This window comes from Canis lupus, chromosome 8 (genome assembly GCF_048164855.1).
Source record: "Canis lupus baileyi chromosome 8, mCanLup2.hap1, whole genome shotgun sequence".
NCBI classification, from domain to species: Eukaryota; Metazoa; Chordata; class Mammalia; order Carnivora; family Canidae; genus Canis; species Canis lupus.
In genome coordinates, this window is record NC_132845.1 from 24643617 (window position 1) to 24787795 (window position 144179).

The 144179-nt window shown below is 35.0% G+C and overlaps 1 protein-coding gene across 4 annotated transcripts; it reads left to right on the forward strand.

Moving 5' to 3' along the window:
• The first annotated feature begins 3322 nt into the window (after positions 1–3322).
• PTBP2 (polypyrimidine tract binding protein 2) lies at positions 3323–81410 on the forward strand. 4 transcript variants are annotated; one of them, XM_072834641.1, is made up of 14 exons: positions 3323–3476; positions 5280–5310; positions 30124–30199; positions 42152–42324; positions 43450–43593; positions 48638–48802; positions 48893–49003; positions 54721–54916; positions 71351–71505; positions 72974–73007; positions 73425–73517; positions 79261–79477; positions 79575–79652; positions 79818–81410. In XM_072834641.1, exons 1-14 carry the CDS (start codon positions 3469–3471, stop codon positions 79948–79950), a joined length of 1614 nt encoding a protein of 537 aa, XP_072690742.1. In that variant the 5' UTR covers positions 3323–3468; the 3' UTR covers positions 79951–81410. The 4 variants fall into 4 exon arrangements, with proteins under 4 accessions (XP_072690742.1, XP_072690739.1, XP_072690740.1 ...); XM_072834638.1 differs by having other exon boundaries at positions 3342–3476; positions 79821–81410; XM_072834639.1 differs by having other exon boundaries at positions 3342–3476; positions 71366–71505.
• The last annotated feature ends 62769 nt before the right edge of the window (positions 81411–144179 follow it).

Sequence of the window (144179 nt, forward strand, 5' to 3'; positions counted from 1 at the left end):
TTTATATATGCTTTTGTATCTTTTGAATTTACTTTTCCCATTTGAATTTATATTACCTATTCAAAAATACATACCCAAAAACCTGATCTAATTGATTCCTTCTTTTCATAAGATGAAACTGCTTTATGAAAAAGTTAAAAGAAGTCTTTGGTACTACAAGCAGATGAGAGGTGGAGATAGGAATAAAATCAGGACATTATGAACAAGATCCTATTTCCTACTTTTATTGCAGCCATATTAGACCTCATTTTGGCTTAGCATACACTGAATTTTAGATTTAATCATTGTTCACATAAGTGTAAATCTCTGTAAAAGGTCAAAACATTTACCACTCAGAAGGGAAAGAACAAATCATTATGCTGAAAAAAGATATGGGTATGAAAATAATACTGTACAGGCACTTCACTTTTTATTGCCTTATTTTGTTAGGAATCCATAAACACTAATATAATCTTGTCATATATTACAAAGGTTGGCCATCTGCTAATGTTGAGATTAATAATCTGCCCCATGGTTAACTCATAAAATCATACAAATTTAGGTTTGGATGAGGTTTCAGAAATTTATCTATGACATTTTCCCAGATTTATTCCACTAGATAGCAGCCAATCTAATTACTTCAGTGGCATGTTTAACCTTTGTGAAAATCTCTATATAGATTTATTTATACCAATATTGTTGGCCGTTAACAATCCAAGAGCTAAATTTGTTGCCAGATTTTTGTCAAGTGAATAATAGTTAATAACAAAAATAATAAGTATGATGATAGCACCCTTTATTGAATATTTACTTGTAACCCACCACTGAACTAGAGAGGTGCTTTACATCCATCAAGCCATTTAGACCTCACAACCATCTAGGATGAAGGCTCTATGTTTCTTAAAGATTTTATTTACTCATGCATGAGAGACATAGAGAGAGAGGCAGAGACACAGGCAGAGGGAGAAGCAGGCTCCATGCAGGGAGCCCAACATGGGACTTGATCCCTGGTCTCCAGGATCCCACCCCGGGCTGAAGGTGGCGCTAAACCGCTGAGCCACCCGGGCTGCCCAAAGGCCCTATTTTTAATCCCACTCTTTTCAGTAATGGAAACTTTTTTCCTGGAGAGGTTAATGAACATGCCTAATGTCACACAGCTGCTAAATGAAAGAGCTCAAATTTGAACCTAGTTTTTAATCAACATGCTTTTGTGATATACATTGTTGCATTGGCCTCATTCCTGACTCCATATTATATTTTTGTCTTTTGTCTTACTTATTCTCTCTTGTTTTTGCTATTTTATCTAGTATTTTACGTGTCTTGTAAAGAATCTTAAATCTTTTCTAGATGGTGGTGGGTTTACATAAGCAAGCGTATTGACTATTGTTTGTTCAGTCTTTTTTTTTTTTTTTCTTTAAAGATTTTATTTATTTATTCATGAGAGACAGAGAGATAGAGAGGCAGAGACACGGTCAGAGGGAGAAGCAGGCTCCAGCTGGGAGCCTGACGTGGGACTCAATTCCGGGACTCCAGGATCACGCCCTAGGCCAAAGGCAGGCACTAAACCGCTGAGCCACCCAGGGATCCCTCTTTTTTTTTTTAATTTAAAGATTTTATTTATCTATTCATGAGAGACACACACAGAGAGGCAGAGACATAGGCAGAGGAAGCCTGCTGTGAGGCTCCATCCCAGGACCCTGGGATCATGCCCTGAGCTAATGGCAGACGCTCAACCACTGAGCCAATTAGGCGCCCCTGTTCATAGTCTTATAGTTTGTTGGGAGAAAAAGTAGAAAAAACTGTGTTTTTGCGAATATTGTAATTTCTTTTGGCACCTAAGGACAAGCTTCCCCTCATAAGACGGTTTGCCTTTGCCAATCAATCAATATTGATTGAGTCAATGTGGAGAATACAGAAAATTATGCTATGGTTCCTGCCCTTTGGGAACTTACATATTAATTATGGAGGGACAATACATGTACAAGACCACAAACAAGTGAAAAGTGATTATTAATGGCACTGACAATGGGTCCTTTCTGTATTGTAAGTCAATGGTGAAGACACAGGGAAGGCGTCGTGGGAAATAGCTATTTTTAAGGACTGCCAACCCCTAAGGTAGGCCAAAAATGTCTAATATTTGTGTGCTTTGAAGCGTTCTATGGCAAAATATTTGGACAAGATGCTCTTTAAGATCTGCTCACCTTAAAAATAATGTTATGAATCATACATAAAGTTACCATTGAGTACAGCGAAATTCCATTTCGTAAAAGACGCGAGAGGATTGCAGGAAGGGTGTAGAGGAAGACCCGCACTAGACACCTGGGAGTAACTGGAGGGAAAATAGGGAATATTTTTCGTTTCCCAGGACTGCGAGCACATTTGTGTCTGTGTCGTGGTTGGGGGGGACAGATGGAGGAGAGGGTAAATTGGTGGCAAAAGCAAACTCCACAGAATGGACGCTTGTCCAAATTTCGTTGAACCTCTGAAAAACGTACTAAAGGCCCAATAGGGTATTCGAATTAAAACGGAGAGCCCTGAGATACATAGGGAAGGGAGTCGGTTTGTGCGGCCCATCGTAGCGGTCTCTAACCAGAACCAGCGGTAAGGACAGGACCGAGGTGTCACTGCACTCCCCCGTCTCCCCCTCCAGGCACCGAAGGGTGGACGATCCCCATCTGGTCTTCGCCACCGGGCTGGTCTTGCCTTCCTCTCCCTCCGGGCCCTGTGACCCTTTTTCCTACAGGGCCCCCAGTCATCAGCCGGGGGGGGGGGGGGGGGCGTCGCACCCTCCGCGGGCTGGGCCGCACGTGCCGGCGTCCGCTCCCGCACGGTCCCGCGTAGCGGGGCAAGGGGGTTCCGGTGGGGAGGGCGGAGAGGGGCTGCGAGGAAAAGATGGCGTAAGAGGAAAGCCATAAAATAGTTGTGGGTTGCGGGTGTGTGTGTGTGTGTGTTGTTTTTTCTCTCCTCCGCCCCCCCTTGGAGCAAATAGGTGCGGGGCGGCCGCAGGGGACGAGGTTCGCGGCCCAGAGCGGAGGCGGCCTGGGGGCAGCCCCGCGTCCAGGGCCTCCCCGGGGCTGCAGCGCGCCGGGCGCCGAGGCTGCGCGGAGGAGCCGCCCCGGGGGTTCCGCGGGCTCCGCGGGGCTCCGCGGGGGCGCGCGCAGGGGACGGCGGGCCGCGGCGCTCCACGGCCGCAGCGCGGGCCCCGAGGGCGGAGGGCCCCGGGGGCGGAGGCCCGGCGCGCGGCGGCGCGGAGGAAGCGACGGCGGCGGCGCCCACTCCCCCTCGGCCCCGCGCCCCGCCGCTCGCCTCCCGCCGCCGGGCGCCGGCGCGCTCGGCTCTTTCCGCCGCCGCCGCTGCCGCGCGCTGCCCCGTGCGCTCCGGCACCTTCGGCAATTTCCGTCGGGCCCCGGCCGCCATTTTCTCGCCGCTTGTGTGTCTCGCTGGCTGCGTGGCTCGGTTCCTGTGAGCGAAGCTTTGTCCGGTTCGGCAATGGACGGGTACGTAGTGCGGCCGGCGAGGAGGTGTGTGAGCGGGGCGCCGGGCCGTCCTGCCGCCCGGGCCGGGGTCGGCGGGGACCCCGCGGGCGGCCCCTCCCAGGGCCGGGCTGCCGTTACCCAACCCCCGCCCCATCGCACACACCCCTCCCTCCGCTTCCCCCGGCGGCTCCGCTCGGGAACCGGGGAAGAAAGCGGGCTCGGAGGCCGGGGCGGCGGCGGGGCTGCGGGGGGCGACGGCGCGAGCGGCGGCCCCGGCGGGGGTGGGGTGGGGGCCCCGCGGCGGCGGCCCGGCCCTGCCCCCTCCGGGAGCCATTTCCATCCGAGAGCCGGACCCGGGCCCCGGGCGGCCGCGCCGGCGGGAGCGAGGCCTGTGGGGGGGCGGCCGGGGGAGACGAGAGGAGAGGCAACGGCGTGACCCCCGGCCGCCCCCCCCCCCCCCGGTCCCTCCGGCCTCCCCGGGCCTCCGGCCTCCGCGGCCCCCCGGCCTCCCTCCCCCTCCCGGCCCCCCCGGCCCGCCCCGGTTCCCCGGCCTCCCGGCTCCCCCCGGCCCCCCCCCGGCCTCCGCGGCCTGCCTCCCCCCTCCGGCCGCCCCGGCCCGCCCTGGCTGGGGGAGATGCCGGTGGCGGGAGCGGGGGGTGGGGGGGCGGGGAGGCCGAGCGGCGGCGGGAGGAAGGGGGAAGGCAGATGTCATACTCCTTTGTTTTCACTGGAGTCTGGTGGTGGGGGCGGGAGACCGAAAGAAAAGAAAAAAAGCCTTTTTGTGGGGGCCTGAGGACGTTCCAGGCTTGGCAGAAGGGCCCAGAAACGAAATCGTCTGAAAACCCGAGTGTTTGCGGTCGACCTCAGTCACACGGGCAGAGGCCAGCAGCCATGGCAGGAACGAGAGCCCCCGGTCCACCCACCCAGGGCCGTTTTTTTTTAAGTCACTTTGACCAGTTTCTGGACAAACAAAAAACAACTGCAAAAGACAAAAACAAAAAAACAAAAAACCAAAAACCACCCGAGCCGGAACCGTGCGGCGACTCTGAAAGGCCGAGGAGGCGCAGTGCCGCTGAGCGAGGCGAGGCCGCGGCTCCGGGAGGCGGCCCGGCCCGGGGTCTCCGGGGTCTCCGGGGTCTCCGGCGCTCGGCGTCTGAGGGGCCCGCGGGGGCGGTGCTGGGCGACCGCGCCGCCGTCCGCAGCCCTGCCGGGGGCTTGAAGCGGGTGGTTCAGAAAGCCCCTGGAGTAGAATCCGTGGCAACATACGGAGAGCCAAGTAAAATACGAGTTTATTTTAAATGTTCGTGGAGTTTAGTGTTTTTTTAAGACACATCGAGGGAAGGACATACCAAAGTTAGAGTAACAGACTTCACCCCAGAGGTTGTTTAGACATTGTTTTCCAGTGAAACGTAGATCTAGAGAAGTTCACTATTCCTCCAGAGAAACCTGGAAACTGGTGACTAGACTTGGCAGTGGAGTTCATGTTCCCTGAGTCTATCAAGATAGCTGAAGAGTTGGTTTAAGTCTTCCATTACTAGTCTTAAGTGTAAAGCTTGGCAGAAATGGCACCACAGTGTTTGGAGTTTTTGTTCTTTTTGGTAGATAAGGGTCGTGGGAACAATACCAAAAGTTCAGCGACTTTCATCTCAGGTTTGAAAGCAATTTTCCACAAGACCGAAGTGTCGTTGACCATCTCTCTATTTGTTTTCCATATGCATGGTGACTGGAGGATTTATTAATGATGAACTACTCTGAAAAAGTTTTAGAGCCCAACAGTGATCCTTAGAACAACGAGGCTGAAACTTTTTTTTTCTTTCTTTACAGAATTGTCACTGAGGTTGCAGTTGGCGTGAAGGTACGAAAAAATTGTTTGAAACTAATGAAAACTGAATTACTCAATCTACTGTTATCATTAGTGGAAATTTTCAGCTAACTTTTGTAAGTTACAATTAACAAAAGTGAAGTGTTTAATTTCAAGAGTTGGATTATGTAGTTGATAATCTAAATGGACAAAAACTAAGTTTTTTTTAGAAAGGCAGTCTGTGAGAATAACATCTTAAAGTAGGTATGAGTGCTGTTCAGGGAATGAAAAATGCTTTCGGATATAGAACTTTGAGAATATATAAATAATAGCTCAGTTTTTTGAGGAGAGATTACGATTTTAAATAGATAAGTGATTTGACCAAAATCGTGTGATTTTATTAATCTAATATTTTTTTGTACTTTTAATTGTGAAGACTAAACTATGTATTTCAATAATGAGCCACATTAACAATCCGTTATCTTGATCCTTAAAAGAAATTTATTTAGGCAATTAGCTTCAAATTAGAGTCAGAAGTTAAGAGCTGGTTTGTCTTTTCCATTAAAGGAAAATAGGCCTTGTGGTACAGATCATTTGGAATCTTTCCTCACTTTTTGGCCAGGAAAACTACTTATTTAGATCTTCCTTCTAATGCTTTGGCCTTTTCCTTGAATCCTTGCACATTTTAACAGTGTACTATGTCAAAATTTTTGTTTGCAAACCTGTCTGCTGTGTTGGGGCATGGTTCTTTGGTTTTTTAAAAATTTTCAGACCTGGCACATCTTTTAGGCCTAATACACAAATAACTTGTTGATGCAATGACGTTTCCCCCTTTCAAGTATGAATAGTCTTGGGAGGCTATGTTCTTAGCATAGTGGTAGTGACTGTTGACAATATTTTTTGGAATTCTTAAAATTTCATCTACAACAATGTGATATTCCTTAGAATATCCTAAGGAGATATTTTGTATTTTCTTTTTTCTGCCTTACTAAATATTTGTTCATACTTGATATTTAGTCTTATTTGTTGAGTTCATATTACATAGATCAGGGGAGAGAGAGAGAGCTTTTTCTGGGGAAGGCAATCTTACTTGGCAGTGATATTTTCTAAGTTGAAGTAGTTGCAGGGTTTGAAATTGGGAATAGTTCATGAGTGCAGGATATAGAATGTAAAATTACCATTGAAATAGATATTCTCTGTAATTTTGTATAAATGAATGAATGATGTAAGTATGGAGAGAACGAACTGATAAGAGCCACCAGGAGTAGGCTGACAGAAATGAGACAGAGAATCAGATGTCCAGTTATGGTTTATTGGTTTAACAGTTTTCTATATATTAGTAGAGGAGAAAAAAATTGGAAAACAATGTAAAAATAATTGCCAGCCGTTTTTTTTAATCCATTTTTTAATATAAAAGTTTGAATAACTGAAGTTTTGTTTTGCGGACTTTTCTAAGATGGTGGTTAATAACTTTTGCTTTGGAGTCATGCCTGTGTATAAGTAATTAAGTTTTCATATGTATATATATTCTTTTAATGTGCCTGGTTAAAATTCATAGTGGTAAGTATTTCTCACTGAGTCCCAGTCCTGTTTCTCAGGTGAGGTAATTACGTTAAATTTTTTCTGGTGCATTTTTTTCCTGAAGTGTTTTTTAGGTTTGTATATTATCAAATATTAGCATCCTTGCTTATTTACACAAATGGGTTTTCCACAAATACCATGTGTACTGGCTCACTACTTGCCTTTTTTTAAAAAGATAGCTTTATTGAGAGAAAATTTGACATAAAATAAACTGCACTTATTATTGGACATATGAATACACCTATGAGATCATTACCATAATGAAGATCATGTCTATCACCCCCAGAAGTATCATTTTGCCCCTTGGTAATCCCTTCCTCCTGTCTGTCTTTCCCCAAACAACAATTGATCCTCTCTCTGTCACTGTAGGGTCAGTTTGCATTTTTTAGAATTTTAAGGGAGTCAGGATGTACCTCTTTGGTTTTATTTCACTTACTCTAATTATTTTGAGATTTACTCATGTTATCTATCAATAGTCTATTTTTTCTTGCTTAGTAGTATTACATTTTATGGATATACAGCAATTTGTTTATCCATTCAACTCTTGGGTTGTTTCCAGTTTTTGACTATTGTAAATAAAGCTACTGTGAACATCCTTGTAAAAGTCTTTGTGTGAACTTTTCATTTCTCTTGGGGAAATACCTTTGATTGGAATGACTGGATCGTTTGGTATGCATATGCTATTAACTTTTTTAAAGTTTTGAGAAACTCCAGACCATATTCCAAAATGGTTGTATTATTTTACATTGCTACCAAAAGGGTATGAGATGTCCAGTCCTTCCACATCCTCTCCAATCCTTGAGATTGCCTTTGGCTGTAGGCATTCTCGTAGGTGTGAAGTGGTAATCTCCTGTGGTTTTAATTTGCATTTCTTATGTCTGTGATGTTAATTATCTTTTCATGTTCTTTTTGCCAGCTGTATATCATCTTTGATGAAGTGTGTCTATATCTCTTGCCCACTTTTTAAATTGGATTACTGTTGAGTCTTAAGTCTTCATTCTGGTTATAAGTCTTTTATCAGTTATATGGTTAATATTTTCTACCATTTGTATTTTCATTGTCTCGATAGTGTCTTTTGAAGAACAGCAGTTTTTAATTCTGAAGAACTGAAGTTTACCAATTTTATGTTGTATGGCTCATTTCTAAGCCAAATTTGCCTAACAAAGATTTTTTTCTCTTTTGGTTTTTCTAATAGAAGTTTTACAGTTTTTGGGTTTGCATTTAAGTTTTTTTTTTAGTTCATTTTTTTTTTTTAATACAGTGCAAACTATAAGTCAACATTTTTTGTTTTCGTATATGGATTTAAACTTCCAGGACCATTTGTTGAAAAGGCTATCCTTTGTCATTGAATTGGCTTTGCACCTTTGTCAAAAATCAACTATGTATATATGATTCTATTTCTGTACTGTATCCTTTTCCACTGACCCATTTTTATCCATCTAGATGCCAAAAACAAACTGTGTTAATTATGATGACTTTAGTCTTGAAATCAAGCAGTCATGGTCCTCTTTGTTCTTTTTCAAAGTTGTTTTGAAAAACAACTTAGTACTGTGTTTTTTTTTGTTTTTTTTTTTTAATAAGAGTTTCTACAAAAAAGCTTGCTAGGATTTTATTGGAATTAACTTGAATATATAAAACAATTTGAGGCAAATTGACGTCCTAACAATCTTGAGTTTTTCCACTCACAAACAATTATATCTCTCCGTTTACCTAGATCTTAAAAGATTTCTTTTAGCAGTGTTTAATTTTCATTGTACAGTTTTTGTACATTTTTGTTAGATTTATCCCTTTTTTGTGTTTTTTGGTGCTATTGTAAATGATGTTGTTTTAAAAATCTCAAGTTTCCAGGGGGCACCAGGAACTCCACTGAGTTCAGGGTGACTCAGTGGTTGAATGTTTGCCCTTGGCTCAGGTCGTGATCCTGGGGTCCTGGGATCGAGTTCTGCAGCAGGCTCCCTATGGGGGGAGCCTGCTTCTCCCCCTGCCTGTGTCTCTGCCTCTCTTTGTGTCTCTCATGAATAAATAAATAAAACCTTTAAAAAAAAATGAAGTAAAAAAAAATGTTTCCGGTTATTAGTGTAAGGAACTACTACAGTTTTTTGCATGTTTTCTTGTGTTCTTCACTCTTGCCAAACTCACTTGTTAGATCTAGTAGCTTTTTGTAGATACCATCAGATTTTCTACATAGACTGCTTATTTTATTTCTTCATTTTTTATCTTAATACCATTTTTTTCCCCTGCCTGTGGCATCTAGTATAGTGCTGAGTAGAAGTGATGAGAGCAGGTATCTTTGTCCCTTATATGAGGGTGAACCCCTAAATGATATTCTTTATTTCTTAAATGTTTGGGGCAATTCACCAGTGAAGTTGTGTGGGCCTGATGTTTATTTTCTTTGTGAAGTTTTAAATGACACGTTTAATTTATTTAATAGATACAGGACTATTCAGGTTATTTTTTCTGTTTATTTTTTATTATTTTTTTAAATTTATTCATGAGAGACACACACACAGAGAGAGGCAGAGACATAGGCAGAGGGAGAGGAGAAGCAGGCTCTGTGCAGGCGGCCCGATGGGGGACTGGATCCAGGGATTCCAGGGTCTTGCCCTGAGCCAAAGGCAGATGCCCAACCACTGAACCACCTGGGCATCCCAGGTTATCTAGTTCTTAAGTGAACTTTGATAATTTGTACCTCCCATAGAGTTAGTCCATTTCTTCCATTTGCATAGAGTTGTTTGTGAGACTACCTTTTTATACTATTGATGTCTGTAGAATCTGTAGTGATGTCACTCCTCTCATTGCTGATACCTACGATTTGTCTTTTCTCTTTTTTCCTTGTCACTTTAGCTAGAGATTATTTTATTAATGTTCTCTAAATATCAGCTTTTGGTTTCTCTGAATGTTCTGTTTCTATCTGTTTTATTTTCTGCTTGCATTTAGTTCTTTTTTCAATTTATGTTGAAGCTTGAGGTCATTGACATACCTTTTCTAACATAGAGGCTTAATGCTAGGTGTTTCCCTTTTAAGTACAGCTTTCATAGCATTTCTTAAATTTTGACACGCACAAGTATGTTTTTTGTGTATAGCATCAAGTTGGAATTTGATTTTTACATCCAACTTACACCCCCTTCTTTTGACTAATAGCATTTTAAAACGATTTTGCTGTTTTTCTATTTATGCCTTGTGTTCTTCCCTTTTTCTGCTTTTTTTGCATAGGTACTTTTTTAATTCCATTATATGTCTTGTTAGTTGATTAGCTTGTGATTCTTTGTTATATTAATGGCTGTTTTTAGGAGTTGTAGCATAGATCTTTAACTTAACCGTAGTCTTCCCTCAAGGAGTATTTATGCCACTTCACATAAATTATGTGAGTATTAGAATACTTTATTTCTCCTCTCTTGGCATCTGTGCTATTGTTATACATCTTCCGTAGATGTTATAAATTCTATTGTTTGTTTATTGAAACAGCCAATTACCTTTTTTAAAAAAATATCTTATTTATTCATTCATGAGAGACACAGAGAGGCAGAGACATAGGCAGAGGGAGATGCGGGCTCCTCACTGGGAGCCTGATGCAGTATACGATTCCCGGACTAGGATCCATCTTCTGTATTACCCATAGTATAGTTATCTGTATACATTGAATATTCAGGGGGGATTCTTTTTTTTTTTTTTTTTTTTTAAAGATTTATTTATTTATTAATGAGAGACAGAGAGAGAGAGAAAGAGAGGCAGAGACACAGGCAGAGTGCAGGGAGCCCAACATGGGACTTGATCCCGGGACTCCAGGATCAGGCCCCAGGCCAAAGGCAGGCGCTAAACCACTGAGCCACCCAGGGATCCCTCGGCGGGGGGAGGATTCTTTACAGATTCCCAGAGTCGTCTCTGTGCAACTCTCTTTGGTATTTTGCTGTAGAAACTACTTATTTTGGTCTCGTTGGACTCCTGTCCTCTTACTTAGGGAGTTTTGAAGTTTGGCCGTTTTCTCCACCCAAGCTGTGCCATGGCCAGAGCTGTGCCATGGCCCGGTCTTTCTCTTAAGAGAGACTAAGCTGGAGGCAGTCATGGACTCATTCATTTGTTTTTTGAATTTCAGGGATCAATGTCCATCATTGTCTGATGTTCACTGGTTTTGAAAACCATTGTTATGTACATCAGGTGTGATTTTTTTTTTTTTTAAGTTCTTTTAATAGGGTAAACTGGTGTGTGTTACATCACCTTGCCTGGAGGTAGAAGTCCATCTATTTTTTTCCTTTTTTAGAAAATTACATAATGTGGTCTGCAGTTTTACATCTGCTTCATTCTTTGTCATATGGACACACTGCAATATAGTTCCTATTTTGGTGGCGTTATGGTTTGATTCCAGTTTACAGTTACAGACTGGGAATATTTACAATGGAAGTAAAAATGCGGTGTCAAGTGAAATCACAATTACAAAGTTTATGAAAACCACATTGGCAAAAGGATTCTTCACTAATTTGTTTTCCACAACTGGATATGGGAGTGCCTGTTTCTCTACATCTTTACCCATTTCTGGGTTTTATAAAAATTTAGAATGTTAGCTAATTATAGGCTAAAAAGGTGCTTTATAGTTTATATTTTGAAATGGTTGAGATTTTAAGAATTTGAGAGTTTTAAATTTCTTGCCCTATGAACTACCTCTCTATACCTGACCTATTTTAATGATCATCTCTGTTAGATTTCTGTGTAAAAAGTGGTAGATTCATTGTAGGTACATTTTCTTACATTCTTTGAATTTGAGGTTTTTCATGTAGTTTTAGGTATATAGATTTATTTATATTAAGTATAATTTATTTTTTTAGTTTGATCTGAAACATTTTTAGCTTCAGTTTTATCTTTTAAATGGGATTATAATAGTTTTGAAGATTAAACGTGATTATACAGAAAAAGTATAGTTTCACAACTAGGTCTTAAGTTAATGTTGATTTATACTACATACAGAATATCCAAATTTTAGAGCTTTAGGATATGTTGAAATTTCATTTTTTTGTTATCTTTATAAATTTGCTGTAGTTACTCCATTGATTTTAGACTCCTTTCTTTTTGGTTAGCTTAGTGAGAGCATAAAAGGAAATTCGTGAATTTTTAATAAGAGGTTTGTTGCATCTCTTTAAAATGTTTTTTTACATTCTTTGTGATTTGTAATTAATTTCAGGGTTTCTTTCTATACCCTTAACCATTTTCCACTGCGAAATCTTTGCAAAATAATTGGCCTTAGGAAAACAAATGCATGAAGTGATTGCATAGTAATTCTAGATGATAACTCAGTATGTTGAAATATTAACTCTTTGGATAGATGTTTTAAATAGTGAAAATTGTAGTAGTTTTCTTGTAAACTAACTAAATGAAGCCTTTAAAACTGGATAATTAATAAAGGACATAGTTGTTACAATAAGTTGTTAGCATTTTCCAACTTGGATTTCATTAGTGTTTTTGAAAGCACTGGTTGTAAATTGCTGAACTTTACTGTTTAAATTTTGCTATAGGTATTGAATTTACCAACATTGGCTTTTTAGATAGTTGTAATGAAATAATGCTCTTACTTTTTTTGTAACGATTGAACATAACTGGTTGTTTATAATAGGTGTGTTATTAAAAATGCTTTGCTCAGGTTTTTAGATTCTTCTATTTCTTAAAATGCTATATATATATATATATACACACACACACACATGTGTATAGCATGCACATGCATCCTTAGGTATTTGTATCAGAATTTCAAGTTGAAGGCATTTTTAGTGTGTCTGTTAAGTGACAACATTGTTAACTTGTAATTCAAAGACTGAGAATAAATGCTCCTTGAGTGTAGAGGTAGGGACCTTATTTGTTTTAGTGCTCCTCCACCATGGATTATACCTTACTCAGTAAATAATTTAATGACTCCTCAAGAGTCTCTGGCTTCAGTATGCTTATAATCTCAGCCATTTATCAGTAAAAAGATAAACACCAATTTTATTTCACAGCATTCTTCCTTTTTACTGGAGATACAAAAGAGCTGTATCTTTTAGAACTTCATATGAAGAGATAAGAACACAAGATTTAAGCATGTGCCATTTGGCCTCAATAGGAGAGATTAGTTTGGTAAGGATCAGAGTAGACTTCACAAAAGTAGTGACTTGTGACATATGTATGGTAAACAGTTTGGGAGGAGTGAGTAGTATATGTTGAGGGAATGATATGGCCAAAGTTGTGTTGATGGGTGGCACAAAATCACAACCAATGAATAGCTTTTGTGTTGGTAGGTTTATATATGGGTTTGTATATGGATATGAGAGAAAGAGAAGATGGCAGATAGGTTGTAGAAGGCCTTAAGTGCAGGTTATCAAATTTGTATTTCATCGTGTAGGCACTATTCTATATAACTGTAAGTCCCCATATATAAAAGTAGCCTACTGTTATGCTGTTTTTGGAATTTGGAGAATAAGTTCCAAAAGGATTGGCTGTGGTATTATATGGAGTGCTGTGAATTAGAATAATGAGTATCTGTAAATGTTATATCTTAATCTCTTATTTGTTCTGTGTTGCTGAAGTATCATAGCTTTCTTAATTTAGTTTTAGACATATTGCATTAAGGGCTAATGTGGGTAAGTAATATTTTTACTTTAGAAGTAATAAAGTGTCACAAAAGCTTACGAAATAAATGTTTTTGAGGAATGATTCCTTTTATAACTTGTGAATTTTGAACGTAGAAGAAGACAATAGTTACCATGAATAAATATAAATACCATGAATAGTTATCATTGGGCACTTAATCCTAACAATCATCAGTATACCATTGCTAAAATTTGTGATATCCACTCTACTTTTCTCCTGTATTGTTTTGGGAAAAGTTGCAAATACTGTTTTTTTTTTTTTTAATTTTTAAGTTTTATTATAATTAGAATTTATATATATATATATATATATATATATATTTTTTTTTTTTTTTTTTGAGAGTATACCATCAGGTAGGGAGAGGGAGAAGGAGAATCTTAAGCAGGCTCCACACTGAGTCGGGGAATCTCACAACCCTGAAGTCATAACCTGAGCTGAATCAAGAGCCATATGCTTAACTGACTGAGCCACCAGGCACCCCTGTATTATTATTTTATTTGTAAATGTTTTGGTGTGTCTCTAAAAGATAAGGGTTCTGTCTCTTTTTTTTTCCTAGAAAAATAAACACAATAATATTAGGATGTCCAAAAAAATGAACAATTCCTTAATGTTACCAAATACCAAATTTGTGTTAAAATTTTAATTGTCATAAAATCATAGAATTTTTGCAGGTTTTTTTTTTTTTTTTGTGGAAGGGGGAGATCAGGATCAAATAAGATGAACACATTCAATAGAATGATATGCCTGTTTTAGTTCTTTTAATATGTTAAGTTCTTTCACTCCTGTGGGTTTCATTTTGTTTTACATTGTATTTTGTTTTTGAAGAAAACTTGTTGGTCCTATAGAGTTGTGTCCCCCCCCCCCCGCCCCCCGTCTCTGTCTATTCATTGTGTTCTGATGTTGTCATTTAAAATGTTCATGTGTCATTGATGTTGGATCTAGAGACTATCATATTCTTTTTTTGTTTGTTTTTGGTAATATTTTATAAGTGGTAGTATGTTTTTCCACTAGAAGACATTGCTGTTTGATTTGTGTGTGTGTGTGTGTGTGTGTGTGTGTGTGTGTGTGATGTTATTCTCAATGTTTCTTGTAATAACTTCTTTCACCTTGTTTGTGCTCAGCATAGCCTGCTTGTAAACATCTGTTCTTCAGTGTTCTTAAAGGATATATAAAAGAAGTGTATCTTAAAGTTCACTTAAAATTTGCATAATGGAAACACAGTATTAAAATTTAATGTAACTTGAAATTTTTGATGGTGGACAAGAATGGTTTTCGATGAATGTCTTGTCAAATTAAGAACATGTGATTCAGAATTTGCTAGCAGGCTAGGGTTTGACCTCTATAACATTGAAGGTAATTTCTGAGCTTTAGTTTTAACTAATTTTTATATTTTTAAATATTTTATTTATTTATTTGACAGAACAAGCAGGGGAAGCAGCAGAGGAAGAGGGAGAAGCTGGCTCCCTGCCGAGCAGGGAGCCCCATGCAGGGGGCTGGATCCCAGGACCTTGGGATCATGCCCTGAGCTGAAGGCAGATGCTTAACCAACTAGCCACTCAGCACCCTTAATTGAACAAATTTTAAAATGGACTTAATAGGATCTACTTCAAAAGTCATTTTAAAGATTACGTAGAGTAACTAGTTATATTTTGTGTAGAATGATATATAAGTGCTCAAATGATGATCATGCATGGTGTTACTATAGCTCTTTATACACCTGATTTGGAAGGAACACCTCAGTGGATGCCAAATAATATAGTTTTTTATGTAGGTATTAGAGACCATTTTTTTATTGTTTAAAAGTTAAATTTTTTTTATTGAAGTGCATTTAACATACAGTATTACTAGTTTCAAGTGTACATAATTAAAAAAAAAGTTTTTGTTTTTTTTTAAGTGATCTCTGTGTTTAAGTGTGGGGCTTAAAGTCAGGACCCTGAAATCAAGAGTTGCATGTTTTTCTAGCTGAGCCAGCAGAGCCCCCTCAAGTGTATATTAGTTTTTAAGAGAGCCTGGAGTCCATGTTAAAAATAGCTAGTCAGATAACACTAAAGATAGAATTAGTGAACTGAAAGATAAAAATTACTCTGTTTAACAGAGCAACAAAGAGATGAAAATAGTAGAAGGGGTAAAAGATGGAGGAAAGGAAAAGAAATTATAAGAAGTACCTAATTAGGGTGTCAGAAAGAGAAACTAAATATTGCAGAGAAGTAGAATATGAAAGTTTAAGAGTCATATTTTTCCAAAATTGATGAACCTCATGAATTCTTAGATTTAGGATGCACAGGAAAACTTAGGTACATGTACATCACAGTGAAAGAGCAGACGACCAGACACAGAGAAGTTCTATAAAGCAGCCATAGAAAAATCGTATTTCCTAAGAAAGAATAAGAACTAGAGAGACAATATGCTTCTTCAGCATAGGAGTCCAGAAGATAGTGGAATAGTATCTTCAAAGTGTTGAATGAAAATAACTACCTATTATTATATAGTCAGCTAAATTGTCACTTAAAGAGAAAAATAAAATAGTGACATTTTCAGAAACCCTTCTTCCCTTTCCTCTCCCCAAAAAAAGACAGTTGGGGAAATTTATCAACAGACCCATCGAAGAATTTCTAGAGGTTGTACTTTAGAAAGAATACTGGTAACTCCAGGAAGGAGGTTTGAGGTAGGAAAAACAAGGTTAACCAAGAAATTGATAGGTTTATGGGTAAGGTTAATTATTGATGTTATTAACTAAGAAAGTAATGGCAATGATTGTTTGATTTGGGGTTTAAAAAATAGAAATAAAAATATTAAATCATAATAACATGTAAGAGAGTAGTGGAGTAATTGATGTTTAAGGTCTGATGATTCTAGTATTCTTAAGCTGTGTTGTCCCTTATAGTATTGAGCACTTGACCTGTGACTAGTCTAAACTAATCTCCAATTGTAAAGTGCACATAAGGGATCCCTGGGTGGCGCAGCGGTTGGGCGCCTGCCTTTGGCCCAGGGCGTGATCCTGGAGACCCGGGATCGAATCCCACATCGGGCTCCCGGTGCATGGAGCCTGCTTCTCCCTCTGCCTGTGTCTCTGCCTCTCTCTCTCTCTCTCTGTGACTATCATAAAAAAAAAAAAAAAAAAAAAAAAAAAAAAAAAAAAGAAGGGATCCCTGGGTGGCGCAGCGGTTTGGCGCCTGCCTTTGGCCCAGGGCACGATCCTGGAGACCCGGGATCGAATCCCACATCGGGCTCCCGGTGCATGGAGCCTGCTTCTCCCTCTGCCTGTGTCTCTGCCTCTTTCTCGTTCTCTCTCTGTGACTATCATAAATAAAAAATAAAATAAAATAAAGTGCACATAAATTTCCAAGACTTACTAGTATGATAAAAAAAGAATATAATTTTTATACCTATTACATGTTGATAATATTTTGGATTAAATAAAATATTTTTGTATCCTTTTCTTTTTAATTTCTAAAATATGGTTACTACAACATTTATAAGATTGTGTTGTACATCTTACATTTCTTTTGGACAGTACCAATCCGGAGGATAGAAATTTCAGGTCCAAAATGAATCAGATTAAGTTTACGTCTTAAATTGTAAGGTAAATTTTAAAATTGTACAGTAAAAATAGGGGTAGAGTGTATACCTTCTAAAATAATTGGAGGATGAGGGTGACTAAAATGAAAGGCACATAATCCAAAAGAAGTCCAGGAGAAAAGGTAAAAGAATAGGACACAAAGTGAATTCATTTTAATAGTGTTAGGAAAGGTTCTGTGGAGGATTCCTTTGAGTCTTTAAATGTAGAATTTTGGAGGGTTGGACTTGATTTAACCCTAATTATCTCCCGAAGTCTCCATTTCCAAATACCATGACATTGGGAGTTACAACTTCAGCATGTGAATTTTGTTGGTCATTAACATTCAGTTCATTGCATCCTCTGTATACTTTTCCTCCAGGCCCTCCCCAGGTAACCACTCTTGAATTTGGTGTTTGCCATTCCTGTGTATACTTTCACTGTGTTATTTATGTTTTTGTATGTTAAGCAATATATGGTTTTGTTTTACATGTTTAAACTATGTATATGTGCCATATGCTGTGTGTATTCTGTAACTTGTCTTTCCTGTTAAATATTATTTTTGTTATTTTAACTTTATATATGCCTCTAACTCATTCACTTTCATTGCCATACGGTATGTGACTATATAAGTGTACCATAACCCTATTGACAAATATTGAGGTGGTTTCCAGTTTTTTCCTGTTATAAATTGTGAGTATTATTTTGCATATATCAATAAAAGTCACTTTTCAAATGTCTCTGGAATTGGAATCACTGGATTTTAGTGTCTGTTTTCAAGTTGATTGGATATTGATGTTATATTTCTAAGTGGTTGTGCTAATTTATACTCTACTAGTAGTGTGTGAGAATTCCTGTTTCTGCACATCTTCTCTGATAATTGGCATAGTTGGACTTTTTGTCAGTTTAAGGAACACGTGAATGGTATCTTGTTTTAGTTTGAATTCCCGGAGTATGAATGATACATTTTCTTAGTTCACTCATGTTTCTTCTCTGTTAAGTACCTGTTCATATAGTCTGTTCATTTTCTTTTTAATGTAGCTTTTAATCTTACTATGTCCTAGAGGTTTTTATATATTGTGGATACTAAAGCCATTTTACTTATAAGTACTATAGTTAACTCCTGTCTGTGGCTGTTTTGTTTTTGCATTGATGAACAGAAGTTGGAAATTTAACATCATTTTTATGTTTTGGCTTAAGAAATTGGTCTTTAACTCAGGGTGTTAAATACAGTAGATTTTATTTTGAAAGTTTTGATACAGTAGATTTTATTTGGAAAGTTTTGAAAGTTTGTTTTTCACATTTAAGGCCTCCTGGAATTTAAGTTTTGTGTAGTATATGAAAAGGTTTAATGATATTTTTCTCTTACAGATAACAAACTTTGTACCAACTTAATTGAATAGTTCGTGTTTTATTTTCCCACTAATCTGCAGTGTCTGTTATCAGGTTGCCATATATGCATGGAACTATTTCTGGGTTATCTGTTTTATTGTTTGTCTTTTCCACAGTGTCTTAATTTACTGTAGCGTCTTGGAGTCTTGTGGAATGATTTTTACAACTATGTTCTTCAAAATTGTCTTGACATTTTCTTTATCATGTGTATTTTAAGATCAATTGGCTGAGTTCCATGAAGACACTTTGGGTTTTGATTAAATTGACTAAGTTTATAAGATAATTGGGGGGAGTATTTACATTATCAATAAAATAAGATGGCAGTACTTGAACTCAGAGGGAGAGAACTATAACGTTTTTTTTTTGAAAAATTTACCTCTGTTTTTCTGTGTAATATTTTCTCTAATTATAGAGGTTATGCTTAATGCTTTAGGCAAAAAGGAAAATAGATGACCGGAGACTTTACCCAAGTTAATCAGCACCATACGTACTTCGCATCATTTCTGCTACATATCATAAGAATTTTAAGCAGCACATATATGTAAAGGGTGAAAAAAGAGGGATACTTTGAATAGTTCAATTTCCTTCAAAGTTACTGGTTTATTTAGTGTTTTCCTGAAAATCATGTTTTTATTGGGCTTCAGATTTCTCAGAATTGTATAACATTTTTTAATTCTCCTCTTCATATTCTGTTTATTTCTCTTGTCAGAGAGCTTATTTTATTAGTCTGTACAAAGACCAGCTTTTCCATAATTCTTTAATCTCTGTTTTTATCATTTTTTTTCTCACACTAGATTAATTTTGTCTTTTAGTACACTTTAGATCCTGAACTCATTGACTTTCTTGTTTAAAAAATGTGTTCAAGATTAAGGAAGATTAGGTGATACTTTTGAGAATAAGTTTTTTTTTTTTTTTTTCTTTAATGATAGTCACAGAGAGAGAGAGAGAGGGGCAGAGACACAGGCAGAGGGAGAAGCAGGCTCTATGCACCGGAAGCCTGACGTGGGATTTGATCCCGGGTCTCCAGGATCATGCCCTGGGCCAAAGGCAGGCGCTAAACCGCTGCGCCACCCAGGAATCCCTGAGAATAAGTTTTTAAAGTTCTTCTTTTTCTGTTTTTTATGTTGAGCTATAATTTACCTATAACTCTTGTTTGACTTGTACACATAATGATTTGATATATGTGTATGTTATGAAACAATTACCAAGATAAGTTTATTTAATATCTATCACAATATAACATTAAAATTTTTTCGTTATGAGAATGTTAAAGATTTTTATTAGCACTTTGAAATGTACAATATAGTATTTTTATTTACAGTAACTGCTATACGTTGCATCCTCAGGATTCATTTATCTTATAACTGCAAGTTTGTATGTTTTGACCACCTTCACCCTTTTTGTCCATCCTCTACTTCTGGCAGCTTTCCATCTGTTTTTTGTATCTATAAATTTAGGTTTTGTTTAAAATTAGATTTTACATATAAGTGAGATCATATGTGTAGTATTTGTCTTTCTGTATCGGATTCAGTATAATAACCCTCAAGGCCCATCCATGTCATAAATGATAGGGTTTCCGTTTTTTGTTTTTTTTTTTCCCTAATGGCTGAATAATATTCCACACCACATTGTCTTTATCCATTCATTCATTGATGGACATTTAGGTTAGTTTCCATGTCTTGGTTGTAAATTCTGCATTGAACATGGGGATGCAGGTATCTTTGAGATAGTGATATCCTTCAGATAAATTCCCAGAAGTGGGATTGCTGGATTATATAATTATACTTTTAAAAATTTGGGGGAGAACCTTTACTGTTTTCCATAGGGGCTGCACCAGTTTACATTCCTACCAGTAGTGAATAAGGGATCTCTTTTCCCTACATTCTTATAAAATACTTTTTATTTATTGTTTTTTTTTTGTAATAACCATTATAACAGGTGTGAGGTGATAGATACCCCATTGTGATTTTAATTTGCATTACTCTGATGATTCGTGATGTTGACCACTTTTTTACATGATGACCACTTTCTTACATACCAAGTGGCCATCAGCCTTTTTTCTTTGGAAAGATGTCTATTCAGATCATCTGCCCATTTTTAATTAGATTTTTTCAACCCTGAGTCATATGAATTCATTGTATATTTTGGATATACCATAGTATCCTCTTAGTGTCCCCCATGGGTACATTCCAACATCTGTAGTGGATGCTTAAAACTGAATAATATCTAATTCTATGTATATGCTGTTTTTTACTTGTATGTATACCTGTGGTAAAGTTTAATTTACAAATTAGGCACAGTAAGAGATTAATAACAATAGAATAGTACTTTTTATATAGCTAGGTGAATGTGATCTCTTTCAGACTAATTGCACTGTACTCATCTTTCTTGTGATATGAGATAAAATGGCTATGCGATGACATAAAGTGAGGTGAATGATGTAGACATTGTGATGTAGGATTAGGATGCTTTCGACCTTCTGACAATACTTCAGAAGAAGGATCATATGGTTGACCATGGGTAACTAAAATTATAGCTAAGAGGAGACAATTGTATATGACTTGCAAATATTTTCTCCCATTCTGTAGGTCCTCAGGTTGCCTTTGCTTTTGGTGTCAAATCCAAAAAAATCATTGCCTAGACTAATGTTGAGGAGTTTATCCCTGTATTTTCTTCTAGGAGTTTTATGGTTTTAGATTTTATATTCAATTATTTAACTTATTTTGAGTTGATTTTTGTGTGTGGTGTGAAGTAGTAGTCTAGTTTCATTCTTTTACATGTGGCTATTTTCTTAGCATCATTTACTGAAGAGATTGTTTTGTTTTACTGAAGAGATTGTTGTGTCTCCATTGTATGTTTTTAGCTGCTTTGTCATAAATTAATTGACCCTGTATGTGTGGATATTTTTCTCTTCCATTGATCTGTGTATCAAGTTTTTATGCCCGTGCCATCCTGTTTTGAGTACTGGTTTGAAATCAGGAAGTGTGAGGCCTCTAGCTTTGTTCTTTTTCAAGATTTCTTTGGCTATTTGGGATCCTTCACAGTTCCATACAAATAGGATTGTGTTCTATTTTGTGAAAAATGCCGTTGGAATTTTGATAGGGATTGCATTGAATCTGTAGATTGCTTTGTGTAGTATAAACACTTTAACAGTATTGATTTTCCCAATCCCTGAGCACAAAATGTCTTTCTATATATTTGTGTCAATTTTTTCATTTTTATTTTTTAAACTTCATTATTAAACTTTCAAGATACACAAAAATAGTATGAATGGTACAGTGATACGCAAATCCTTTCTTTTGGGGAATATTAAAGTAAATCTCAGAGGTCATTTCATACCATCCCTAAATATCTTATTGTGTGTCTCATATAATCTCCTAAGGATTATATTGGTACCATTATTAAACCTAAATAAAATTTAAAATAATTTCTTAATATTATCTAATTCCCAGAGTAGTCAAAATTTCCCAGTTCCTTCAAAGATGTCTTTTTTCCCCTTTTCAAATCAGGAATTAAGGACAGTCAATATTTAACATCTAGTTAATGTTTAGTTAATTTAATGTTTAGTTAATGACTTTTAAGTCTCTTTATAAATCAATTTACCCTCTTCTTCCCCTTTATCATTTTTTCTTTTACTGCTTATTAGAGAAACTGTGTCATCTATTCTGTATGATTTTCCACTTTGTTGATTTTGATGATTATACCTCTATGTCATTTTACACATTCCTCATATCCTCTTTCCTTTGATGAGGCTTGACCAGATTCAGGTTTAAATTTTAGCAGGGATATTTTGTGGATATTCTCTATGTAATTCCTATTGTATCACAACAGGAGGAATATATTTATTTCTTTGTAGTGATAACATTTATCAGTGGATTTGGGTTTTGTCATTGTGATGTATCCAGTATAGAGTGCTCCAAAATCCTTTTACCTTCGTTTTTTTTTTTTTTTAAGATTTTATTTATTCAGAAAGAGAGAGAGAAACAGAGACATAGGCAGAGGGAGAAGCAGGCTCCATGCAGGAAGCCCGATATGGGGCTCAGTCCCAGGACTCTGGGATCATGCCCTGATGCTCAACTGCAGAGTCACCCAGGCATCCTCTACCTTCTGGTTTTTATAATGGTTTAAAACGATTTATTAATCATTTAAAATGATTAATAATGACTGCAGTTTCATTGAGCATTGCAAAAATGGTGATATTCTTTTTTACCCCTGCATATTTTAGTTAGATTTTTCTTTTTTTACATCAAATATTTGTCATACTGGAATACCCTTTTTTGTAAAAAACAGGGTAGATTTTGACTTTAAAAACGTTTCCTGATGAGTTGGTACTGTAGCAGCCTCCATTTTAGCCAGTGTGAAGTTTTTGTTGTTAAGAATCATTGTGATGGCAAGGACTTTTACATTAATTTTCCAGTCTTAGGATGATCATTCTTTAAAAAGTCTTTGTTTCATCTAGAGCCAGTGAGAGCTCATAACACAGGTAGCTTTGATACTTACTTGCTTGAAGTAGGATTTCTTGTTCCAGACCTTTTGTTGGCCACTTCTTTAAGAAAATTCTGGTTCCTTTGGGTGGGTAGTCCTTAGAGACCACAATGTGGGTGCCAACGTGCTAATTGTTGTAAGGTTGTTACTACTTCAAAGCTCTTTTAGTAGATTAAGCTAGCAGTGTTTTGAGGGCAGATACTTTGGGCTCATTTGTTATTTCCAGTTCGTATTTTACATTTTTATTCTTCTGATTTTATATTTGTATCTCTTGTACGTTGCATAATTTCGCTTTTAATATTAACAATATTACATATGTATACTAGTTTTTTGAAAAGGAGCATCAATATTATACTGATATTGTAATTACTGACGATAGGTAAAGGTTTCTTTGTGGTTATTTTTGTTCTTACAGTATAATTACAGAATTCCAAAGTTTATTGAGAGATTTCTCTTGTGGTTGTACTACCAAGTTGATAGGTTTAATGGTTTCATTTTGGTTTGGATTTTTAGGGATTCCACCCAAGTGAAAAGTAAAACTCCATTTATAATGATCGTTAAATTCTTATCCACTCTAATTTGCTTTTTCTATCCCATTATAGCTATTTTCATTAATATTTGGTTTATCCTTCTTTATCGAATATAAACATGTGAATTGCTTCCTGCATTCTTTCACCTGGGCAGTGAAAGAGAAAGAGGCAGTGTATTCAGAGTATTAATGCTAAGTGTATCCTGGAAATCACACCATAGCTATACATGGACATTTTTTTTTTTTTGTATTGCTGTATAGAAAGTATATGAGTACCTCTGTTCCCAATAACCTGTCCAATAGAATATATTGTTCAGTGATTGGAGTTTTGCTAGTCTGATATATGAGATGGCACCTTTATTGTATTAATTTGAATGTTTTTATTGTGAGCAAGATAAAAACAGTTTTCAGTTTAATCTTCTGCCTATATATTTTTTTTAATGGAGTAACTGGTCTTTCTAAATTTTCACAGTAGTCTGTATTTGAAGTTCATAAGTACTTTTTGATCAAAGTTATTTAGAAACTATTTGAAAATTTCATCTGATTAAACTAAAACAATTTAATTTTTTCTATTTTTTTCCCCTCATCAAAATGTCTTACTGTGTTTGAGCAAATATGGTTTGTACAATTCTTCTTTATGGAGTTTATTGAGTTACTCATTACAGAGATTATGATCTGCTTTTGTGACTTTCCTAGATATTTAAATACAAGGATGAGTTGCACATAACTGAAACATATCAGTTGAAGAATTTAAAAAATCATAGTATACCAATATATTAGAATGCTATGTGAAGCTGTTGGTAAAATGAAGTACATTAGTAGTGTTGAGTTTTTTTCAGAATCTCTTAGCTGTTTTATTAAATGAAAGGAAAGCAGTGTGAAGCAGCATGTATGGTATGATTATGTTTTGTATGAATATTAGAAACATAATTTTTGGAAAAGAATTGTAAATTTAATGATAAATTTTGGACTGAGGAGAATTTTACATTTTCTCTTTTTGGACTTGAATTTTCTAAATATTTGGAATTAATAATGTTATCAATTCTGTTGAATATGCTTATGTATTCTTTTTAATCTCCCTTCTACTCTGCCATGAGTAGTGACTGCCAAGAATTATTTTATCCTTTTCATATGTGATTTTGTCACATGTATATGGCAAAAATGTATTGTTTTGTGTTTTCTTGAGTCTTACAAAATGGTATGCCCATTTTATGTTTTCCATGACTTGTGTTTTAACAATGGTTTTAATTATTAGCCATGTTTTTGTGTATAGTTATATAATACTCATTGTAGTATAATATTAATCTATCTGTTAAAATACCCTGATGTGTCTCTTTTCCTGTTGGAATTCACCTTGGTCATTTACTATTTTTGACTTAAGAACAATGCTGCTCTGAACTTTTTTTTTTTACTACTTGGTACATGTGTGCAAAAGTTATTGCGAGTATATAAGAATAAAAATTGCTAGGATGTAGAGTATGTTGAACTTTGCAGGGTAGTATAGATTTTTTTCAATGTATAACAGTAGTATATAAGAATTCTTCGTGTTTTAGATTCTCATCAAGAATTGGTCAAGTTTTAAATTCCTTAATATTTGCTATTTTGGTATGTAATATTTTCTTTGGTCTTTTTTTATATTTTCTTAATTACTAATTTATTTTCCCCTAACATGTTTATGACCATTAGTGTTTCTTTTGTGAAATTTTATGAAATACCTATTTGTTTCTTTGCCTAATAAAAATTTGAATTTAACCAGTTACATAGTTTTTTATGTATCATTGTTGCTGATTCTCTATTGGTTATTGCTAATATTCTCTCATAGTTTGTAGCTTTACTTGGCACTTCTTAATGGTGTGTTTTGATGAACAGAACCTGCTAATTTTAATGTATAGAGTTTAATATGGCCACAAATTCCCTGTGCCATCATAATTAAAATTATTTGTGTTCTTTTTCTACCTGTTTGGATCTTTCCCTTGTTCTTATGGCAGTCTTAGCTGTTGATTGTTGGAAATCTTTTTTTTTTTAATTTTTTTATTTATTTATGATAGTCACACAGAGAGAGAGAGGCAGAGACACAGGCAGAGGGAGAAGCAGGCTCCATGCACTGGGAGCCCGACGTGGGATTCGATCCCGGGTCTCCAGGATCGCGCCCTAGGCCAAAGGCAGGCGCTAAACTGCTGCACCACCCAGGGATCCCGATTGTTGGAAATCTTTAAAGCAATCTCTAATAATGGTTTTTAAGTTTTCATCTATTGTTGGGATAGTTTTTTTAATAGAGATTTTGTGTCCACTCTGTAGGAGAATTTATCAGTATTTTTCATGATTCATTTTCTTGTGTTCTAAACTTAAGAAGTCCTTGCATACTCAAATCATGAAGATTATTTCATACATTACAAAAATTTTTAAAGTTATGCATTTTATATTTGTCTCTAATCCATCAGAAAATTATTTTTTGTTTATTGAAGTAGATAGGGATCCAATTTCCTTTTTTTTTTTTCTCCCTGTGTAGAGATAGCTAGTTAAAATTGCAGTGCATTTCTTCACATTATAGGTAAATATGTGTTAGGGTGAAGGCTAAGTTACTGTATTAAATGCAGAACATTGTGGTATAAATAGACAAGTTTATTTTTCATAAGGCAAAGTCCTCTTGGTTTAAGAAAATGGTATCAGTCTGCTCCATCAGGTTATTCACTGGGCCAACTTTCTTTCATCTTGTTGCTTCATTATTTTTTAAGCTTTTGTTTTGTTGTCTGTGTGGTCTGATAATAGATAATTGTACTATCTTGTTTTTTTTTTCCTTTGATTATTCTCAACCTGAGGTTTGTCTGTTCTGTTGTTTTGTTTAAAACTCAGCTTTTGGGGATCCCTGGGTGGCGCAGCGGTTTAGCGCCTGCCTTTGGCCCAGGGCGCGATCCTGGAGACCCGGGATCGAATCCCACGTCAGGCTCCCGGTGCATGGAGCCTGCTTCTCCCTCTGCCTGTGTCTCTACCTCTCTCTCTCTCTCTCTCTGTGTGACTATCATAAATAAATAAAAATTTACAAAAAAAAAAAAAACTCAGCTTTTGTTTTTTATTAATTCTCTTTAGTGTATCATTGCAACCCATATTCTGTATTTTTATTGGTTGTATGAGTTAGTGCTTCTATCTAGAATTGCAAATAACTTGATATTCTGCTGACTTAGTTATGAAGGCTGTTAAATGTACTCTTCTGGCAGCATGTGTGAAATTATTTGAGGATGATAAGGCCACAAATAAAGCATTTTTTAAAACAATAGACAAGACTTGGCCATTCATGAACATAAATTGTAGGAAGGAGAGTGTCCTGCACACTTCATGTCAGAGTAACAGGCTTCTTTTATACTTCAGTAGATCTAAGATATCTCACTCCTCATCTCCAGAATTACATGAATCCACTGGAGAAGGATTTTTGACTCACACAAACATCTAAAATTAAACTGATAAGATGTATTTCAAAAGAAGTCAAGTATACTTTTGAAAAGTGTGGGAGTCTGTTTTTTGAGAACGATGACAATTGTTAATAAAACATTCATTCACTTATTTTGTCAACAATTGTTTGTGAACCCTGTGTTTCGTTGACACTTGGGGATATCGTAGTGAACACTGCTGATGTGAGCCCGGCATGCTGTCTGATAATCACTGTTGGTTTATTATAACACTTAATCCCAAGGATTTTGATGTAAATGTTCTCTCCATATATGAATGAGGAATATTCTAAAGCTTAGAATAGTTAAGAAATTTACTAGGTACTTGGCTGGCAGGTGGAAGCTAAACTATCGGAGCCCCTTTTCTTTTTTTTTTTTTTTTTTTTTTGGAGCCCCTTTTCTTAATGCCATATTGCATACTTGTCATACAACACAATGAAAATTAGGTTGTTAATCTAATTGTAGTCACATCAACAGACTAAAAAAAGAAGTCACATGATAATAATAGCAGTAGGTGAAGAAAAAGCATTTGGCAGAATCCAACATCAGTTTGTGATAAAAACTAGAAATAGTTTCCAGTTTTAGGAGAACCTCCTCAACCTGGTGAAGAACGTCTACAAAGAAACTAAAACATACTTAATGGTGACAAAATCAGCACTTTCTAAGATTAGGTACAAGGCAAGGATGTTGCCTCTTATCAGTTCCTTTCAACATTCTATTGCAAGTTTTTGCTAATGTGGTAGGGCAAAAAAAAAGGAAATAAAGGGATACAGATCAAAGAGAGAACAAAATTATTGTTCACAGATAACTTGATAGCCTCTGTAGAGAATCTGAAAGAAGTGACAAAAAAATCTGGAATTGATAAGCCAGTATTGCACAGTTGCTTTTCTGTATACCAGGAGTGAAGAAATGCAGTTTGAAATTAAAATCGCAATATTGTTGACAAAAACCCAGAAAATGAAATACCTAGGTATAAATCTAACAAACAAATAGAGAAGATCTGGAGGAGGAAAACTACAAAATTCTGATGAATGAAACCAAAACAACCAACCCAAAACAAATGGAGAGATATTCCATGTTTGTGGATAGGAAGACTCAATATTGTCAAGATGTCAGTTCTAACTTGATCTATAGATTTAATGCAATCCCAGTCAAAATTAGAGCAAGTTGTTTTATGGTTATCAACAAACAGATTCGAAAGTTTCTGAGGAGGGGCAGAAGACCCAGAGTAGCCAAGACAGTATTATTATTTTTTTTTAATAGCCAAGACAGTATTAAAGAAAAAGCTACAGGGGATCCCTGGGTGGCGCAGCGGTTTGGCGCCTGCCTTTGGCCTAGGGCGTGATCCTGGAGACCTGGGATCGAATCCCACATCAGGCTCCCGGTGCATGGAGCCTGCTTCTCCCTCTGCCTGTGTCTCTGCCTCTCTCTCTCTCTCTGTGACTATCATAAATAAATATAAAAAAAAAATTAATTAAAAAAAAAAAGCTACAGTAATCAAGATAGTGTAGTTTTGGTGAAGAACAAATAGGTCAGTGGAACAGAATAGAGGGCCTAGTATAGAGCCCCCTGTAAATATCAACTTACCTTTGACAAAGGAGCAAATACAATACTGCGGATCAGGTACATTCTCATTAACAAATGCTGCTGGAACAGTTGGACATCACTTACTTGCAAAAGGATGAATCAAGACACTGCTAACATCTTACAAAAAATTAACTCAAGATGTATTAGAAACCTAAATATAAGATGCGAAACTGTAGACCTCTTAGAAGATAATGTAGGAGAAAACCTAGATGACCTTTTTAGTTATAGGTATATTATACCTTTTTAGTTATAACCAAAGACTCAATCCATGAAAAAACAATTGATGTGCTGGACTTAATTAAAATTAAAAGACTCTTGCTCTTATAAAGACATTATCAAGAGAAATAGAAGATGAGCCACAGACTGGAGAAAATATTTGCAGAAGATGTGTCTGATAAAGGACAAAACAGATCAACTCTTAGAACTCAACAGTGAGAAAACCCAATTAAAAAATGGGTCTAAGACTTTAGTAGACACTTCACCCAAGAAGATGTACAGGTGACAAATAAGCACATGGAAAGATGTACCACATCATATGTCATCAAGGAAACGCAAATTAAAACAAGATACTACCACACATGTATCAGAATAGCCAAAATGTAGAACGCTGAAAACCATAAATGCTGACAAGGATGTGAAGCAACAGGAATAGTCATATGTTGTTGATGGGAATGCAGAATGGTATAGTCCCTTTGGAAAATAGTTTGGCAGTTTTATAGAACTAGCTATACTTTTACCAATAATTGTGCACCTTGGTATTTACCTAAAGAAGTTGAAAATTTACACACAAAATCCTGGGCATAATTACGGCAGCCATATTCATAGTTGTCAAAACTTGGGGAGCAAGCAAAACTCTCTCAGTAGATTGAATGAATAACTAAACTGTGGTAAGTCTAGACAGTGGGATATTTTTCAAAAGTTTTTACTTTTGAAATGGGCTTTCAAACCATGAAAAGATTGAGGCACCTTAAGTCTATGTTACTAAGGGAAAGGAGCCATTCTGAGAAGGCTACATACTGTATGTATGGAACTATATGCCATCCTGGAAAAGGCAAAACTATAGAGACAGTACAAAGATCAGGTTGGGAGAAGGATGAATAAAGCAGAGAATAGAGTTTTTCAGGACAGTGAAAATATTGTATACAACATTCTAATGCTAGAAATATGTCATTATACATTTGTTCAAACCCATTGAATGTACAACATCAAGAGTGAACCCTCAGGTAAACTGGATTTTCAGTGACTATGATGTGTCAACGCAAGTTGATCCTTGGTAATAACTGTACGACTGTGCCAGGAGGTTTTGATAATGAGGGATACAATGTATGAGTGAGGGCGGGGAGTACATAGAAATCTCTGTTGCCACCTTCTCATTTTTATTATAAACCTAAAACTGCTCTTAAAATATTTAAAAAAATATTTTATTGTTGCTGGTGAACCAATGGTTAGGCTCACCTAACCTATTTCAAGGAAAGAAGGAAAAACTGTTGGCTTTGTGGAAAAGGGGAGAGATTGACATAATGGAGTTAATTTTCTTTTTTAGGGTTAAAAATTTTAAACTATTCCTAATAGTGTAACACCTGACATTTGTTTTTCAGTGAATATTTGAAAAACAGATAAGTGACCTATTTATATTTTTAAAATTAAAAATGTCTGATGGTAATATGTTTTGTTTTTTACAGAGAGGATCTGACGAACTACTCTCAGGCAGTGTTCTCAGTAGTCCAAACTCTAATATGAGCAGCATGGTGGTTACAGGTAAGTGTTTCTCTGTTAACAATGCTTAATTATTTGCCATTAAAATGTCAAAACTAAAATTTAGTCTTTTATAGAAATTTAGCCTTTTATAATTTATGTTAAGTGTTTTAAGTGTTTCTGTTTAAACACTACAGAAATTTTACTAGAGTATATATGGGTCAAGTAAAAAACCTGAACTTGGTGACTTCTTTGGGCAACTACCTGAGTCTGATTGCCATTTTTTTATCACAAAAATATAACTCTTTCTTTTATATTCTAAGTCCCCTCATTCTTGTTCCTTTTGTACTTTTGTTTTTAGTTTTTGTGTTTATGTCTTAGTATATATTTTAACATAGTACTGCCTCCGAGTCTTGGAACATATCCAAGACTCGGAGTGGATGCCTGAAACTGCAGGTGGTACAAAAACCTAAATCTACTACACTTTTTCCTATATATACATACCTGTGATAAAGCTTGGTTTGTATATTAGGCACATGAAGAGATTAACCAACGACTAAAAATGAACGGTAATAACAATATACTGTAATTAAAGCGTACTCATCCTTTGTCATCTTGTGATGTGGGATGATAAAATGTCTGTGATAAGATGAAATGAGGTGAATGATGTAGACATTGTGATACAGTGTTAAGCTACAGTATTTTCGAAGGAGGATCATCTGCTTCTGGACTATGGTTGACAACTGGTAACTGAAACTATGGAAAGCAAAATTGCATATAAAGGGAATTACTATGTTTTTGTATTCTATATCCCACAAACCCTAAAGTCCAATTAAATAAAAATCAAAAGATTCAGCTGCACAGTTGTCTTTTTGTGTACTTTCAACCTTTTTTCTTTGCTGTGACAATATTTTAATTATTTGAATTGAGTTCCATAATGTTATCTCCATATTATCTTCATACTTAGGGTATTTTTCTTAAATTGTGTATGTCTGAAATAAGACAATAAATTGTCGGTTGTTTGTAATGTCCATCTAAACAAATACAAAACAAATTTTTAGGCCCTAGTTTTATGGGCACAATTTTGAATCTGATGATGATGAGGAGGAGGAGAAGACAACTGAATTAGTTTGGCTTATAATCTTGCATTTTACATTTTTTACCTAAAACCTTTTTGCTTTTTTCTAAACCCTTTCCTGACTGACTTGCTTGAGGTAGTAAAAGGATTGTAAAAGACTAGAACCACTTTGATTTGCTTCAGATAGCTATTGCTTATGTATATATACACCTTGGTGCACACGTACACATGCCTAGCAGTTCAGTTAAATAAAAACTATAATGAAGTATTTACCAAATATAGTCATAGTGATGTGAAATTGAATTTGCCTGCAGATAATTATTATTGATTTTTCATGATTACAAAGCAAAATCACTAGATCATGATTTTGATAGCCAAAGTATGGTGTACAAATAATTAAAGTGGTCAGATGTCTGTAACGCTGCTTTGCTAGTTTCATTTTTAAAAACAATATATATAGTATGAATAGTTGAAACATTTAAAAAATTAATACATATTGCTATGACAGAATAACTGATAGCAGCCTTTCCTTCCCCTGATATGTCCTCCAATATAAAAAAAATATGAAGCTGTATCAAATATATTGGATAGCTGTTGCCTGGGATTGATGAATAGGCAGTACTAATAATGATCCCTGAGAAAAGGGAAATACACGAAGTGAATCCCATTTTCATTTTGGCTCTCTGCCTTGGAGTGCCCTATTAAAACATGGGGAGTTAAAAAAAGTAGAATCTTTTAAAAAAATATTTTATTTATTCATGAGAGACAGAGAGAGAGAGAGGCAGAGACAGGCAGAGGGAGAAGCAGGCTCCCAATGCGGGACTCGATCCCGGGACTCCAGGAACATGCCCTGGGCCAAAGGGCTCAGACGCTCAACTGCTGAGCCACCCAGGAGTCCCGAAAAGTAGATATTAAACTAACATCAAAACACTAAACTAGTATGTAAATGTAAATTGGTAAAGAAAAATCCTTTGTACTAATCACTAGCTATGTGAGGTCATGAGCATTTGAAATGTGCTGTTCCTAACTGAGGTGTATGTATGTGTGGAACATGTGTGTTTCAAAGACAGTATCAAAAGTAGAAAGAATGCAAGATACTTCATTTTTTAAAATACTGATTGTTGATGCAGTAATATTTTAGATACAGCAAACTGAAATATATTATTAAAATTTTAATTCTTTTTACTTTTTGATGTAGTTAATAGAATATTAAAATTATGTGACTTGCAGAACATTTCTTTTGGATATTACTAATCTAAGAATTAAGAGGCAAAGGTTGTCAGACTGGATTAAAAAGCAAGGCCTAACTGCACTACCTCTTGCTAGAGTCCATCTGAGGGAGAAGGATATAGACTGAAAACAAAAAGGACAGAAAGTAATAATCTATGCAGACGACAAGCACAAAAAAGTTAATCTGATTATTGTAGCTTCAGACAGAATTCAAGACAAGGATTGTTACTAATATTAAAACATTTCATAGTGTTAAAGGGTTAATCTATTGGAAAACATTTATATAACAGTAATAACAGAGCCTCAGAGTTCATTAAATATGTAAAACTAAAGAGAGAAACAAATCTATAATCATTATTGGATATTTTAACAGTAATTGATTTAACAGTAATTGATAGGACAGTTAGATCTTTAAATACACAGAGGATTTGAACAATGGTATTCTTCAGCTGGGCTTTAACTCATATTCAGGAAACTATACCTTGCCTGCAGAATAACTTTTCAAGTGTACATAGCATCACGGTAGACTGACTTTATATCAGGACATAAAATAACTCCCTGGATTTCAAATGGCTGAAAGCCCATATATCTAATTATAGTGGAATTTAAGTAGAAATCAAAAACAGTAAGAAATCTAGGAAATGACCAAATATTTAGAAATTGAACTGCATAATTCTGAACAATGTGTAAATTAAGGAAGATATAAGGGAATATTTTTCTGATTGAATAAAAGTGAAAATATATCAAAATTTGATGGCTGTAATGCAAGAAAATACATTAGGGGAAAATGTGTCTTCCTATATCCGTGTATTAGAAGATGCTTATATTAGAAAAAAAGTTTACTCCTATCAAGAAAAGAAAACTACAATGCCAGTATCAGGAATGAAAGTAGAGGAACCACTACAGATCGGAAAACTGTAATGCCAGTATCAGGAAGCAGAGGTACCACTATAGATCCTACAGAATGTTAATGGGGAAAATGAGACAATGTTACAAACAGCAAGCAGTAATGCCAATAGTTTCACCAACTTAGGTGAAATAGACAAAATCCTTCATAAACCTAATTAACCAAAACTGACCTAAACTATTACTCCATAAAATACAGATTATGTCTGTGTCCATTATAAAAATCAGATTTATAATTTTTTCCACAAAGATTACTCTAGGTATAGGTGATTTCACTCACAGGTGATTTTACTCAGGTATATGAAGCTTCAGAGTATGAAATAATAGCCATATTCAATATACTTTTTTAGAAATTAGAGAAGCAAGGAATACTCCAAATTCACGTTATGATCCTGCTATAATTGATACCAAAACCTAACAAAGATGTAAGAAATCAAGATTTCAAACTAATATTTTTCATTAACATAAATGCAGATATTCTTAACAAAATGTTAGCAGATCATCTAACAATATATGAATGATAATTCATGATTATTAATTGAAGCTTACCCAAGGATTATAAGGTATATTTAGAAATTGAACTGCATAATTCTGAACAACACATAAAGAAGATAAAAGGGTAACTTTCTGACTGAATGAAAGTGAAAAGGGTAACTTTCTGACTGAATGAAAGTGAAAAGGGTAACTTTCTGACTGAATGAAAGTGAAAATATATCAGTCTAATTTATAATAATAGAATGAAGGAGAAAAAAATCATTTTAATAGAAGGAAAAAAAGCATTTGATAAAATACAACATTCATACATGATAAAAATCTTCCAGAAGCTAGCAAGAATAAAGGAACTTTCACAACGTGAATAAGGTGCACCTTATCAAAGAGACTAAAACAATTCCATTCTTTTATGGTAAAATATTGAATATTTTCTCTTGAAAAACAGGAATGAAGTAAGGATATCTGTTTTCACAATTTTTCCAGCTTCTTGCTTGTATTAGGGCAAGTAGAATAAAATACAAAACTTAAAATGGAAGAAATAAAACTATCTTATTCACAACATGGTTTTCATTTTTTTGGAAATTGAATTATTTTATAGAATTACAAGTATAGATGTTTCTGGCAGTTCACAATATTTCATACGGTATTTGGTTGCTATACTTAAATATCTGACTTTGTACAAACCTGCTTTTCAGCTCTTTATTTGCTATGTAATTTTTTAAAATTTAAATTCAACTAATGTAAGTTAGTTAACTTACGGCGTAGTATTAGTTTCAGGAGAATTTAGTGATGGATTCATTACTTACATTTAACACCATCTCAGTAAGTGTCCTCTTTAATACCCATCACCCATTTGGCTCATCCCTCCACGCTCTTAACCCTCCCGCAACCCTCAGTTTGTTCTCTTATATAGTCTTCTGTGATTTGCCTTCCTCTCTGTTTTTATCTTATTTTTTTCCTTCCCTTTCCCTGTGTTCATCTACTTTGTTTCTTAAATTCCACATATGAATGACATCATAGGATATTTGTCTTTCTCTGACTTACTTCACTTAGCATAGTATACTCTAGTTCCACCCATGTTACGTCAACATGATTTTTAAAATAAACCGACAGAAATCTATAAAATGTTCTGTAAAACTAATCATTGAATGGTTACATGATACAAATTCAATATATAAAAATTGCTTCCTGATATTATTAGCAAATTATTGAAAAATGAAATTTAAAAAAGTCCATTTACAAAAATATGCGAGACAGAATATCAGAGAGTAAGTGTAACAAATAATGTGGGAGACATGTACACCAGTAACTATACAGGACACAAAGAAATATTAGAGACCTAAATGAGAAAGAAACCATGTTCATGAATTAAAAGGCTCAGTATGTTAAAATGTCATTTTCCCCTAAATTGGATGGAATTAAATCTGTGTCAGTGAAACTCAACAGGCTTTTTTTTTTTAATTTTTTTTTTTTTTATTTATTTATGATAGTTATAGAGAGAGAGAGAGAGGCAGAGACACAGGCAGAGGGAGAAGCAGGCTCCATGCACCGGGAGCCCGATGTGGGATTCCATCCCGGGTCTCCAGGATCGCGCCCTGGGCCAAAGGCAGGCGCCAAACCGCTGCGCCACCCAGGGATCCCTCAACAGGCTTTTAAAATGAAATTGACAAGTTGGTTCTAAAATTTAGAATTAGATGTGGAAATTAAAAAGGACCTAGATATAAGCTAAAATCATTTTCCAAAAGAAAAAAAAATCACAACTGATTTCAAGATTCACTGTAAACTTGTAGTAATCAAACAGTTTAACATTAGCAAGATTAGTTTTTATAGAATAGTGTACAGAAATAAACTACAGTTAAGGTCAGCTGATTACTTACAAAGGTGTCTTGGTCATTCAGTTGTGGAAATGGTGCCAGAAAACAGTTGAAAACAGATATGAGAAAAAGGAACTCAAACTACTTAATATTGTACAGAAATATTAGATGGATATATACCTAAACCTAAAAAATATATAACACTTTTTAAAAAATTACATTATATATCACAAACTTGAGGTAAATGATTTTTTTAGAGAAGACACAAACTACCCATAAAGGAATAGTTTATAAACTAGACATTTCACCTAAATTTTAAAAATTCTCATCAAAAGACGTTAAGACCATGAAAGCCAAATCACAAATTGGGAAAAGATGCTAATACTCACATATTAATACATATATCTAACAAAGGACTTGTATGCAGATTATATACAGAATTCTTTGAAAAAATTCTTTCACATCTATAATTACAAACAGCATAATTTTTTTGAAATAGGTGAAAGAACATATGAATAGCTGATAATAAGCACATGAAAATATGTATTAGTCATCAAGAAAACACGGGTTATAACTGCTGTGAGATATGTCACACCAACCAGAATTTAGGCTCACATTAAACAGATTGGCAACATAAGCGTTGATGAGGATGTAGAGAGACTGGAACAACTCACCATGGCTGGTAAAAATATAAAATAGTTTGAAAAACAACTTGGCAGTATCTTATAAAGTTAAGCAGCCTATGACCCAGTACTTCTACATCAAGGTTTTCTACCTAGTGAAAAAGACTTGTGCAGCCTATGACCCAGTACTTCTACATCAAGGTTTTCTACCTAGTGAAAAAGACTTGTGCAAATATGCATATAAAAAAATTTATTCATGATAATCCCAAACTTGAAATTATCCAAATGTCTGTCAGTAGAAAAATGGGTCAATGAATTCTAATCATGCAGTAGATTAGTAATTAGTGACAAAAGAATGACTATTATACAAAAACATGAGTGAATATTAAGACAATATATGAAGCAAAAGAAGCCATACCCAAGTGAATACTCAACTGATTCCGTTTTTTACAAAGTTAAAGAACAGATAATTTTTAGTAAAGAAACCAAAATAATGGTGGCCTGTGGGTGTTGGGATTAACAGCAAGTACAAGGTAATTCTCTGGGGTATTGGACATACCCCATATCAATTAACAAAGTTGTACAGTCTAAAAGTGGTTTGAAACTGGGAAAGGCTACCACCTCTGGGAACCATGAACTACCCCAGTTTTATTTTGCTGGAATGTGAAGTAAGAGAGGAGGGAATGACTAAAGTTGAACCCTGATAGGTTGGGGTTTGGATATAGGATTTGATTTGCTGAGGAGCTTGGACTTTACCAGATTTACATATTAGAAAGGATTTTCTATTTTGTGGGGGTCACAGCTATATATAGGACAGTTAAACACTTTCCAATAATATGCTCCAGAGATACTAAGGTGTTCTGAATTTTAGGTTCTTAGAATATGAAGGAAATGTTGTATCAAGAAATTAGGGGGTCCCTGGGTGGCGCAGCGGTTTGGCACCTGCCTTTGGCCCAGGGCGCGATCCTGGAGACCCGGGATCGAATCCCACGTCGGGCTCCCGGTGCATGGAGCCTGCTTCTCCCTCTGCCTATGTCTCTGCCTCTCTCTCTCTCTCTCTCTGACTATCATAAATAAATGAAAATTAAAAAAAAAAAAAGAAATTAGAACTTCTGAGTTACTTGGAAATAGATTAGTTTGGGAGAAGTATTAGTTTGGGCTTAGAATCACTGATGATAGTTGATGGATGATAGTCCCATTAACAAAGAGAAAATAGTGGAAAAGGAGATTTATTTTCAGTGGAAAGAATTATCTGTTAAAAGTATGTTTAAGAATAATGTACTTTATGACTGAAGAATGAATTGAATCTTTTGGAAATGGAATAAAAATCCTTAAAGTGTTGTTTTCACATAAGAAATTTACATTTAACTTATTTTATCTTTATTCACAGTGGATACTCACTGAGTTTTAAGATTTTTTCCCCCTTAACATAGAGAGGTGAGATTCTGTGTATGTTTTCACAGACCCCAATATTAATATTGTTGCTTATAAGAGCAGATAGCATAAAATACCTTTAAAAACCAGTGATTATACTTGCCTGGAAAAATATGCCACTGTCATCCAGGTGTCTCAAAAAGGTACTTTTACAGACTGTATTACAAGGAAACTTTTATGGTTATCAGATACAGAACAAGATTTCATATATTCCAGCTATATCCAAAATGCTTCCTCAAATTCACTTTACTATAGAATTCGGTTTCTAAAAGCATCTATCTCAACAGCCTTTTCCCTTATCTGTCCAGACAGACTTTCTTTTAAAATATATACCTGTTTTTTTGTGTCAAAGAAAAAAATAATTTTAATAGTGAGAAAAGTTAATACTGTTAGAACCTTAGTCTCAGGTAAGTATCTACTAAGTCAGTGCATTAAGATTATTTTGTAATGCATTAGTTCCTTCAGAAATAAAAGTGAAACATTTCAAAACAACTAGCTCCAACTAGTATTGGGGTTGGATTATTTGAAAGGAGTTTTTAACTGTTTGTCAGTGGGGAGGAACCTTGACAGCTGTAAAATTTTTGAGTCATTTCTTAATAGCTTTGGATATGGAATATTCCTCTAAGGTATATATGTTTCTGCCAGTGTTGCTAATTGTTATTCTGTCATAGACTTATTATTGCTAAAAGTAATATTTTTACGTGAAAGAACTGAAATCATTCCAAGGATTCTGTTTGATATAGGTTAACCAGAACTCTTTGGGATTTTCATTTTAACTTTTATGTAAAGACATTTTTATATAATGTCATTTCATTTTGTTATAATGCTTTGAGAATTTTCCAGCACATGAGACTTCTAGTTTAGTCTAGGCTTCTATTTTCTCTAGCTCATCTGTAAGGTACTTTTGGCAAGTAGGCTGTACAGCTGCTTAAAAATGTAGTTACAGCATCCAGTTTTTACAATAAGCCTAAGATTTATTTATTTTGTTTTTATTTTTATTTTATTTTATTTTTTTGTGGTAGCTGTTGGTCTTGACTAAACAACTGTCAGAATAACAGAAATATCTTTCTGTATATACCTGCATTTCTGGTTAACCCTTCTTTGGAATTTCTATTTTCCCAGATAGGAAAGTAAGGTGTACAAACATTTATTTTTAAACTCCGATTCTTTTTATGTTTTAGTTGTCTACAGCCAGCAGCTTCTTTAACTTTATGCTTTGCCCTGAAATCTAACTTAAAACTGCTTGGAGTTGAAACCACTTTTCTACTCAGTTTCACATTTGATAAAGGAAGCTAGCATTACTTTCTATAAATGCTGGAATGTGAATGACTTAAGAGAATGACAGTGTACTAATATTTTTTTTAGTTTCCAGTATATAAATAAGTATAAAGTTCTGAAGTGTTGTACTTCAAGTTGATACACAGTTGGAAATAAAATTAGAGTATTGGTGAATGACTGTGACTAAAATAATAGATTTATGAGTTAAATGAGAAGGTAGTTTTTGAGACCTAAGTGTTGGGAGTTCATATGAGCAAGTAAAGATAGGACTTTGGGGCCAATTAGCTGTGGACCTCCCAACTATTATTGGGAATGAGTACATAAGCAGACAGTTCAAAGGAGCTGTAAAATGAATAAGGGAAGTAAAACTAGAAAGGAATTGTTAAGGGTATTGTGGGAACAGAGACATTTGGTAGGGATGAGAGGGCTCACAGTATTTTGACCATGGATGAATTTAACAAATTACCCAGCATCTTAGTGAAACTTAATATGAGAACTGCAGGTAAACACTAGTAAAGAGCAAAGGTCAGTCAAGGAAAAAGAGAGACTGACGAAAGGTGAAGATGTTCACTATAGAATTGAGGTTGAAAACTACTTTTGAGTTTGGAAGAGAAGTATTAAGTAGACATAGGTTTTACATTTTTTTTTACATACTATTTTTTCGAATTTGAGAGGAACATCTTAAGCAAAACTTTAAGAAGGCTAAATAATACATGGAAAATGATGTGATTACAGATTTCTGCAATTTATACAACCTGTATGCATAAATAAAAGCATTACGACGTTGTTGCCTTATTCTTAGAAATCATTTTAATTATGACTGGTTTTACATTCACAAACCAAAAGTTTCTGGGTTTACCTCAGGACTAGAAGGGAAAGATTATATAGAAAGAAGTCCAAAATTATGGTACTTTGTGTTCTGAAGAATCACAGATCTAACCTAGAGAGACCCAATCTTTACTTCTCTGATAGGATAATAAATGGCCTATGTGTTTGATAAGCTAAGGGCTATACATTTTCTTGTGTCCTTTTTCAGGGCTGGAGTTTTTTTATGTATGAAAGTATGCTTAGTCATATGATTTAAAAAGTCCTCATTTCCCAATTTCATGTTCTCATATTCTCATCTAAAGAGAAAACTTTCACTCAGCCGTTAGAAACAACAAATACCCACCATTTGCTTTGACACGGATGGAAGTGGAGGGTATTATGCTGAGTGAAAGAAGTCAGTCGGAGAAGGACAAACATTATATGGTCTCATTCATTTGGGGAATATAAAAAATAGTGAAAGGGAATAAAGGGGAAAGGAGAAAAAATGAGTGGGAAATATCAGAGAGGGAGACAGAACATGAGAGACTCCCAACTCTGGGAAACGAACTAGGGGTGGTGGAAGGGAAGGTGGGCGGGGGGTGGGGGTGACTGGGTGACGGGCACTGAGGGGTGCACTTGACAGGATGAGCACTGGGTGTTATTCTATATGTTGGCAAATTGAACACCAATGAAAAATAAATTTATTAAAAAAATAAAGAAAACTTTCATAATATTTAGCACTAAAATAAGAATATTTAGTACTAAAATAGGAATAATAGCCACCCTTTCTAAAACTATTAACTGACTGAGAGAGTATCAGTATGAGGAGTTTTGATGTTACATGGTCTTTGGGAGAAAAGGATACAGTTGTATATAATGTGATATTTTGGGGGGGTATCTTCCTACAGTGTAGTGTACTAGTTAGTTGACCTTTCCCCCATTTCCCCAGCATTGGGGATCTTACCGATCATTTTGTTCACTCCGGTACCCCTGGAGCCTCAAATAGTGCCAAACACATTCTTGATACTCAGTAACAACATCATCATCATCATCATTATTATTATTATTATTGAGAGAAAGAATGTGAGCATGTGAGTAGTGGTGAGGGGCTGAAAGAGTGACGGGAGAGAGGATCTTAAGCAGGTTCCATGCCTCGTGTGGAGTTTAACACAGGCCTGGATCTCACAATTCTGAAATCATGACCTGATATGAAAGAAATCAGGAGTGGGACACTTAACTAACTGAGCCACCCAGGTACCCTGGTACTCGTAACTCTTACAGAATCAGTGTATGAATGAATTTTAAAGACACTTGGAGATCAAATTAATCTTAGAATTTTACAGATATTGTTGAATGTATACACACACACACACACACACACACACACACACCCACCCCACACACATATAATGTTAATGGGTAGTGTTGATTTGGAGAATACCATGAAGTATCTAAAGTTACATAGTAGTGGTGTATACATGTATATTTTTCAACTTACCAAGTATCCTTCATTTTAGTTTCAGAAATATCCTTTAGTCTGTAGACAGTTAGGAACCACTGATACAGAATAAGGAATAGACTGTAAGTTCTTCAAACAGCTTTGCATAAAACATCACCTATTTTATTGTGTCTGTAGTAGGACCTTATTTTTGGTGAGGCTTTAAAATAAAGCCCGGTAACTACTTTGTTGATTAAAATATATCAGTTTACTTTAAAGGGCGTAGTAACAGAATAAGTTAATCAAGTCCATGAGTATTTTATAGTATATAGATGTTGAATGTTATTAGTGACAAAATATTTAGATAGATAATAAATTAGGAGAGTCTCATTGTAGGTAAGCCATAATGTGGATTTGATTGCATAATTATTTTTACAGCACTACCTTCTTTGCTCCCATTTTTTACTATGATACATTCCAAATTGTGAACCATTTATAATTTCCCAGGTAAAAATTACAATCTCCTAATTTTTGCTAAGTCAAAAGTAGAGTTTTTTTTTTTTTTTTGTATTTCTGTTAGTTCATAATAAAATAAAATGATTAAATTGTAAGATAATTGTGTTCTTTAGGCATTGGACAATTTATTAAATTGCCTTTTAATATTTTTGCTTATCATTTGTTACTCTTTATGTATACAGTTCAGAAATATTTACCAAATAGTGATCTTAATTGATAATGTAATTTTATTAAATTTTATTTAATAATGGTGGATATTATTTTCTCTATTCTTTTTGCTTTTTGAATTTTTAGGAATTATTCAGGTCTACTCAGCTGTATATTTAAATTCTTTTTTAAATTTTGTGGTTTTTATGCAAATGAGGAAAATTAATAAGGACTTTCTAAAATGTTTTTCAGCCAATGGTAATGATAGCAAGAAATTTAAAGGAGAAGATAAAATGGATGGTGCTCCTTCTCGTGTACTTCATATTCGAAAATTACCTGGTGAAGTGACAGAAACAGAAGTTATTGCTTTAGGCTTACCTTTTGGTAAGGTGACCAACATCCTTATGCTGAAAGGAAAAAATCAGGTATGCTTCCTTTCAGGACCTATAAAATGTTAAGCCTGAAACTACCCAGTATGTGTGTATTAGCTAATTCTTAATAAAAGGATAGAATATAGTATGTCTTAACTTTTCTAAAAGAACATAACAGAAGTCTTATTCTGATTTTTCCTGGTAATGCTGATTGAGAAACTAATGCTGTGGAGCCAGAACGAGTGATTCACTGTAGTTTTCAAATTTTGCCCTTGAATTCATTTTTAGATGGTTATAATGAGATTGTGGAAAATACAAATGTATATAAATGCAGTTTTTTCTTTTATTGTGTCTCTACCGTTTGTAATATCAGAAAACGGGATACTAGTAGCTTTTTTTAAATATTTATTTATTTATTCATTTATTATTTAGTTTAATTTAATTTAATTTAATAACAGAGCACAAGCCAGGGGGAGCAGCAGGGAGAGGGAGAAGCGGGATCCCTATTGAGCAGGGATCCCTATGTGTGGGGCTCCATCCATCCCAGGACCTTGGGATCATGCCCTGAGCTGAAGGCAGATGTTTAACCATTTGACCCACCCACACGCCCCACACTAGTAGCATCTTAACCTTTAAGCTTATCTCATGGAAATACTTATCTGGTAGCATTAGAAGAAAATAATTATTAATCCTAGATATTCTTCATTGAATAAATATCCCTGTGGCAAAAAAGCCCAGGCATATTAATAAGATTTTGTTTTAAAATTTCTAATACCATTTAGAAGAAGGTGTGAAATTTAACATCTATTAAATATAATTAATGTCACTAATAATTGGATTTTTAATTTTTTTCCTTGTCTCTTGACTTATACTGCTTTAAAAATGACTTTGAGATCTCTTATGTTCTCTAATAGGGGAATGGTAAAATTCTAATATTAGAAAATGTTTAGATTTTACTTTGTCAAAAAAAAAAGATTTTTGTCTAGTTTTTGTTAGACTACATTTGTGGTGTGTGGAAATAAGGATAAGTAGGATAACTTATTTGAGTGTCTAAATGTACCTGGAAAGGTTATACTCTAGATAGTAATTTTTTTCATTAGCTGAATAGATTACACAGATACTGAAGTTTACCTGAAATATAATTCCTAGTATTAAAATTTTTGCTATTTAAATTTTCAGGCATTTTTGGAACTAGCAACAGAGGAAGCAGCTATTACTATGGTTAATTACTATTCTGCTGTGACACCTCATCTCCGTAACCAACCAATTTATATCCAGTACTCCAATCACAAAGAACTAAAAACAGATAATACGTTAAACCAAGTGAGTATGTGTTGGTACATAAATAAAATGGCCTAAGACATATTAAGAATCTCAAATGTATGAATGGAAAGTAATCATTTAACCGTTTAACCATTCAGAAGATTAACTATGGCATTTTGTTATTTTCAACACATTTTCTTGTAGTACATCCCTAAATGTTAAATATTATGTTAGTTTACAAAATGTGCAGTCTATTATTTTCATGTTTTAAATTGGTACTTGATGAATTAGTTAAGTAATACTTTTTCAAAGCTTTAATGTTCTGGTCAAAATGTTCATTTCATGTTGTAAGTTCAGATTTTTGTATAGGAACTATGAGATTGAGCTTGCTATTCACATAAACTATATAGAACTCTGTTGCCTGGACTTTTAAAGTATGTTTATATTTGACTTTGTATAGGTCTTAGGTTTCATGGAAGAATTTTTACTGCAGATGTGTTCATGGTCTTCCTGGAGGAAGCAATATGTAAAAATTGAAAATATATGAATATTTTGATTTATTTTTTAAAATGTGATATAGAAGATATTAATTATTTAAAATTAATATATTTTTTTAAAAATGGTATAAGAACGGTTTAAGCCTAAATACATAGAGCATTGCAAGAATGGTCTAAAATTGTAAGCTCTTTTAATACAGTTTTTAGCTAATTATATCTTTTCTGTTTCAGTAATATCTAAACTATATTTGGCTCTTTGTCTTGAAAATGTAGTGGAATGTAATTCCTCATAGATTTTAACCATCATAAAAAGTGACTTTTCAAGATCATTTTTGATAGGTTATAAATAATCATTTAAAACTTACTGTCTAAAGGCTAAATTTTCTTTTTTTGTTGTTTAATTTGACAATAATTTTCATTACCTTTGAACCAGAAATTATGCTTCAAAAAATTTATCATTGGAAATATACCAAAAGAAAATCTTCTATACTCATTTTACTTATAATTTAAAATGGCATTTAGTATTTCAATTTTATTTTATATGTTAGTATTTTAATAAGGTAATTCATGAATGCATTCTCATTTTAAAAGCTTCCAGTGCAAAGATCATGAAAAAATAAAGATAAGGCATCTATAGACAAATGTATGTAAGGAAAGGGTATTTATAATTTTAAATAGGATAAACCGTGAAATCTCCATGAAGAAGTGACATTTGAGTAACACTAATCACTTCAAAGTGATTAGGAAGTAAATGCACTTCTTCTGACCTGGTTATTCCAGAAATAGGGAGCAATGCAAAGTTGCTTCTGTTGAAGAAAACCTGGTTTTGTAGCCATAATTTTGGTTTTCAGAAGCCCTTTAATCTTTTCTGATCATCTTTTTTAATATTACAATTGGTCATGTTTTATTATTTCACAGTTCTTTAAGGTACTAATTAACAATATTTTAAAAGATACTATATGTTAATTATCTTATTTTCTTCAGTGTTAGCTATTATGTTTGTCTTGTATATCCATCTGTCTATCCCTTCTCCCCCCCAGTAGTCTGTTCATATTTCAGAATGGATAGTTAAGTTTTACTGTTTGGACTGGTAGGCTTTTATTACAGTAAAGTAATGAGTTTGGATATTAAGCTGGGATTCTCCAAATACCAAAAAAGGTCCTTATTCTGGGTCAGTAAAACTCCCTTTAGAATTCCTGTTTCTTTTAAAGGGAGCATTTTGTTGTTTTTGTTTTTTAATGGTTAAAGGGGAGAGAGAGATGATGGGGGTGGGGTGGGGAGGCAGCAGTTTACCTGTTGCTCATTAGGTAGACTTTCCATTAACCCTTTTATTTTCCCCCTCTGCCCTTTGTGACTGCCAGATTCTAATGTCACTCATGTAACTGTCAGTGCAGACCCTGTTTGCTATGTGTTCATTGTGTCTTCTCATTTGTTTCCATTCATTTTCTGTATACCAGTATTTTGATAAAAGTATTCTCAGCTGATGACAACGCTCTTTCTATTCAATATTTGGGTTTATTCCATTTTATATTCATTAATGGGTGTTTTTAATTCAATTCCAGTATAGTTAATATATGGTATTATACTAGTTTCAGGTGTATAGTGAGTCAACAATTTTATACAATTTTATACTTAGTGCTCATCATAAGTGTACTCTTTAATCCCCATCACCTCATTTATAGGCATTTTCATGGGCTTTCATAACAGAGGCAAATAAATATGAGTCAACCACGAATTCTTCCATGATCCTTTGTCAAGTTACCAAGTCTTACCAATTTATTCTTCTTAGTATCTGCCTAGTTTTCATCATCGTTCTTGCTACTCGCATAGCTCAAACACACACTATTACCTCTTGGCTATATTACTATGATAGCTCTCATACTCATCTACTTCTTTACTTTCCTCTCTTGATTTCTTTCTCCCTAGTACCTCTCTCTTCACCCCACTGTCTCCCTTTTCCTTTTCTACCTCCCCCCATATGTCCTTGTAAAACAAATCTGACTTAGTTACTCCCCTGCAATAGATCCTTTTCATGCTCAAGATAAAGGCCCCCAGAAAAGATGGCTATTTCTATCTTATTGGCTATATATTTGCCTATGCGTCTACCCAAAAGTAATTGTAACTCTTCTAACCTGACATTCTTTCTCTTACTTCTAGTATTTTGGGACCACTGTGTTTCTGTGATGTTAATTTTTCCTGGAATATTATGACCTGCCTGCCCTTGTGCCATTTTTCCAACTCACATTTCACACAGCCATTTGCTAGACATCTTCAGGTCTCACTTTTAGTTTCCTCCAGAAAGCTGTCTTTTGATCCACAAAGACTGGATTAGGTTTGCATTAAGAAATCTTAACACAAATTAAAATCACAGTGAGATACTACCATGTACTAATAGATTGCTAAAATTAAGATGGATGATGCCAGGTGTTGGTAACAAGGAGAATCTGGAGCTTTCATATATACATTTGGGAATGTAAATTCTTAGAATTGTGTTTAAAAACTTGAAACATATAGTAAAGCTGAGCATATACATATTCTTTGACTTAGTGAATCTACTCCTAGTTATACAAATGTGCATCAAAAGATATGTATGAAGAAGTTCATGGAACACTAATACATAATAGTCCAAAGCTGGAAATGATCCACATGTTCAGCAGCAGTAGGGTATGCTGTGGCATATTCATTCATTAGAATTTGTTAGAATACAAAAAAAAAAAAAAAAAATTGACCAAGCTTCTGGTACCTGCAAAACATGTATGTACACCATAACAATAATATTTATTGAAAGAAGCCAAACCAAAAAATAAATAAATAAATAAGCCAGACGAAAGTAAAACATACTATATGACGCCATTTATTTAACTGATAGAAACCATGAATGTGGCTTTTAGAGTTTTGATAATGTTCTTTTTTTATCTAGGTAGTCATTTCACAGATATGTCCAATTTGTGATGTTTACACTTAGGATTTGTGTCCTTTCATATGTGTATATATGTGGTTTGCCAAATTAAAATCTAGGTTGGCAAGCCAACTCTGTTCCATCAATTAAAAAAATACAGAAAAGTTATTTGTTAATGATATTTGTTATTTGTTAATAATAGAAAGCTATTTGTTATTGATAATGGAGAACCTAATTATTAAGCCAAAAAGAAGATGGAGGAAAGTTCAATAGTATTGGGGAAGAAAGTTTGTATACATCCTTTTTATAGACTAGATACATATTTACTCATATGTGAAGATGGTATCTCTGGAAGGATACCCATGATAATATTGGTGAGGAATGTTTAGGGGAAAGCAGACAGGGTGATAGGGTTGCAGAGGAAACAACCATTTGTACCATTTGAATAGCATACCATGATCATGTGATTCCTGTTTCAGAAAGACAGTCATTCCATTATTTGAAAGAGGAGATGTTAGTGTTTTCCTAAATTGTGATATTTCTTTGTAGTAACAGATAACTATATTCAAGGACATGCTCCACTAATGAAGTAATTAATATTGCAGTACACTACTTAAAATACTTTGAGTCATTTTAGCCAATATATAAATTTGTAGGCCTAATTATTTCTTTAGCATTTAAATAATGAGGTTTAACCAGATGGGCATGTGGTCTCTGAATTCCAAACTGTGTGATTCCCCTGGTTATGTGTCATTTCAGTGAACTGTTTCTTTTTTATTTCTAGCTTTATTGAGATAAAATGGATATATTGTGTAATTTAAGGGATATAATGTATTGATTTGATACACTTATATATTGCAAAATGATTACCACCATAACAAATGTGTTGTCAAAGGGAGCACTGTTTGTTTTCATAAGTGTTGTCCTAATTCTATCATGGTGTTCAGTTGATATTCCTATTCATCTGCCAATACAGCTTTTTCAAACTATAAAGCAATGTAGCAGTATTTGTCATTGTTGTTTAATAATTATTTGCCATTATATAGGTTTTTTTGACTCCAGATAGGTAGAAAAATTATTTCCTTATCAATCTGTCACAGTAGGAATAGTCTATTCTGTATGTATATTTTTTCACATTTTAAAATCTCAGAAATTAAGATGTGTTTCAACAGTAATTGATCTGTCCTGGTTTAATTAGCAGTATCTTAGAAGTTACGCTAGTCTGAAAAAAGACTTAATATGTATCCTGAATATTCCTCCCTTAAGATTATATTAGAAATAATAAGCCTTATGGTAATGTTTTTTTGGGTTATCTTGCTGAGATTTACTATGTGCCTTTTTTATGGAGTAGTGAATAATGTAAGACTGAAGTTTTATTGTTCTCTTTAGAGAAACTTTTAAGTTTCTTTTTAAAACATTTTCTGATTATGTGAATTTGCCAAACTATATTTTGTTCTTTTGAAAATAAACTACACTGCCTATCTTTGCTTGTTCAATAAAGGTTCCAAACCCTAGATAATTGTTTTGAATTAAAGATTAGTAGACTACTTGAATTATAAACAGATAATACCTGGTTCATGGCAGGTGCTCAAAGTATTTATTGACCATTATATTTTGTTTAATCTGTATGTGTTGTAGAAAAGAAATGAGCTAAAAGTATAAGTGAAAATTCAGTATGTTTCTGAAGTGTTTATCTTTCAATTTTCAGCGTGCTCAAGCAGTTCTTCAAGCTGTGACAGCTGTCCAGACAGCAAATACTCCTCTTAGTGGCACCACAGTTAGTGAGAGTGCAGTGACTCCAGCCCAGAGTCCAGTGCTTAGAATAATTATTGACAATATGTACTACCCTGTAACACTTGATGTTCTTCACCAAGTAAGTTTAACTAATTTTCATCTTTACCTATAAACTGGAGAAATAATGATACAGTAGATAAATAATACTTTGATTTTAATGTTTTAACAGATATTTTCTAAGTTTGGTGCTGTATTGAAGATAATCACATTTACAAAAAATAACCAGTTTCAAGCTCTTCTCCAGTATGGTGATCCAGTAAATGCTCAACAAGCAAAACTAGTAAGTCTGGAGCCCTATTTTTTTTTTTTTTTTTTTACTATAGCCATATTTTTCAAAGGCAGATAGATATACACGCTATATATCACGAATGTCATTAATACTGACATACCATGTAGCTTTATGGATGGCACAAATTGGTGTCATTTAGATATTATTAGGAAAGCTTAATATTTGTGATAGTGTTTCTTTTTAAGGATAGTTACATGTGTAGTTTTCTGTAATACAGGTTTCTGTTATTTTGCACTTTGATTTGATTTAGGTCTGAAATTTTAAGCTCTTGAGGATATAGCAGGATTAAATTGTGCATGTACACTAGTAAAGATTTTAAGTGTTTTCCAGTAATTAATTTAGCTATCAAGACCGTTTGGCTAAAGTATATCATCACACATATGGCTCAGACGTTATGATAGGTTCTCAGTTTATTTAAGACTATGGTATATTTAATATTCTTTTTAAGGTTTTTTTTTTTTTTTAAAGAACACTGTTCTGAATGGTTCTTAGTCTACTTTTTATTTACAACATACATATTTTTTATTATGTATGGAGGGTGAGAAACTATTAAAAGAAGTAAACTTATGTTCCCACATCATGACCACCTTTCAAAACTTCGTACCGTATCTTTGCTTCTAAATGCCTTAATCTTCTGTTTCTGTATCATATTTAATTCTACCTTTGCCCTAGCTGTTTAACTTCTTGTGTCATATTATTTCATTGTGATTATTCCATTGTTAAACCATTAAATATTCATTGTTAAACCATTACATCAACTGTCTTTACTTATCATCTTTTGCCCTTTATTTTACCTCTTTTTCTCCCTCTTACTCTTATTTTCAGACTAATTATGTTCTGTAATACTTCAGTGCTTCCTCTAGATTAAGATAGATTGTATGGAACCCAGACCATCTTTGATTGTTTCATTGTTTCCATCCTCAGAATCTCATTTGGGGAGCAAAAAATAGCACAAAGTCTGTACCGTTAATATTGACATAATTGAAATGGTTTAGCAAGTGCTGTTATGTCAATTTTTTCCTGATATTTTATGTTGTAAACAGAACAAGAATTTATCCTTTGTTACAAAGGGAAGCTAATATTTAAAGAGGTTAAATTACTAATCGTAATACACACTATGTGTAAGGGAGACATATTTTCAGCCTGTTGCTACTCACTGGTTCTTAAGTTACATGATCTAATCTTATTATATTTTCCTTTTCAGGCATACATTAACACTTGGAATTCTTTTTTCCAAAAATAATGATTTCTCTTTACATGCCCCAGTCCTCCAACTTTGGAGAATATTTTATGTATTTAAAGAGTAACCAAAATACATGCGGTATGAACTTTGATCAGTAGCAGACAGTCTAAAAGTCATGATCTTTATGGCATTTTTTGCAACTTCACAACATATTTAAAATATAGTGTATGTTTGTCTTAATGTGGAATATTTTCTGTCATCCTTTCTGATGCGGAGGGAAGAGTATTTGGTAAAGGATCAATGAAATGGAATTACACTGTGTTTGGGCTGTAATTCAGTGGGGAAAGTAGTTTATATGTGTGTTTTGTCTGAAGTAATCTACAGTAATCATGACAAAAGGTTGTACTTTAATGTTATCAGGTGTTTGAAGTTTTCATTTACTCCGTCTTCTATGTACAGATAATAAACATCAGGTATTGTGAACATTAATACACTCAGGGCTTTTCTGTAAAAATGTACCATTGTAATTCCAAGAGAATAGGTAATTGTTTGATATTAATTAATTAGCTATTCTGGTATCTGAACTCAACTTTATTTCACTTACTAGAGAAGGAAAAAAGTTTATTTCCCAAACTTGCTTGCTCCATTATCTTGTAACCCTGACACTTTGTTGAAACAGACTTTTGATGACTGTAGTAATTTTTCTTCATGCCCATATATGGACTGTTGAGTATACCTAGAGAATGTCATATAATCTAGCAGTTGGTACCAGTTGAAATTCATCAGCATCAACCACAACTAGACTTGGCCCTCTACTGTACTTGAAAAATCTTACCACATTTCACCAGTCCTCATGCTGTCCCAATTTTCACAATGACTATATCAGAAAATTCTCATTCCACCAAATCTTTTCTTACTCCCCTTATGACCTTGTGTACTGCTTCTCAGGAAAAATAGAAACTATCAGATGGAAACTCCCATTAGCTTTTCTCACAAAATCTAATTATATCACACCTATCTTTCTCTTCTAATAAAAGGCATAGATATTTCTAAGACCAGTAAATACCAGATCCTGTTCTCTTCTGCCCTCCAAAAGACTTTGCACTATCATCCCTTCTTTCTCTTATATTTTTCTCTTTGTTGGCTATTTCTCACCAGTGTTTTAAGTATCCTTATATCTCCTTCACTGTAATTGAATTTACCCTGAGTTCCACATCTTTCTCCATCTATCACCCTTTCTTCTCTCTTTTCATTTATAGCCAGATTTACTAAATAAGCTCTCTTTGTTTGCTGTTTATACTTCTTTTTATTTCTCTACCTACTATAATTTGGTTTCAACCCCCTTTTCCCAAATTGTTCTTTTCCAGTGTCATCAGTGATCACTACAGTAGGAAAATCTAAAAAGCATTATTCAGTTTAATGAATTCAGTTCTTATCATCCCTAACCTCTAGGTAACTTTTGACACTGTAAGCCATTCTCTTTCTTAAAATTGTCTCTTCTCCAGGTCTTTAACACTTATCAACTGGATATATTCCACCTCTCTATGTCTTATCATATCCCTCCCTTCTGCCTGGGGGACTTCATCTATTCCCGCAGCTGAGTCACACCTTTGTGACTCTGACAGTGCCTTTGACATGATTCTCTAGTGTTATATCCTAAGAGACTCAGACTAGGAACTTAGTGAACCATTAGGCACCTTCAAACTTCGTGTGTTCAACTCCTGTCACTTACCCTCCCTGGCCTCCCCGCCCCACCACCCCAAAACAAATCCTGCCTCACCTGTGGTGTTCCCAGGGTACCAAATTCTATGTCAGTAACAAGCCAGAAAACATGACTTTTTATTCCTCTTTCTTTCAGCCTATCACCAAATTTTACTGATTCTTATCATCAATTTCTTTTGAATCTATTCTTTCGTCTCTCAGCTCTTGCCACCACTCTAGTCTAAGCCAGGTGTTCTTCAAAGTGCTAGTCTCTGATGTTACCAGGAGCTTTTGCCAAAATACAAGTCTGCATGCTTCTAGCTATGATGTGTTTAGTGTGATATTGATATATATGCTGACATAGACTCCTTATCTTCATGCGGATAGGTTTGGGCTGCTAGTTCATGAATCAGCTTGAGTAAAGCCCTAATACAAGCCATCATCTTTTAAATCCTTATTTCAATGGTCTTCTGACTTCGCTCACAACTTTTACTTCTTAGCCCACACCTGTTTTTTCCACAGAATACTAAGAATGATCTCAACTTAAAGTTCTGTAACTTCATTCTCAGTGCCCTTCAGTGACTTTTTCCTTAGTATAAAGTCCTTACTCCTTAACAAGGCTTGCAAAACTCTTCATCTATCCTCAGCTTGTCTCACCTTTTACTATATTGGACTTTTTAAAATAGATTGCATGTGCTGTTTTTTCTCTAATTTCTCAGACTTACAGCCTCATGTTCCATTTGCTTCTGCTTTCTCTTTGGTTTTTTATCTCCAACTTTTGTCTTTGAGGTTTACACATCTCAGAGAGGTCTTCGTAAACTTCTAACTACATCATAGCCCTTCCTTTCTTAGTTCTCGCTACCACACATTAAATTTATTTATAATTACTTGTCTGTATTTTTTGTTTTACTCTAAGTTATGTAAGAGTGAGTACCTTGTCTGCTTTGTTCTTTGCTCTGCTGTATTCCTAGAACATAGTGCAGTGTATAGCACTTAGAACTTTCATCCCGTGTCACAACTCTTCCAGCATCTGCTCTGCTACAGATGTCTTCTCGTTTTGCAGTCATCCTTGTGGATCTCAGTATATAATGAAATGGGTTGGTTCTAAACTTTGTAGTTCAGTTGCTACATTTTTATGCTTGTTAAAATGGTGGAGGTTATATAAAATTATAGGCAAAGTATACAAGTTTAGAAAGAGAATCTCAAGCCTACCTCTACTTTTCTAGTGGCAATTGTTCCAAATGAATGGAAGATGAAAAATAAGCACTGGGAATTCAGTTAGCCGACAAAATGTACCTTTACATTTTGGTAAAGAGAATTTATAGTGTCCTTCAGAGTATGATCCAGAGCTCACCTAGGTTCTTGTCCTATAGATTGCATCTATATATAGATATGCATATATACATATGCATCTAATGGGACTCTTAAGATATCCTGAACTAAGAAATCATAATCTTTGGGGGTGGGACCCCAGTACTCTGTTTTTGAAAGTGCTATGTAAAGGCAGCTTGAGGGATAGAACCAACCAAACTCTTATTATATATTACAGTTTTTGGCAATTAATTTTAGTTAATTGGAAGATATTTCCCCCTAGCATTTTGCTTTATAAGAGAATAACAACTCAGGAAAAGATTAACAATGGAAGTATTAGGGTTGGAGGGAAATATTCAACAATCTCTTGAATTTGTCCTAAGATTCGTATTCTGTATTTTAGTCCAATCTCTAAAAAGGTCTTGCAAAAGAATGTTGATCTACTATTAAAATAATATTGTTCTAGATTTATATACCTAATGGATCTTGGTCTATGTAAACATCAAGCTTAATCTCTTGATATTTAATCAGAAGAACTGTTGCTTCATTTTCAACGTGGGTTATAGAGCTAAACATATTCTTCATTTCTGAATTGTCTTATACAGTAAATGTTTATTCTAATGAAAATTAACAATATATTCCCTTGTTCTTTAGTTTGTTCTAGTCTTATATCCAGCCAGAGTAGAAATGGTGATTATATAGGAGCAGGAAAAAACCCCATAATAATAACAGTAGAATATGTCTTATAACTCACATTGTACTTTTGCATATGTCATCTTTTATTTAATCCTCAAGGTAACTCTGTGGGGATTATGGCAGCCATTATTACCTCTGTTTTCTAGATTAAGATAGATCCTGAGATTCAGAGAGGTTAAGTAACTTGTTCAAGATGACCTAATTGACTATAGGCTTTCAGCTCTAGAGTTTGCACTCTTCTATTCCTAAGCTTTTCTGTGATGATGTTACATTTTCTAATTCAACAAGTTTTGATTAGGTGGACATCTCAATGAAATAATAGTTTCTGCCCCATTTCATGGGAATTGCTCTTATGCATTATAGTGATATATTTGGCTTGAAGCACTTCATAAAATGTGGCATCAAACAAAAGTTACCATATAAAATTATACCAATTTTTCTAAGTACTGCCATCCAGCAAAAAATATGTATGTATAATAAAGTATTATGCAGACCATTATGGTACAACTCTTGTAGGACTGACTGTATTTGTTATCCTTATTTATTAAATCAAATTATTTGCAGATTTTTTTTAATTAAAAGCTTTAGTATATGTGCTTAACTGGTTGTATTTTAAAGTAGCATTTCTATTTAAAGAAGATAGTATTTGTGGAAACAGATACATGTACAGCTGGGATAATAATGATACATGCTATTTGATCCCTTTCCTGGTGTTTTTTATGTGCAGGTCTTCATTGTTGGGTTTTATTGTCAAAGTCCTGTTTCTTGATAATTTTCATTCCTTAAGACTGCTGATATACTTTATTCACTTTTACAGGCCCTAGATGGTCAGAATATTTATAATGCTTGCTGTACCCTAAGGATTGATTTTTCCAAACTTGTGAATTTGAATGTAAAATACAACAATGATAAAAGTAGGGATTATACTCGACCTGATCTTCCATCTGGGGATGGACAACCTGCATTGGACCCAGCTATTGCTGCAGCATTTGCCAAGGAGACCTCCCTCTTAGGTATGATTTTTATTGTCTATACCACTTTTCTCCCATTTTGCCAAATGGGAAAGTGCCTGTTAAACTCCAGTAAGTATAATGAATCCCTCACTTTGTAATTTAGCAAATTGTTGGGTTTTATTTATTTTTTTAGATAAGAGGCATATGAATGCTGTTGGGAGAAAAACCTAAAATGTTATGAAAATTCTGTCAGCTGTATTCCTTTCACTGTCCTCATTTTTTTCTCCCAAAATGAAAGAAGAAAAGTTCTAGAGAAGAAATACTGTTGAGTTTATTTCACGTTGAACTTGATGTCAGACTGTCTAGGTCTGAGCCTAGGTCTAGCCTCTGTGCATATTCTTTAAGGATAATCTGATTGTTTTAATTTAGCAGTGCATAGAAGCAATGAAAAGTGAATAGACCAAACGTAACAGGAGTAGTCATAGGGTTTTTTTCAACACATATTATAGCCTATCTCTTAAAAAGCAATTTAAACTAGGAAGAATTTTCTATAAAATTTATTTTGGTTTTCTCTTTTTTTGTCTTAACCATTTATATTTCACTTTGTTCTCCAGTGGATTTGACTCACCACACACACACAGACACACACACACGAAAAACAATGCAAAAATTTTTAACTACTGGTTGATCGAGTCGAGATGAAGAAAGAATAAGAGAAAATGTTATTTTTTGCAAGTTATATGAGTAAAGTGATTTATAACAAGATGAAATTTTACAGTTTTATTTGCTGTGTTTGGGAAATTCTTGATTTCTGACATGTGTAAGATTATGTTTAAATCAGTTTCTGTCCATATGGAACCCAAGATTGATGAATTACAAACTAGTTCTTACAGTTCAGTTTATATACCTCAGTCAGATAAAGAAAAACCATCTTATAATGAAGTAATTCTTGGAAGTAGATATATATTTACTGTAGATATGTAACAGTTCTGCTATCTGTTGTAAATATGTAGTAATGTAAGTGATACATCCATGAACAAAGACACCTGATGCACAAGAGAAGCAATTGATACTCAGAATTAATTCTGGTAACTTGAGAAAAAACTGGCTCTTTTCTAATTTTCTGATATATCTAGCACAAGCCATAATTGTTTATCATGATTTTAACAGATTCTTTAGCATTCTTTTCTGACAGAATTTCTATACTGTGTGGGCTTAGTTTAAGCCTTTATTCCCTCAACTTGGCTTGTTAAGTTGACTATTTCATAGTGTACCATTTTTAAAGGTAAAGTCAAGAGTGAGACAATGAGTGATAACAAGATCTTTGTAATTCTTACTTGCTTGTAGATTCTTAAGTTATTTACAAATAGAAATTATTTTACAGAAGAGAAAAAAATCAACATTTATTGAATAACTCTTAGATCTAGGCATTCTACTAGGCGCAGTAGTTCTGCTGGAGAGATAAATTATTTAATCCTTAATGTAGATGACATCAAGATTTTATGTCTAGTTTCTGAGAAGTTTAAAAATGCACATCCAACTCCTTAAACAACTTAAGTATAAAATGTCAAGAAATTCAGCTAGCATCAAGCACAGGATCATAATAATCACTTTTTGGACTCTACAGAGTTTTGTGCCCATTTACGTATAGTTAGATAAGCTGCGTGTGTTTGGATTCTGGGTAGAGTCCTGGTTAGAAGTCAGCTGGATTCTTCTAGGGAATTCATCACTGTTTTCCTTGCAATTTCATGGCCCTGGTGAGATTTTTATTTTTTTTTTTAAGTAATAATGAAATAAATGTCTTTTTCATAAAAGATTATGAAGCCCTGGCATAATTAACTTGTATCTTCTCTATACTTTTATCATTCATTTTTCAGGTGTTCTGCATGTTTTGCACTAAAAGCATGAGTTGTTCACTACTTAATAAATTTGTCTTCATCTTCTAGCTCTATTTTGAATATTTTAATATATCTTGTTTCTGCACTCTGATTAAAGAGAAAACGTTGTGTGGTGAAGATATGTGAATTCACCTTCCTTTACTAAATGACTTCATCATTTACCTGTTTTAATGGTTTTGCATCTTGTGATAACCAGGTTTTTATACTAAGTATCCCCAGATATCTTTTGAATGATAGGTGAGTTGTAAGTTTCAAAAATCAAATAATGGTATGGACTCTGGTAGTTTTGATAATTTAAAAGAGGTAACCATTTTTTCCTCTTATTTTCTATGCAAATACGTATTTTTGTACAAATTAAAAATCACTCTGTAAGCGTAGTTCTGTGTTTTATTGTAATTGTTATTTTAGTAAGAATTTTTTTGAAAAATAATTTTAATAGCTATCTAGCATGCTGGTGGATCTGTAATACTTTTGAAAGTACTTTTACTTCCAGACGTTTTATTAATATATGTGGCATTGTGACAAATACCCTGTACATAACTTTTTTGTTATTGGGTCAAAGAAAATGTTAAAGGCTCCTGATTCTTACTGTAAATTTCTTTCTGGAAAGATGATATTAAACTAGTATGGTATTTGAGGCTGGCCATTCTACTTTTTTGCCTACCAGCATTGATTTTTTCAAATATTTGTCATTTTTAAAAATTTTTTTTTCTTTTTTTTTTTTATGATAGTCACACAGAGAGAGAGAGAGAGAGAGAGGCAGAGACATAGGCAGAGGGAGAAGCAGGCTCCATGCACCGGAAGCCCGACGTGGGATTCGATCCCGGGTCTCCAGGATCGCGCCCTGGGCCAAAGGCAGGCACCAAACTGCTGCGCCACCCAGGGATCCCCTATTTTTTTTGATTTGCTTAGAATATTAATTTGATAGGAATAGGAATGTGTCAAGTTTTATTATTTAACTTTTATGAGCTAACTTATTAGACATTTTTAAATTTTTAAATTCTTATTAGACATTTACACGTCTCTGAATTGGTTGTCTAGGTTTTTGGGATATACAATATATGTAAAATGTGTATTAAGGATATACATATTTCATATGAGCTGAGTCTTCAACTTGATTCACAGTATTTTAGACGCCAGCTTATAGATGAGTTATTTTGAAATAATTTATCTCAATCCAAAAATACCCATTTATAGGACTTGAAGTTAACTTTTTTCCCCCACACATTTGTGGATATTGTGATCTTTATTAGGAACCACTTATATTTTGCCTTTTTTAAAAGTTGTTTTCAAGCACCGTTTATAAAGACCTCCAATATTACTTTTAATAGCCTTCTGGAGTGGTAACTAAATTTTTCCTATGTTTATTTTCCTCCAATGATATTTAATAAGTCAGGTGACTTTGACATACAACCAACTAGTATCATTGGATCCATTTCCTGCTGAGTCTTCTTCAAACAGTACTTGTTCAAAATAAAATAATTGATAGCTAGCTGTCTCTCTTTATTTCAAAGATTCTTAAGAACACAAGTACTAGATGGTCCTCCTTTTCTGCAAATATTTGGGGGAATTTCCTTTACCTTGTATAATTTTTATATCTGAGAACTTGACTGAATTTGGAATCAATATAGTACATTTTAATTGATTTGTTTTACACAGTAATTTCTTAAGACTAGCCTTTATACCTGGCTCCTCTTCTTTTTCTTTTATTACTAGGGATTACCGTGTTTCAGAAAATGTAACTTTTTCAAGAAGGAAGACTGAGTGCTTTGTTATTAATTAGAAATCTGACATCTAAATACATAATCACAAACCCGGCCAACTATTAGTTATTCACGTATTCTACTTCATAGAACAAAGTGATAAAAATCCTTGAGATTTATAAATTGAGACATCATTACTATGATCATTTTATCATGTTTAAGAAGTATAGCTTATTAAGGGGTGGATCGATTTTAGAGAAGTGCTAGAAGTAATTTTTCATGCTCATGTTGTCTACATTTTAAAAATTAAGAAAGATAATGTGTACAAAGAATACTTAATGTTAGAACTTTCTATGCATTTTGAGTTGAATAAAGTAAGAGCAAGGTATCTCATCATATGACCTTAACAGAAAGGCAGACCAAATTTTTCATGAGAAATCTGTTGATCTTAAATAATAATTGAGAACAGATATTACAAACATTTGTTCATTAAGGTAAATCTGTAATTCTATAGAAACAGTGTCTCAGGTTTTTCTGTACATCACCAGGCTGAGAATCATGTGGAGTGAGTCCTAGCAGTCCATAGTTTCTTAAGATCTCAAGATGCTTTTACTGTGTAATGGGAGCTGATAATTACTGCTATAGAGAAAAGTTCGTAATTTTTAGATGGTAAATTTTAGCTTTTTAGCAATGTTAATGGTGTTCTCAAAAAAACACTCTTCATAGCGATTAAATAGTATGTTAATACTGTTAATTCATGCCAAATATATCTTGGTATAATTGTTCTAATGGAATATTGTTTAGCTTTAAATTGATTTGTTTTTTCTCTATGTGTTATAAGATTAACACGTAAACTTAAATATTTTTTAAAAATTATTTTTAAGTGGTTTCTGAAATCTTTGGTTTTGTTACTTTTGAATGGATTATTTGCGTAGTAATTTTAAACTTTTTACTATGAAAGATTTCAGTCATATACTAATGTAGTGAATCCTACATTCATCTCAATTTAGTAGTTTTTACACTTGTTTTATCTTTTATCTGCTCATTTTTTCTATTGTATTTTGAGGCAAATCCTCGACATCATGTCATGTCATCTCAAACATTATCATAATATCTTTAAAATAATGACATTTTCTTTTTTTTAATAATGACATTTTCTTATCAAACCATAATATGATTATCACACTCATCAAATTTGACAGTGATTTCTTAATGTCACTGAATACCCAATCCATCTTCAAATTTCCCCAATTGTCTCAACATATTTTAAGACTTGATTTGTTCAGAATAGGATCTTCTCAAGGGCCATAGATTCCTTGTGGTTGTTATTTTTCCTAAGACTCTAAATCTGTGGTAGTCATCTCCCTTCATCCCCACCCTCTCCATTCCATTGACTTAATGAAGAAACCTAGAAATTTGGGGAAAGTCCTACAAACTTGATTGGTGTGGCTGTTTCTTTGTAGTGTCATCTTAACTTGTTCCTCCATCCACTGCATATTTTATGTAGACCAGAAGTTCGCTTCAAAAGCTTGATTAGATTTATGTCCTGTTACATTTTTTTCAAGCAGGAATACTTTATAGTAGGTGTTCTTGTGTTTCATGTTGTATCTTAATTGGAAACATAAAACATCTGGTTATCCCACATTGAGTGTTGCTTTAAGACAGATTGTGGTTCAGGTGGTGACATTCTGATCTTTCCATTATATTTTTCTACTAATGGTTTGAGTTTCCACCAGTGATTGGTGCCTTAATTATTTCATTTGGTGTTTGCAAATGTTGCCTTTCCCCCCTAATTGACATATTTCTCTACATTAATTAGTTGAAAATCTTTATAGAGTTTTCCTTCATCAACTAGGACTGTTTACCTTGTAATGCAATTTGTGCAGGACAGTTGAATTCTTGCAATTATTTGTTAGTTTTGGTGGAAGAAATTGACGCCCAGCTTTTGTTTTTTTCATTTATTATGTAAACCTTTTCATGAATGGGTACAACCTAGATTCTTTCCAACTACAGTTTAAACTTCAGAAAGTAAGTAAGTAAGTTGCCTCTAGTGCTGGTAGCCTCAAATGTGGTTTGAGATAGTGACCTTAGTCCAGATGTGAGCTGTCTGGCTTATCAATGTAATAATGTTTTTTTATTTTAGTCTTAGCCAGTGGCCCAAAAGAGGGAAGCAGGGTGGTGAATAAGAGACTAAACAGAGTTAATTAAAACTCAGATATGTTTCTCTCAAAAAAGAATTCATCCCCCTAAAATAAAGAACCAGGAATGCACCAGGAAGCGTTAGTATTTCCTTACTAAATACCAACAGAATATAAATCACTTTTCTCTTACAGCTATTTGTGAGGGAAAAAATGATCCACAAATAATGAGAATGAGTTGTTTTCTCAAAGGATTAAAGTCCCTTAGGTGATGTTTCCCTTGAATCCTTGTGTATATGCAATCTGTCTGTTTATACTTTTTAACTGTGATTCTATAGGTTATGCAGTAAAAACATCTTTTATGCAGTAAAAACATCTTTTGTGAAACATTGCTATCTTACATGTCTTATTTCAGTAGAGTGATGATGGGGAAAACTACAAAGCTAAACTAATTGGAAATTAATTAGTATGTTAGCAGTGAGCTAATCGAGCAGTACTCATATTATTTCCTTATATTTAAGTGATGCCTGTGTTTTGCCATGTGTGTATTTTTAGGAAATAAGATGCTCATTGTTGTGTTTTAGGTATTATTTAGTAAATTTAGGCTGTTTCAGTAGCCTCCAAGGTGAATGCCATTTGGAAATTCTTGTTTTTCTACTGAACCATTCAATAGCTTAGGGAGAACAAAATTATCAGTTGGTAATTTCATGAATTTGTAGGGCTACTTTCAGTTAATTATTACGATGTAGGCCATTAAGGAGACTTTTCTAAAAAGATATGCTTGCTGAAATCCTTAAAGTCTTAAGGATACTTACACCAGGGGTCTTTTTATGTGATTGGTATTGATAGAAGATATTAGCTGTTTTTTCCTACCACTATTTGCTTTCCCTATAGGAATTGGGCTCCACTATAAAAATGCCTACATATTTTGGGGGTAGTTCCTGTGATAGGAATAAATATTTACAAAGTTATTAGTTTAAAAGTAATTACTTAAGATTCCACCTTAATTGCTACAGTTCTCCATATATTTTGTAGCAAAAACACATGAAATACTATGGCTTAAAATGAAATTGTCTCAATGCCGGGAACCCAAAAGGTTGTCTGATGCATATGGATACTAATCACTAACCATTTCGTGAATATGTATGAAATGCCAGGCATCATTCTTAGCCTTTGTGAGTTAATCCTCACATTATCCCTAAATGTAGTTATTCTTATTGTCCCTCACTTCATAGGTTTAGAAACTGGGACACACAAAGATTAGCAGTTTGCTCCGATTCCCATAATTAGTGAGTGGTTGAGATAGGCATTCTGGCAGTCCGGCTTCAAAGTTCATACTCCTAACAAACAAATTTGAATTTGAATAAAATATACTATAGATTAGGCCTGTTAGCCTGCCTTCTTTTTCCCTATGGAGTTAATAATAATGTCATATATGTAGTAAATACATACGTCCTATAATTTTAATTTCCCTTTTTTAATTTCCTCTCCCCATATACTTAAATGTTTTCTGTTACCAAGATGTTGTTACCAAGTCCATTTAGTGTTTAACCTGGTTATTATATGATTACAAAGCCAGAAGTACTGTTTATATGTCCATTTAAAATTGAATAGAAAATAGGAAATACATATATAATATGCAAACCAAAATATAGTAAACTGAATTTATATTTATATGTTTTCACGAAGTGTACACTAAAACTTAAATGCCAGAATCTTAATTTTAGCAAAGCTTTAATCTATAAGACTACATTATAGCAAAGAAAATTTTGGTTGTAAAATCAAACTTACTAATCTACTGCAGACACATTTGCAAATCATCCTCCAACAAAAACTAAAATGATTACAAATATACAAACATTCTAGAAATACTTTTAAAAATATTAAACTCCATGGATTTTTAGAGTGTATCACTGAATGCCATAACATTTGCAATTTTTTAAAAAGCCATAAATTAGAAAAGCAGTATTTTGTCATGTTCAATAAAATCAAATTTTTCGTCATAACTCACACGAAAATCTTGTACTAACTCACTGTCCCATAACTTTGGCTTTCTCATTTCTGTTTTAATGTGTAAGAAGTAGGAAACTATAGAAGTTAGGTTGAAACTTCTCTACATGTGCATTCTTAGAAAATAATACTGAGTTAATTTGGATTATTAAACTAACCAATTTTGCTGTGGCTGAGTTTTTAAAGTATTAATTTCTCAGTCTTTAAAATACTTCTTTCAGAAAAGAAGTAATCTGAGATAAAATTGTTCATTTGAAAATAACTGTCAGTAGATAAAAGTTTTTAACCTCTAAATCATGAATTAACTTGAAGCAATAATCTTTAGAGAGTTAACTCTTTGAGCCCTTTTAAAATAATATTTGAATGAATATATGTTAAATCTGGAACGTGTTTTCTTAGCAAAGGAAATCTGTTAATGGTAGTTGCCTACTTTGGAAATATAATAGGTCACAGATGTGATATGAATGTTAGAGAAATAATGTTACCATGTCCATGCACATTTACTTATTTGCCAGCATTTTCAAATAGGATAAGTTTATTCCTGTAGGGCTATAAGATGTTGTTCATAGACTGCCATTTAACTGTCCAAGGTAATATTTTCATATAAAGTTCTTAATGGATAATCCCATAACCTTTGCTTGAACTATGTTAGGTTCACTCATCATATTGTTCTCAGCTGTAGTTTTAAGAAATTCTATTTACCTTCATTTCCAAGACAGTCTGTCAGATAGTTGAATTTATTTATTCTAGTGTTACTGTTCATATTTCTCGGGCTACACAGCCTTAATTCAGTAGTAATCAGTGCTAGCCTTGGAATATAAAAGGTAAGTTTAAATTAAATCAGACTGTAAATTTTACTTTCAAAAAGTGTTTTTTTTTAAGAGTTGACAGTTATGTATATTGAAAACAAAAGCTTTTCTAAAGTGTATTACTGCTGCTTTTATAATTGACAGAAGAAAAACTGACTGCAGTATAAAATGTGCCTCTATCTAAAGTAAGTAAAAATTAGGCAGAAAATTTTCACTAGTTGCTCTAAAAATAGAGCAAGAAAACAAAAGATGCATATAGGAAATCTCATTTTAATTCTTCTCTTGATCTTTTTTTTCCCTGAGCTCTTCCTAATTTCATATTTACTTCCCTTTTAGCTTTTGTGATTTTTTTGTGGGGTTTTTTTTTTTTGTGCCTGTTGATCTTGATTTCAATTTAAAGGTGTTACTCTCTGAGTACCTTTCCTATATGCCCTGCTTTCTAGATATTCCCATAACTTTGTTAAGTATTTGGCATGAGCATTTCATAGCCCTGAATGGATTCTGCCTCATGTCAGTGACATCCTGGTTAATTCATTCATTGACTTATTCAGCAGTCATTTTAGCACTGTGCTAGGCACTGCAGAGATTCAGAATTACAAGGTTCTATAACTTGATTTACAATCTGGTGGAAGCAGCAAACATCTGAGTAGCTCTAATTTGAGGCAAAGTGAAATCTGTAACAGAGTTGGTGTGGTATTAGAGCATAATGAGATACACAGTGAGATTCATCTGAAGGAGATATTGGGAATGTTTTATGGCCATTTGATTTGGATACAAATAAAAAGGGATGCCTGGGTGGCTCAGTGATTGTCTGCCTTCAGCTCAGGTCATCAAGTTCTGCATCAAGCTGCCCCACAGGGAACTTGCTTCACCCTCTGCCTATGTCTCTGCCTCTCTGTGTGCCTCTCATGAATGAATAAATATATTCTTAAAAAGAATAAAAATTAGTGTGAGCAGATGTGAGAAAGTATATATCACATTTAGGGAGGACAACATTGAGTTATGATTAAGCCATAGGGTAATTGGTAAACTGTGAAAGGCAGTGGTACCAGAAAGAACTTGAGACAAAATCTTAGAACTGTTGTTAGCCAAGGGAGTATAGTGGAGACTATTAGTCTAAATAAAATACAGTTGGGAATCTAAACTGGGGACATGAAATGAGAATAAAAGAGACAAATACATGAAAAAAAAACATAAAGGTAATAGTACTTGGCATCTTATTGATACAAGTACTTAGAAAGAATTAAACTGGGGATCCCTGGGTGGCTCAGCGGTTTAGCGCCTGCCTTTGGCCCAGGGTGCGATCCTGGAGTCCCAGGATCGAGTCCCACGTCAGGCTCCCGGCATGGAGCCTGCTTCTCCCTCCTCCTGTCTCTGCCCCTCTCTCTCTCCCTATGTCTATCATAAATAAATAAGTCAATCTGAAAGAAAGAAAGAAAGAAAGAAAGAAAGAAAGAAAGAAAGAAAGAAAGAAAGAAAGAAAGAAAGAAAGAAAGAAAGAAAGAAAGAAAGAAAGAAAGAAAGAAAGAAAGAAAGAAAGAAAGAGAAAGAAAGAAAGAAAGAAAGAAAGAAAGAAAGAAAGAAAGAAAGAAAGAAAGAAAGAAAGAAAGAAAGAAAGAAAGAAAGAAAGAAAGAAAGAAAGAAAGAAAGAAAGAAGAAAGAAAGGAAGGAAGGAAGGAAAGAAAAAAGGAAAAGAAAAGAAAAGGAAAGAAAGAAAGAAAGAAAAAAGGAAGGAAGGAAGGAAGGAAGGAAGGAAGAATTAAACTTGTGGAGAAGTCCACTGGGTAGTAGGAAATTCTGTGAGCTTGTGAATTGGAAAAACAGGTGTGATATTTTAAAAGCTTGGCTTAAGATTCTTTAGGTGTAAGAGGGCAAGAGGATCAATGGCTTGAAATTACAATTGAAACTTAAGCAGTGCACAATTATATTGTGGGAAAAATTAAACTTAGGGATGAGATAAATAGCATTAAAATTAAAAGTTCCTACTCAGTTCAGTAGTTCCCATAAGGTTATTCATGAAGGTGGGTATAAATCAAATTATGATGGATTAAAGGGTATAAATATGATAAGAAAGCATTTATTACTCTTTGAAGAAGTGTACTATAAAAAAAGGAAAGAGAAATGGAATGTAGTTGAGAAATGGTTGTATTGAGGGACTGTGTATAATTGTATGGGCTCCAGATCCAGGTGTCATGAGTTCAGAATTCATCTTAGCTTCACTGTCTTAGCCTCCCCATGTGTAGTGGTTATAATGACAGTGTTACAAGGGTATTATGAGTATTAAATGTGTTAATAAGTATAGTTTGTATAGTGCTTGGCATATAATGAATGCTCATTTCATATTAACTAGTATTTGTTTTTTGTGGGATTTTGGGGGAGACTTAGAGCACAAGTGGGAAGAGGAGAGGGAGAGAGAATCTCAAGCAAACTGCTCACTGAGCATGGAGCCCAACACAGGGCTCAATCTCACACCCTTGAGTTCATCTCCTGATCCAAAACCAAGAATTGGATGCTTAACCAGCTGTGCCACCCAGTCACCCCTAGTATTTATTTTTAAGGCTAGCTTCAGTCCTAGAATTGAATGTATAGTGAAAATGCCAAGGCCTAGAAAATAGAAAGGTACTTGTTGAGGATCATAATGAAGAACTGGAAAGGATTAGCAAGCTCTTATAGAAATGTAGGGGAAGGAAAATGTAGGGGCAGAGCTGGAGCCAGAACTGAAGTCATCAGTTATGTAGCCCATATTCTTTTCTTCTCACCATTCTGTGTTTTTATGAAGAAAGGAAAAGGGGGGAACAGATGAAAGAAAGGACTTTTGAAGTTGGTAGAAAATTTTGAGGGAATTCTGATGCCATTCTCAGACTTTATGAATATAACAAGATTGAGAGTAGGATGTGGGACATAAATCTCGTAAATTTGTAGGGAACCCTTGGAAGTAGACTCCAAAATCGGCTAACGTTAGATTTAAATAGCAAAATGTTTATGGAATCAGTTTTGGGGTGTGTATGTGTTTTCACTCTAGTGCTCACTTCGGCAGCACATGTACTAAAATTGGAATATTTTTACTTTAATACTTACCTAGATGAAAGCTTAGCAAAAATACAAGATTGGATTTATCCAAGCCTGGCGCTGAAGAACATCAAAAAAACACTTAGGCTACATTGTAAATAAAGTCAAGCCAAGAAAAAACAATTAGCATAAAGCCCAAAAGTGGGTTCAGTAATTGCATGGAATAGGAGAATTAAGAAAGATGGGAAAATGTTGGGAAAGCAGAAATGAATGGCAAAACACAAAAAGAGAAAGAAAACTCAAAGATGTAGCAAGAGAAGTTGCTAAAATGGATTGATGTAAAAATTGTCAAAGTAGAAGTTTTAAAGAAATTTTGAGCCAAGAGTGTTTGACATATCATAGGTTGATGACAGGGTCTGGGAGAGAAGGAAGAAATAAAGCCAGGTGCTGTATGTAGTCTTTCTGTAATGAGAGAAATGTCCCAGTAATCCGATGGTTCTTTTGATGATGAGAAATGATTGGATGAAGAATCTGTCTTAATTGATGGTGGTGGGACTGCAGTCTGAAAGTAACATTGGGTGGTAGGGTAGAATGATGAATAATATATCCTTTTTCTTTCCTTTGGGGAAGGGTTTATGAAGATAAAAAATGACTATTTGAGAGGGTTATAGGAAAAGTTTCATTAGGATAAAGCAAGCCTTTAATTAAAAAGTTTCTCTAAGGAACAGATTGAATAAAAATGCTATTTGTTAATGATAGAAAAGAGAATGGATTCCAGCAGGCAAAATAAAGAAAGGAAGGTGGTACAAGAGGAGGAATGGATTGTTTCAGGAAAGAATAATAGTGTTTGTCATTATTGTCAAAAGTGAAACTTAGTTTCAAGTCAGGAAATAAAATGTAAAAACCGTTCTCCCCACCCAAGCCCCTGTACTTTTATGAATTAGAAAGAGCCTCAAAGTCCCACCACCTATCCTCTAATCAGAAGTATGTGAGACAACTACCACATGTCTTGAGCAGGGTAAAGAAGTAAGACCAAAAGAAATTCAATCAACTTTGGATACAAGTTTTAGAATGTGAAATGAAGTTACAAAACCAATTCTGCATCTTTAAAAATCATGGATAAAAAGGTCATAGTCAGGAGGAGCCTAAAGAGACATGACTAAATGTACTATGGGATCCTGGAACAAAAAAAGGACAGATAAACACCAAAGAAATCTGACAAAGTGTGGACTTTAGTTAATAATTATATGTCAGTATTGGCTGATTAATTGTAACAGTAACACCATACTAATACAATGTTAATAATAGAGGGAAAAGGAAAGGACCCAGGTTATATAGGAACTCTGTAGAATCTTCATTTTTTCTGTAAATCTAAAATATAAACTTTATTAAAAATCATAGATAGGGACACCTATCAGCAGTTGAGTGCCTGCCTTCAGCCCAGAGCATGATCCTGGAGTCCTGGGATCGATCAAATCCCACTTCGGGCTCTCTGCACGGAGCCTGCTTCTCTCTCTGCCTGTGTATCTGCCTTCTCTCTCCCTTCCTCTCTCTCTCTCTCTCTCTCTCTCTCATGTGAATAAATTTTTAAAAAATCATAGATAAATTTGTAAAACATCTTTCAGATCTATCACACCAAAAAAGACTCCAGACTTCATTTTCAGCTACCATTTTAAATTAATTTCATTTCTCTTAATTCTCAGTGATCATTTTTCCATGATGTCTTGATGTTTTGAATAATATTGTGCCAAGTTACCCCCGTTTTAAACTCAGATTTCAAGAAGAAAAGTATTTCAAAAACCATTGCCTTTAATATTTAAAGTTTCTTTGAACAAATTTTCTATCACCTTTGGATACGGTGAAGTTTTTCATGAGGTGGTTGAATTATATATTGACATTGTAGAGATGTATTTCAGAAGACGCTTTCTTGCAAAAATGAAGTATTAAACTTAGACTGTCGTTTAATCTATCAAATTTAGGTAAATTGGTATTTTATATTTCATGAATTAATAATTTTTCTTGAAATGTCAACAGGGAAAGATGAGTATAACAAGGACTTAGAACTTAATTCTGAAAGTGTCAGTAGTGTGTAATCTTGATAATGTCTCACGTTAAAAAAAATATACCCATTTATATTACAGCATTTTCTTTGAAATGAATAATTTTTTTTTTAATTCCTTAGTATTTCTTGAGAAACATACATACATCATACCGAATATACATGGCAGTGGTTCACAAAGTATCTGGAGATCTCTCCGGCTCTAACAAAGTCAAAACTGTATTCATGACAATATTAAAATGTTATTTGTCTTTCGACTTTTACTTTCACTACCATATGTTAGTCTGAAGGCTAATAGATAATAGACTATGTGATCATATGTTCTTTTTTTTTTAAATAAAAGTTCTTGATTTTTTGTTTCTGGTGTGTTAAATATCAGTTGATATACCCCAAATAAACAAAAGCTCTTTGTGGTCCTCAGTAATTTTCTAAGAGTGTAAAGGGGTGAGACCAAAAAGATTAAAAGCTTTTTCAGTATGGGGATACGAAGTTCAGGATTTTCAAGTATTTTAATAAACAGAAGATGGTGATAAGAGTTGAGATGTACAGAGAAAATGCTAGGAATTAGGAAATTTTTTAGATGAATTTTGGTAACTAATAACAATTAATTGTTCAGTTAATTTTTGGGGGGTTAGTCTACCCTGAAAATCGTTTGGTAAGTTGAAAATGAAACCAGAAATTAAACTGACTTAATTTTTTATTGTGGAAAAGAGATGCTCAAATGTCTTCTTAGATTTAAAAAAAAAAAATCTTTTATTCTTAAAAGAGAATTTGAGGATTGATACTGAACTTTTTTCTTCTGCATGCCCTGTATTGTCATTGGTGTTTGGGGCCATGGACTGGATCCCATTAAGACCAAGCAACTTAACAAAATTTTTAAGTTACTTTTTCTGTTGAAGAGTAGTGAAACAAGGGAATGATTTGACAGTGTAATGCCTAATCTGGAGTTTCTGCCACGATTGAATAATTGTGTTTATTTACAATAACAGCACAATAACAGCTTTAGTTGATTGCTATGTACATTGAGCCACAACTATCTGAAAATACTGAAGGAATGATATTTAAAGAAAGGACGAGGAGGGGTCATTTTCTAAGAGTATGAAGAAACAATACTGTGAGTGCATGTCTAAGAACGGGAAATACGTCTGTATACTTGTCATTGGCAGCAAATTAAGATATCTTTTAAATGTTAAATGGAAGTAACCTATAAAGTATAATGAGAGCTATGGTATTTACTGGAAGTTTGTAATGCTGTAGAATAATTGGTTAAAAAGATCCACACTGGTGGATCCAAAAAGGCATCAAAGACTACTAAAGACATGAGAAGTTTTCCTTTAATATTAGATCCTTGTTTCTTGGATTTACTTTTAAAATAAAATTGTTGAAAAAATAAATAATAATTAAAATGAATGAAAATTGGCCACCACTACCATGAGTTAATAATTGTTAAACCAGCGTGATGGTTTGTTAGTCTAGTGTCTCTTTTTTTATGTTGACTATTTTCCGTAACAAAGAGTAAAATCTAAAAAAGAAAATGGAGAAAGAAGAAAAAAAGGAATCTCGAAAAGTGGGTAGAAAGTACTAAAGTAAGCTCATCCACAGAAAGATTGCAACAAATATAATTCCACTGTTGAACTGCTCATAGAGAAGAGATAAGAAATTGGAGGGGGAAAATTTGTAAGTTAGAAACTGAAGAGATTAAGATTTGTGAATCTTAACCCTTCAGACTATCAATGAAAGATCATCATAGTTTCTATAAAGTAAAAAGATTAAAAAAAAAAAACTTGGCTAAAATATTAAGATACCTGAAACCAAAGGCAACAAGCACATCCTTTTGACATACACAAGAAGGCTGGTGGAAAGAGAAAAGAAGAAATAAAACGTGAACTTACGGGACAACAGTCCTAAGGGCCATTTCTATACAGGTATGTCATGAATTAACTTCATGTAGGTTGGTTGTTTCTTTTTAATGGGAAGGAGAAAAATACAATTCATTTCATTAGTGAACTAACATTTATTGAAATATAAGCTGGTATGTAAGAATTGAAGGGATGGAAGGATTTTGAGTTTATTCTTAATTAGAATGTGAATAAAAGATGGTGAGACAAAAGAATTCTCTCTAGAGAGCAAATGATTAGCATATTTTAAACAACAGACTGGAAAACAACAATAGAAATAAAGAAATGTTAAAACTGGTAGGGGAAAGGAAAAGACTGAAAGAGAAAGCATGCATGATACAGTGACGTTTTCTCAATCTTCCTACTGGGGAAATTTGAGAAATTTGTTGTGTGTGTGTTACAACTACATGAGTGTGAAATTAAGGCAAACAAACTTTGGTAAGGTTTTCTTCAGGTCATTTGAATGAATTAAATAATTCAGGGTGATGTGTCTCCAAGAGCTGAAGAACTTACGATATGTGTTTCAGAAGCTGTAATTGTCTGATTTCAAGTGAGTTTATGAAGAAGATAGCACTTGTCTAAAAAAGTGTTGAGTTACTGTTGAAGATGATATTTATTTTGGATGTGATTTCTTGCTGTAAACCATGGAAGTGAATTTTTCAAGTTTCTGACTTAGAAATATCATTCTTTATGCTTTGCTTTTCCATAGGAAATGGAATATTGTATATTTAATTTTTTAACATACTACAGGTATGTACCTTAGCCCTAATATTTAATGATTTCATTGATAACCAGTTAATTTTCTCTAATTGCTATATTATCAGCAAACCGTTTTTCTAAACGTTATAAAAATTAATTTTCAGGAACCATTTGGAATGGTCAGCCCTAAGCCATGCAGCCATCGTGCTTAAATTGGTTTTTGTAAACGACTTGTGTGTGTTTCGTAAAATATGCTTTATTTTAAAATTAGGGCTTCCTGTTGCAGCTGTTCCAGGAGCTCTGAGTCCTTTGGCTATTCCAAATGCTGCTGCAGCAGCTGCTGCAGCTGCTGCTGGCCGAGTGGGTATGCCTGGAGTCTCAGCTGGTGGCAATACAGTCCTGTTGGTTAGCAATTTAAATGAAGAGGTTAGTAAAATAATTTTCTAATGTTTATTCTTTAACTCCATTTCATTTGTGAAAGTTTCTCATGTTTATTTCATTTTGCACTTGCCTTTCTTTTTATGTACATTCATTAGTCAAAGTATTTTCTGTATGTTTCTACTTCTGAATAAAATCTATGTACTTGTTTAGGTAATATTTCCTTAGTCATATCTCTTTTTATATATATAATTATTATTATAATTATTATTATTATTATTTTTAATGTAACTACCTATTTTTCCTAAGAAAAATATGGTGAAGTACTATAGTATGGCTTTTTCTTTTTGTTGTTCTCAAAGGCAAATGTGATCTAATTTGCAGATTTTAACTGTAAAACAATTTTGTTCTTTGCCTTTTCTAATTATTTGCTTGTTCATTTCATGCTTATGTGTCATTGCATTTTTTTAAATCTTATTTTATGTGAACTACTCTAATACATTTTTCTTTGAAGGTTCTTCCAAAGATCTTGACGAGGCACTCTTCCAGTCTTTCTTAGTAATTTTTTCTTTGCAGTTATTAGTCATTGTCTTCTAAAAATATTTTTCAACTTTATCCCCTCCCCCCTTGTTAAATAAAATTTATTGCTGAGTTATTTTCTTTAGTTGTACATTTTATGTCTGGTATATTTTATTTTGATTGCTATGAAAGCTGGTATGAAATGTGGGAAGCTCAGTGTATCAGTTTACAATGTCTAATTTGAATATTTGTTTCATTTTTAATTGGCCTCTGTTAATACGAACATTAAGCTTATTTTATCATTTAATACTATTGTCATTCACAGTTCTGCATGCTAAAATGTTTGAATCAGAGTGCCTTTGTTTTTCTTTTAAGAATTTTGCCTGCATTTCATAACCAGCCATGCTTATGCAGTTAAAGTTCAAAGTTTAAAATTCCTGTGCATGCTTTTCCTTCCCTATGTTGAGATGAAATGCTGTAATTTACTCTTTGATATAGATGTACTTTACCCATATTTGTCTTGGATGACTACATTTTACTCAGTTTTTCTTGTACAGTACATAAACCAACCATTTTCTGACCAAATTCCTGCATTTCCTATGTACTGACCTATATTTTATTTTTTTTTTGTTCCCCAATTCCTTATTTTTTTCTTCTGCATTGCTGTTTCCCTTCCCCATTTCATCCTTTTCCCCTGTGTGTTCACCTTCCCTTTCCTTGTCTTTTCCCAAATGCCCATTCCCTTCCCTGTCTTATCCTTTATTTTCCTTGTCCTTGTCTTCATTCCCTGTCTCCATTCCCTATGTTCATGCTTCTGTGCTTGAACAAATGTTCCTCGGACCAACTTGCCCCAATTAACCGCCTTGAACCATGATCCATGACCACCTCACCATTCTGCGGGAACCACCCTTCGTTATGGATGATCTGTTCATCTCCGCTCTTCCTCGACTCTTCTCTCTTCTTGTCTTACGCTGCTTGCTCTTCTCTCCTTCTAAAGATGGTTACGCCCCAAAGTCTGTTTACCCTCTTCGGTATGTTATTGTTAGCACTATACTTTTATTATTGATTTGATTTTTGTTTCACCTTAATTCTTATTTGTAGCTAGCACTTTGGCTTAAAGTTGAATAGTAAATCTTTTGCTATTTTTCTTTGCTATTTAAAACTCTCCATAGACACAAAATTTGTTTTAATGCATGCTGATTTATTTTGCATGGTCTTTAATTTAATATCATTCACATAGCTTTGAGGGTTTATCAAAAGTTATTCTTTTCAAAATTCACTGTTCAAAATCTTGATCTTCTTTATTCATTTGTGAGAATGATGAGTTTGAATGCGTGATCATGTTGATGTCTGAATGTTTCATTAATATGTCAGAAAGATAATCTTGAGCTGACTTGCATGTAAAATTAATTCCATTTTTGGATTACCTCTCTGTGGCTCCAAAAAAGGTGTTTATGGAGATGTGCAGCGTGTGAAGATTTTGTACAATAAGAAAGACAGTGCTCTGATACAGATGGCTGATGGAAACCAATCACAACTTGGTAAGATTAAACTATGTGTTATCTATTACATCTTTAAATCTGTTAATAAAAACAAACCCTATTATGGCAGTAAGTGATTCTTTTTTTTTTTTTTTTTGATAGCCGGGTTCAAAATGTCATGTTAATTTTCATATTTTAACATATTTATACACGATGACCATGTTTGTATTTTCTCCTGTCCTCTTAACAATCCTCAAGTACAATCTAATGGAAGATTTGGCCTCCAAAATTGTAGTAATCGTTTCACATAAGAAGGGTAGCGTTTATATTAAAGATCCTTAGTATCTTTCTTTCCTGCTTACTCCCTGTAATAGAAGGTAACTGTTCATATAGTCCATGGAATCCTGATTAATGTGAAATTTTAATTCAAAATATTTGTCTAAACCTAGTATTGGAAAATGGAAAATGAGTCACATGGAAAATGTATTTTAGAGATACCAGATTTTTTACAGAATGAAGAACTTGTGCTAGACAGGCTGTTGTGTTAATCCCTTTTGGAATCTTAAAATGTACTTAAGTCCATTATACTTCCATTAAATATTTACGTTAATAAGAATGTATCATTTGATTCTATACACGAAGTCAGATCGCATAAATATGGTATACAGCTATGTATTCACAATGTGATACGACTGTAAATATTATGTTCTTAGCTTATAATTCTGTTCATTGAGATTTGGGCATGATGATGGCTCAAATTGGTTGCTTTCACTTTTTTTTTGAAATTTGTCACTTTTGATGTAAGGACTGTATTTTTGCTATTACACCCAATGAAATTCACAGACTTGAACGGTATGATATATTTGGTCTTTGGAAAGTTTGAATTTTCTTGTTTCTTACCAACTGTCATGGTAGCTCAGACAACACATAAAACTATACATCTGGCTCTTCACTTTTTAAAATGGAGATACCCATCTTTAATGAAAGATATATAAATAAAGAGTGCTAATCAGGTCCTAGATGCTTAGTAAATCTTTTCTTCTTTTGCTGTGTGTGCTCTGGTAGAGGTAGTCATGGCCATTGTTTTTATATACGTTGGTAAGAAGCATTTAACAAAGCTTTCTCAACTGTTTCATTTTTTTTTCTCATCAGTATGGGAGCTGTGGGGGTATTACCCTCATATAAAGGATATATAGTGGTTATGGTTGGGAAGTACCTGAGGTAGAATTTAACCAAGCTTTTCTGGATATTTTTTATGTAAGGACTATTTAAGGACTTCTGTCCTTCTGTCTTCTTATAAGGACACTAGTCTAATTAGATGAGGGCCTCATCCTTATGACCTCATTTAACTTTCATTATCTCCCTTAAAGTCCCTGTCTTCAGATGGTCATTTTGCAGGATTAGAGCTTCAGTATAGGACTTTTGGGAGAACACAGTTCAATGCATAATAGTACTTATAAAAAGCAGGGGTAAAAGATTTGCAAACTTAAGATCTTTGAAATAAAGCTTTGACATGATTTACAGTGTTTAAACTATTTTACAGTAAATTATTTCTCATGGCTAGATTTTGCTTTTTTGAAATCCTTATGATTCTAAAAATACGCACTCATACCATTGATGCCTTTAATATTGAAAAAATTAGTGAGACATTTGAAAATGTAATATGCTTTATTTTTGGGCCCTATTTTCCTTTTGGTTTTCATAGGACTCTATTTGGAAATAACTCATTTCATGATATAGGCAGGTTTTTTTGTTTTTTGTTTTTTAATGCCTAGGACATAGTATGGGGGAAATAAGGAGATTTAAAAGATACTATGGGTTTAAATGTGAATGAGATGGTTGCAAACCTTGGAGGCCATGTTAAATTGGATGTTTTAAGAATAATTTGTGTATTATTTTAAAATGACCTTTAACAGAATTCTGATAAAATCCCAAGGAGTAGTAGTTTTTTCATGTTAAACTGGTTTTTATTTAATGTATAGCTGCTTTCTCAAAAGTAAAGTTACTTAGTTCTTCATAATAGTCCTTGATCTACTAAGTTATCTCTCTCACAAAAAGATTTCAAGAGATCTTCCTTCCCAAGAGGAATTAGCAAGGAGGGAAATAGCAAATGTTATGGAATATAATGGGGAAACTATTTACTTACTTACTTACTTACTTACTTATTTATTTATTTATTTATTTATTTATTTATGATTTTATTTATTCATGAGACACACAGAGAGAGAGAGAGAGAGAGATAGAGAGGCAGAGACACAGGCAAAGAGAGAAGCAGGCTCCACTCAGGGAGCCTGATGCAGGACTTGATCCCAGGACTCCAGGATCACCTAGGGATCCCCAGGAAATAATAAATTTAAAATTTATGATAGAATCTAAGTCCCTATGCACCAGTAATAATAGCAACAACAATGTAAAGGAGTAAGTGCATCAGTCAAAAGATAGGTTGTCAGATCTGATTTTTTTTTTTTAAACTGGTTGCGAGAAACTTAAAAAGCACAAGGATGTGGAAAGGTTGAAAGAAAAGGGATATATATATAAAAGATAAATTTAGATCACCAGGAAGATAAAAAGAGTTTTTGGTGTGTGTATGTTTGGGGGGATGCCCCTAATGAAATAGCCTCAAAATATATCAATCATAAATGAATAGATAGAACTAGAGGGACTCTTGAGGAAATCTTCTCTTATAGGGAGAGATCCCAACACACCTTTCTGAATTAAGTCAGGCAGACATAATACAACAAAGATACAGTTACCTTAAAATTACACATGTATAGAACTACACACTTAACACTGTTTTTTAAGTACATTGGGGAACATTTACTAAAGCAGGCTTCAGTAAAGCAGAGAGTAAGTAACATATATTCTATTCTCTGTTGCACAATTTGAGTTAATAACAAAAAGATACATTTAGAATTTCCTAATATCTCATGGATCGAGGAAGTTACTTTAATGAGAATTTAGAATACTTAAAACTAAAATGATAATGAAAGTACTTACAAATTAGATATGTGTAGTACAGTGAAAGTGGTGTTTTGACAGGAGGTTAACTTTAAGAATGATGGTATAAACCCAAGGAAAGGATAATAATAAAGATAAGACTAGCAATCACTGGTATAGAAGACAGTTAAGAGAAAAAACAGAGCTAGAAGGTGGGTCTTTGAATAAATTAATAAAATAGACAAGTGAGTATTGAACTTGATTTTTTAAAAAGTGAGAGACAACACAAATAATACTCGGAATTATAAACTTCTCCTGTATATACTGTTATTCATTCATATCTTTTTTTGGTAAACATTTCTTTATTTTCTTTATTTTTTTTTATTTATTTTTCTGAAAGATAAATAAAGCAGGGGGAGCAGCAGAGGGAGGGGGTGAAGCAGGAAGCCCTGACATGGGGCTCTACCCCAGAACCCTTAACCCACTGAGCCCCACCCAGACGCCCCCATTAATACCTTCTTCAGAGATAAAGGGAAAAGTAAACAATTACATTCAAACAAAAGTGCCATTTCCATTGTGCAACATTGGCCTTTTCCTCTTTTATCATTGATGGCTTTGTCCATTTACACCGTATTTCTTGTAACCAGTTTCAGGATATCAGAGTCCTGTTATTTAAACTTGGTTCATCTTAAATTAGTAGTTCAAATAATCTACTGTTTCTTGTTTAATCATTATGTCTGCTTCAGTTTTTGACAAGCTTTTTTTAAAAAAAGTGTTTAGAAATTGTCACACTCAACCCCTCTTCTTCAGCCCTCATCCATTTGAGATTCCAATTGTTTTGTCAAGTCCGATGACTAGAATACTTCTCATTACCTATTTCCAGAGGTAGCTCTCTGGTTATTTTGCTTTATTTTAATCCCATTTCTCTATCATCCATCTCCTCTTGGTACAGGTACTGTCCCTAGGACTTTTTATTGTTATTTTCACCCTTCAGTGTATCACAGCTCAGCTGATTGTGCAATCTTTTCATAACTTTACAAAGCTGAACTAAGCATTCTTTATAACAGTGTGCTTCCTTATACCACTTTATTCCCTAAATTCATTCCTTATAATGCATTTGTATGAGCTAAGAGTACTTTATCATAAGTAATAGAATGATAGAACTTTAAAAATGTTTTGTAATTCAAGTAAGTTTTATAATAGCTTATATACCATGCCTATGAGTAATTGAATTGAATTTTGTAAGTGAAAATTTAGAAGTATGTGTGAAACGCAGTAGAACTAGTGAGAAAGAATTCAGGCCTGAGAGATGATTTTTTTCTGTTCGCCTCGGTTGAAAAAAAAAAAAACTAAGAAAAAAGCATTACAAATATATAACACTACAGTAAAAACAGTCAGGAAGAGTAAGCTTGTTTTTACAAATTAGAGAAGCTACAAGTGAAAAAAGAAAATACTGTTGGTTCTTTTCTGAATTGTACCTTATACTTTCATAGCATTTTCCTTTTCAGACCTGTTTTATATTTAACTGATTTATGTTCTATACAGGTAAGTATGATAAGATGCATGGGTTTAATAAATTCTGTGTATCTCTGGTATCAGACTATGTGCTGCAGTATACTAATCAAAAAACATTTTGAGAGTAGGGGTTTTATTCTCATTTCCCTGCTCTTCCATATTGCCTTTATCTCTCTACTGTTAATACTCTAATACTTTGAGTAGTCAAATCAGACGTCCAGTTTAAAGTATATGGCTTACGAAATGGTCTTCAGTTGTTCTGACTAGTGAGTAAAATGTGAAACGTAGAGAACTGTTCTGTAATCTCAGGCCAGTTCATTTAGCTTAAAAATAACCCAACTGTTACTTCAAGAATTAGGTATGTAATGTTCTGTGTTTAGGCACTGTGCTGTGTGCTGGGATAGAGACCGTGGTTCCTGCCTTCATATACTTTGCAGTGGGAAGGAGGATTTAGATAATTAAATTGTGATAAATTTTAAAAAGAAGTAAAGGGTGAAGGGAAGGCCTTTCCAGAGAATGATGAGAAAGGCTAGGAGGGATAATGAACAAGATGGGAAACTGGTATAGATCAGCATGCATACAGGGCTAAAGGTAAGAAAAACTAGCACTTTAAGGAGATAGGTTTTATGTAGTTCTAACTTAAAGTGCAAAGAAGTATAGTACTAAAATCTATAAGTTCCATGAGGGGGTAGGATGGTTCTTACTACTTGATTATCAGCACTACTAACAAAGTAGTTGGTATTGTTGTACATCCTCAAGAAGTATGTTCAAAGAGGCTGGGGAGATTTTATTCTTTAACATGGTTTTTGCCTTTCCTAGTCTGATCTGACCTTAACGATTTTAAGCAGGTAATGACATCAGATTTGCAATTTATAGGTCTCATCCAGCTGCTATGTGTAATAGAATGGATTGGAGAAAAGTAGAGCAAAGTCCAACAGTTTTGCAGGTCAAAACATTGTGACAGTGTAAAGCAGAGAATGGAGAGCTGTATTGAGGGATAATTAGGAGTAAGAAGAGTATCGTAGGACTTGGGAATTAGGTTATGGGGCAGAAGGGAGAAAAAGTTTTATAGATAAGTACTAAGTTTATTCAGCAACTAAGTTTATGATTTATCAGGATTGGCAAGGAAGAGAGAGATTCATAATCAGGATTTACATTTTATGAAAGAAACGAACTTTTTTGTCAAAATACTTGTTTAGTGCAAATAAATTTAAATCATCTTGTCAGTGGCTGTTATAAACTTGCCATTTATTTAAAAATCATAGAATTCAGTTATTTTAACTATTCTAAAAATTATTTTGCTTTGAACTGTGTTAATATTTTTTTAATAGGCATTTTTTTCTTTTTACAGCCATGAACCATCTTAATGGACAGAAAATGTATGGTAAAATTATTCGTGTTACTCTGTCTAAACATCAGACGGTACAACTACCTCGAGAGGGACTTGATGATCAAGGGCTAACAAAGGATTTTGGTAATTCCCCATTGCATCGTTTTAAGAAACCTGGATCCAAAAATTTTCAGAACATTTTTCCTCCTTCTGCAACCCTTCACCTATCCAATATCCCGTAAGTACTAAGCTAGAGTTTTCTAAGGGTATACATTATAGAAATAAAACATAAAATTTATTATTAATCTTCTTTTTTTTCCATCCAATTTTCCTAGTCCTTCGGTAGCAGAAGAGGATCTACGAACACTGTTTGCTAACACTGGGGGCACTGTGAAAGCATTTAAGTTTTTTCAGTAAGCAAGCTTTCTTGTCTCTAAATTAGTGACTTTGACAAAAAGTTTTCTTCAAGTAGTTTTTATCTTTTTTGTTTATGAAATTAATTCTGGAATAGGTGAAATTCAAGTATTTAAGCACTTCCTAATTTTTATGAAGTATCTAATTTCATAATTTTGTTTCAGAAGAGATCACAAAATGGCTCTTCTTCAGATGGCAACAGTGGAAGAAGCTATCCAGGCCTTGATTGATCTTCATAATTACAACCTTGGTGAAAACCATCATCTGAGAGTGTCTTTCTCCAAGTCAACAATTTAAAAAGGGGGAGGTGAAGATTGAGGGTGTATCACATTGTTTGGTGTCATCACCTATTGACTGTTCAGAAAAGTGGGGACCAGAGTTTGATTTTTTTGTTGTTGTTGTTGTTTCCTTTTTTTTTCCATGCTGTTATCATTCCTTGGTTATAAAATGAAATGGCATACATAAAGGCAGAGTTGTTAACTGCTGTATTTCATCTGTTCTATAGGTAGGCCATTTTTATTGTCTGTTTATAATTTTAGTTTAATTATACTTTCCTTTTTCAACTTAGTTGACATACGTGCCTTAAAAAGGAAAACTAGTGTTGCTATTGTGCATTTACTAGGTAAAAGGAATTGGTTGTCTAGGGCACATTGTTATATGGGAATTACAATATGTTTAGGCAGGGGTGTGTAAAAAGGTTAAGTTTTTGTTTCTCCTGCTTGGAACTTATTTTGAATTATTGGCTTGTCACATTTCTTTCTATTTAATCAAATAAGATACATGATACTGAAAGAATTAAAGCAGCATTTTTTAGTTTTTACTACCTTAGGCTTTATTGCTTTAAAAAAACATTGGCCTTTTGTATCTCACAATTCTGGTCTAGATTCAGTTATGAATGTAGGCATTAGTTAAAATTAACAAGATGCAGAGTATTAATTTCTTAAGACAACAAAGTGATTTCTGTAAGTTTGAGCCCTACGTGGAAAGCATTGTGGAATCTTAACCTTTTTGTACACACTCTTGTGGGACGTATCATATAAATGTCAGCACTAAGTAATGTCTTGTTTGTGGCTGAATATTTTTCGTAGATGTTTTTGAAGTTGACATGACTTACGTGCATTTAAATATATATTGCCATCCTTAGTTTGTAATTAAGATTTGGAATATGGTTGTGGATTTCTGAGCATGTGCAGACTGGTCTAGCTAGTTCAGGAACTGGTGCATGTATTTTTCAAAGATAAAGAAAGTGTACTGCGAAAATTTGCAGGAAGATTAATTTTGTGGCAGTTTTCTAAAACTGACAACCAGGTGGGACCAAAGTTTATGTGCCTTTAGTCTTAATTTACCTTGCATTGTAATATTCAGTTTTAATAAATCTTCAAAATATTTTGTATTTAGGAATAGATCTGACTTTAATAAAAACATGGCTCAGAATCTACAGGTCAAATTAATTTGAACAGTTCTTGTCAATCTGAATTGTTGATTCTGTTTAAATGACCAATACTTTTTGAAATTGATGTACTTAGTTTCAAGATTCATAGATTCTGTTATCTATGTAGACAGAATGGTCATGTATATTTTCTATTAGTTGAGTTTTTACATCTTTAGAAATGTAAAATTCAGTATAGTTTGAAAGCGGCACAATTAAAAATTAATTTTCTAACAAAGTTGGGAGGTTTGATGGTTGTTTAATTTCCTTTTGTGTGTACTCTGCTTACCTCTGTAGCATGCTCAATAAACACTTCTGTAGCTCTGTATTCACCTTTTCTGTCTTTCTCTGCTGCCTTTTCTCTTTCCTCTTCTTTGTTTTTCACTCCACTGTGCTTCTGAATTCATGTTTATTCTCTGCCAGGGTGGGAAAGGAGTAATAATATTATAATTCTATGGCTTTATACCATAAATAAATCTAGATGCTGTGAAAATATACCAGCTGGTTTTTTTTTAATTTAAAAGATAGTAACTGCTTTTCAGGAGGACACATATTAAACATTTCCCACCCTGTTATAATCTACTGCTTTAAAGACATAACTTTTATTGTATCTTGTTAATTCTATCTCTTTTGTTGTTGTTGTTTTTTTTCCAGTAGATTTATGCACTAATAGATCTTTTGGATTTGCCATGCTCTCTTGCTGCAGTTTCATCTTTCATCTTTTGTGTCTGCTAAAGATTTCTTACTAATCTTAGATTACCTTGCGATTTTTAACAAAGGGTATTAGGTGTTATTGGGAAGAAACTTTGTCTTGGGTGGGCAGAAGATACATTCAGGTAATTTGTGATGTTATAACTTCCACTTTTTTTTTTTTTTAAAGGAGTTCAGTTAGGGGGCTATTTGTGTTATTCATATTTTTGGTTACTTTTAAAAAATAGATATATTGGTGTCAGGTAACTTCAGACTTTAATACATGTTCCATTGGTTTGTTTTGTTATGAAATAACTGAGAATTATGCAAAACTCGTACATGGCGAATAAACAAATGAAGGAATAGGAAATAACTTTAAATGTGCCATATTAATACAACAATTCAGTTATCTCAAAAAAATATAGTAAGCGAAACAATTGTTTACATTTGAGTCAAGAACATTGGGGTTATTTGGAAGCTAGACGATCTTATATTTTTTCTTCTTAAAGTAGGATTGTACTACAGAAGCACTCAAAGCAACAGCAGATGTGCCTCTAAAGTATGTAAAATCCAATACCATGGCTAATGAATAGTAATTGAGCAAAGTTTCTCCTGAGTGAACCTTTTTTCTCAGTATTGGGTGGTGGTTGAAATATCTGAAATATAGGTGTTTAGCTACCTTTCAAGTATTCTTTGTGGCTGGCTTTGGGTTGGAAGAAGTCCTGAAATGTGTGTAGGAACTGGGTTGCTCCAGTTGCTGAGCTGGGGAGAGTTCACAGTACCTCTGATGGGGGATGACCAGACACCAAAGTTCTTCCTGCCCGGGAGGTAGAGATTCTTCAGTCTCTTAGAGTGCACTGTGGTAACAAACAGCCTTCCTTCCAAAGCACTAAGTCAGTGAAGTGGTAATTTTGACATTGTAGAATATTTAAAACTTGGTACATTAAATTAATTGAGTCCTTGTCCTGTGTATAAATTGCTGAAGTGCTAGGTGAAAATAATGTCAGCATCATCATCATTACCATTATATGCCTCAGTCTTTTACAGTGAACTAGCTAACAGTGAAGTGTTCTTAAGACTTAGTTGCTTCGTAATAGAGGCCTTACCTTGAATATGTAGAAAGGTAGTTTTTTGTTTTTTTTTTTCTGACTAAGCTAGAAAAACTTGTGGTTTTTTTTGTTTCGTTTTGTTTTTTTGACATTAGGATTTGGAAATGGGTTTCAAAGCACCTACTTAAAGAATGGGTTCATATATATTTAATTTTATATTTAACGCTAGAAATGTAATGTAGCATTTGAAAGCCACTAAGAATATCTTGGCTTAACCAGGAAGGGTAACATATCATTCTCTTTATTATGTTAGGAATATACTAACTCACATTTTGAGGCATTTTAAGATAAGGTTAGTCTAATCAAATTACAGTAAATTTACTTTGTTCCTTAGTTCTGTTTGGATTACCATATAGTTTCTAGGCAAAGGACAAGTCACTTTCTAAGCCTCAATATCTTTCATCTATAAAATGGATGCAATAAATTCTGCTCTACCCACCTCACAGAATTTTTGTGAAGCTCAAACAGGATAAACACAGAAAATCTGTGTAAATGGTAATCTGCTATGTAGGAGGAAGTGTAACAACGCCACCGTTTTAGGACTACATGCCAGATTAGCATGTAGTACGCTTACCCACAGTAAATCATATCCTATTCCCTTTTTTGCTACACGGAAGTTTTTTAATGGTCTAATTTTATTTTAAGTGTCAGTCTGGTTAAAGAAAAAAGATGGAGAATGCAAGTATATATTGCATCCCAAAGCCAAATGAAAGGAGAAGGGTTTATTAGTCTTATATTTTCAATTTGAACTATTTGATAGCCCAGTAATTGAACATAGATACATATTTAATTATAGGTTCCACTTAAAAATGAGATTTTTTTTAAAGTATACAACTTTAAAGATTGCTGTGAACCTTGGCAGTAATTCTAACACTTAAAAGACTTTGAAGGCTGTGAAAGGATCTTCTCTTGACTAGAACAAGAATTCAGAGTTTCCTCACTGACTTAATATTATAAAATGGAACATAAATCTAAAAACATTTGTTCATTCAGGAAAAGGGTACAACACTCTTTAGTGAAACTGAGCATACATAGGTTTATTGTGGCTAAATAGGTTTCTAGAAAATACTAATTTTAAGCCACAGTATTAGAATTTATTATCAAAAATCTTAATTTTATAGTTGTTTACTCTTCTAAATATACTCCCTTTAAGGTTCTTTTTTTATTTTAGATTTTGCAAGTGTACATGTGATTATTCAAATTAAGAACATAAGCGTTCAGATATGCAGAATACCGAGAAAACCTAATGAACACCTATGAATTTAGCACTGATTCTTTCACACGTAATACTATCCATACTTTATAATTTTAATATATGAAATAAAACCTTACAGATTGAACTGACATCCCTGTGTATTTGATCTAGTCCCTACATCATCCCTTCCCCAGAGGTAATCATTACTTTGGTGTTTGTTTTTATTCAGTAGTTACTTTTCAAAGGGAATTTGTTCTGTAATTGTGTGTATTCTGTAGCCCAAACTTTGTTTTTCTATCTAAATACTGCGCATATACTCTAATACTCATGATGTTTGGATGGTATATTTTGTCATCCAACACACAAATTACAATTTTTAAAGATTGAGATATTTGGACATCCATATTCTCCTTATGAAATGTCATGACATAACCAATTTTAGGAAGGTTTTTAAGTCCATTCCTTTTTTTTTTTTAATAAATATTGAATAAGTTGTTGGATCTTAAGTTTCTCCTAATGTAAAGAAGGATGTGAAAAGTAAACGAACTATTGCTATTATCTTAAAAGCTGAGATTAGGTGTAATATACTTAAATACAAATACATCCTTTCTAGCTTCCTATTATAACCCCCCTTCTTGCAACTTTAAGAGTACTTGGCATTTTTGTTTTCATCCCCTTAATTGGTGTTAATGTTGTATAGGATTTTTTAGAGAAGGAATGTTACTTTTTATTATGAAACATTTCAAATATACAAACAATAGAAGACTTTAACTCTCATCAGTCAGCTTCATTTACCAACACTTTGTTCCTCTACCCACTTCTCACTTCCTATAGTAAACAAATCCCAAGTATATTTCATCATCAGACTTCCTACTTTCCTTGCATTGTATTAGTCACTATTCTGTAATGTCTAAGCTAGTCTCACTTGTCAGCAATACAATTTCTTAAGATCTTAGAACCTTGCTACTAAAAATGCAAGTCCCAGACCAGCAGCAATTAGTATCACCTGGGAGCTTATTAGAAACTCAATCTCTGGCCCTGTCTCTGACCTGCTGAATACATTTTGATAAGATTGGCAGGTGAGATCCATTTGGACATTGAAGTTTGAGAGGCACTCTCTAACAGAATACACTTTTTTTCAGTTTCATGAAAGCTTAAAATGTGTTTTTTTTTCCCTGAGTGTGAAAATTTTATTAGTAATTTTAAGTTACTCAGACACAAAAACTGTTAATAACATTAAGGGATAACTGTAGAACTGAAAAGGTCCCTATATGGTAGTTTCTAACCTCATTTTAAGTATAAACTTCTAGAAAAGTCGAAGAGTTGAGCAACATTTTTCTTTAACTTACCTGTAATTAGAATACAGGTCCCAATCCAGTCCTCCAGTGTGTTCTACCAAGTAAAGAAAATATAGGCCCGCTGCTATTCCTAAATTAAATCTAATTTATTGTACAAGTTAATAGATAAATAGCTAATAATAGAAATCAATATTTTTAATTTAGTACTCTGTTAAATTTAGCTTGACAGGGAAAGAAATTCCATGTGAATTGATTTTAAGTGATTAGAAATTAACACTTTTTAAAGAGCTGACTCTATTATAGTATAATAAAACGATGCCCTTGGGTCATGTTAGTAAATAGGCAACTTTTCTACTCACTGAAATGCTTCTTAAATCCATTTCCCTGACTCTAATTGGATAGTAGATTCATAGTTGAAATACCTAAGCTTCACCGAGTGATACTTGCTGAAACTCTCATAGTTAAAGCTGTGGTATAAATACAGATTGAGCTTTGCCATAGCATGCCTTCAGGGACCCTTACATACCTTTAGTGTAGTTTGTAATGTTCTGGGGCCTAGCAGTTTCCTCCAGTGTCCTGTCTTGCTGAGTATTTCCTGCTTACCACTACTATTGCTGTCCCTAAATCTTGTTGCTGCTTTAGCTGTCATTTACACTTTATTTCATTTCTCACCCATCCTCTTTTCTTCTTTGCAATTAAGTTTCTTGCTCCTGTGACTTTTCGTTTTTATAACCATAACCAACCGATCACACTATTCCTTTTTACTGCTGGTTAATGAACGGACGAATGATAGTGCATTGTATGTAATATTCAGATGTTTTCCTATTTTTTGTCTGGTTCAGCTTAAAATCCTTCTGCCATTATTTTGCTTTTTAAATTTTGGGACTCTAACAATTCCAGATGGTTAAAAACATGAGAAGTCTTCCAGGAACCTGAGCTTTCACGTATTTATCACTATGTGGAGGACAAATTGTCAAATAATTGTGGTTAAAGAGCTCGTTTAAGGAGGGGCACCTGGGTGGCTCAGTCCATTAAGCTTCTGCCTTTGATTCAGTTTATGATCCTGGAGTCCCAGGATCAATCCACATGTTGGGCTCCCTGCTCAGTGGGGAGTCTGCTTCTCTCTCTCCCTCTGCCCCTCCTCCCATTTGTGTTCTGGCTCTCAAATACATAAAACCTTTTTAAAAAGAGCTCCTTTAATAAAGGAGACTTAGAAACTTCTAAAAGGTGATTACAGTTCATTTAATCATGATTCCAAGAAAGTAAAGCCTATATGTTCAAAGGAATAATTAATATTTTCTAAAGTAATGTAAGTTTCTGAAAGAGCTCCAGGGGAAAAAAAAAACATTACAATAGTTCGCTCTTTCATAAGTTTGTAATTTTGTGAGACATTAAGTAAGTTCTATTTTTTAATTCTGGAAAAACATAGGCATTGATGTTACACTAAACTGTATTCAAGTCTTATTCTGCTACCTAGTAGCTGTGAGTCCTTTATAAAAGCCCTAACTTTCCCATCTGTAAAATGGAGGTAATATCTACCTTGTATGTGCACTGTGGGGGATTTATGTGAAATTCAGTTCCATCCCATTTATAGTTTTTCTTTTCCCTTGCTTGGGGAAGATTTTTGGCATTCCATTTATGGAGGTTGGTTTTTTTTCCCCATAAATATTAAACCTCTTTCATTCAAAATGCATTTATTGTTGGACACTTTTGCTACATGAATTATAGGGAATTCAAGGATAAATAGAACCACAATACCGTTTCATAATACTTGGAAAAGGCAAACTTGTTCCAATATGTTTGATAAATATTAGAGAATAAGCATTACATGAGTTTCACATTTATGTGCAATTCATCATGGGAAACCTGATAAAAGCAAAAACCAGCACCCAGCTAAACCAGCTGTGTAGAAATGTACCCAAGATGTGCTTGAGAATACCCCTCAGACATCTGTTGGCTACTGCAGTTCTCTACATGTTTAGGTGCCACGCTTAATCCACATTTGGTGTTCACTTTTGGTCCAGTTTTAGTTAACCAACGCTTTACAATAATAACTTGCAAACTCCAACATCACTTCCCATACCCACTTCCACATAAGCAGCTTAAGATCTTTTTTTAAGAAGTCCTATTTGTAGCACTATTTATATATTTTTAACCACCTAATATATGTAAAACTGTGCTGCCATTTTTTTACTGTTCTTACTTTTATGTTCCTGATAGTTTTTGAGTGTTGTGCCCCAACCCCGCTATTTCCCCATTAAGACCTGTGGTCTTAATTCTGTGATTTTTGCATAATATAGAAGCTTATGGAAGTGTTTGTGCTATGTTCTAATAGAACTATTTTCAAGGAGCTTCTGATTTAATTCACATTATGACAAGACAGTATATGGCAAAATATTGGACATCAGAAAACAAGATTTGATGTTGGGCATCATCATTTACTGATCATAGTAGCTTGAGCAAGGCCAGTTATTTGAGCCCCTTTTCTCATCTATATCCTTTATGTCTTATTTTAGTTTTAACTAAGATAATTAATGCAAGCACTATATAAAATATCAACACTGTAGAAGTGTAGCTTTGGTAATGTCTAGTGGTACAAAAATTACCTTTTGGGCCAATTTTAAGGTAAGGTGATTGTAAAAATTGTTCTGAAATGAAAGAGATTTTTTAACCTCAAAGCCTATGCTCTTTTTACACCAGTGAATGACAACAATGTACATAAGTTAGTTATGGTTGATTTATTCCCTTACGACTTTTGGGTTTTAAATAGTTGAATTATTTTTCCTCAAAACTAACTACAGGAGAGCACCTTGAACAAGTAGGTTCCAGTTTGAAAGATTGTCAGTATAAAACATCCAAGTATCATGCTTTCAAATGAAATACTAGTCCCCTGATTTCTACCAACTAGAAATATAAATCAATTTTAAGAGTATTTTCTACTTCGTCTGTTGACATCTTTTAACCTCTTGAGAATTCATTCATTCATTGAACAAATACTACATGCTAACCATGTGCCACCTTAGATGCTGTGAAACAAAACATAAAACACAGTTCCTTCTTATCATGGGGCTTTCAGTCTGGTGTGAGATAAGTAAACAAGCACTTATAAATAGTTTGGTAAGTTTTATATAGAAACTTTTGGGTGTTATTATATCGTATTCAAACTTTATCCGGTAAGGATTCTTGGAGACAGTTAAGAGCTGGGTTGAAAGAAGGGAAGTGTTGAAGACAAAAATAGTGTGTTTAAAAGAAAACCTGAATCAAAATTATGGCACACTAGAGAATCTAAAAGTTTAACATGGCTAGGTTGTGGATTATGTGACAGAAGCAGTAGAGAAAATGTGTTTTGATAGAAAGAGGTCATGGGCCTTGCTAAAGAATTTGGACTCTTAAGATCAGGGTTTTTAAACAATTACTGGTAAAATGGATTTAAGAGAACAAACAGGGGTGATATGACAATACTGGTAAATTTACTCTGCTTATTAAAACTATCCCTTTTAAATTTGAAGTTTTTTTCTAATTCTAAAAATCACATAAAATTTAAATTTATTAAACCTATCCATCTAAAAATCTCAAAATTTGATATTATTTTAAAGAATACAAAATTAAGACCTCCAAAAATATATTTTGTCAAATGCCATTAAAAGGAAGACGCTTACTCTAATGTAATTATCCTGATAATCTAAACTGCATAACCATGCTTCTCTATGTAAGGATTAGATAAGACAATGGAATGCTGCATGCTTTTGAGTTGTCTTTTTTTTTTTTAATGATCATTAAAACTAATTTCCCATTCAAACATACATTCATTGGAAGAATGCAAAATATAAAACCTGTAGGTTACAACATAAGGTTTAAAATGAAATTTCAAAGCCAAAAAGAGCCATTTTAGGTTGTGCATCACGATAACCCGGAAATATTGGTTCACTCTCCTGTGCTGTTGAAGCTGCTGTTTGGCTTGAGAATTCTGAGAATCCCTACTCTTAATAAGTAAAAGTGAAGTTTTAACTCTGAAGTGCCAATTTCATTGAGTAAAAAGAGTTGGTGTAGATGAACAAATATCCCTTTATGAAAACAACCATAAAGAAGGATGTCTCAGCAAGTTTAAATATTATTTGTTAATAAGAGAAAAGATAGCGGTGTATTAACCATAATTTATCTTTTAGCTAAAGTAGAATTATACTTGCAATATATTCTTGGATTTATAATCACACTCAAAACGAGTTTAATGATTGAAAATTCAACACACTTTTACCACCTGTGTCTCTAAATTTGCCATCTACTTTGGTTTATCATTTTGTATACAAAAGCCATATGTAATTGAGTTTAGTGAAAATTACTTGAAATCAAGAAAACAAATTTAAAAAAATGCAAGATATCTATGGGAATATTGAACTTCATAACAGATAAATAGAATGTCCAAAAATACTTGTGTTAGCATTTGCTTTCTTTCTGGTCACTGAATCACCATACTTAATTAACCTAGAACTCTATAGGGGTTCTTTACCAATATATTCTCTCTCCTTCAAGTATATTCTCAGTGTTTCAAATGTTTTTATTAACCACTCTTAACTGAGATGGCATATAGAGTTGATATGCAGGCCAAATTCTAGTTAAAAACTTCAAAAGACGGTCACATTTTTGACACATATTTTAAATAAGTTGTTCTTGAACAGATGTAATTTAATTATAAATAGTTTAATAGTGTTCCACCTAAGAACTCTCATTCATTGTTTAGTTAATATATTTACTGCATACATTTCAGACCATCTTGGTCTAATGTGGCCTAGTAAATGCAAAATAACTGGCAAAATTCATCCAATTTTTGTTTTCATTTACTATCTCACTTTTTGTTAATTTTTTTTTCTTTTAAAGATTTTATTTAATTATTCATGAGAGACACACAGAGAGAGGCACAGACACAGGCAGAGGGAGAAGCAGGCTGCATGCAGGGAGCCCTGATGTGAGACTTGATCCTGGAACTCCAGGATCACACCCTGAGCCAAAGGCAGATGCTTAACCACTGAGCCACCCAGGTGTCCCTCACTTTTTGTTAAATTCTAAATCTGAGCATGATATATACAAGACTATATAGCCAACAAGAATTTTTAGGTTTTTTTCCAAGAGTAGAATGTGGTCTGCTGAAGTATATATTTCCTTATTGATTTGTTGAAGTAAATGATAGGAAATCATTTAGCTTACAAAGACACAAGCAGCAAAGTCTTATAATTTGTAACAATTTCTGAAAGCACACAAACATGGTTAAGTGTGTCCTTTCCCTTTATACTCTACAATCAACACTTCATGCATGGAGATCTGAAATCAGGGTGAATCCTTTCTTTGCCTTTTTTTCCTCAGGGAGAAGGGGGAAGTATTATATATTCCTTAAGATCCTACTTTGCTGTGATAAAGACATGATCAGAGTCAACCATGGACCTAATTTACCTTTGTTAGATCGCAGTGCCAAAAGAAGACAAATTCCTTTAATTTGTCTATACAACCATAACTAAAAGCAAATTATCCGAATGGTAGCTCTTCAGTCAAGGAGAGATGAAAAGATCTTTATTGAATCTATCCATCTTGGTCACTTATCTGTATAACTCATTCCTGATACAGTTTTACATAACACTTTTCTCTTTGAATATAAATCTTGTACATTTTTATAGTAAGATCTAGATGGATTTTTTTGCACTAGAGAGCCAGAACTTTCTCTCAGCTGTCCTCCATCTTCTCTCTCACAGGATGAGAACATCTGCTTTTCCTTTTTAGATAATGGGGAATTTTAGGGAATAACACACACGTTGGAGCAGTGGTGACAGCATAAATGTAACGTCCAGTAGATCTGATTTTAGTTCTGGTCCTGTAGTAAATAATAGCTATAATTTATAAAATATTTTCTAGTAATATTTATGCTGTACTTTAAATGCATTTGTACATCTGGTTCCTGTGGTAACAGTGTGAAGCAATTATTATTTATATATTAGAGAAAATGAGGATCAGCAGATGTTACTACCAAAGTTACATAGTAAATGGCAAAGCCAGAGCCTATGTTTTAAACACGAATCCACTATCATATCAGCCCATAGACCATTACTGATCACACTTTATCATATGCCTTCATAAATATAAACGGCTTTTTTCAACACATTTACTTTTAAGCCTGTCTTATTACCCTGCCTACCTCAGGCTCTAAGGTTCAGATCCATGTGATGGGGCAAATAAACATGAAACTGGGCTCACTTTTCAGTGGGAGTATTTTAATCAGGGTCCAGGTGATGGTATTCTTTGCCATTGAGTCTTTAACTTGACTATTTCTATTTTTATTGGTATCAATGTCCTGAGGCCTCAAATCCTGAGTTTCTCAAGACACTGGCCTACATTTCCATCAGGGACCTAATCTAGTAATGGCTTCAATGTCTATTGATCAGACCTTTGTTTTCTAGGGCCTCAAACTATAGAATTTTATGACAGGCCTGTGACTGGCTTCATTAGCTTCCAACAACTTCCTTGGGCCTCAGCACATTAATAATACCTAATAATTAAGAATTGCCCTGTGCAAGCTCTACACAAAGCATTTTATATAATTTCCAAAGTCATGGAGTCATTATATATAAGTGGTAAAGCTGAAACCTAACTTAGGAAGTCTGTCTCTAGAAACTGGATTCAACTTGTACCTATTTGAAACATTTTTGAAAATTTGAGTCTGCTAGGTCCATCCCTTGAACACTGCCCAAAGTGTAAGGTCTGCTGTATATTCATCCTCATACTTTTCTGTGCTTTCTATTTTCACTGGGCAGTGGAAACCTCACTCCTCATTCCATGGTCAACAAAGCCCTTAGAGAGTTCATATAATACCGTTTCCACTTCCTTAATTAAAAACTGATTCTCATTTTATATGTATCCCTGGGTCAGAAGGTAGGGCATGCTCTTTTCTCTCAACTACTGCTTCTATCTTCTACTATCTCACTTTTTTGTTAAACATTACTACTCCAATGAAACTTTTGCATCTAGTTTGCCTTCTGCCTTTTCCATCTCTATGATGTAGCAACCTCCTGTTCACTCCCTCACATTCATTGAAGATTATTTTTGCATCTGGCTTTTTTTTTTTCCTATCACCCAAGTGCTGACAATGTCCGGATTTATTTCCTGTCCATTGTTTATAATTTATGGAATATAGTCTCAGAGTTTCTTGCTCTCCTAATCTAGAGACCCAGGCCACAACACTTCAGCCATCTCTTCCCATGGGACATCTTTCTGATCTTTGAATCTTCCAGAGCTACTTTACCTCTGAAAATTTGAACTTTGATAAATATCTTGGGGACTTTTGTCTTTTTAAAAATATGCTGTATCCCATGCTTAAAACAGTATTTGGTACACAGTAAGTGCTTAATAAATACCTATTGGATCCACAAATTACCACTTTTATTTATTTTTTAAAATATTTTATTTATTTGAGAAAGAACATGAATGGAGGGAGGGACAGGGAGAGAGAGAGAGACTCTCAAGCAGACACTGTGTTGAGTGCAGAGCCCAATGTGGGGCTCAAAACCATGGCCCTGAGATCATGACCTGAGCTGAAATAAAGAATCAGATGCTTAACCGAGTCACCAAGGTGCCCCTCAAATTACAACTTTTAATGTCTTAATCCCCATATATGTGATTTCTGAAAACAGCCTATGTCCCTTAATTGTTCCCAGTTTTTCTACCTCATCTGGAATCAAGAACTGTCATCTGAACCACTCTCACTAGAATCTTCATTTCCTTTATATTTATCTACTTTCTTTGCCTAGACTTGTCTTTATTTATTTATTTTTAAATAATCTCTATGCCTTACATGGGGCTCAAACAATCCTGAGATCAAGAATCACATAGTCTCTGACTGAGCTAGCTGGGTGCCTTGACTTGTATTTATTCGTTTTTTTTTTTTTTTTTTTTTTAAGATTTTATTTATTTATTCATGAAAGACACAGAGAGAGAGGCGGAGACACAGGCAGAGGGAGAAGCAGGCTCCATGCAAGGAGCCTGATGTGGGATTCAATCCCGGGACTCCAGGATCACAGTCTGGGCCAAAGGCAGGTGCTAAACCACTGAGCCACCCAGGGATTCCCGACTTGTATTTATTCTTAAAACTGAATTGTGTTACTGAGAATTCTTACCTGATTTCTCAACCTAGACTTGGTAATTTGTCTCTCCAAACCATGTGTTCGTATCATGGCACATGCTAAATTTATTCTAATAAAGCAAAAATTGCAAAAATGACACACAGTCTAATAAAGAAAAAACTCACACTGCCATGATTAAATAGAGATGTATATATATATTTGTGCTATAAGGACACATGGGAAGGATAAATTAATGCCACAAAGGATGTGACATTTGACTAGAGAACTGAAGGGTAAGTATTTGCCAGGAGAAATGGCTAAAGAAGGTATCCTAGGTATGGTGAAGGATTTAGGCAGAGGCACAGAGTAATAGATTATTTTTAGCTCATATGAATAGTACAGTATTGATGAAATATACTATGGGAGATAGGGAGTGGTGAGAGAGAAGTCTAGAAAAGTTGCTAAGTGCCCTCTTTTAAGCTGAGGATTTTAGTCTTCCTTAGAGATAGGAATTATGAATATTTAAATTAGGACTCTGTGACCTCAGGAACCCCTGTCTTAGACCTGCTTCAGCTTCAGCTATCCTGATAAGGCCTCCTCTGTATAGAGATGCACAGGAGTACCCAGCTCACACCCAAGTCAGCTTCAGCTATCCTGCCAGTACATCTGCATGGAGAATGCAGGGACAATCCCAACCTGTGCCCACTTCAGCTCCAGCCATTCCACCAGGGAGACACCAGCACAGAGTGCCCTAGGATCTCCAACCTACACAGCTACATCTCCAGCTAGCCAGCCAAAGTCACCAAGCACACACGGTCTACTCAAGGGATGGCCACATGTAAATCATTCCTTCAAGTTTAGGAGAGGTAGCTGTTTCACCTAATCCATAGAAACAAATACAAAGTCAAGCAAAATGGGGAGACAGAGAACTATGCTCCAAATGAAAGAAAGATAAGAACTCAAAAAAAGGACCAGATAAAACTATGATAAGCAATCTCTCTGATAAAGAGTTCAAAGTAATGGTCATAAAGATGCTCATCAGATTGGAGAGCAAAGTGGATAAACTCAGTGAGAACTTAAAGAGATAGAAAATCAAAAACAAAACCAAAAACTATCAAAGTTGAAGAATACAATAACCAGAATGAAAAATACACTAGTGGGAATTTATAATAGTTTGGGGAGTGTGGAACAATGGATCAATGATCTGGAAAAACATGGTAATGGAAAGCACCCAATATGAACAGCAAAAGGAAAATAGAATTTTTTAAATGAAGACAAGATAAGGAATCTCTTGGACAGCATCAAGCAAACATTTGTGTTATAGGAATCCCAGAAGGAGAAAAGAGAAAGGGGCAGAAAACTTACTGGAAAAAGTAACTGAAAACTTCCTAATTTGTGGAAGGAAACATATATCCAGGTTCAGGAATCACAGAGAGCTCTAAAGATGAACCTAAGAAGGTTCATATGCCACATAATCATTAAAATGTCAATGATTAAAGAGTTTTTAAAGCAGCAAGAGAGAAGCAACTGGGTTACATACAAGGGAAATCCCATTAGGCTATTGGCTGATCTTTCAGCAAAAACTGCAACCTAGCATCCCCAAAATGCTGCAAGGAAAAAAAAAAATTCTGCTTGGGAAAGTTACTCAGAATTAAAGGAGTTTATCATCACTAAACCAGCATTGCAGGAAATATTAAAGAGACTTCTTAAAGTGGAAAAGAAAAGGCCATAATTACCAGTAAGAAAATTAGAAAAGGAAAAAAATGTCATGTGTAAAAGCAAACACACAGGAAAGGTAGTGTAGCAATCACTTATAAAGCTAGTATGAATCTTAAAAAAAGAAGTAAAATCAATTGTATCTAAAAAATTAGTTAAGAGGACTCACAAAATAAAAAGATGTAAAATAACACATTCCTAAAATGTAGAGGGGAAAATAGAAATGAAATTGTTTTAGAATGTGTTTGAAATTCTGACTAATAATATAGATGGCTATATACTTAGGATGTTATATATGAACCTAATGGTAACCACAACTCAAATACCTGTAATACATACACAATAAAGAGAAAGGAATCCAGGAATAATACTTTAAAAAGCCATTAAATGACAAGAGAAGAGCATGAGAGAAGAAAGGATTAGAGATAAAAACAAGCAGAAAACAATGACAAAAATGATAATAAGTACATACCTATCTAATTACTTAAATGTAAATGGTCTAAATGTTCCAGAGGGTAGGGGATTCCTGGGTGGCTCAGCGGTTGGGTACCTGCCTTCAGCCCAGGGCATGATCCTGGAGACCTGGGATTGAGTCCCACATCAGGCTCCCTGCATGGAGCCTGCTCCTCTCTCGGCCTATGTCGGCCTCTCTCTCTCTCTCTCTCTCTCTCTGCCTTTCATGAATAAATAAATACAATCTTTAAAAAAATACAGAGGGTGACAGACTGGATAAAAATAAGACTCATTTATATGCTTCCTATAAGAAACTCACTTCAGACCTAAAGACACATACAGACTGAAATTGAAGGCAGGGAAAAGAAATTTTGTGTAAATGGAAGAAAAAAAAAAAAAAAAGGCCAGAGTTGCAATACTTATATCAGACAAAATAGACTTTAAGACAAAGACTGTGGGGCATCTGGTTGAGTGTCTGCCTTTGGCTCAGGTCATGATCCCGGGGTCCTGGGACCAAGTCCCACATCAAGCTCCCTGCAGCGAGACTGCTTCTCCTTCTGCCTATGTCTCTGCCTCTCTCTGTCTCTCATGAATAAATAAATAAAATATTTTTCAATAATCATTAAAAAATAACAAAGACTGTGTAACAGACAAAGAATGGCATTACAAAATAATCAAGGGATCACTTCAACAAATAAAATAATTGTTATATGTATAACATTCAACATTGGAGCACCTAAATTCATAAAGCAAATTTAACAGATGTAAGTGGAGAAATGGAGAGTAATGGTAGAAGACTTTAACACCCCACTTACATCAATGCATAATCATCTGAGCAAAAAATAAGGAAACAGTGTCTTTGAATGATGCACTGGACAAGTGGATCTAACAGATATATACAGAACATTCCATCTAAAAACAACAGAATATATGTTATTATCAAGTACAAATGGAACATTCTCCAGGATAGATCACATGTTAGGTGACAATGACAGCGTCAATAAATTTAAGAAGATAAAAAACATTTCAAATATCTTTCTGACCACAATGGTATAAACCTAGAAATCAATTATAAGAAAAAAAAACTGGAAAAAACACAAGTAACATGCTAAACAACATGCTGCGAAACAACCGATGGATCAACCAATAAGTCCAAGAGAAAAATTTTAAAAATTATATGGAGACAAATGGAAATGAAAGCACAATAGTACAAAATCTTGGGACATAGCAAAATTAGTTCTAAGGTGGAAATTAATAGCAATACAATCCTACCTCAAGAAATAAGAAAAATCTAAAGCAACTAGAAAGCAAACTAGAAAAAGCAACTAAAGCAACTAGAAAAAGAAAAAGAAAACTCAAAGTTAATAAATGGAAGGAAATAGTGAATATCAGAGCAGAAATAAATGACATAGAGAATAAAAAAATAGGAAAGATGAATGAAACCAAGATCTGGTTCTCTGAAAAAAAGATTGATAAAACTTGAGCCAGACATATCAAGTAAAAAAGAAAAAAAGAATCTAAATCAAAATCAGAAAGGAAAGAGAAGTAAAAACAACACAAACACAAAGGATAAAAGACACTACTGTGAAAAATTGTATGCCAAATAATTGGACAACCTAGAAGAAATGGATAAATTTCTAGGAACATACAATTCTCTAAAACTGAATTAGGAAGAAATAGAAAATCTGAGTAGAACAATTACTAGTAACAAAATTAAATAGGTAATAAAATAATCCCCAACAAATAAAATTCTAGAACCAGATGGCTTCACAAGTGATTTCTACCAAGCATTTAAAGAAGAGTTAATACTTATTTTCATCAAACAATTCAAAAAAATTAAGAGGAGGGAAAATTTCCATGTATATTCTTTAAGGACAGAATTACCCTGATAGCAAATCCAGACAAAGATAGTCCAAAAAAGAAAATCACAGGCCAATAATCCTGATAAACATAGATGCAGGGATCTGCAAATATAAGCAAACCATGTAGAACAATACATTAAAAGGATCATTCACTACAATCAAGTGGGATTTATTCTGAGGATGCAAGCATAGGTCGATAACTGCAGATCAATCAACATAACGCATTAAACAAAATGAAGGATAAAAGTGATATGATCATCTCAATAGATGCAGAAAAAGCATGTCACAAAATTCAACATTCATTCATAAAAAAAATCTCAACAAGGTGCGTTTAGAGGAAATGCACCTCAACATAATAAAGTCCACATACGATGAACCCACAGCTTATATCATCTTCAAAGGAGAAAAGCAGAGTTTTTCTTCTAAGGTCAGGAAAAAAACAAGGATGTCCACTCTCACCACTTTTGTTCTGCATAGCGCTTGAAGTCCTAGTCACAGCAGTCAGACAAGAAAAATAAATATTGTCAATTTGACAAGGAAAAAATAAAAATGCCACATTGCAGATGAAGTGATAACATACACAGAAAGCCCTAAGGACTCCACCAAAAAACCTGATAGAAGTAATAAATAAATTCACTACAGTTGCCAGATACAAAATTAACATTCAGAAATATGTTGTTTTTCTATACACTAATAACAAGGTAGCACAAAGAAAAATCCAGAAGACAATTCCATTTACAACTGCACCAAAAGAATAAAATATCTAGGAATAAATTAACCAAGAAGGTGAAAGACCTGTACTCTGAAAACTATAAAACATTGATGAAAGAAATAAAAAACAACACTAACAAATGGAAAGATGTACTATGCTCTTGGATTGGAAGTATTCACATTTTTAAAATGTACACATCACCCAAAACAATCTACAGATTCAATGCAATCCCTTTCAAAATACCAATAGCATTTTTTTTTTTTTTAAGAGAGAGAGAATCCCAAGCAAAGCAGGCTCTACACCCACTGCAGAGCCCAATGCAGGACTTGATCCCATAGCCTTGAGATCATGAGTTGGCCATCCAACTGACTAGGCCATCCAGGCACCCCCCAATAGCATTTTTCATGAAACCAGAAAAAGTAACCCTGAAATTTGTATGGAACTGCAAAAGACCTCAAAAAGCCAAAGCAATCTTGAACAAAGCTGAGGTCACAATCTCAGAATACATATACTACAAAGCTATAAGTAATCAAAACAGTATGAAACTGACACAAAAACAGACACATAGATCAAAAGAACAGAATAGCCCCAAAACTGATACATATATTGTCAATTGCAACAAATGAGGCAAGAATATACAATGGGGAGGGACACCTGGATGGCTCACTGGTTGAGAGTCGGCCTTCGGCTCAGGGCGTGATCCCCGGGTTCTGGGATGGAGTTCTGCACTGGGATCCCTGCAGGGAGCCTGTTTTCCCCTCTGCCCACGTCTCTGCCTCTCTTTGTATTTCTAATGAATAAATAAATAAAATCTTAAAAATAAGAATATACAATGGGGAAAAGATAGTCTTTTGAACAAATGGTGCTGGGAAAACTGGACAGCAACATGTAAAAGAATGAAACTAGACCACTTACACCATACACAAAATTAAATTCAAAATGGATTAAAGACTAAATGTGAAATCTGAAACCATAAATTCCTAAGGGAAAACATAGGTAGTGATCTCTCTGACATCAGCCTTAGCAACATTTTTCTAGACAATGTCTCCTTAAGCAAGGGAAATAAAAGCAAAAATAAGCTATTAGGACTATATATATATATAAAAAAAACCTTTGGCTTAGCAAAGGAAACTATTAGCAAAACCAAAAGGCCATCTGCTGAATGCAGAAGATATTTGCAAATGGTATATGTGAAAATGGATTAATATCCAAAATGTATAAAGGACTCATACAACTCAACCCAAAAAATGCCAAATAATTCAACTCAAAAAAGGGCAGAGACCTGAGTAGTTATTTTTCTTCAGAAGACATACAGCTAAAAAAAAAAAAAAAAAAAAAAAAAAAGAAGACATACAGCTGGCCAATAGACACATGAAAAAGATGTCAACATCACTAATCATCAGGGAAATTAAAACAAAATCATAATGAGATATGGCTGTCAGAATGGCTAGTATAAAGAAAAGAATCCTCATGCATTACTGGTGGGAATGCAAACTGGTGCAGGCATTGTGGAAAACAGTACACACGTGTCCCCCCAAAATAAACATAGAAATATATGATCCAGTAATTCTACTACTGGATATTTGTTTGTTTGTTTATAGGTTTTATTTATTTATTCATGAGAGACACAGAGAAAGAGAGGCAGAGACATAGGCAGAGGGGGAAGCAGACTCCCTGCAAGGAGCCCAGTGTGGGACCTGATCCCAGACCTTGGGATCACGTCCTGAGCTGAAGGCACACCTGAACTGCTGAGCCACACAGGCATCCGCACTGCTGGATATTTAATCAAAGGAAATGCAAACACTATTTTGAAAAGATATGTGCACCCCTGTGTTTATTGCAGCATTATTTATAATACCGAAGATATGGAAGCAACACAATATCCACAGACAGAAGAATGAATAAAGAAGATGTTATATAAACGCGCGCGCACGCACACACACACACACACACACACACACACTGAAATATTTCTCAGACACAAAAAAATGAATGAGATCTTGCCTTTTGTGCCCACACGGATGGACTGAAAGAGTATTATGCAAAGTGAAATAAACCATACTAAGAAAGACAAAAATACCATATGATTTTACTTTTATGTGGAATCTAAAAAACAAAAACAAAACAAAGAAATAAACAAAAAATGCAGAAACAGACACATATACAGAAACTGATAGTGCCAGAGGAGAAGGGATTGGGCAAAATAGGTGACAGGAATGAAAAATACTAGGTTCCAGTTATGGAATGAGTAAGTCATGGGGATATAAGATACAGCATAGGGACTATAGTAGATGGTATTATAATAGTGTTGTATGGTAACAAATGGTACCTACACTTGTAGTGAGAATATCATAACATATAGAGCAGTACAACTGAAACTAATATAACATTATGTGTCGGCTGTAATTCAATAAATTATTTTTTAAATTAAAAATAATTTTTTAAAAGATTTTTATTTATTTATCAATGGCAGAAACACAGACAGAGGGAGAAGCAGGCTCCATGCAGGGAGCCCGACATGGGACTCGATCCCGGGACTCCAGGATCTCACCCCAGGCCAAAGGCAGGCACCAAACCGCTGAGCCACCCAGGGATCCCTTAAAAATAATTTTTAAAGGGGCTCTATGGGATTAGATTTGTATCAGATAATGGTTGGCATGATGAGGACAGATTGTAGTGAAGAGAGTCTGGAATAATTGAGATCAGTTGGGAAAACTCTTGGAACAGTGTAAGCCAAAGATCATGCTGTGAACTCAGCGGAAGTGGAAAGAATTTGAAGTTATTTTCAGAGATGGATTGGGAAACCAATTAAATGAAAGGATGTGAAGGAAAAGGAAGAACTGACACAGTGTAATGCTATTATTTGTATTAACAAAATAGGAAAAGAATTAGCTCTTGTAGTATGGTTTTACACCATCAGTTGAAAGAACTGTTGAAATACTTAGGTTGTAAAAGGATATATAAAGCACAGACGAGGTGGGAGTAGAGATATCCTGGAACTCTTTGGCCATACACTCTACTTAACAGTTGAGGCGGTAGGAGTGGGTAAGATCATCTATAAAGAGTTGGAAGAGACCTTTATTTTTTCTGTTGGTCCTCTTTGCCCAAGTAAATCATGTGCCCATTGAGGGCTGGGATTGAGTCAAATTTCACATGCTTCTAAGAGCTGAGCAGAAAAAAAATAGCATGAGTATTCACTCAAGAACTTTCCCCCTCTCTTTGCTCTCTTACCCTTGAAGCACTTGTCTTTCTTTGCTTATGCACTCTCTGTTCAATTCAACACAGAGAATAATTTGGAAAGTAATTTCTGGCAAGGTGTATAATATAATGAAATTCCACCACAGGGAAAAGTTTGAATGCTCCGTGGAACTTAGTATATAATGCCAGACACAGTTTCACCTTCGAGGCTTTTCAAGAACATAGAAAAGTTACTATTTTTTTTGAAAGAAATGTTAATGATGTATTGTTACTTCTATTATCCTGCTTTGAAACTTAACTATACCCAAATAAGAGAGGCTACAAAATACAAACAGGCCTATGTAATATGTGGTTTGTACTGAGTGTATGAAAAAGGGCTTAGACTGTCAGTGGTTACTCTGTAATGATAACAGTTACTTATAGATATACTATCATAGAGAAAATACACAGTTCTACATTTACACCTACATTCTAGGTAGATAGGCCTAATCTATATTTGCTGATACTTAAAATTTAATTTCTTTACATTTGGCATTTTTTTCTTAATATTTTCTTCTTATTTAGTTTAGTGGGGTTTTTTCCTTCTCTAATTTTCCCCCCATACTCTCTTTGTTCCATTAGAATCTCAAGTTAAATAAGCAATTTTCTAAGATGTCCTTGTCAGGAGACATTATGGAAATTATTTGAATATCATTGCTAAGCCAGGTGAGCCATTTAAAAATGTAAATAATTTGCAATACCATGAATCTAGCTGATGAAGAGCAACCTTAATGCTGATTGATTTATTAGAATCTTTTCCTGATTAGTAATTGCTTCAAAATGTCTTTTCTATGGTTCAGTTTATCATTTTTGTGCCAGTTCTTAATACCTATCTGTATAACTGTCAAGTTTGTAATAAGCATTTCACATCATTAGTTACTCCATACTTTTTAAACCTATAAAGAGAGCCAGTAACTGTGCATTTCTTATAGTTGTTGACATTTACAGCACTTAGTTGATATTATTAGTGATCTGATTTATAAAATGTTTGGAAACTTTGCAGTTATCCTATTCAGCATTCTGTTTTTCCTAGGGTATTGTATTTTAAAATATATATTATGGCATCAAAACAACATTCAGATTACAGACTTTCAGGTTTTCATCCAATCTTTAAAACTACTTTAGAGGAAAAGATATAATCATAACCTTGAGGCATTTTCAACAAGAGCTTTGTTTGAAATTCACAAACATGATTTTAATTTCAAGAAGCACTGTCTTAAAGTTGTCTTATTGCTATAATGAAGCTGCTAGAAAGTTCATTTATTCTCAAGTTAAATCTCAGGAAACCTATTTTATCATAGGAAATCACTCAGTGCTAAAATCCTGTTTTAACTCTGGGGTTCAAATTTATTCATATAACTCTTGGGGAATGCCTATCAGTCAATCACAGAGGTTTTATTGCCTATTATATTTATTTTTTAATATAAACTTTAATTTAACATTCTCTGAGGGTAGATACTCTGTGTATTGCTACTTTTATCATATGTGTATCTTCATTTATTTAATTGTCGATACATCGGGATTTACCATATCACACATTTTAGTTGTGTAGTGATAATGAAAATATTTGAATACAATACATATTAACTCAAAAATCTGTGATTATGGATGACTTTCAGCCTTAACAGTGTTAAGAGATAATATTATGTGCAGTATAAAAATGTTTTCTGGTTTGGAATTAACTTGACTATGAAGTTATTTTGGCAGTTGTGATTATTATAAGCATGATTTATGGATGCCAAGTCTAATACTTGATATATCCATGAAAATATTAGGACAAATTGCTTACTAAAATAAGAACAAATGCATATATCTTTTAAAACTGTTCACTGGTAGTTCAAAATCTTCTTCTCAAATGGAAACTACTTTAAAAAGAAGAACATGATTAAATAATTTGTGTGCTGATATCTATTAAAGTACTTTTCTTAGAGGAATCTAATATGTTTCAAAAATCAGAAGGTATACACCAAAATATTGAAAATAAAATAGGATTTCTATTTGTTCATCTAAATGTTGTATTTATACCTAGAGTTATGTGCAAGTTCTTTTGTCAATTTCTAAACTGACAATTACTAAACTATACTTCCTTATGAAGTATAGTTTAGTTCCATTACATTTATATTTGATGTAGCAAAAATTTGTGAGGCCTAAAAAAACTACTTGCTTGAAATAACAGAATTTAAAACTAACATATAATTTCTAAGATCAATGGGGGAAAAAGGACAAACTGGGAGGATTTTACCTAGTGTAAACATGCAAGGCATTTTCCCCTTGTAGATAATTGTAGTAAACTAAAGTCTCTTTTTTCTCTCAATTGATTAAATAAGATATAGTTCAAAAATGATTAATTGAACTTAAAAGTAAATGAATACTTCCTAACTAAAAATTTATTTATTTAGACTTTTAATTTTATACTGAAGTCTGTTTATACAAAATGAAGACTTTGTGGCCTCTGATTTACTATACTTATTTGGTTCAATTATATTTTTTCCATCTAGAGAATGTTTATTCTATCATGAAAAATTCTTAGTTTTAAAAAAATTTTATTTATTTGAGAGAGTGAGAGAGAGGGGCAGAAGGAGAGGGAGAAGCAGACTCCCCACTGATTAGGGAGCCCCATGTGGGGCTCAGTCTCAGGAACTCCAGATCATTACCTGAGCTGAAGTCAGATGCTTAACTACTGAGCCACCTGGGTGCCCCAAAATACTCTTTGATCTAAAACCTAATGTATAAAAACACGCATTTAAAAATCCTAGAGAATGAGCCAGTATTACCACTAATTTATGTCTGACCTTAAATAAATCATTTCACCATTTATGAGATAAAATTTCTTATGAATAGAATTACTATAATTGATTAATGCAATTGCCAAGAAACTAAAATATCATTCTATCTTGGAAACACAGAAAATGCTGCATAGTTTTAAAAACATTCTGACAAGAAATAATGCTTGTAATTATTTGAAGATTTGATCTCTAGGAAGAAAAACACTAAAAAAAATTCAGTAAGTAGAAGAAAACAAGTACAGTACTATGGGAGAAACACTGATCTAGATTGGAAAAATTGAGTTCCTAAAATAGGCTTTACACTTAACTAGCTTAAGGACTGATACTTTTATCTTGAAGATCATGATCAACCTGAAAAATCTCTACAGGACTTTTAAGACTTAACATCTATGACTATCATCAGAGGTGTAGAATATGTTACATACAAAATGGAGATGGTGAGCTCCTTAAAAGACTGCTACAGTTGCTTTAGAGAGATGGAATTATTTAAAGAGTACTTTAGACAGAATCCAAATGGCAAGTCTCTCTAAAACTTATTGTAAATACCAGTTGTTTAGTACTATGTATTTCCCTACACTGTTAATGAAGTCTTATAATCAGATTTCTTTATTCACATGGCTGGGCCTAGCATCTAAAGATGAAGACAGGCTCACAACTATTAAATTGAGGCCTTCATAAATTTGGGCTTTCTAGACTAACTTGGTCCTCAATGCTTCCTATCAGTCATTTTAATTGATCTTGATGAACTCTGACTCCTCTTGTCCTCAACACGTTACTCAAGTCCCCTACTAAATAAACGTATGTATACACAGCCCTAATACATACATACATGTGCTAATTCACTAGATAAGTGATCCTATGATATCCTAACCATTTTGTACCCCAATTTTATAATCAAAATAGAAATTATGTACTGAAAAATCTCAATTCCTCCTTATATAATCATCACATATGTATGTCCTTCTTTACAGCCTGAAAAAAGTCCATGCTATTCAAAGATAATTCCTCTCCATGCTCTTTTTCCTGCCCTTTTAGAAACTTCTCTGTGAAGTATCTTTTCTTTTCTATTTCTTAATTTTCCATTTTAGGAGGCCAGCATTACCTGATACCAAACACTATAAGAAAAAAAAAATTATAGGCCAATATCCCTGATGAATATACATGCAAAAATCTTCAAAAAATACTAATAAATTATATTCAACAATACATTAAAAGAATCATATACCATGATCAAATGGGATTTATTCCATGGATAGAAGAATGGTTTAACATTTACAAATCAATCAATATGACACACCACATTAACAAAATGAAGGATAAAAATTATATCATTTCAATAGATGCAAGAAAATCATTTGACGAAATTCAGTATCTAAACATAATATATACTCTCAACAAATTGGGTATAGAGGGAACATACTTCCATATAAAAAGGCCATATATGACAAACACGCAGCTAATACTCAATGGTGAAAAGCTGAAAGCTTTTCTTCTAAGATTAGGAACCAGACAAGGATGCCCACTCTTAGCAGTTTTATTCAACATTATATTGGAAGTTCTAGCCAAAGCAATTAGGCAAGAAAAAGAAACAGAAGGCATTCAAATTGAAAAGGAAGAAGTAAAACTTCCTCAATTTGCAGATGGCATGATATTATATATAGAAAACCCAAAGACTCCCCACAAGTTTTAACAGTTCTAAAACTGTTAGAAATAATAAATTCAGTAAAAGATAGAAAGTCAATATACAAAAATTAGTTATATTTCTATACAGTAACAATGAACTATGAGAAAGAGAAATTAGACAATCCCATTTACAATTGCATCAAAAAGAATGAAGTATATGGGATACCTGGCTGGCTCAGTTGGTAGAGCATGAGACTCTTGATCCTGGGGTTGTAAATTCAACCCCCACATTGAGTTAGAGATTATTTAAAAATAAAACCTTTAAAAAGAAAAGAAAATAAAGTACCTGGGAATAAATTTAGCCAAAGAGTTAAAAAATTTGTACACTGAAAAGTATAAGACATCAATGAAAGAAATTGAAAATAACACAAATGGAAAGAGCTATCATGCTTGTGGATTTAAAAAATTAGTATTGGAAAAAAAAAAAAAGAAAAATTAGTATTGGGATCCCTGGGTGGCTCAGCGGTTTGGTGCCTGCCTTTAGCCCAGGGCGTGATCCTGGAGTCCTGGGATCAAGTCCTGCATCAGGCTTCCTGCATGAAGCCTGCTTCTTCCTCTGCCTGTGTCTCTGCCTCTCTCTCTCTCTCTCTCTCTCATGTATGTCTCTCATGAATAAATAAATAAAATCTTTTAAAAATTAGTATAATTAAAATATTCATACTATCCAGGGCAATCTATAAATCCAAAGCAATCCCTATCAAAATTCCTATGGCATTTTCTTTTTTTACAGAAACAGAAAAAACAATTATGAAATTTGTGTGGTACCACAAAGGAACCTGAATGGCCAAAGCAATCTTGAGAAAGAATAAAGGTGGAATAATCACATGTCCTAATTTCAAACTATATTACAAAGCTATAGTATTCAAAACAGTATGGTATTGGCATAAAAATTAGACACATACATCAATAGATCAGAATAAAAAGCCTAGAAATAAACTCATATATATAATTAATTAATTGATGACAAAGGATCCAAGAATATACCATGGGGAAAGATAGTTTCTTCAGTAAATGGTGCTGGGAAAACTCAACAATCACAGGCCAAAGAATGAAACCAGCTCCCTATATTATACCATACACATAATCAATTAAAGACTTAAATTTAAGATCTGAAAACAATTTACTGAATTTTATTCCAGCAAAGACAATAAAAGCAAAAATCAACAAGTACAACTACATCAAAATTAAAAGTTTATGAACAGCAAAGGAAATCAACAACAAAATGAAAAGGCAACCTACAAAAGGGGAGAAAATATTTGCCAATCATATTTCTGGTAAAGGGTTAATATCCAAAATGTATAAATAACTATAATTTAAGAGCAAAACCCCCAAACAATCCAATTAAAAACTGGGCAGAACTGAATAGGTATTTTTCTAAAGAAGGCATACCAATGACCAATAGGTATGTGAAAATGTGCTAAACATCACTAATCACTAGGGAAATACAAATAAAAACCATACTGAAAAACCACCTCAGCTTTTTGAGCTACCATCAAAAAGATAAGAGATAATAAGTGTTGATGAGAATGTGCAGAAAAGGGAAACTAGTGCACTGTGGATAGAAATGTATATTGGTGCAACCACTATGGAAAATAGTATGGAGGTTCCTCAAATTATTAAAAATAGAAATTCTATATGATCTAGCAATCTTACTTCTGGGTATATATCCAAAGAAAAGAAAAATAGGATATTTAAGAGAGATCTGCATGCACCCTCATGTTCAACATTATTCACAATAGACAAGATACAAAAATAGTCGAAGTATCTGTCATTCTTCTTAGGCATACATATATGTGTATGTACAGTAAAATGATACAAAATTTCAGCTGTAAGATGAATAAGGTCTGAGGATCTAATGTAAAATATGGTTAGTTGATAACATTGTATTGTATAATTGAAATTCACAAAGGGAATAGAACTTTAATGTTCTCACAAGAAGGAGGAGGAGGAAGAGGAGGAAGGAAAAAGAAAAAGAAATGTGAGGTGACGGATGTATTAACTAGAAGGGGACAATCTTGACATAATGTGTAAATATATCAAATCACCATAAGGTACACTTTAAATACCTTACAATGTTTTCAATTATACTTCAATAAAGCTTAAAGAATAATTTTTAATAAAAATGCTTATTGAATTAGAGGGAAAAATATTATCCTGTGATAACCCACCTCCTTCACAACATAATTTTATAATCAAAATACAAGTTGTCAAGTGAAAACACTCAACCTCTCACTGACAACATAACAATCCATATTCCCTTCTCTTCTGTCTCAGAATGAATCCATCCTACTCAAGAATAATTCCTTTCAATGTTCTTCTTCCTACCCTTTTAGAAACTCCTCTATGAATTACTTTTTTCTCTATCTCTAAATTGTGCCTCTGGATTGTGTCTCAGCCTATAAACACATGCAAATTATATAAAATAATCACTAATACACATGTATACACTTGCATCATCCTATGTAACCAAAATCTTTATAAAAATTAAAATATCAACTGTATTCATTTTCTATTGTACACAAAATTTCCACAAGCAAGGAGGAAAGAATATGGCAGAGAGGAGGATACTGAGCTCACCTTGTCCTACAGACACAGAAATAACAGCGGTATCTATACAACTAACTGTGAAAATAACCTGAAGACTGGCAGAACAGATCTTTCACAGTTAATCATAGAGAGAAGCCCACAAAAAAAAAAAAAAGAAGTATGAAGGCAGAGATCTGGCTGGGAGCTAAACTCTTGGCAGGAATAACCACAAAAGGGAGGGACACTTCAAGTGTGAGGAATGAGAGCATCAGACCCCAAATCAGATACCCCAGCACAGAGGACCTACACAGATAGATAGAGCCAGCATAATAATTCAGCCCAAGACACAGCCACAGAAGCAGCAATTTGAAAAGCACCTGAGGTATAAGTAAAGATTTATTGACTAATCTCAGAATCTGTGCTGGAGGGGTAGAAATCTTTAGGATATTTCTCTAGAAACAAAAGTGATGGTGGACGCCATTATCTCTTCCACTCCCTCAGCCTAGATAGCCAGATGCTTGGGGGAACCAGCACTAACACTCTTATCTAGCTTGCTACTATCATGTGTCCCACCTCAGAGTCTCCCTAAGGACCATACAACCTGCCTGCTGCAGAAGGTGTTCCTCCAAAGCAACTCCTGCCCTGTTACACCCCACAGGCAGCTTCTGAAGAGACTAGCACCACTCCAAGGGACCAGTACCACTCCAGTCTCTAGGGTAGGTGGGAACATAACCAGACACCACTGAACTGCAGTTCCAGTGGCCCCACATTTTAGCTGGCTATGCAGGGAGCAATACTTGCCTTTTGGTGTGCCTAAAGTTGTGTCAGAGAGGCTAATTTCAGATACCAGAGCTGACTACTGACCATGTCCACAAACAAACCCACTGTGGCCTCAGACAGGCCTCTCAACAGCATGAGGACAAAACCATATCCACTACACCCATGGCAGGTAAAGCAGGTCCTTGCAGCCAGCCACATAGTAGGGTACTTCAGCAAACACAGGAGATTCCCCCTGGAGATCGTGATCCTACAGGCCAGAGAGGATTGTGCTACAAGACATCACAGGACCTCTTCTACACAAAACCACTATTTATAAAACCAGGAGACATGGTGGACCTACCTGATATATAGATACAAACCCAGACAGCTAGACAAAATAAAGATACAGAGAAATGTGTCCCAAATAAAATAACAGCACAAAATCACAGTAAAAGAGTTAAATGAAATGAAGATAAAGTACTTGATGAAGAATTCAAAGTAATAGTCATAAAAATATTCATTGGACTTGAGAGAAGAGTGGATGATCTCAGTGAGATCTCTAACAAAGAGAGAGAAAATATTAAAGAGTACTAGTCACAGCTGAATAATTCAGTAACAAATGAAAAATATACTATAGTAATCAACAGCAGATTAGAGAATACAGAATAATGGATCAGCGATCTGGATTACAGGCAATGAAAAGCAACCAAGCTGAAAGGAAAAAATAAAAGAATAAAATATTAGAATATGTTATGGGAAAAAAAAGAATATGTTATGGAATTTCTGTGATATTCTCAAGTGTAATATATTCACATTATATGGGTCCCAGAAGAAGAGAGAGAGAGAAGAGGGCAGAAAATTTATTTGAAGAAATAATAGCCAAAAAATTATCATACTAGGGAAAGAAACTGACATCTCAACAGGAAGCACAGAGAGCCTGTAATAAGATGATTGAAAGGAGGTCCACACCAGGACACATGATAATTAATGTGATAAAAATAATGAGAGAATTTTTAAAGCAGCAGGAGAAAAGAACACAGCTACGTACAAGGGAAATCTCATAAGGCTATCAAATAATTTTTCAGCACAAACGTTGCAGGTCAGAAGGGAGTGCCATGATATATTCAAAGTTCTGAAAGAAAAAAACCAAAGCACAGTCTTTCTTCCCAGAAAGACTGCCATTGAGAATAGAAGGAGAGAGAAAATTTCTCAAACAAAAGTTAAAGGATTTCATTACCACTAAACCATCCTGCAGGAAAAATAAAGGGAATTATTTAAATGAAAAGAGAAGACCATAGGTAGAAGTAAGAAAATTATGAAAAAAATCAGTTAATAGAAGATATATAGTAAAAGTAGTAGATTAATCACTTGGAAAGCCAGTATGGGGAGTTAAAACCCCAAAGAATATAACTTATAAATATTAGTCAAAGAACACACAAAATAAAAAGGTATAAAATATGATATCATATGCATAAAATGTGTAAGAGGGAGTAAAAATTTACTGCCTTTAGAATGTCTTTGAATGTAACTGACCATCAACTTAATATAGACTGCTATACACATGTTATATATTAACCCCATGGTAGCCCTATATCAAAAACCTTTAATAGTTATACAAAAACTAAAGAGAAAAGAATATAAGCAACAACACTAAAAACAGCCATCAAATGACAAGAAAATGAGAGAATAGAGAAGTACTACAAAAACAAGCAGAAAACAACTAGCAAAGTGGCAATAAGTACATACCTATCAATATTTACTTTAAATGCAAATGAACTAAATGCTCCAATTAAAAGAATATGGTGATTGAATGGATAAAAAAGCAAGACTCATCTATATGCCACTTGCAAGAGACTTTAGACCTAAAGGTACATATAGACTTAAAGCGAAGGGATGGAAAAACATACACCATGCAAATGGAAGCAAGCAAGCAGGCAAGAAAAAGTCAGGGTAGCAATATTTTTATTGGACAAAATAGGCTTTAAAATAAAGATTATGATGATAAACAAGGAAGGGCATTACACAATGATAAGGGGATCAACCCAGTAAGAGGTTATAACAATTGTAAATACCTATACCCCCAACATAAGACCATCTGAATATATAAAATATATATTATCAGTCATAAAGAAGAAAATGGACAATAATGTAATAATAGTAGGGGACTTTAACACCCCATTTAAATCAGTGGCTACATCATCCAGACAGAAAATCAAAAAAGAAACAGTGGCTTTGAATGACATACTAGACCAGATCCATCTAATAGATATATACAGAACATTCCATCCAAAAAAAGCAGAATACATGTTCAAGTGCATATGGAATATTCTCCTGGATAGATCACATGCTGGACACAAAACAAGTGTTAATACATTTAAGAAGACTGAAATTATCTTAAGCTTTTTTTTCTCACTGCAATAGTGTAAAGTTAGAAATTAATTACAAGGAAAAAGCTGGAAAGAACACAAGCACATGTAGATTAAACAGCATGCTACTAGACTACCAAGGGGTCAATCAAGAAATCAAGAGGAAGAAAACAACAACAACAACAACACATGGAGACAAATGAAAATAAAAACACAATGGTCCAAATCTTTAGGATGCAGCAAAAGCAGTTGTAAGAGGGACGTTTCTGGAAATAGTCTTATCTCAAAAAACAAGAAAAATCTTAAATAAACAACCTAACCTAAAACATATAAGTGCTAAAAACAAAACAAAACAAAAGAAACAAGAAACAAACAATGCCCAAAGCTAGAAGAAAATAAATAACAAAAATTAGATCATAAATAAATAAAATGGGACTAAAACACAATAGAAAAGATCAATGAAAACATGAGCTACTTATTTTAAAAGATAAACAAAATTTATAAGCCTTTAGTCAGACTCATCAAGAAAATAAGGACTCAACTAAAATCAAAAATGACAAAGGAGAATAATAACTGACACCACAGAAATATAAAGGATTTTAAGAGAATATTTTGAAAAATCATATGCCAACAAACTGGACAGCAGAGAAGTAGATAAATTCCTAGAAATATAAAATCTCCCAAAACTGAATCAGGAATAAACAGAATTTTGGAACAGACCTATTACTAATAATGAAACTGAATCAAAATTTTTAAAAAAACAAACAAACCTTTCAGCAGCATCTGCGTGGCTCAGTTGGTTAAGAGTCTGACTCTTGATTTCAATTCAGGTCATGATCTCAGGGTCCTGGGATTGAGCCCTGTATTGAACTCTGTGCTCAGCACAAAATATGCTTGCCCCTCTCCCTCTGCTCCTCTTCCTCCTGCTCACTTTCTCTCTCAAATAAGTAAAATCTTCTTAAAAAAATTTTTTAGAAGTTAAAAAAAGAAGCTTCCAACAAACAAAAGTCCAGGACTAGATGGCTTCACAGGTACATCCTAACAAATATTTAGAGTTAATACCTATTCTCTGAAAATTATTGCAAAAAATAGAATGGAAGGAAAACTTCCAAATACCTTCTATGAGCATTACTCTAACACCAAAACCACAAGAATACATCATAATAAAGGAAAACTACAGGTCAATATCTCTAATGAACATGGATATAAAAATCTTCAGCAAAATATTAGCAAACCAATACATTTAAAAAATAATTCACTGAGGACTTCCAGGGAAGAGAGCAGACTAGGAGGGTCCTAGACTTACCTCATCCTTTGAATACACCTAGATAACATCCATATCAGTGTAAATAACCCAGAAAATGACCCAAAGATTGGCAGAACAGACTCACCACTTAAATATAGGAAAGAGGCCATATCCAAGAGGATGGAAAGAACAGAGATGAGGTTGGGAACTAAATAGACCCATGGGACTGTCCACAGGAGGAAAGGATGCCACAGGTACAGAGAAAGGAGAGAAACAGAACTTAAACTAAGCACCCAGGCATGGGGAACTCACATGGGGAAGACAAATACCCAATAACATGTGGGTTTGAAAACCAGAGGGGCCTAATCAGAGGAGTTCTTACAATCAGTGGGGCTTAACACCTGGAACTTTTAAAATCAGCAGTTCTCAGCTCTGGGAGAGCTGGAGAGTGAGAGGAAACTGAGTCCCTATCCTTAAAGAAACACCACAATAAATGGTGCCACAGAGATACAGAATAGAAACAGCAGTTTGAAAAATGCCTGGGGTATGGCAGAAGGAGATTTATTTACTAATCTCAGAGCATGTGCTAGATGGGTAGAAGTCCTTTGGAGATTTCTTCAGCAAGAATGGAGCCAGCAGGCACCACTTCCCTCCCTTGCTTCCCAGTCTACACACACTGACACTGCAAAAACCAGCCCAGTGCCAAACTCTTCACCTAACTTGCTAACAGTGTACCCTGCCCTCACATCCTCTTGTGGACATGCCCCATCCAGTCAGGCCTTAGCTCCAGGTGTCCTCCCACAGCACACCCTTGCAAACTTTGCTAACATGTACCCTCACCCTCACACTCTTCTGTGGATCCACTCTCTCTAGCCTTGCTGCAGTTTTCTAAAGCAGCTCCAGGTCTCTTCCCACACCAGATCTGCAAAACCTTGCTAACACACATGTCCTATCTCAACATTCTTTTGCAGACCTCCCTCTCCAATATGCCCTGGCCAGAACCCAAGTGGAGCCACAAGTCTGTCAGTGTGCAAGCAGCCCTGAGAGGGCCTATACCACTTCTGGGTGGAGGGGTAGATAATAATGCATACCAGTCCAACCATGGTCCCAGCAGTGGGCTGGGAGCAGACATCTGGTCTGACTGCAAGTCTTGTCTGCCAATGAAAGCTACTCAGGAGACAACACAGGGAAATTAGTTCAGTGTTACGCCATCTCTGACAAACATTTGGTCTGACTTAACTCACACCCAATGTGGCCTCAGATTGGCCCCCTGACCACACAGGCAAAATCCTGCCCACAATAAGCAAAGAGAGCCATTGCAGATGACTGGACTAAAAGCAAACACAGCTCAACTACAATAGTACGGTGAACACAATACACAGAAAAGACATCCCTGAAATACCATGAAATGCATAGAAAAAGAAAGTTATGCAAAATGAGGAGACAGAGGAACATGTCCCAAAGAAAAGATTAGGACAAAATTATGGCAAGAGAGCTAAACAAAACAGAAGTAAGTAATATGACTGATAGAATATTTAAAGTAATGGTTATAAAGATACTCACTGGACTTGAGACAAGAGTGTAGGACATCTGTGAGTCCCTCAACAAAGAGAAAACATAAAAAATAACCAACCAGGGATTAAGAGCTCAATAACTAAATTAAAACTACATGAGAGGGAATAAATGGGAGACTAGAGGAAGCAGAAGGATCAACAATCTGGAGAACAGAATAATGGAAAACAATCAAGCTGACCAGGAGAGGGGAAAAATAAGGAAGAAGAGTGAAAATAGACTTAGGGTGAACTCAGCACCATCAAGTGTAATGACATTCGCATTATAGGGAATCCTTGAAGAAGAAGACAGAGAAAAGGGGTAGAAAATGTATTTAAAGAAATAATAGCTGAAAACTTCCTGAATCTGGGAAAGGAAACAGAAATCCAGATCCAGGAGACACAGCGCTCCCCAAGAAAATCAACTCAAGATACATAGTAATTAAAAGGGCAAAGAGTAGTGATAAAGGGAAAATTTTAAAAACAGCAAAAAAGGAAGCAGCTACAAGGGCAGTACTATAAGGGTATCAGCTGATTTTTCAGCAGAAACATTGTAGCCCAAAGGAGGATGGTATGATATTTGGAAAGTGCTAAAAGAAAAAACCTGTGACCAAGCATACTCTATCAAGCAAGATTATTGTGGAGAATAGGAGAGATAAAGAGTTTCCCAGGCAAAAAAAAGCTAAAGGAATTAATGACCACTAAACCAGCCTTACAAGAAATGTTAACAGGGACTTTTTAAAGTAGGTTCTATGCCCAGTGTGGAGCCCAGTGTGTGGATTGAACTGATGACCCTGAGATCAAGCTCTGAGCCAAGATCAAGAGTCAGACACTTAACCGACTCAGCCACTCAAGTGCTCCTAAAGGGAACTTTTTGAGTGGAAATGAAAGAAGTAGGGAGAAAAGTAGGAAACATAGAAGCAGTAAAATTATGTATATCTAGAAACATTAGTTAAGAGATTCACAAAATAAAATGATGTAAAATCTGATACCTTACACCTAAAACATGAGGGGAGGGGAGTAAAGAATGGGTTCAAATTAAAACGACAATCAACTTCTTATAGACTTCTCTATGTATTAGATGATGTATATAAACCTAGTGGTAACCACAAATAAAAAACTAGTAACAAAATGCAAAAAATAAAGAGAAAGAAATCCAAGTATACCTCTAAAGCAAGCCAGCAAACCATGAGAAAAGAGAGCAAGAGAAGAAAAAAATAGAGAACTACAAAAGCAAGTGAAAAACAAGTAACAAAATGGCAATAAATACATACCTATCAATAAATACTTTGAAATAACTGCTCCAATTGAAAGACATACAGTGACAGAATAGATAAAAAAGCAAACCCACCTATAAGCTACTTACAAGAGACTCCCTGCAGACCTAAGGACACATGCAGATTGAAAGTGAAGGGATGGAAAAGCATTTTTCATGCAAATGGAAGTGAAAAGAAAGCCAGGGTAGCAATTCTTATATTGGACAAAATAAACTTTATAACAAAGCCAGTAACAAGAGACAAAGAAGGATACTTTGCATAAATATATACCCAACAAGGGAACACCTAAGTATACAAAGCAGTTAATAACAAATGTAAGAAAAGTAATCAATAAAAGAAGTTATCAATAGTAATACAACAAAGGTAGGGGACTTTAGCATACCACTTACATCAATGGATAGATCATCCAAACAAAAAATCAACAAGGAAACGGTGGCTTTGAATGACACATTGGACCAGTTGAATCTAAAAGATACATTCAGAACCTCCATCCAAAAAAAGCAGACTACACATTCATTTCAAGTGCACATGGAACATTCCTCAGAATAGATCACATTCGAGGCCACAAAAAAGTGTCTACAAATTCAAACCACAAGAACAAATATATGGAAGTAAAATAACATGCTTGGAGACAAAAATGAAGCACAAGGTCCAAAATATTCAGGAGGCAGGAAACACTGTTCTAAAAGGGAAGTTACAGTGATACAGGCCTATGTCAAGAAGCAGGAAAAATCTCAAACAACCTAACCACCCTACAATTAAAGCCTGAAGGAGGTTAAAAAAAAGAGGCAGGGGCAGAACAAACCAAACCCCAAACCAGTGGAAGGAGAGAGATAATAAAGATCAGAAGATTAGTGAAAAAATAAAAGAAACCGAAACTAAAAAAAATACCATAGAACAGATTAATGAAACCAGGAGCTGGTTCTTTCAAAAGATGAACAAACTGTATAAACTTTTAGCCAGATGAATCGAGACAGAGAGAGGATTCAAATAAAATCAGAAATGAAAAAGAAGAAATAACAATCGACACCACAGAAATACAAAGGAGTATGAGAATATTATAAAAATGTATATGCCAGGGGGCTTGGGTGGCTCAGTTGGTTAAATGTCTGACTCTTGGTTTTTGACTCAGGTTATGATCTCAGGGTCATGGGACCAAGCCCTGAGTTGGGTTGTACACTCAGTGTGGAGTCTGCTTGAGATTCTCTCCCTCTACTACCCCCTTTGCCTCTCCCCTGCTTGCTTGCTTTCTCTCTCTTTCTAAAATAAATAAATAAAATCTTTAAAAAAGCCTAGATGAAGACACTACAAAAAAAGAGAACTATAGTCCAATATCCCTGATGAACATAAATGCAAAAATTCTCAAGAAAATACAAATGAACTGAATCCAACAATACATTTAAGAAATAATTCACCATGATCAAGTGAAATTTATTCCCATGATGCAAGGATATTTCAATATTCTCAGATCAGTCAACATGATACATTACATCAAAAAGAGAAATAATAAAAATCATATGATAATTGTATAGGTGCAGAAAAATCATTTGATAAAATACAACATCTGTGGATGATCACTAAATAATGTATAGAATTGTTGAATCACTATATTGCATACCTGAAACTAATGTAACACTATGTTAACTATACTGAAATTAAAATTTTAAAAAATCATTCACCACAGTTGAGTGGGATTTACTCCAAGGATGTTTGGATTCTTCAATAATTGTGAACTAATTAGTAGACAAAATATAACATCATCCATTTATGATAATGGTTCTCAACAAAGTGGATTCAAAAGGAACATACCTCAAATAAGACCATATATGGAAAACCTACAGCTAACATCATGTTAAATGGTGAACAACTAAGAGCTTTACCTCTAAGATCAGGAGCAAGACAGGATTTCCACTCTTGAGACTTTTATTCAATATAGTATGGGAAATCCTAGCTCTAGCAATCAGACAAGAAAAAAAAAGGCAACCAAATTGGTAAGGAAAAAGTAAGACCGTCACTGTTTGCATATGACCTGATACTGTATATAGAAAACCCTAAAAACTATCAAAAAAACTGGTATAAATGATAAAGGAATTCAGCAAAGTTGGAGGCTACAAAATTAACACGCAAAAATCTGTTGCATTCTATACATTAATAACAAAGTAGCAGAAAGAGAAATTAAGAAAACAAACCCATTTACAATTGCACCAAAAAGATAATATGAGTAAGAACAAACTTAAACAAGGAGATGAATGATCTATACTCTGTTATGATCAAAGTTGCTTTTGATCTCATCATCCTTCTGAAATCCATCTCCTTTATCATGTCTTTTGAAAGTTCCCTTTTACACATCTCTCTTCTCAGTGTCCCCCACTTTCAAAGTAGGTTTTGTCATTTCATTTGGGAAAATATTACCCACTTTAATATTTTTCTTTTTTTTTAAATCTCAGATCACGACCCATTTGTGTGTCTCTCTCCTATTATGAAATACTTTTATGCAATGGGCATAGATGAAGAAAGCACCCTGGAAATCATCAGACACTACAGAAACGCAAGGCAGGCTCTTTACCCCCAAACAGGGAACTCAGTCATTTTTAGAGGAGAAACTACTATGACCATTTCCAAAACCACTCTCTGTGATATGTAACATAAAGCTCATGTGGTATCTTCAGCCACATGTACATTATATCTTTGACCATACCTATTTGAGAACCATGGAAAGACTGCATTTGCTACAGTTCAATTCATAATCCTTTTTTTTCTTAAGGCTAAACCACCCTCTGCTGATTTTGTTGAACTGTTAATTTGTCACAATCCAGTTGCCAATCACTAGAAAATGAGTTGAGAGTTTGGATGAGATCATTTTTGAGCTCTTACCTGCCTCCTTTCTCTGATTCCATCCCCCATAAAGAGTCAAATTTCTCTTCTGGTCTAAAGCTCACACCTAAATGCTTTCTTTAGTTTGAATGGCAGGAAACCTTTTTGTTGGCCCCAACCAGGCTGAGGTAGTGAGAGAAAGGCCTGCCACATCGTGGCTCACTTTCATCCCATGGGAAGCAGAGTCCCTAGGGGACATCCAGTGCTGTTGCATCGCATCCCCCCAGCTATCCCATTCATGGACTGCCTCAGTTCTCTTTCCGTTTCCTTCTACTCTTCTCCCCATGCATCATGTTATGATAAAATGCCCATGATATTTTGAAACATTAGCTGATATTTCCTCCTAGGATATCCCATTATTATGTTTTTACACTCTTCCAGTTGGAGAAATATCACCTCTTTTCCTCAGGAAGAATAGATAGATAAGAGAGTCAAAAACTTGACATTTCTTAAAGCTGAGGCACAAAGATAAAATAATGGATTTGGAAGAAACAGTCAGTAATCAAAGCCAGTTTTTTCTTTTTTAAAGATTTTATTTATGTATTTGACAGGGAAAGTGCACAAGCAGGGGGAATGGCAGCCAGAGGGAGAGGGAGAAGCAGACTCTCCGTGGAGCAGTGAGCCTGATACAGGGCTCAATCTAAGGGCCCTGGGATCATGACCTGAGCTGAAGGCAGATATTTAACTGACTGAGCCACCTACGTGCCCCTAAGCCAGCTTTTTCTTGTCCCCAAGACTTGGGACAAATAAATGTTTAAAGGAAAAATAGAGTTTAGAGTGTTGGAAGGGCTCAGTAGGAGTTATATATTCTGCCCCTAAAAGTGGATTGAGATTTAGGGACAGGACATCAAATCTCTAGAGAAGGTCTGTATTTTACTCCCTAGCAAAGCAAAAGGCAGACTCCTCAGACTGACTGTCCTATAAGCCAGCTGCTTGTTTTTATAAGTATATGCTCATTTATATATTATCTATTTTTGCTTTTATGTTAAAATGGCAGAGTTGAATAGTTGCAACGGAGATCTTATAGTTTACATATAGCTTGCAGAACCTAAAATAATTACTGCTTAGCCCTTCACAGAAAACTTTTGCCAACCCTTGGCCTAGGGCATTGTCAATTTCGTTTCCCAAATAGTGTGTAAAGTAGTTCATGGGAATAGAATAACTGGTTAGCACACTTAGGTAAAGGGGCTTAAGTCAGCCAGCATGGTACATAAGAGTCAAAAGATTTACCACTCACTCAAAGTGGTAAAACGATAGAGAAAAGGCCAAGATAATCCTAGTGAATATTTTGCAGCTTGTGTGTAGCATGTAAGTGCAGAATGATGACTGTATAGAAATAACCAGGAATTCCATTAGGGTTTTAAGGAGCCAGCATAGACAAGAACAAAAGAATGAGCCTTCGGGATCCAATGGCTAAGGACTCAAAGGGATGACTAATGTCATAACAGATGCCAGTCTGGACTAAGAAGTTGTACCATAGCCCAGGTGCTACTGCATAAAACTCCCTTCTATAAATTGCAGGGACTAGAGGGTGGAGACCTTTATTCATTCCTTTGTTTGTTCACTCATTCAACAAATTCTTACAGAGCTCCTACTATCTTCCTATAAACACAGAATTAAACAAAACAAAATTGATTTCCCCCCAAAATATCACCAGACAATCTGTTAATAAAGCAGAGGTAAATTTATTAGAACTGGCTCCAGTAAGAGAGAATACTACTTTGTCTCAGAAAGGAAAAGCCAAAACTAAAATGATATAACACTTTGCGGTCTGAGTCAACTAGTTTTAGGTAGGTCTTTCAAAGTGGTGAATGGCATGGAATTTAACAGAGATTGTGATATAAACTTTCAGGATTGGCCATCACAGGGAAGTCCAGTCTTAAAGCAAGTCTTGCTAAGTAAACCATCATTAATGAGCAAATTGTTTGTCCGCATGAGAGGTCATTGTGTTTGATAAATTGTTCTGAGGGAATTTTCTGAAGTAAATCATAAAATTATTCATTGGCTTATAGCCTTGTCTTGGTAACAAACAACTAAGTTATGCATAGATGGTCTATAGTTATCTAAGTTAGATTACCACAGGTGTTCTTGATTCTCAACAAAGTCCTCATGGGGCTTCCATTCTAGTGGGGGAAGATAAATAATAAACAAATTATACAGAGATATACCAAGTAATACTAGTGCACTGTAGAAAAATTAAAGCAGAACAGGGTAGAAGGAGATTGGAATAGGGCTGAGGCTGATATTTTATGTAGTGTGATTAAGAAAGGCTTCATTGATAAGGAAGTATTTGAGAAGTTCCTGCAGGGTGTATGTGACAGAGCTACAAAGACTGAAACAGGAACCTCTTGAGGGTATCTCTACCAATCTAGAAATAGTTCAGTAAGAGAAAACTACAGTTGCATTTCTTTCTTTCTCACTGGAGTTGGCAGGTGAAATTTCTAACAATAAAATAGGCAACCTGCTATTTCTTTCTCCTTCCCTTTCTATGCTAGATTCTACTTCCTGCCTCAACTGTTGATCTTTTTTTTTCTGAGTGTACCACACTTCCCCCAGGTCTACTGCTGGAAAAGCAGCTCTGATCTTGCAGACCCATGTTTGTATTTCACATTTCACCATGTTCCACTCTCCTCTTCCCCCTTTTAAACTTCCTGCAGGTAAACATTCCTCTCTATTTGGGAACAAGTAGCCTCCTTGTCTGTATAGTTGTACCGTAGGCAGTTGAATCCATGGCACTCTGGAAAGAAGAGGAGACCGACACAGATTGGCGAAAGAATTTTCCTACTGCACAATATTAGAGCTGAAATAAGCAGATGGCCTTTCCTCATACCTAGCTTCTTTTGAAAAAAGAAGACTTTCCCAAGCCATGTAGGAGTGTGCTACCTCTCTCTAAGAGCCACTCATGGCTTTTACACAATCTGGGATATCTCAGACTCTCAGATCTTCACTTTTTATGAAAAATAATTATAACATATCCTCACATAGTTCTTTGTAGTTTGCAATGAATTTCTATATGCATTTGTGCTTTACATAAAACTCTCAGGGATAGTCTGGAAAATGATGATAATGATGATGGTAATGGCGAACTTTTGAAGGACCGCCAACTATAGGCCTCCATCAGTTCTAAGTGATTTATATGTGTTATCATTTTGCCCTCACAACTTTCCCCATGATTATTACATTCCTACTTACTGACTAGAAAACTGAGAGAGAAGTAACTCATGTCAGTTATGTTAGCTATATGTAGTTTAGCCAGGAATTAAACCCAGAAGTTCTGATCTGAAACCTGCATATTCTTTATTCTACTATAAGCCTCTATACTGTCCCTGTTTCACAGGTTTGGAAACAGATATTGCATCACTGTTGTTCAATGGTGAAGACAGAAATATAACCCTAATTTTGTAATCTTCCTACATCCTACAACCTCATATTAAAACTAGTACTTTTTTTCCCCCTTTTTGTTTTTTGGCTAAGTTTAGAAAGGCAGGCATAGGAAATTGCTTTATTTAACCTGGAAGTGGGGATACAAGTGGACTTAGAATAAAGGTAGTTTTTCACTATTAAAGACAGAGGAGGAAGTGCAAGACTTCACTATCCACTGCCTTTCATCTTTCTATAGCCTTTGGTAATGAGCCCTTCCTCATGTAAACTACTGCATTTTATAAGCCTGGTGTATGGGCTGAAATACTCCAAAAAAGGACAAATATCTATGAGGTCATGTCAAGATATTTAAAAGCATTGGGGAGGGACAGGTCCAAGATGGTGACATAGGAAGATACTGAACTCACCTCCTCCATGGACACACCAAATCTACACACATTTATAAAGCAATTCCTCCTGAAGAACTGACTGAACTGTTTTTGCACAACAATTAGACAGAGACCACATAAAGAATGGCAAGAGATATAGAGACATGGTGACAAAGAGACACCCCTGCCACCCCCACCCCCCATGCTGTGAACTGCAGTGGGGAGGGATGTTACTGAGGGACTATGAATAGATTTATTCGCCCTGAGGCACAGAAAAAAAAGCTGTGGTTTAAAAGGGCAACCAGAATATAAAGAAATCTTCCCTAGAATCCTGCCAAATGACAGAGAAGCCACAGAAACTCTCTCCAGGTTGGAAGTGGGGGTGGCTGGCAAGTGCCATGGTTTACATACCCTCCTCCACCTTTTTAGCATGGATAGGAGAAGAGTGTGGGTACCCTAGTTGGTTGGCCTACCACCTCAATGAGCCCTAGGTCCCAGCCCATACCAGCCCAGCTGTCCCAGCAGAATAACCCCACCGTGGTATGTACTAGGACACCCCATGTCAGTGCTCACTATAGCTCCAGCCATCTCACCAAAATGATACAGGTGCAAAGCACCACAGCACACTCCCAGCTCATACTTCTTTGGCTCCAAATGACTTATCAGTGACCCCTGACGCAGAGCACTCCTGACACCCTGGCCTGAACCTGCCTAGGTTCCAGTAGCCTTATCTACATGCCCACTGTGCAAAGTGCCTATAATACTCTGGCTTGTACCCACTTCGATTTCAGCTGTCTTGCCAAGGTGCCCTCTTTCTGGAGAGCCCAGGACTCACAGAGTTGCACCCAGTTTACATTCAGCTATCCTACCAGGTGCTTTCTGTGCTAAGAGCCCCAAGATCACCCTGGCCCACAGCCAATTCAGCTCTGGCCCAGCAATGCATGCCTTGAGACTCTCAGCCCATGCTAGCCAAAGTCACCAGGCACACACAGTCTACATGGGGATGATCATACATAAAACCATTCCTTCAAATTTAGGAGAAGTAGCTGTTTGTCCTTATATGAAAAAAAAAACAGGAAGTCAAGTAAAATGAGACAGAAATATCATGAAAATGAAAGAATAAAACAAAACTTCAGAAAAAGAACTAAATGGAAGAGTAATCTACCTGATAAAGAGTTCAAAGTATGGTCAAAAGATGCTCACTAGACTAGACTGGAGAGAAGAGTAGAGGAACTCAATGAGAACTTCAGAGATATAGAATATAAAATATATTTTAAAAATAAGCAATTAAAGCTGAGGAATATAACAGCTGAAATGAAAAATACACTGGAGGGAACCAACATAGATTACAGGATGCAGAAAAATGGATCAGTGATGTAGAAAACAGTAATGGAAAGTGCCCAGCTGAATAGCAAAAAGAATAAAATTAATTAAAAGAAAGGATAGGCTAAGAGATTTCTTGGAAAATATCAAGCAAACAAACATTCACATTATAGGAATTTCATAAGAGGAAATAGAGAAAGGAGCAAAAACCTTACTTGAAAAATAATAACTTAAAACTTCCCTAATCTGGAAAAAATAACAGATATCCAGGTTCAGTCAAAGGGAGCTCCAAACAAGATGAACCTAAGGAGATCCACACCATGACACATTATAATTAAAATGTCAAAGATAAAAAGCATGTTAAAAGCAACAAGAGCAAGAGAATAGGTACATACAATGGAAACCCCATAAGGCTATCAGCCAACTTTTCAGCAGAAACTTTGCAGGCCAGAAGGGATTGTCCACATTATATATAGTATTCCATCCAAAACCAATATCCTTTCCAAGTTCACATGGAATATTCTCCAGGATAGATCACATATTAGGAGATAAAACAAGTCTCAGTAAATTTAAAAAGACTGAAATCCTATCAAGCATACTTTCTAACCACAAATGGTATAAAAAAAGAGATTAATTACAAGACAAAAGCAGGAAGAAACACAAATATGTGGAGGCTAATCAAATGCTACTAAACCATCAATGAGTCAACTAAGAAATCAAAGAGGAAATTTTTTAAAATACAGAGACAAATAAAAATGAGAACACAATGGTCCAAAATCTTTGAGCTATCACAAAAGAGAGAAATTTATAGCAATACAGGTCTATCACAAGAAACAAGAAAAATATCAAATATAAAAATCTAATCTTATGCCTAAGGAATTAGAAAAAGAGAACAAAGCTCAAAGTTCATAGATAGAAGGAAATAATATAATAATAAAGATCAGAGTGGAAATAAATGAAACAGAGACTAGAAATACAATGCAAAAGATCAATGAAACCAAAAACTGGTTCTTTGAAAAGATGAATAAAATTGATAAATCTTTAGCTAGATTCATCAAAAGGAGAGAAGACTAAAATGAGTAAAGTCGGAGTGAATGAGGAGACATAATCACCGCCACATAAATACAAAGGTTTATATGAGACCGTTATGAAAAATTATATGCCAACAAATTGAACAACCTAGAAGAAATAGATACCTAGAAACATGCAGTCTTCCAAAACTTAATCAGGAAGAAGTAGAACATCTGAATGACCAATTACTAGAAATAAAATTGAAATAGTAATAAAATTCCCAATAAACAGAAGTCCAGGACCAAATGAATTCACAGGGAAAGTCTCCCAAACATTTATAGAAGAGTTCATATCTACTTTCTTCAAACTATTAAAAAAATAGAAGAGGAAGGAAAGGTTCCAAATACATCCTATGAGATCAGCATTATCCTAATGCCAAAACCAGACAAAAATATTACAAACAAAAAAAAAAAAAAAAGAAAGAAAGAAAACCACAGGTCAATATCCCTGATGAACATAGGACCAAAAATCCTCAACAAAGTAAAAGAAAACTGCATTCAATAACATATTAAAAGGATCATTTACCATTATCAAGTGGGATTTATTCCAGGGGTATAAGGATGGTTCAATATCCACAAATCAATGTGATATACCACATAAGCAAATGAAGAATAATCATTTGATCTTCTCAAAAGATGCAGAAAAACTACCTGACAAAATTCAACATCTACTCATGATAAAAACACTCAACAAAGTGGGTTTCGAGGAAACATACCTCAACATATTAATGTCCCTATGTTATATAACCCCACAGCTAATATCATACTCAAAGGTAAAAAACTGAGAGTTTTTTCCTCAAAGATCGGGAACAAGACATAAATGTCTACTTCAGTCACTTTCCTTCATCATGGTATTAGAAATCTTAGTTAAGCAATAAGACAAGAAAAAGAAATAAAGAGCATCCAAATTGACAAGGAAGAAGTAAAACTGTCAGTATTTGTAGGTATGATGCTATATAAAGAAAACCCTAAATACTCCACCAAAAATCTAGTAGAACTAATCATGGAATTCAGTAAAGTTGAAGGATGTAAAATTAATATACAGAAATCTGTTGTATTTCTATACACTAATAATTAAATAGTAGAAAAGGAAATTAAGAAAATAATCTCATTTATAATTATACCAAAAAGACAAAATAGGAATAAACTTAATCAATTTGGTGAAAGAGCTGTACTCCGAAAACTGTAAAACATTAATGAAAGAAATTAAAGATAACACTACTAATAGAAAGGCATACCATGCTTATAGATTGGAAGAATTCATATTGTTATAATATCCATACTACCCAAAGCAATCTACAAATCGAATTTGATCCATACCAATAGCACTGTTTATACAAGTAGAAGGAATCCTCCTAAAATTCAAATGCAACCACAAAAGACTCTGAATAGACAAAGCAATATTAAGAAAGAACAAAGCAGAGATATCACATTCCAGGTTTCAAACTATATTATGAAGCTATAATAATCAAAACACATATAACACAGAAACAGACACATAGATCAATGGAACAAGATAGAAAGCCAGAAATAAACCCATGCATACATGGTCAATTGATCTATGACAAAAGGAGGCAAGTATATACAATGAGGAAACTAAGGTCTCCACAATAAATGGTACAGGGGTGGGGCAGCCCGGGTGGCTCAGTGGTTTAGTGCGACCTTCAGCCCAGGGCCTGATCCTGGAGACTCAGGATTGAGTCCCACATCGGGCTTCCTGCATGGCGCCTGCTTCTCCCTCTGCTTGTCTCTCTCTGTCTCTCTGTCTCTCTCCCTTTCCCTCTGTCTCTAATAAATAAATAAAATCTTAAAAAATACATAAAAAATGGAACAGGGAAAACTGGATAGCTACATGTAAAAGAATGAAACTGCACTACTTCCTCAAACTATAGACAAAAATAAAATAAAAATGGATTAAACACCTAAACTTGAGACCTAAAACCATAAAACTCCTAGAAGAAAATATAGGCAGTAATCTCTTTGGCATGTCCTTAGTAACCTTTTTCTAGATATGTCTCCTCAGGCAAGGGAAACAAAAGCAAGAATAAACTATGGTTCACTGTACCAAAATAAAATCTTTTGCATAGCAAAGGAAATTGTCAGCAAAGTGAAAAGGTAACCTACTGATTGTGAGAAGATATTTGCAAATAATATATATATATATTTTTTAAAGAATCTTTTTTTTTTTAATTTTTTTATTTTTATGATAGTCACAGAGAGAGAGAGAGAGAGAGAGAGAGAGAGAGGCAGAGACATAGGCAGAGGGAGAAGCAAGCTCCATGCACCGGGAGCCCGACGTGGGATTCAATCCCGGGTCTCCAGGATCGCGCCCTGGGCCAAAGGCAGGCGCTAAACTGCTGCGCCACCCAGGGATCCCACAAATAATATATTTGATAGAGGATCAATATCCAAAATACACAAACAACTTATACAACTCAATACCAAAGAAACAAACAATCAGATTAAAAAATGGGCAGAAGACTCAAATACACATTTTTCCAAAGAAGACATGCAGGTGACCAAAACAGACATATGAAAAGATGTTCAATATCACTAATCATCAGGGAAATGCAAATCAAAACCACAATGAGACATTACCTGACACCTATCAGAATGCTTAGTATCAAAATAACAGTGAAATAATAAGTGTTGGCCAGGATGTGAGGAAAAAGGACCCTTGTGTACTCTTGGTAGGAATATAAATTGGTACAGTCACTGTGAAAAACAGTGTGAAAGTTCCTCAAAAAATTAAAAATAGAAATACCATATGGTCCAGTATTTCCACTAATGGGTGTTTACTTAAAGAAAACAAAAACTACTAATTCAAAAATATATATGCACTCTTATGTTTACTGCAGCATTATTAATAATAGCCAAGATATTGAAACAACAAAGTATCTGTCATTAGATGAATAGATAAAGAAGATGTGATATATACACATACATACACAATGGACTATTAGCCATAAAAGAGAATGAGATTTTGCCATTTGTGACAACATGGATGGACCTAGAGGATATTACACTAAGTGAAATTCAGCCAGACACATGATTTCACTTATATATGGAGTAAAAAAACAAAACAAAACAAAAAAAAAACCCCACAAATAAAAAGAGTAGAAACAGACTCACAATACAGAGAACAAGCTGGTAGTTGCCAGAGAGGAGGAGGTTGGGAGTGAGGATGAGCAAACTAGATAAGGGGTAGTGGGAGGAACAATGAAAGTTGAATAACAATACACTTATGAAATGAATAAGTCACATGGATAAAAGGTACAGCATAAGGAATATAATCAATTGTATCATATGGTGACAAATGGTAGGTACACTTGTGGTGAACATAGCATCACACAAAGTTGTCAAGTGACTATGTTGTACACCTGAAACTAAAGTGACAATGTGTGTCAATTATTCTTCAATAAAAAGGAAAATCAACAATAAAAATATAAAATAAATAGTTGCCTAAATGAGAAAAAAGCAATGGTTGACTAATATAAATTTCCTGGTTTTGTTATTGTACTATAACTATCAAAGATAAATAAGCAAGTAAATACTCTGTTCTCAGAGACTGAACATGAACAATGTTTCTCCCTGGGGACTGCTTGCTCATGACACTTGGAATTCTAATTTCTGTCATTGTGTTTTCTTGACTTGTAAATAATTTGAATCTGGAAGTTTAAGCAAAAAAGTTGGGATATGGATATATTGAGAAGATTCATCTGGGTGTTAGTTACAGTTTGAAATAAACAGCTTCTCAGTGAGCAACTTTATTTTTAGAGTCAGCTAGTTCATTCTCTTGAATATTCTGTTGCTCATCATGGTCTATGAATGAATATACTTAATGTGTAGCACTGTGAACAGCTACGATGAGATGAACACAAAGTATGCAGAATTTTCTTATATAACTCCACTTGTTTGTGTTCTCCCTCCATGGAGTCCGTTTGCTCACAGGTGGAAGTGTTACATTGCCCATTATTGTCTTCAAATAATTTTTCTGGATGGTTAATGATTAATCCTTATAACTCTAGAATTGTTTGCATTATTTCTCTTTCATGGGTAAAGAAACTGAGGTAGACAAGTTAGGAAATTAAGACATTTGCCAAAAGCCAAAGAGAGTGTTTTATGAGACTTGAGATGAAGATGAGGCCAGACTTCTGCCTCAAGTTCTGTGCATATAGTCCTCCTGCTCCATGAAAAATACATAACATTTAAATATTTACATTTTGCTAACAGTAGCAGAAATAATGCCAATAAATGTTAATTAAGCAGCCACAAGATGATTAAATCACTGATATGGGCCTCCCCAGTGAGAGGAAATCTATTAGCATTTTCTCATGGACTCTCAGGAGCTTCACTGTGATCTGTCTCCATGAGCTGAAACAAACAAAATTTCTGATCAAAGAGATTTGTCCCAAGGGGGATCAACTTTGCCAGAAGATACTGATCTCATGGCTGGTAGGGAGTGGATGTTTATCTGATGGCAGCCAGAAATAGCAGCATGACTCTTAGAAAGGGATTTGTAGTCAAGAACAGTAACCCTCTGGGGGTCAGGGGCCAACTATGGCCTCCCAGCACCCGCCATTATCTGATTCTACATTTTTCAAAAAGGGGCCATTTCTGCTTGCTGCTTTCATAGATGAGGTCTCTACAGATACAAGTAGTCTTGTGTTCCTTACCTATGGCCACAAGATACCAGGTGAGCGTGTGTCTGTGTGTCTGTGTGTGAATTGGGGTGGGGGTCAGCTTTATCTTTCTTCCTTCATCCAGTTCTTTATCTAGCCCCCAGCCAAGTTGGAGACTGGCTTCATTGCCTCCACTAAGCATAGAAGCTAGTTGCATGCATTCTCTTTCCTGTCCAGAGATTTTCCCCAGACCCTTTTCTTTGCATTCCCATAGGTTAATACTGCATCTTTGCTTTCCTGTTCCCTGCTGCCTCCCCTCCCCCACAACAAAGGCATGGGGAGTCTTCCTCTCCTCTTTAAGGCAACTCTTGTGAATATTGTCAGACGAGGACCCCCTTTATGGCCTGGAGTCTCTTCTTTGCGGTCTTGCAACTTGGCACTGAGAATTCAGGTGTGTGCTTGGTAGATAGGCAGCCCCTGGTTTGCATGCCAGGAGTTTCCTCCCAGGCTGGATTTCTAGCATTGCCTAAGGTCACAAACTCTTGTCATTAAAGGAAGGGGAGCTTTTCTAACAGAAAAGATTTCAGTTACAAGCAAGAATCTATAGGAAGAAGAATCTCAAAACAAGAAACATGCCATTCATTCAGTCTGAAAATATCCTCACAGACGTTGGGACTAAAAAAGCCACAATGCCAACACTAAACAAACTATGGGAGACATAGGTAGCTCATGCTCACAACACAGAAGGTAAGTGTCCTGACAGGTTGATCCTAAAAAGCAGCAAAATAAAACTGGGTTCAGGAAGTCTGCCTGGGGGAAGGGATGCTCCAGTTGAGTTTTGAAGGATAAAGGGTAACTGTAGATAAGATTGTATTTAGGAGGCTTTTACAATTATCAGGTGAGACAGTAATCCAAGTGGACAGATTATAGCTATTAAAAGACCTTCATCTGGTGGCTCACTGCCTTGGGGAGGAAGTGGGGCTGGTAGTGAGAGAGGGAAACATTAGGAAAAGCTGTTGGATTTCCTCTTTTGAGTATCTTGGTGGTAAAGGTACCAGCCATTGAGATGAGAATACAGGAAGGGTATTGGACTAGTGGGACGGAAAGGAGTTTGGTTTTGGGTGTGTTGTCTTTGAGGTACTTGTTGGTCTTCCAAGTGAAGATGACATTATACTTGTCTGTGTGTTTCACAGATCCAGTACCAGACTCAAAGTGATGTACCTACTGCCAGCCCCTAGCAGGGAAGCTTCCCATTAGCAGAAAGTCTTAGCATTTCTGGAGCAGCAGAAAACTTTTTCCTTATGAATGTGTAGACTTGTAGAAATGGAAGCATCCTTAGAGAACAACGCCTAGCCTCATTTTGCAGATTTGTCTAACGTTAGCACCATTAGACGAAACAATGACTACTATAGGAAGGATGAAAAAGGTCCAACAAAGATTTCTGCTGCCCATAACACAGAATGCTAGGGATTATGGAGTCCTTCTGTGTATCAATTTTGGGCCTTCTTTATTCATATATGAATAATAATTTAGAAAGTACATACTTACTAAAAAGATGTCATGAATAAATGACTTTGGGGAAAAAAAGACCATTCTTTGTCTCAGTGCTCTGATTCAGAAATCCTTAGTAGCCTAGGATAACCTTTATGCTCCTGGACAAGGTCATAAAGAAATTAGAATCAGACTCTGAATAACTAGGACAATCACCCTTGATATTTCTCCCTCACACTCAACTCTATAAAGTACAGCAATTCAACATTTACTGAGAATCTCTTCTGCACTGGGCACTGTGCTAAGTCCATGACTCAGAGACAGGAACGGAAATTACAAGGTATGATCTCAACTTTCAAGTTGCTTCTGGCCTAGGAGAAGAAGGATGTATTTAAAGAAAACATTATGACTTTAATCCTTGATTTGTTCTATCAACAGTTTTATTTCTCAAAAGGTTAAGAAAGCAATTAACGGAACCAATGCTTTGGGTCTACCTGTGAGAAACATACAGGAAAGAATCATTAAACTAATTTTACCCTCTTTTTATTATTTTATTTTATTTTCTTCTTAAAGAAAGTTAAACCTTACCAGAAAATATTTCATTCAACACATGTAAGAGGAAATTAGGACTGAGGGAGAGAAAAGTTCAAGGATTCTAATGTGGAGGAACTTCATCCTGGATTATTCTCAGAATTTACAGATACAACCTTCCAATGCTACTTAGTGATTTTTTGAGGAAATGAGAAGTCCTACAGAGATGCCCCCCAAACAGAAGGAATACTCTTGATTAAAAAAAAAAAAAATGTGTGTGTGTGGGGGGTTCCCTGGGTGGCTCAGTGCCTTTGGCCCAGGGCCTGATCCTGGAATCCCGGGATCAAGTTCCGCATCGGGCTCCCTGCATGGAGCCTGCTTCTCCCTCTGCCTGTGTCTCTGCCTCTCTCTCTGTGTGTCATGAATAAATAAATAAAACCTTTAAAAAAAATGTGGGGGGAAAGGGTAAGTTTTCAAACCATAGCAGATGAGCTTAATGGCAATGGAGGGCAATGTTCTAGACCAGATTTGCTTTTTAAAAAGGCTAACAAATACTCAGAAAAGAAAGCACAATTAACGTGAATCAACTCTGCTAATTAAGGGTAAATCATGCCAAATTCATCCTGCTTTCCTTTTTGATATGGCTACTGTGCTGACACAGGATGAAAACAGAGTAGACATTGTGTATCCAATTTATTTGGGAACACCACATGTGGTTTTAGAGCCATGATTTCAAAGATATCGCAAGAACTAAAAATTCTCAGAACATAGCCTTTTAGAGCCCTTCCTTTAGGTGTAATTAAATTCCCATGTATTTGCAGTGTCCTAGTACCCAATCAACTGAGAGTCATCGTACAGCCCCGGAGGCTATTAGAGAGAGCCCGGCAGTTACATTTTAGTTATTTATTCACTTTATCTCATGCTATCCTCTCTCAACTCTTCAACCTTTCCATTAATCTGTTAGCCTGTCTTCAGACTCTGTTTGCTCTAAGTTGCTTTTTTCAGACCCTAGAACTTGATTAAGGAAAATATCTATGCAATTCATCAAAGCCAGAGGAAAAGCCAAGCAGTGTTTCAAGTCTTAAGTATAGTGTCACCTTTTGCTTTACCTCCACATTTATTAACTAGGTCAAGTGGTGGACATGGGCCCCTGAGGGTCTCTGTTTGACCTTGATTGGGATCTGGCTGCCTTGAGAAAAACAACCTGACTCTGAGTATAGATTGCTTTTGATTTTGGTGATACTAGATCAGTGGCTTTCCAATTTTTCCTGTTTTGATTCATATTACAGATAGCCTTTATATGTACCATCCTCTCATGGTTCTACCCAGGTGTGGTAAGGGTCAGACTGGGAGCAGTCTACTTGCAAGTCTGGGCAGCCTAGTTCTAGGTCCGCCATTTTTTTTTTTTTTTCATTCAAGAGAGACATACTGAGTTGTGAGTGAAATTCATGTTATTTTGGTGATATAATCTTGATTCTGGTTTGTTTATTAAAAATCCAATTCTCCATATACCTTAGTATTTATTATAGGTGACAAATTACAACATCTAATAACTGATTGTACCACACAACTGAATTGTGACCTAGGCCTGAGAAATGGACCCTAGGCCTGAGAACAGTGTTGCAGCCAATGGTTTCAAACAGTAACATGAATTGGTTACCTTACAGGGGTGGGGAAGGAATGTAGTTCTTTTTGTGCTTCTAATGGTTGAGCAAACGTTCCCAGCACACTGGTGAAAAAGATGTCTTTGTCTTCCTAATGTTTTTGAGATTTAAGCAAACAAATAACAAACATCCCTATCTTTGGACTGTCTGTTCTTTAATTACCCCACGTCTTTGCTCCCTTTTTCTTCCATCAAAATCTGCACTTCAGAAAAAGATCTGACATCATTCATTAACACTGTAGTATACATTTAAGTGTACTTCTTTTTTCCGGAAAAGCCATATTGTTTGCATTTTTTTTTTGCCTTATCTCCATAGTAGAGTTGAAAGTATTCCTATCCAAACATTGTAATTTTGTGTACTTGCCCTAAAATCAGATTGTTTGAAGCTTCGATCAAGTAAGATGGGTTACCCTTTCTTGAAATCATGAAAATAGGCAACTGCCAAGGAAGGCACCATTGACTCACAGATTCCTCTGCTAGGTGCTTCAGAATTTGCTGGCTTAGATCAGTTAGTCCTTTCCCACTGCTGTAGTAACCCCTCAGTAAAGGGTCCAGTTCACTGAAATTTAAAAATTGCCCCTCTTTATAGGAAGGACCATTTGATTCAGCCCATTTTCCCAGACTAACTCTTTCAGATAAGAATATTATAAATTGAATAATAAAAGCAAATCTCACAGAGAATGAAAAAAAGAAAATTGAGGCTTATATCAATTCTAACCCATACATGGACATAGGATCCCTCCTCAGTAATCCTTTTATAATTTTATCTACAACTTTGCTAAATTAAATACATGTGCTAAGCAACTCATCATGGTTTTGTTTTTTAATTAAAAATTAGGGCTGGATACTGAGAGAAATCTCCCATTGACTAAGCACTTAGGCACTCAACTGCAGTTTAAAATAAACCATAGTCTAATTAGATATTTGATACCTTTTAATTTCTTTAATTTTAAAAGTCAAATTGGAGTTAATAACCACCATTTAAAATAAGAGTCTGAAAAATTCCATAGACATTTGTGAAGAAGATAAATACAAAGAATTTAAAGGAATAAGGACCAAAGTTTCCCTACAGGTGTGCCACTCTCAAGCCTGCAGGCCTATGTTACTGTTGAGGAATCAAGTTAGCATAAATAACAGGACATTTTACTGGCAGTGTTTCTAATCTGTGAAACTCTATATTCTGTTCCATGTAGTTATAGACCACCTGCTCTGTGCTTCAGCACTAAGATTGTGGGAAACCCAGAAGAGGTTGAGGCCTGGTTGCTGTTGTCATGGTGCCATGACAATCTTTCTAAAACACAAATTCATTCATCAGTTCAGGCTACTATAATAAAATACTGCAGACTGAGTGGCTTAAACAGTTATGGAGGCCATAAGTCTGAGATCAGCAGCCAGCGTGGTAAGCTTCTGGTGAGAGCTCTCTTCCTAGCTTGCACAGATACCCCCTTATTCTGTCCTCACATGGCTCTTCTTTTTCTTCTAAAGCCACTAATTCCACCATGGGACTCCACTCTCAGGGTCTTTTCAAAACCAAATTACCTCCCAATGGTAATGAAGCAGTTAGGGTTTCAACATATGAACTTTGGAGTAGGGGGTGTCACAGGCACTCATTCCATAATAACGTCTCTTAAAAGACCTTGAAAGTATCTTTCACCTTGAATTAGAAACCTCACAATGACTTCCTGACTCTCCATTGCTTTCCAGCCCATCTCCTATCTTTCTCCTTACAAGCGACCTTCATTTATTCTAGGCCATCTACAATGTGAATTCTGATGACTTTTTTTTTAAAGATTGATTGATTTATTCTGAAAAGAGTGTAAGCAAGTGCACAAATTAGAGTAGGGATAGAGGGAAAGGATCTCAAGCAGATTCCCCAGTGAGCATGAAGCCTGACACGAGGTTCAATCTCATGACACTGAGACCATGACCTGAACCAAAATCAGGAGTCAGCTGTTCAACCGACAGAGCCACCCACGCCCCCCAGATGACCTTTTATACATTATGTTCCATCAGCCTGGGATCCCTTCCTTAACTTGTCTACTTGAATAATTCTTACTCTTCAAAATTGAATATAACCTCTATTTTCTCCTATTTTACTCCAGACTTTTTCTTATTCAGTCATCTGGGGCATTTGTTCTTAGGAATAAGTTACCTCAGGCATTATTGTCTCAGGAAAAGCAGAAAATAAAAGACAAAGAAGTCCATCTTTGCTTTTTGGTTTTTAAAAGCCTTAGGCCCTCAGGGGAAGAGAAACCATGGATTTGTGAAAATAATAATGCATAAAAACAGTTTTTCCCCCTATCACAGATGAAGCCACCAGAGGTGAATTCTCTATTATTTGGGCGGGAAGGAGTATAGCAGACATGAAGAATGAGTAAGCAGTTGGGGAGGGTACCAGGTGGACGGGGAGAAGCAGATCTCTTAGAGAGGTGTGTGTGTACCTGAAAGCATAGGAGGCTATGTCTTATCCTGTAGGGGGTAGCCCTAGAGAGGATATGCTGTGTGGTCCATCTCAGCCCTGGAGACCACACAGGAGCCCCCAGTCCAGGGAACTGTGGCATCTCAGAATGATTACATGAAGGAAAGTGCCGTAGGATTTCAGCACCCATAGTTTCCCAAAGTGCAGCAGCAGCAGCAGCAGCAGCAGCAGCAGCAGCAGCAGGAAGACCATTGCCAGAGGGAGTTGCTGGATTGGATGTGTCCTTTTACTGGATGTGAAGGATGACTTCAGTGTGACCTGCATGGACTAGCCCTTTGGAGCAGGTAGGAGGATGGATGGCCCTGTAGATGCCAGCTACCCTCTTCACCTCTCTAAAACCTAGATACTACAAACATTTCCAGAAGGTAACTTCATCTCCGAACTGATGGAGATGAAGATTCCATCATTTTTTTCATTAAAAAAAAAAAATCAAATGTACTACACATCAGAATTTGTAGACAGAGATTCCAGAGCATACAAGTCTTTAAGACTCAACTTTGACAATACTTTTAATGAACCTTCTGATTGTTCTCCCTGAGAAAATGAGGAATTCTTTCATTTTAAAAAAAGAAAATATCCTTCTTCAAAAGGTTATTATAAGGTTTAATGATAGCATGTTTATAGTATAACAACTGATTTATTGACAGCCCTCAGTAATTGGTGGATTGTATTCCAATGTTTCTGGCTCATCTTTGCATAGTGCCTGGCAACAAAGCAGACACTCATATGGTCACTGAACCAAACCACGATCTATGATCTAATTAATAGAAAAGTTGGCACATATTTAAAAAATCTATCTATCTATCTATCTATCTATCTATCTATCTATCTATCTATCAATCCTGCCACTGTCTCTATATTTGTAGAGTGGTATATAACCTATATGCAGTAATAGTACAGAATGGAAGGAGAAATTATTTTTGTTAATTGTCTAGTTTCCTAAAATCTGAACTTCAGGAAAGAAGAAAGTTTGCTTGGCAAAGAAATCAGATATCCTTAGCTAGAATATGAAATCAATGATCTCCCATCTCCTGGACCAGTGAAAACTTTGGCTCTGATTCCAGCTTAAGAATGTACAATAACTTTCAGTGCAACTCTGTTCACACATGAATCTAGACACCCATCAAAATTTTTTATGGCATTTAGTTAAATTTGAAAAAAAAATACTTAGAAGAGCCTCTGAGAAATCCAGGGCTACATCACAGTGGGAAATGTCAGTGGCTGTTACAAGATGACAGGAAGCAAGTTTTCTGTCTACAGGAGAAAAGGAAGGGAAGGCTGTGGAACCCAGGTAGAGGGAGCAGAACAGCACCTCCCCCAATGGTACTACCCACCCCTCCTGGCCCTGAATCATAGGTTGCCTACCTTCTGGGGTACCTGCTGGGACATCAGACCATAGTGCAGGATGCTAAAGTCCTTGGAGAGACAGTGGCTGTGATTGCTTGGCAGTATCAAGGAAATCAGATAACTAATCAGATACCTGGTTTCTTTATCTGCATGAGGTAGAAAATTAATTGGAGAATAGACCTACAGTGAAGGTGTGAGACAACCAAGAGGGTGACTTGATGTTTGCTGCACTTGACTAGAAAAAATAAATTCTGTAAGTTAATTGCCAGATAGGAATGAAATGAAATTTCTTTCTGATCCAGCAGGACTTCCTTTCCCTCTCCTCCTTATTCTTCTCCTGCTCCTCCCTCTTTTCTCACCAACCAGCCCTCTCCACCTCTTTTTAGATATCCATTAGTTGAACAGCCTTGGGAAGCCACAGATTAGGGAACTTTAGTCCAAAGATGTCATAAAAATCTAAAATCTTAAATGGGATCCAGATGAGAGAAAGGGAAAATAAATGATTTTTGTAAAAGGCCCTACATCTACAGAAATGGAAATAAAGAGACCTTAGTGAGTCTTTTTGCTAAGAAAGGATTGTGACTATGTGGAATGGTGGCATCTATTTTTTTCCACAGGGAGTCAGAACGAAGTTTAATAGGCAATTACAGTGGGGTGGAGTGGGAAAATTAGAACAAATGCTACAAGTTTACTGGGAGATACTGAGACCTGCATAACCAAGATATGTCGATTCAGTTCAGTTGTCTTGCTGGGTACTTTTGTTTATTTGTTTGTTTTTAGCAGTATAATGTTACAAAGACATTAGACCAAGGTTTCTCATCATTGACATTATTAACATTTTGGGGTACAGGGATGTCCAGAGTATTGTAGGATGTTTAGCAGCATCCCTGATCTCTACCTACTAGATGCCAGTAGTACTCTCCTAAGCTCTGATGATCAAAAATGCCTCTAGGCATTGCCAAATGGTCCCTAGGTAGGGACAGGGAATTAACCCTTGTTAACACCACTGCATTGCAGTATAGACTAGCTGGACATTCACTGAGGTTTTTAGCCTGTGATTTTTGTAGTCTAAAGTGGAGCAGAAAACTTCTTCATAGTGAAAAAGGAAATTCCACTGTTTGTGAAAACATGGCTTGACCTTGAGGGCATTATACTAAGTGAAATAAGAAAGACAAACACTGTATAATATCATTTATGTATGGAATCTAAAGCAACCTTCCCCCTCAAAACCCTAAACTCATAGAAAAAGAGATCAAGTTTGTGGTTACCAGAAATGAGGGATGGGAGTTGGGGGAATTGGAGGAAGGTGGTTAAAAGATACAAACTTTCAGTTATAAGATAAATAAGTCCTTGGGATTAAAATACAATATGATGATTATAGCTAACACTGATATATAGTAGATTGGAAATTTACTAAGAGTAAATCCCAAAGGATTTCACAAGGAAAAAAATTTTTTTCTTTTCTCTTTTTTTGTATCTTTAGGAGGCACTAGATGTTAAACTAAACTGTGGTAGTAATTTCATAATACAGGTACGTCAAGTCATTCATTATCCTGTACACTTTAAACTTCTACAGGGCTGTATGTCAATTATATCTAAATAAAACAAAGAAAAAATAAAATATGGTTAAAAAAATACTACAAAATTCACCTTCATGACAAAAAGCACCCAATGTCCCCATGAAGAGTGAAAATGGTGAGTTGAATTGAGGCCATGGCAATACCTAATCACAGCCCGTTGTCTTTAACCCCTCTAGCCACTGACCCCAGACTAGAGCTCTGCTTCAAAGAATTCCAAGTTACATGTAGTAGCTACCATCTTTGGAGTCCAAATGTATAGGAAAAGGAGCATTTGAATTGGATTTGAAAGTTTAATGAACAATTTGGAACAAACCTGAGATAAAGTGGTAAACACAACAGATAAACACATTTTAGGAGTAACACATAAGCATTTAACTTCAAGTAAGTCCCATGTCGGATTCTAAGAGAAGAAAGTACAGATGCTGAATTTAAAAAGCAAAAGAATAGAGTTAAAACACCCAACACATGAAATGATGGGTAAAACAACCGTTAGCAATTAACTAAATGATGTTCATCCTTATAATACCTGTATTGAGAGGTTAAAAAGAAAAAGTTTGGACACTGTATTCCACTTTGCCCTTTTCACCTGGCTCTTATGATAGTCTTAATGTTTTTCTACTTTTCCCAGGGCAACTGACCCCTGATCACACACAACACAACTCACTGAGAGATTAGATAAGTATTGTCTGGAGAACAATAAGAGTTGGTAGATAAATTGGAAAGGTTTACAAAGAGGATACAAAGAGTGGTTATCATAAGGATAGTACAGGACTGGGATGTGGGTCCTGTGTGCTCCATCAGGTATGAGCCTGAGCCCACCATTGCCATCCAATCCTTTTTATAATTGACCTCGAATAGAAGGTCAATGCGATATTGACCAAATTTGCAAATAGCACAAAGCTTGCAGGTAGGGGAGATAAGGATGATGACATATTACAAACCCAGCAGGATATAGATAATTCAGATCACTGGTTGAACAAAAGTGAGATGAGGTTTAATATAAAGACACGCAAAATAATATATGCACCTGAGAGAAAATAACTCTCAGCACAGATTCAAATTATGGAGGTATTACTCAGGAAGCTGTCATGCTGAGTGAGATTTGGGGAGGATGGTGGATAACAAATTGAATAGGAGTTCACAGTGCAATGCCACAGCGAAGAAGGGCTGTGCTATTTTGAGATGTTTAGACAATGTAAAGTGATCTTTGAAAATGCAAGAGGGGACAGAGAATTGCTTTATACCATCTCACCTTGAACTCCCTGGTCCCCTGACTTTAACAAAGACAGCAATGAGAGGGGAGATTTAGCAAAGATAGTCATTTGAATGCTATTCAAAATGATGCACGAGTGTCCCTCAGAGAAGTCAAATTGTCTTCTCATGCCAGGCAAACACACATTTATAAAGTTTTCTCATGGAAAGGTCCTTCTGCTACTATATGTCCTTTAATGCCTTGTTGACTTTCAGAAACAGAAAAAAAGAAACAAACAAAAATTCCTTTAGGGAGCATAAAAATTAGAATGCTTCATATGTTTAGTAATCTTTATTGGGTGTAAATTCTTACCTGCTAAAATCTTGGACTCTAATAGGAAAAGAGATGACAACATTACCATACAAGGACAACTCAGTCCTTATAGTAGACTACTATAATTAAGCTAACAATAAAGGCTCAAAAGGAGAGTCAATTAGGAAAGATTTCAAAGTGTTCTCCCCTCCCCATTCATGTGATTGAAAGATGAGTAGCAGAAGGAGTGGAAAGATGACTCAAAAGAGAGAAACTGGGAAGGCCTGTCTGGCTCAGTGGTTGAGCGTCTGCCTTGGGCTCCGGGCCTGATCCCGGGGTCCTGGGATCAAGTCCCACATTGAGTTCCCTGGAGGGAACCTGCTTCTCCCTCTGCCTATGTCTCTGCCTCTCTGTGTCTTTCATGAATAAATCAATAAAATCTTTAAAAAAGAGAGAGAGAAACTGGAGCCTGGGAGGCAGGTAAAAAGGAAATGATTGGCACCTGAGCTTGCCACTAGAGGTGTCAGGAATGGAAAGAACTGAAGGGCAGAGAATTTGAGTGAAGGAAAAAATTAGTGATGCTGCAGTAATTGTGTAATTAGTAATACTGATGCTTTGGCCTCAGACTAACTGGATTTTAATCTGGACTTGAGTACTTAGGAGATACAATACATACAATTTATTTAACCTCTCTGAGACTCTGATTTTTTTTATCAAATTATAAAAACAACTTTGCAAGGCTATTTATTATGAGAACTAAAAATAATATATATATGAAGCACTTAGATGTCAAGACGTGTATGAGGTAAATGATAAATGTTTACAATGTTAGTGACTGATCAGTTGTTGAAGCCATAGAGGAAAAACAGTAAAGAATTATGAGGTTTTATTCCTGGATGGATTTTGATACTATTTTAGATGATATAATACCCTGGATTTTAATTTTGCCAGAATTTGCCTCTTGAGGTGTTTTATCCACTACCAAATGTGGTGAGAGTCACTAAAATAGTGCAGTTGTGTAAAAATTCTGAATCTGGTTTTCAAAACTTGGAGAAGTGGGGATGTGTTAGCATTTCTGTGGAACAGATTTTGAATTTTTTTGGTGGGCCTAGGTCAATTTGAAAAAGAACTTAGGGCTAAAAATTTTCAGCTCATTGGACCATACATAGGATATTTTAAAAACATAAGTATCTCGCTAAAGTTATAGAAATTACTCATGCTCAATTTCTAATTCACATTTAATTCCACACATATAACGGCAATGTTTTTATGCAAGTCAAGAGTGTATATAGTGGGAAAATTTCCATATGACAGTATCCGGATAAATAAACAAAGCAATAGATTTACAATGCTCCAAATGGAGGGAATAGTGAGCATACCTACTGAGCATTAAGATTTATCTTGTCTTAGCTTTTATGTCTAGGAATGCTATTGGCTGTCATCGCATGATCCATAGCCATAGGAACAAGATAGAAATATCTGGTTAAAATAGTCACAGTATGATGCTTCTTTGCACATTCATTTATTCATTTTGTTATCATTTAAAAGACCTTTTATTTCTGTCATTCAAACAATAATCACTTCTAAAACTTACAATGATGTGTTAAAACAAAATATAATTAGTACTGTAATGCCTGAAGTGTACCTAAGTTTATTGATAACAGATGGCTAATAAAAAAAGAGAAAGGTTAATATTAATACTTATGATCATCTTTCCAATCACCCAAATTTATTTTCACGTTTTGATATTCTAGAGCAGAGGTCAGTAATCTTCTCCTGTAAAGGAGAAGATAGTAAATATTTTAGTTTTGTGGGCCAAGAGGTAAAATCTGGGATATTATATAGGCACTTATATAAAAGAGAGAAAACAGATGTCCATAAATTTTTAAAATAAAAATTAATTATTATTAATCAATAGAACTCAGTTGATATTATCATAATTGAATACAATTTTTTGTAATATAGGTCTTTTACTGAGAAAAATGGAATTTTGAGGTGAGGTAACAGTTTGCTTATTTGGGTTTCAAAGTTAGTATGCCTTGTCATCCTGGTAGAAATGTGGCCTCCTCCTTCTACAAAGCCTTCCCTGGCCTCTCTGAAAACAGAGATCTTTTTTTTCAGGGAATGCTCCAGAATGTGTTGCCAGTACTTTCGGCACTTTTGTATTACCCTCATAGTGTTGGATCTTTTCAACACAGGGAGGCACGTTTATAGCACAGGGTCTGGGGTAAGACTCCCTGAATGTGAATTCTAGCAGAATTGAAAATTTTTAGTTGTGTGATCTTTGACTACTTATTTCATTGTGCTTATCTATAAAATGGATATTAGTCCCTACTTTATAGAGTTGTAAATATTAAATGAATTAATAAAGATTTAGGGACACCCTGGTTTAGTGTCAAGCATCTGCCTTCAGCTCAGGGTGTGATCCCAGGGTCCTGAGATGGAGCCCTGCATCGGGATCCCTGCAGGGAGCCCGCTTCTTCCTCTGTCTGGTCTCTGCCTCTTTCTCTGTGTCTCTCATAAACAAATAAAAAAAAATTTTTTTTAAAAAGAAAAGATTTGGAAGAATTCATGGCATATTATAAAGCTCTCAATATAAATATTATCCTTTGTGTTTTTATTTTTTTAATTTTTAAAATTTTATTTTAAATTCCAGTATAGTCAACAAATATTGTCCTTCTTTTGCTACTTTTCATTTATGATTGAAGTATAATTAAAATACAAAGTTATATTAGTTTCAGGTATACAAAATTGATTTGATAATTCTGTATATTACTCATTGCTCACCAAGTAGGTATAGTCACCATCAGTCATCATACAAGGTATTACAATGTTGACTATATTATCTATGTTGTACTTTTCATCTCTGTGACTTATTTTGTAACTGGAAGTTTGTCCCAATTCCCCTCTGGTCGCCACCAGTTTTTTCTCTGTACTTAAGATTCCATTTGTTTTTGTTTGTTCATTGTTTTCTTTTTTAGATTCCACATATAAATGAAATCATATGGTATTTGTTTTTTTCTGTCTTATTTCAGTTAGCATAATACCCTCTGGGTACATCAATGCTCTAGCAAATGGCAAGGTCTTGGGGTTTTTTTATGGCTGAGTAATAATCCATTATATTTTTGTGTGTGTCTAATATATGAGGTTCTAAATGTGTGTGTGTGTATAATAATCCATTATATCTATTATCTATCATCTATCTTTATTCATCTAGCTGCTTCCATATCGTGTGTATTGTAAATAATGTTGCAATAAACAGAGCTCATGTATTTTTTCAAATTACTGTTATTTTCTTTGGGTAAATACACGGTACTGGAATTACCTGATCACATAGTATTTCTATTATTTTTTTTAGGAACTTCTATAGTATTTTCCACAATGGTTGCACCAATATACATTCCCATAAATACCACAGAATTGTTTCTCTTTTTCCACAACTTTGACAATATTTGTTGTTGTTTTTTTTTTTGAGATTTTATTTATTTATTCATGAGAGAGGCAGAGACACAGGCAGAGAGAGAAGCAGGCTCCATGCAGGAAGCCCGACATGGGACTCAATCCCAGGTCTCCAGGATCACGCCCTGGACGGAAGGCAGGCGCTAAACCGCTGAGCCACCCGGGCTGCCCCTATATTTATTATTTATTATTGTTTTGATACTAGACATTCTGAGAGGTGTGAGATGATGTCTCATTGTGGTTTTGATTTGTATGTCCCTTATGATTAATGATACTGAGCATATTCTCATGTGTCTGTTGGCCTTCTGTATGTCTTCTTTGGAAAAATATCTATTTAGGTCCTCTGCCATTTTTTAATTGGACTTTTTTTTTTTTTTTTGGTTTTGAGTTGTATAAGTTTTTAAAAATATATTTTGGTTATTAACATCTTATCAGATATATTATCTACAAATATCTTCTCCCATTCAGTTGGTTGCCTTTTAATTTGTTGACAATTTTCTTCGCTGTGCAAAAGCCTTTTATTTTGGCATAGTTCCAATATTATTTTTGCTTTTATTTCTCTTGCCTGAGGGACACATTCATAAATACATTGCTAAGGCTGATGTCCAAGTTCATTGCTTATGTTTTCTTCTAAGAATTTTGTGATTTCAGGTCTAACATTTGGTCTTTAATCCATTCTGAGTTTGTTTTTGTGTATGGGGTTAGAAATTTTCTGTTTCATTCTTTTGCATGTAGTCTCCCAAAAACCACTTCTTGAAGAGACTTCCTTTCCCCTATTGTCTATATTTTCCCTTCTTTGCCATAGAATAATTGGCTATATATTCATGGGTTTATTTCT

What these genes read in the sequence shown, in the direction of transcription:
- PTBP2 (XM_072834641.1), top strand. An exon ending in GAGCAGCATGGTGGTTACAG is followed by an intron (nt 30,200 to 42,151) that starts GTAAGTGTTTCT and finishes AATGTTTTTCAG; the next exon opens with CCAATGGTAATGATAGCAAG. An exon ending in AAAGCATTTAAGTTTTTTCA is followed by an intron (nt 79,653 to 79,817) that starts GTAAGCAAGCTT and finishes ATTTTGTTTCAG; the next exon opens with AAGAGATCACAAAATGGCTC.